General features: G+C 37.0%; 1 protein-coding gene and 2 pseudogenes across 1 annotated transcript; all 3 read right to left on the bottom strand.

Annotated features, from left to right (window-relative positions):
• Positions 1–15653: 15653 nt before the first annotated feature.
• Positions 15654–16347, bottom strand: LOC128052877 (zinc finger CCHC domain-containing protein 17-like; annotated as a pseudogene).
• Positions 16348–24036: 7689 nt separating this feature from the next.
• On the bottom strand, positions 24037–66730 carry LOC128052866 (securin-like; annotated as a pseudogene).
• A 17199-nt stretch (positions 66731–83929) lies between these two features.
• SLITRK3 (SLIT and NTRK like family member 3) lies at positions 83930–86872 on the bottom strand. The gene has a single exon (XM_052649503.1). The coding sequence runs from the start codon at positions 86870–86872 to the stop codon at positions 83930–83932; it is 2943 nt and encodes a 980-aa protein (XP_052505463.1).
• Positions 86873–144179: the final 57307 nt, after the last annotated feature.

Raw genomic sequence — 144179 nt, 5'->3', positions numbered from 1 at the left:
AAGTTGAAGAACTAACAAAATCCCTAAGAATAAAGTGTAAAAGTATAGATATATAAATAAGTAGCACAGAAATAAAATCAACATTTTATTTATTACTTATAGCACTGATTATATTATCAAAAATTATTGCATAAATACTTAACTTTTCATACAGGAAAAATATAGGATATCAATTATTGCACTATTGGTTTAAGCTAAAATAATGTTTAAGGACAAAGGGCTTGAAACAAGAGCCCTTTATACACATACCAGCTATAACACATATGTCTGAGAAACTCTGGGCACATTTGTTAATTTTCTTCAAGCCTCAGTCTCTGTATCTACAAATTAGAAATAAAAACACTTACCCATAGGGTCATTATAAGAATTATATGTGCTCATAGTCCGTTATCATTATTACAGCTCTGCTACCACAGAGTACAATTTGACTCTGAAATGGTTAGTACGAGTTCTACATGTAGTCAGGGCACTACATTTTCAAAGGAATTTATATTAAAACAAAGTGGTCACACAGAGTAGAGTAACTAGATTCTTGAGGCATCCTGAATATGAGTTTAAACAGAAACAGTAAAAGAAGTATACACATGGATTACTCTTAAGACCTTGGGAGATATAAAGGAGAATTTCTAGTACATAAATAGCAGTGATATAGAAATAAGAGTAAAGTGATTTCCTCTCAATTCACAAAGCATATAATTATTTAAGTGGAAAATCTCATTAAACCAACTGAAATCTTTTAGAACCAAGAGGTGAGTGGAACAAGATCACAGGATAAAAGGTTGATATACAAAGGTCAATCATGCTCCTACAAAACAACAATGAATGATTGGACAATGAAACTATAATACAGACATACAGGTAGATAGAAATAGATATACATATTTAGAGAGATATAAATGAATGGGGCTTCCCAGGTCGGGCTTAACTTCTCTTCCAGACTCCAGTTAGTCTGATTTTCTCTTTCTTTCCCTAAAGTATTCATCTACCACTCCCCAGCAAAATAATGCAACTTATTTTAATCCCAGTGCAGTATTCCAATAGCACCTACTGCCTGGAGATAGAGATCTAAACTTCTTAACTTTATATTTACACTCTAAATTTTGCATTTGCCATTTCATCTGACATCCTCAGTGAACCCACTCTCCTGCCGTAACTACTGGTTAAGCTCTTCCACTTTCTCATTCTCACACCTGTGCTTATTTGGTCCAGAATCCGGATTGCCCTTCTTCAATGCAAACTCTATGTATCTTTCTAGTATCAGTTGACATCACTTTTCTACCAAAGGGACTATTTGAATTCTTTTAGTTGTCCTCAAGAACATTAGTTAATGTCTCCCCATTCCCCTTCATAACAATGTATTTTACAATTGTGTTACAGTACTGCTTTAGCTTATATATTACCACTATCCTTACCCTAAGGATAGCAGTAAGCCCTGCTTCATTGGGGCTTCCCTCCTAGTTCAGTCAGTAAAGAGTCTGCCTGCAATGCAGGAGATCCAGGTTTGATCCTGGGTCAGGAAAATCCCCTGGAGAAGGAAAATGCCACCCACTCTAGCATTCTTGCCTGGAGGATCACATGGACAGCGAAGCCTGGCAGGCTACAGTCTATGGGGTCACAGGAGTCTGACACGACTAAGCACACACAGCACAGCATGCTTGATTATATTGCCCAGGTGAGACTGAGCACACTTAGCAAGGACAATGACTTTTTCACTTAATTCACAACACTGCACACATTTTATGGAGCAAGATATAGCAGTGACTGTAAATTGTATATCTATATCAGTCCTCCCTTGTCAAAGTTCACCAGCAAAAAACCATCAGGAACATGACTGCATTCAAACAAGGAAGGGCAGGGTGTCTCAGACAAAGTTGGTAGTGTTTATTATAGAATTTGTACTTAGACTGTGTATGTGCATGCATGTTCAATCTTATTCATTCCATTGACCCAGGGTTTAAACCCAGGTCTCCTGAATTGACAGGCAGATTCTTATATTAAGCTTTATATTAAGGGACTTACATTAAGCGGACTTATATTAAGTGACTTTTATTAAGATATAATATAATATATGCCGTGCCATGCTAAGTCGCTTCAGTCGTGTCAGACTCTTTGCAACTCTATGGACTGTATCCAGCTAGACTCCTCTCTCCATGGGATTCTCCAGGCAAGAATACTGGAGTGGGTTGCCATTGGCCTCCTCCAGGGAATCTTCCAGACACAGGGATTGAACCTATGTTTCCTGTGGCTCCTGCATTGAAGGTAGATTCTTTACCACTGAGCCACTGGGAAAGGCCCAATATAATATATACATATATATATATATATATAGGTTACCTGGACTTACATTGTGGGTACTAAATTGCTTGAGTCATGTTCAACTCTTTGTGACCCTATAGACTCTAACCCACCAGGCTTCTCTGTCTATGGGATTCTCCAGGCCAGAATCCTGGAGTGGGTTGCAATACCCTCCTTCAGGGAATTGAACCCATGTCGCTGAATCTCCTGTACTGGCAGGTGGTTTCTTTCCCACTAGCACCATCTGGGAAGTCTGGAGTTGTATTAGATGGCCATTAAAAAGAAATCAGAGAAGAGGGAGGCACTATGCTTAGATTGGATAATGTCCAGGAGTGAAGAGAATTCAGTAATTAAGAATCTTAATCCTGGTACAGGAGGTGGAAAGAATAAAATGGAGGTGGGGAACGTCACTGGTAATACACTCAAAAGTCAATTTTTGCAACAATATGGCCTACTTAAAAACACTGTTTATCAGTCTTACCAGCAGCAGAGTCAGTTTTTCAGTTTATCTTTTTTCTGTTTTATTCTTTTAATGCAGAGTCCCCTAAATTTAATAAAGCACACACATATCTATCTACAGACTACATTTTCTAATCTCCCAGATGTTGATTTTAATGATGTAACTAAATTATATTAATAGTGAGATGAGACCAGAATTCATGCATGCAACTTTCACATTACATTTTTAAGAAGAAACTGCTTCCCCCCATATCCTCTTTTTAATTCATTCTATGAGCCAGACATATATTGGTCCTGTAAGCCAGCTTTGAGCATGTATCCCCAGTAGACAAGAAGTTAGGAGAGATTTAAACTCCTGGATCACCTTGTGAACCAGAAGAACCTATTTACCCTGGATCATTAAATTTCCTCTAAAATGTTAAATGGGAAAAAATAATCTGTCTGCTTTAAATCACTGAAGATTTGAGCATCTTTATTAGAACACTTTATGCACATCTAATACATATGGTAAGAATAGACATTGGCTACTGAATTATAAATTCTAATGATAAAATGTTAAGAATATCCACTATAAATCAAAAGATTGCTAGTTGGATTATGTGTACTATCTGTGACCTCCTTTGGCCTTCAGTTGTGTGGCTTGCCAAGTATTTCCCCAAATCAGGAAACTATATGCATACATATGCATAAATATCTAGAACTAATAGATAATAAAATATTAAAGGGACTAACAGAATCACTACAAATGATTGCCAAATTGAAATAAAAATTCATTATTACTTTATTACTCATGCATTCCTATTTTGGGGGGAAAGATTTTATTTCTGTCAAATTTGCACTCTTGAAATGTGAAGAATGATTTGGATGGGAAGGGCTGGGTCATTTTGAATATAAGTTCCTGAAGAACTAGTAAGGTAATTTGCAAAATAAGTCATTTAGGACTTCTCCAGTGATACAGTGGATAAGAATCTGCCCTGCAATGCAGGGGACTTGGGTTCGATCCCTGGTCCAGGAAGATTCCACAGCATGTGGAGCGACTAAGCTCACGTGCCACAACTCTAGATTCCACAAATTCCAACTACCGAGCCAGTGTGCTGCAACTACTGAAGCCTGCACAGGTAGAGCCCGTGCTACACACAAGAGAGGCCACCCTAACGAGGATCCTCCACACTACAACAAAGAGTATCCACACTCACCGCAATAAGAGAGAGCCAATGCATGGCAACAAAGATCCAGAGTAGCAAAAAAAAATTAAAAATAAATTTTAAAAAACGTCAATCATCACTGGAAAAAATTGACATGATAGATTATCAATTAAGTTCCAATCATATGATGTAAAATATATTTTGTCTGTGTAATACCAGTCTATGCAGTTGACATAGAACTGGAACAACTAATGAAAATGAATGCCTGAGAGTAATCTAATTATTATTGTATTTATGGCAAATATCATTGAAACTATATAAATATCAAAATAGTTTTTGTATTATGAAAACTGGCCTAAAGTTTCCAACTTATTAATAGCTTTTTTGATCCTATTTCCATATTTTGATTCTAGGCAATCTTTGGTAGGAAAAAGTATTTTTTGATGATGGAATATTCATTCATATTTAAGTAAACAGACTATGATTTATTTCAAATGGCTACTAATGTATATATTCCTGAAATAGAAGTTTCATGCGTAACAGTAAAGAAAAAGAAAAATAAAGTGACTAGAGGATGTTCTAAGATGAATCTGATCCCCTTAGCACTGAAAAATTTACTCACTTTAAATAAATATTTACTAGAGACTTAAAGTCATTTTTCTTTGGCAAATAAAATAAGAACACTGAAGCCTTCTTAGAATCCAACTTTCTAAACCTTTCTGAAGTAATTTACACATTAAGAATAATCAGTAAAGTTGCATAGAACTCTATGTCTAATTCTGTGGAGGTTCAACAATGACAGTAAGTTTTCAATGACACATGGACTAAACAGTTTCTTATTTCTTCACCCGTAATGTAATATTTATTAGCTGAAATATATTAGGTGGCAATTACTAATAGGGAATTTTAAATAAATTTAAATATAAATTATTTGAAAGTGATGAAGTAGCCCCTATGAGTGAGCATCTCCAAGATGTAACCATTTTACACTTTCAGTTAAAATTACATCAGATATTTTCCAAAATTCATTTTAGTATTCACCCATATCAGAAATAGTTTCATGAAACATAAGTTTTTTAAGAAGAAAATATAGACTCAAAGCTCATTTAACTCAGAAGTTTTCCAAGACAATGAGCAACCATTGAACTAAGAAATTCTGCCCAGCTCTAATACTTACATTCACTAAATTCTGAGATTTTTATGACCATTCTAATCCACTGATACATTACCATATGCCAGCTTGGCATTAAGGAGAATAAAGTGATGAATGGTATTCCCATTTCTATGCTCACTGCCTCATAAAGTATGTGAGACTTTGCACTAGGTACAAAAGTCTTAAGTTATGAAACTGTTTATGACACAATAGGAAAATTGTCTAATTAAAAAGAGAAAACAAACCAGAGTTAAAACATTTATATTATTAGCAAACTTCTCTGATGTTTTCAGAATATATAAAACAAGCTTATAATACAAATACTGTAATTATTTCCCCGAGAATATCTGAGAATCTATACCTACAATATAAATTCACACTAATAGTTGGGGTTAATTTTGGGTTTGAATTACATTACTTAAATTATATTGACAGAAATTCTAATCCAAGAAAAATATATGTGTTGTATGTTACCTATAATATACATATCTGATTAACTGTTCTGCTCTTTACCAAGTAGCACAGGAAAATGGCTCAAAATATGTAATGCCTTGGATAGCCACAAGTTTGCCAGCACAAAACTGAAAACTTGTACCAAGACATACTTTATCAGCTTCTTTCATAAACACTGAGTTGCTAAGGAATTCTATTTTATGACAGGTCAATTTTAACAATATGATTTCTCAAAAAAAAGTTTATTTATACTTCAGAATGTGGACTTCTGCCTGGAATATAGAAATCTGGAATGATCATAATGATATCAATTTTAAAACAACAAAAATCAGTTAACCTGAAAAACCACAACTTTTCTTGAATTCATTGGTAACAGGTAAGATTAATAACTTGAAATTGAAGTTAGAAGAATGCAAGGAGGCACAGAACACATTTCACATTTACTTAACCAAATTACATGGACACCAATGTCACACAAGCCAGTAAGGAAAATTCAGCTAAAATTTGTACTGAATTGCTAGAGGTTGAATGTGGCTCATATGAGAATACCCCTGAAAGCCAAAGACAAGGGATATTGTACCTATTCACAGGCTCTTTTTAAAAGATTCTTTTTAATATGGGCCATTTTTTAAGTTCCCCCCGCTTTTTTTAAACTTTTAATTTTGTGTTGGAGCACAGCTGATTAACAATGTAATAGTTTCAGGTGGACAGCAAAGGGACTCAGTAACAAGTATACATGTATCCATTCTCCTACAAAGTCCCCTCTCATCCAGGCTGCCACATAACATTGAGTAGAGTTCCCTATGCTACACAACCTTGTTGGCTATCCATTTTAAGTATAGCAATGTGTACATGCTTATCCAAAACTCCCTATCTATCCCTTCTGCCTATCCGTTCCCCCTAGCAACCATAAGTTAGTTCTCTAAGTCTGTGAGACTGTCTCTGTAAACAAGTTCATTTATATTTCTTTTTAGTTTATGCATGTAAAGACTATCATATGATATTTCTCCTTCTCTGACTTACTTCACTTAGTATAACAATCTCTAGGCCTATCCATGTTGATACAAATGGCATTATTTCATTCTTCTTTAATGGATGAGTAATATCCCACTGTATATATGTACCACATCTTCTTTATCAATTCCTGTGTTGATGGACAATAAATGACTTTTCTTATGCTGAAATATTTTCCCTCTGTACCCGCTTCCATTCAGTTCTGTTCAGTAGCTCAGTTGTGTCCAACTCTGAGACTACATGGACTACAGAATGCCAGGCCTCCCTGTCCATCACCAACTTCTGGAGTTTACTCAAATTCATGTCCATTGAGTCAGTGATGCCATCCAACCATCTCATCCTCTGTTGTCCCTTTGGCCTCCCACTCTCAATCTTTCCCAGCATCAGAGTATTTTCAAATGAGTCAGTTTTTCACATCAGGTGGCCAAAGTATTGGAGTTTCAGATTCAACATCAGTCCTTCCAATGAATATCCAGGACTGATTTCCTTTAGGATGGACTGATTGGATCTTCTTGCAGTCCAAGGGACTCTCAAGAGTCTTCTCCAACACCACAGTTCAAACCATCAATTCTTCAGTGCTCAGATTTCTTTATAGTCCATCTATCACATCCATACATGATGTGTAAGGAAAAACCATAGCTTTGACTAGGTGGATCTTTGTTGGCAAAGTAATGTCTCTGCTTTTTTAATATACTATCTAGGTTGGGCATAAGTTTTCTTCCAAGGAGCAAGCGTCTTTTAATTTCGTGGCTGCAGTCACTATCTGCAGTGATTTTGGAGCCCACCAGAAGAGTCTGTCACTGTTCCCATTCTATTAAGTGGCTTTTTTTTTTTTTTTTTAAATCATGAATGGTGGCTTCCCTGATGGCTTAGCTGGTAAAGAATACACCTGCAATGCAGGAGTCTTGGTTCAATTCCTGGGTTAGGAAGATCCCTTGGAGGAGGGTAAGGCTACTCACTCCAGTGTTATGGTTTATAGAGTTTCATGGATTGTGTAGTCCCTGGGGTCACAAAGAGTCAGGGAAGACTGAGCGACTTTCACTTTCACTTTCATCATGAATGGATGTTGAATTTTATCAAATGCTTTTCCTTCTTCTCTTGAGATAATCATGTGGTTTTTGTCTTTTCTTTTGTTGATGTGGTATATCACATTGATTGATTTGCCTATGCTGAACCATCCTTGTGATACTGGGATGAATCTAACTTGGTCATGATGTATGGTCTTTTTTATGTATTGCTGGCTTTGGTTTGCTAATATCTTGTTGATAATTTTTTGCTTCTATATTCATCAAATATTTTGGACTGTGATTTTTTTTTTAGTAGTTTCTTTGTCTGGTTCTGGTATCAGATATCTTGTTTGGGACCCTGAATGATTCCTGTACCTAGATATCTGTTGCCTTCTTTAGCTTTGGGAAGTTTCCATTCGTAATTTCTTCAAACACACTTTTAGTCCCCTGTTCTCTTTCTTTTCTTTCCAGGATTCCTATTATGCGTAGATTGGTGTGCTTTCTATTATCTCATAAGTAGCTTATATTGCTTCCATTTTTTTCTTTCTTTTTTTTTAATTTGGCATTCTGTCTCTTGTCCTGATTGAGTGATTTCCATTATTCTATCATTTAGATGACTTATTTGTTTTTCTGCATGATTCATTCTACTATTCACTGTCTTTAGCTCAGCTTTTGAATTAGTGAGTGAGTTTTCTAACATTTCTTGATTCCTCTTTATAATTTCTAGTTCATTTAAATAAACAGTAACTTTCATTTCTATCAATAGCTTTTCTTAATTCTTTCCTTATTTTCATTGTTTCTTTTTTGAACTTGGTATCTATTAGACTAAAGAGTTCTGTTTCTTTATTCTATTGAAAGTTATAAAGAGTCAGGATTGATTTGCCTTTTTTTCAAATTTTAAATTTTTAATTATGCATTAAGATATAACCGATTAACAATGTTCTGGCAGTTTCAGGTATACAGTGAAGAGATTTAGCCATGCATATACATGTATCCTCTCGGCCACCACCTCTGACCTCAGATGCGGGGTAGCTCCTCTCAGTGCACGTTCGAGGTCAGGGGCAGTGGCCTAGAGGAGCAACCCCACATCCAAGGAGCAGCAGCTGCATGGGCACGGGAGGGTCAAGAGGAGCTAAGCCATGTTCAAGGTCAGGAGGAGCGGCCATGAGGGGATACCCCTCGTCCAATGTAAGGAGCAGCAGCTGTGCTTTGCTGGAGCTACCCCACATCCAAGGTAAGAGAAACCCAAGTAAAACAGTAGGTGTGAGAGAGGGCATCAGAAGGCAGACACACTGAAACCATAATCACAGAAAACCAGTCAATATGATCACATAGACCAGAACCTTGTCTAACTCAATGAAACTAAGCCATGCCATGTGGGGCCACCCAAGATGGGCGGGTCATGGTAGAGAGGTATGACAGAATGTGGTCCACTGGAGAAGGCAATGGCAAACCACTTCAGTATTCTTGCCTTGAGAACCTCATGAACAGTATGAAAAGGCAAAATGATCGAATACTGAAAGAGGAACTCTCCAGGTCGGTAGGGGCCCAATATGCTACTGGAGATCAGTGGAGAAATAACTCCAGAAAGAATGAAGGGATGGAGCCAAAGCAAAAACAATACCCAGTTGTGGATGTGACTGGTGATAGAAGCAAGGTCCAATGCTGTAAAAAGCAATATTGCATAGGAACCTGGAATGTCAGGTCCATGAATCAAGGCAAATTGGAAGTGGTCAAACAGGAGATGGCAAGAGGGAACATCAACATTCTAGGAATCAGCGAACTCAAATGGACTGGAATGGGTGAATTTAACTCAGATGACCATTATATTTACTACTGTGGGCAGGAATCCCTGAGAAGAAATGGAGTAGCCATCATGGTCAACAAAAGAGTCCGAAATGCAGTACTTGGATGCAATCTCAAAAATGACAGAATGATCTCTGTTCATTTCCAAGGCAAACCATTCAATATCACAGTAATCCAAGTCTATGCCCCAACCAATAATGCTGAAGAAGCTGAAGTTGAACGGTTTTATGAAAACCTACAAGACCTTTAAGAACTAACACCCAAAAAAGAGTTCTTTTCATTACAGGGGACTGGATGCAAAAGTAGGAGGTCAAGAAACACCTGGAGTAACAGGCAAATTTGACCTTGGAGTACGGAATGAAGCAGGGCAAAGGCTAACAGAGTTTTGCCAAGAACACACTGGTCATAGCAAACACCCTCTTCCAACAACACAAGAGAAGACTGCACATGGCCATCACCAGATGGTCAACACCGAAATCAGATTGATTATATTCTTTGCAGCCAAAGATGGAGTAGCTCTATACAGTCAACAAAAACAAGACCAGGAGCTGACTGTGGCTCAGGTCATGAACTTATTATTGCCAAATTCAGACTTAAATTGAAGAAAGTAGGGAAAACCACTAGACCATTCAGGTTTCACCTAAATCAAATCCCTTATGATTATACAGTGGAAGTGAGAAATAGGTTAAAGATAGATGATGATAGATAGAGTGCCTGATGAACTATGGAATGAGGTTTGTGACATTGTACAAAGAGACAGGGATCAAGACCATCCCCATGGAAAAGAAGTGCAAAAAAGAAAAATGACTATCTGGGGAGGCCTTACAAATAGCTGTGAAAAGAAGAGAAGTGAAAAACAAAGGAGAAAAGGAAAGATATAAGCATCTGAATGAAGAGTTCCAAAGTATAGCGAGGAGAAATAAGAAAGCCTTCCTCAGTGATCAATGCAAAGAAATAGAGGAAAACAGCAGAAAGGGAAAGACGAGCGATCTCTTCAAGAAAATTACAGATTCCAAGGGAGCATTTTATGCAAGGATGGGCTCGATAAAGGCCAGAAATGGCATGGACCTAACAGAAGCAGAAGATATTAAGAAGAGGTGGCAAGAATACACAGAAGAACTGTACAAAAAAAGATCTTCACGACCAAGATAATAACGATGGTGTAATCACTCAGGTAGAGCCAGACATTCTGGAATGTGAAGTCAAGTGGGCCTTAGAAAGCATCACTATGAACAAAGCTAGTGGAGGTGATGGAATTCCAGTGGAGCTATTTCAAAACCTGAAAGGTGATGCTGTGAAACTGCTCCACTCAATATACCAGCAAGTTTGGAAAACTCAGCAGTGGCCACAGGACTGGAAAAACTCAGCATTCATTCCAATGCCAAAGAAAGGCAAAGCCAAAGAATACTCAAACTACTGTACAATTGCACTCATCTCACACGCTAGTCAAGTAATGCTCAAAATTCTCCAAGCCAGACTTTTGCAATACGTGAACTGTGAACTTCCAGATGTTCAAGCTGGTTTTAGGAAAGGCAGAGGAATCAGAGATCAAATTGCCAACATCCGCTGGATCATTAAAAAAGCAAGAGAATTCCAGAAAAACATCTAGGTTTATTGACTACGCCAAAGCCTTTGACTGTGTGGATCAAAATAAACTGTGGAAAATCTTGAAAGAGATGAGAATACCAGACAACCTGACTTGCCTCTTGAGAAACCTATATGCAGGTCAGGAAGCAACAGGTAGAACTAGACATGGAACAACAGACTGGTTCCAAATAGGAAAAGGAGTACATCAAGGCTGTATATTGTCACCCTGCTTATTTAACTTATATGCAGAGTACGTCATGAGAAACACTGGGCTGGACGAAGCACAAGCTGGAATCAAGATTGCCAGGAGAAATATCAATAACCTCAGATATGCAGATGACACCACCCTTATGGCAGAAAGTGAAGAAGAACTCAAAAGCCTCTTGATGAAAGTGAAAGAGGAGAGTGAAAAAGTTGGCTTAAAGCTCAACATTCAGAAAATGAAGATCATGGCCTCCGGTCCCATCACTTCATGGGAAATAGATGGGGAAACTGTGGAAAGAGTGTCACACTTTATTTTTGGAGGGGCTCCAAAATCACTGCAGATGGTGACTGAAGCCATGAAATTAAAAGATGCTTACTCCTTGGAAGGAAACTTATGACCAACCTAGATAGCATATTAAAAAGCAGAGAAATTACTTTTCCAACAAAGGTCTGTCTAGTCAAGGCTATGGTTTTTCCTGTGGTCACGTATGGATGTGAGAGTTGGACTGTGAAGAAAGCTGAGCATCAAAGACTTGATGCTTTTGAACTGTGGTGTTGGAGAAGAGTCTTGAGAGTCCCTTGGACTACAAGGAGATCCAATCAGTCCATTCTAAAGGAGATCAGTCCTGGGTGTTCATTGGAAGGACTGATGCTAAAGCTGAAACTCCAATTCTTTGGCCACCTCATGCAAAGAGTTGACTCATTGGAAAAGACTCTGATGCTGGGAGGGATTGGGGGCAGGAGGAGAAGGGGATGACAGAGGATGAGATGGATTGATGGCCTCACCGACTCGATGGACATGAGTTTGAGTGAACTCCGGGAGTTGGTGATAGACAGGGAGGCTTGGCATGCTGCAATTCATGGGGTTGCAAAGAGCCGGACACGATTGAGCAACTGAACTGAACTGATACATGTATCCCTTCTCCCCCAAATCCCCCTTCTATTGTTTGTTCTTTCAGGGGAATTATCTTGATATTTTAATTGGGAGTGTTTCCTCTTCTTCTTCATGTTACTTGTATTTCTTTTACTCCCTGGATTTAGGATAAACGATTATCTACTGCAGTCTTTTCTCAATGTGTGCTGATTGTTATGTGGTTGATAGCAGGTGAGACTCGTGTTGAGAGACTGAACTGGATACTGAGCAATTCTCTTTGCTCTGTAGTTATCACCACAGTATCAGGGGTCAGGATTTGCCTCCTAGTTGTTAGCGTAGCAGCCCTCAGATCCATTCTGAGCTGCAGTGTGAGATATGTGGGACTGGAGCACTCCCACCAGCAGAGGAGCCTTTCTTTCCCAGAGCTGTCCATTTGGGAGTGTTCTCTGTGGTGCTGATTGTTTGCGCTCACAAAGTACACTGTTGTTGGCACTGCCACTGGCCCCACCTCCACTGCAGAAATGCAGGCAATTTGCCCTGGGGTCCCTCAGGTTGCTGTGTTCACGAAGCTGCCAGCATGGATCCTTGGGTGCCAATCCGTTGAAGTCAGGAACCCAGAACACAGTACCTGGACCTGCTGCAGGAGCAATGGAAGCAACCCAGACCCTGGTCCTGCTTCTGTGTGCACATTCCTGCAGAGCCCACAGATGCTGAGGCTGGACCCATCCCAGCCACTGGAGTACCTGTTGTCTTGCTGGCAGAGCTTGTAGAGGCAGCAACAAGAAAGAGGCGGCTATGGTAGATTTAGCCCTTTCCTCGCTTGTGCATTAATAGTGGGATTTCAATGGCAGTATATGCCCGCTATACTGTGAGCATGTCAGAAGTGAGGCTGCTATTGTGGGCCCTGGCCCTCCCTACTTGCATGTCTTAGTGAGGACACTTTGCTTTTGTGATGGGGTTTTACTTCCTCCATGTACACCTCCCCACCATGCCCCATCTAACCCCTTGTGGACCATACAACACTCCAGCCACTTCAGGTTGTTTCTGTGCAGCCAACCCTAGTCCTCTGAAGCCCAGGATTCAGCACCCAGACCCTGCCTGTACCAGCAGGTGTACATATGGTCTGAGGATTTCAGTGAGGTAGCATGGATCCTCTGTGCCCTCTACCACCCCACCTAGTCTTTGTCTTACCATTGGATTACCTCTGTGGTTCACTGTTGAGTCTCTGCCCCAATTATGGCTACCCTAGATACAGTGCCATGCTGTGATGTGGAGTAAGCAGGGCCTGAGCATTAACTTGGCTTAGGCTAAGGTGTGTGATTGGACAGTGACCTCTCTCTACCCTTCCTGGGGTGCTAGTGTACATACGCTCTTTATGAGTGGAATCCAAGAGTCTTACTGGCATTCTGTGGGTCTCAGCAGTCCTCCAACAAGACAAGACGGTTTGTTTCTATATCTCTGTTCTTTATAAAGATGCTTATATACTTTCTGGATCACTAGCCCCTTTTCTTTACCTCAGTTCTATCATTCTACTGCTATTATGCCCACTTATGTCTACTAATTACATTAAATGTTGCCATTAGAGTAACTGAAATGTACAAAAGGGAGCAGACATTGAATAAGAGGATTACTATTTGAGCATTTTATAGATTAGAAAGACTACTGATATCGGTCAGATATGACTGGGATAACAGAAATAAGCACTGCATGCACAGCTTATACTAAGGAGAGATATTAGCAGTCAAATCTATTGACATGGACCAAATAATGAGAGGGTTTTTTTTGTTTTCAAGTACTAGAAATTTAAACAGAAACCTGAAATGGAACCAATTGACTCACACTGAAGTAAATACAAAGTAAACCATTGATTTTGGCTTCAGATGTCTGGTTCAGTGGTCTGATGGACTGTCACAACAGGCTAAGTCATTGCAAACAATGGTTTCCTGGCTGTGACCACCAGCTGTCACTTCTAACATATCAGAATAATTTTCAGTTCAGTTCAGTTCAGTTCAGTTGCTCAATCGTGTCCAACTCTTTGCAACCCCATGAATCACAGCACGCCAGGCCTCCCTGTCCATCACCAACTCCCGGAGTTCACTCAGACTCATGTCCATCGAGTCAGTGATGCCATCCAGCCATCTCATCCTCTGACATCCCCTTCTCCTCCTGCCCCCAATCCCTCCCAGCATCAGAGTCTTTTCCAATGAGTCAACTCTTCACATGAGGTGGCCAAAGTACTGGAGTTTCAGCTTTAGCATCATTCCTTCCAAAGAAATCCCAGGGTTGATTTCCTTCAGAACGGACTGGTTGGATCTCCTTGCAGTCCAAGGGACTCTAAAGAGTCTTCTCCAACACCATAGTTCAAAAGCATCAATTCTTCGGTGCTCAGCCTTCTTCACAGTCCAACTCTCACATCCATACATGACCACAGGAAAAACCATAGCCTTGACTAGACGGAGCTTAGTCGGCAAAGTAATGTCTCTGCTTTTGAATATACTATCTAGGTTGGTCATAACTTTCTTCCAAGGAGTAAGCGTCTTTTAATTTCATGGCTGCAATCACCATCTGCACTGATTTTGGAGCCCCCCAAAAATAAAGTCTGACACTGTTTCCACAGTTTCCCCATCTATTTCCCATGAAGTGATGGGACCGGAGGCCATGATCTTCATTTTCTGAATGTTGAGCTTTAAGCCAACTTTTTCACTCTCCTCTTTCACTTTCATCAAGAGGCTTTTGAGTTCCTCTTCACTTTCTGCCATAAGGGTGGTGTCATCTGCATATCTGAGGTTATTGATATTTCTCCTGGCAATCTTGATTCCAGCTTGTGCTTCGTCCAGCCCAGTGTTTCTCATGATGTACTCTGCATATAAGTTAAATAAGCAGGGTGACAGTATGCAGCCTTGATGTACTCCTTTTCCTATTTGGAACCAGTCTGTTTTTCCATGTCTAGTTCTAACTGCTGCTTCCTGACCTGCATATAGGTTTCTCAAGAGGCAAGTCAGGTGTCTGGTATTCCCATCTCTTTCAGAATTTTCCACAGTTTATTGTGATCCACACAGTCAAAGGCTTTGGCATGGTCAATAAAGCAGAAATAGATGTTTTTCTGGAACTCTCTTGCTTTTTCCATGAATCATTTTAGGGGAGTGGAAAAAGTGAGCACCACTTCTTACCATGTTCTCCCTCATACTGCCAGTCTCCCTCTGCCTGTGTGCTGGATGTAGCAGAGACCATACACCAATCAGGCCCGGGTAGGTAGGCCAACAGGGAGGGGCCAATCACTCTATTCAACTACAGCCAGACTCACTCCTGTAGCAGTTCCTGTGGCTCTAGCCTGGACTCCTGTACAGGAATCTGGCTCTGGAAGTGGCAGCTGGAGAGGATAATAAGACCTCCTGCTGCATGAAATTGGGTGAATGAATGGGTGACCTGCAGGGGTCACTTGCAAAGAGACCAAGAGTGATAAGGAAACAACTCATTCAGGCAGTTGCTTTTGATACCTAACTCCTAAACTTGCCTGTGGCATGAGGAATGCCATCTCCCATGGGAGAGAAGAGGGTGGGAGGCCATATTCTCACTACTGAGTCTTTCTAGGAGCCAGGGCTTCAAGCCACAAACTCCTGGTTCCTTCTCTCAACCACCCCCTCTACTCTCCACTCTCACTCCTTGTGCTTCTTCTTCTTTGTCTTCTTCTTTGCTGACCTGCTGTCCTTTGATGTGTGCCTTGTCCTCTTGCCTGTATCAGTCTCAGAGTCTGAGTTGTTAGAGTCAGATGACTTTCTGTCTCTATGTTTGCTTTTATCCTTTCTTTTTCTAGAAGAATTTCTCATGGGGTCCGGCTTTTCAAACTCTGTTAGCTCTGTCTTTTCTTTCTCCACTTCATCATAGGAGAGTACTTGGTCCCACCTGGTTGCATGAAACAATCCTTTGCAAAGTGGCCCTTACAGCAACACTTCTTGGAGACAGTGTTCAGGACAGCCTCAAGGGTGATCTTCTGTTCAGTGTAATCCTGGAAGGACTGCCTCCGCCTCTCTTCTTGCTCAATGATAACGTTGTTGGGATCAAGGTCCTTCCCAGTCCCTTAGTTCATAACCTTCGTGGAGAAGGATAATTTTATCCTATCATTTTTTGTCTCTCGGCCAGTAAGCTTCATCCACACTTTGTCTGCAACATCTACTATCTCAGAGGGCTTATCCACGTGATAGGATGACATGCGAGTTCCAACCAGACCTTGCTTCCAACAGCCTGGAATTTTGATAATGGCTCCAGAGTCTGTGACTTAGCAACCTCTCCTTGGAAAACAGTGTAGGGAGCAGGCAAGTTCCCCATGGTCTCAGGTCTTCCTGAATTCATCCTTAATGTTCTATAGCTTCTCCATTTCTCTTCTGCTAAAGCTAATTGAAGTGTTTTGGTGTCAGCCTCTGGTCTTCCCCTTGCAGCAATAATGACAGATTTTTAATCACACAGAACTACCTCTTGTCCCTAAAGTATAATTCCAGAAATCAAGAATGGAAACCCATTATCCAAAACTATTGTATTTACTTCCTTAAATCATAATTTTCTTGGTTTCAAGGTCAGCTGTAGGACATAAACAAATGAAAGAAAAGAAACAAAAAATAAAGCTGGATGTATGGAGGTATAAATTTAAATAATCTCATTTTATATGTGTTTTGTTATAGTAGTTAACATCTAAATTTATTTCCTACAATCAGCAAGAAATAGAGTTTGAGATTAAATCAGATTAGATTATATTTTGAGTATTCTGTTGGTCACTTTATGCAATAAATGGGGAGAGTACATGTTATTTGTTTGAAGAATATCTGTCCTACTCTAGCAACAACATCAACATTCAAGTTAGTGCCAACAAGCCCAAGTGAATTGCTTTTGAAATGTCATAAGCCTACCTTTCTCTTTCAAGGCCAATAACAGAAAAACAATTTTTGAAAAATCACCAAAAGAAGATAAATCTGCAAAGGAAAATGACTAAAAGTCATGTAACAGAGAAAAAATAGCATTCAAAAAAGAGAAATATGATCATAAAAATCATTTAATAAATGATACAATGAAAATATACAATGTTATGTAAATCTAAGTTACATTTTATAAAAAATAATTTACTGATTGAAATAAAATTCATTACTTGAAATATTTTTAATATTTCAGATTGTGTTCTAGTTACCTTGATCTTAAGGAAAAAAGAATTTCTATTTAAAAACTAGTTCCCACAAACAATGACCTCAAAGATAAATACTTTAATATTATAATAACATCCTGGAAGAGTTATTGGACCAAATTGTTGAAGTAAGATAAAACAGCTGGCATTATGGAATAAAAATAGTTTCCAGTAAAGAAGAGAAAATGAAGGGAGTTCACATATTCTAAGCCTTGGTATAAAACACTGTGCTACTCTTATCTCATTGTTTTGTTTTACCCTCTCCCCCTGAAAAATGAACACTGCTCTAGAGTTAAAGGTGTGGAAGGCAAGGTTCAATGACAGTTCGTGAAAGAGCTAGAGATTTCTATCTCCAAAGGCCATGTTCTTTGCATGAAAGCATAAATATATGGAGTTTAGCCTATCATATATTTTAAACAGTAAATAACAATTTATGCCCAATATAGTCATGAATAAGCTCCTCAGCACTATCTGAATCACCAGGGTGAAGTCCCAGAGTTCATCAGGTCATTTTTATTTATAAGGATATTAACTTGATAGTGAGAGTGTACATGCAGGAATCACGTCTTGCAGCAGCGTCTAGTTTCCAGTGAGGCATTTTGCCAAGGATACTTTGTTTTTCTCTTAGCCATGGAGACTGGAAATGTGGAAAGGTGGTAAATTTTTTTGAATTAAGTAGATAATGAAAAATGCACATAAAAGATAAAAATTGTTCCATGTCCAGGGGCGTCTGTACAATCTTAAGTGTATCTAAGACTCCTTAACCATCTCCAGAAATTCTAAAATAATCCATATATAGATAAGTCTGTGATACCAAATCAGTTCAGTTCAGTTCAGTTCAGTCGCTCAGTCCTGTCTGACTTTTGTAGACCCGATGGACTGCAGCACACCAGGCTTCCCTGTCCATCACCAACTCCTGGAGCTTGCTCAAACTCATTTCTATTGTCGGTGATGCCATCCATCTCATCCTCTGTCATCCCCTTCTCCTCCTGCCTTTAATCTTTCCCAGGATCAGGGTCTTTTCAAATGAGTCAGTTATTTGCATCAGGTGGCCCAAGTATTGGAGTTTCAGCTTCAACATCAATCCTTCCAGTGAATATTCAGGACTGATTTCCCTTAGGACGGACTGATTGGCTCTCCTTGCAGTCCAAGGGACTCTCAAGAGTCTTCTTCAACACCACAGTTCAAAAACATCAATTCTTCAGCTTTCTTTATAGTCCAACTCTCACATCCATACATGACTACTGGAAAAACCATAGCTTTGACTAGACAGACTTTTGTGGCAAAGTAATGTCTCTGCTCTTTAATGTGCTGTCTAAGTCATAGCTTTTCTTCTTTTAATTTCATGGCTGCAGTCACCATCTGCAGTGATTTTGGAACCCAAGAAAATAAAGTCTGTTACTGTTTACATTGTTTCTCCATTTATTTTCCATGGATACCAAATAGCAGCTATAATATTTATTTTAATGGTTAATTCTTCCAAATAAATGACCAAAAGTGTACCATTGTGACATTCAAAACTGTAGCATTCAAGATTTTTCATAGACAGCTCTTCCCTTTGCTGACTACCCTTTCTCTTTAACCTGAATCATTACCTAAGTCTTGCTTATGGAAACTGCACTAAAAAAAAACATTTAACTCAACTGAATATGGTGAAATCAGTACCTTACTGATTCTAAGATAATTCAAGGGCTTAGAAATCATTATAGTATGTCTCTGATATGTGCTTAATAATTTGGTTAACAGAGGGTATATAGCTCTTTAAACAGTTTATAAAATACTGTTAAAAAATTCTGGACCTTAATATTTGCTTCACATCTATGGAGAAATAAAAGATTATTCCATAAACAGTGTTAGAAAAAGAGGGTAGTCATTTGGAGAAAAACCATATGTTACATTTTTACCTCACCTTTTCTCTAAAATTGGACTCATATGCCAGGATTTATAAGAGGGGAAAAAAGCAAGAATCAAAATAGTGTGCATAATATGAAGTGTGAACATATATTACAATCTGAAAAAATAGCATTCTACTTAAAACCATATATATATATTTATACTATATATGGTACATATATGTACTATACACACCCACCCATATGCACACACCAGGTATTATTTCTAGAGTCTTTTCCTTTTTACTCCTGCTGAACTTTATGAGGCATTCATCTTGGAAGGCTGCTTGGTCCAGAGGAAAGAACTAGAATCAGAATTAATAGCTCTGAATACAAGTCTCAGGTTTGACATTTCCTGACCATATAATCTTGGGTAAGTACTCGAACCTCTTTGTCTTAGTTTACCTCAAATATAAAGCAAAGTTTAAAAAACCTTATTTTAATAAAAGTCAGTGTGTCATAGTAGCCTCAAAACCTCTGATTTGACTTACTAGGACATACTGACTTTTAATCTTTGTTTAAACCTTATTTTAATAAAAGTCAGCGAGTCCTAGTAAGTCAAGTCAGGGGTTTTGAGGCTACAAACCTAAGTCTAAGCGTTTGCTTTGTTATTTCTTGATTTTGGGTCCTTGAAAAGTGATTTAAACTATTTACACTTAATTTTCACAACTGATATCAAGGATAATATCTATCTCCTAGCGGTGCCAATAAAAACAATGAGGCTCAGAAAGTTTAAATGATTTATTCAGAAATGTAGGATAGTGACAGACAGAAAAGTCTACATCTCTTGTCTGATTAATTTTAACCTATTCACAACATTGGCTACCCAGGTGGCTCACTGGTAAAGAATCTGTCTGCCAAGCAGGAAACCCAGGCTTGATTCCTGGGTGGGACGATCCCCTGGAGGAGGAAATGGCAACCCACTTCAGTATTGCGGCCTGGGAAATCCCGTAACAGAGGAGTCTACTGGGCTACAGTCCGTGGGCTCACAAAAGAGTCAGACACAACTTAGTGACTAAACAACAACAAATTCATAACATTGTAGAGCATATTTTCAAACAAAATGTCCTTGATAGCAATATGAAAAGATAAGGACACACATAAATTTTCTTAAATTGCTCTAGATTAGCATGATATTACAGTTCTAATTATATAACTAAGAAGATTCTTACATAGTTTAAGGATTTACAGTATATTGACTTCAGAGTTTCTTATTAACATTTAACTGCCTTAAAAGCAGTGAAAGCTTAAAACATCATATCATTAATTTATGACATATTTTCTATCTCTTTGAAAAGAAATATTATTTAGCAAAATAATTTAAAAATTAAAATATGCAGGATTTATTTTTGTATTGGATTTCTGTGAGAGAGAAGGATTTGAAGGTAAGTTTCAGGATAACTAAACATAAATGGCACAACACAGGCTGGAAATTAGTATTAATAACTTGAATATATTTTAGCTTGGTTAACAGCATATGTCCCTTTCTACACATTCTTTAAATTCAACTTGTTTTGGAATATTTGAAATAATTTTAATATTTGCTTTTCTCAAATTAAAACAGTATAACAAATGCTATATAATAAACATGATTCTGGCTGTAGAATCCTGAAAAGTCATAGTCAATCTGGCTAAGAAACTGTACACTAATTAATACAAATGGTTATCTTGAAGAACTCATATTTAGAGCACCAATGTAAAACATATCCAATGCCAAAGTCAAATTTAAGGCTATCAAATAGTTTTGTGTTTAAATGTTTCCTTTGGTTATGACATTTTTCCCACTACCATCTATTCAATTAGTAAATTTATTTTATCAGGATGAGTTACACTTCATCCTTACTATCTAAAAGATATATTTTCACATACATAAACAACAGTCAGAAATCAATGTCAAATTATGGAAACTCATTTAAATAAAGAGAGAAAACTAAAGGGAGTAGATGACAGTACTATATGCCCATATTGCTAAAATAAAATAAAAGTTTGAAAGCCTGATTTATACACAAAAAAACTATAATTGAACATTATTATTAAAGATAAGAGTAGAAAAAAGTCTTAGTACACTATTTTTCTTTTTTTAAATTCGCTAGTTGTTCTGTCATGTCTGACTCTTTGCGACCCCGTGGACTGTAGCCCTACAGGTTCCTCTGTCCATGGGATTTTCCAGGCAAGAATACTGGAATGGGTTGCATTTTCTTCTTCAGGGGATCTTCCTCACCCAGGGGCTGAACCTGGATCTCCCTGCATTGCAGGCAAATTCTTTACCAACTGAGACACTCAGGAAGCCCAGAGAGTACAGTATGGTGAACTACAGAAGGAATTCTTTCCATTCAGGTAAAATATGTTTTAAGTAAAAGACTATGAAATGAAATAAACAGCACTACAATGTGGTTAATAGATGCTTGTTTAAGGACCAGGTAAATAACCATAATACATTCCTTACTTCCAAGCTCTACCCAGAATTTAGAAACAAGTATTTGAAAAAAACATTTCAAGATCTCTGAGTATTCTTGGTCACTGAGTTAGAACATGTTTTTAATCACTGAACTTATGCGATAATTAATGATAAAGCACAGATCAAGAACATGTACTTATTGAATCAAGGACATTATCAAATTTACTTTCATTTTTTATGCAAATATAAATGAAATAAAGCCATAAATTAAAGCGTTTCTAGCACTGTGTTTTGATTTTGTATAGGCTTGCTGGGTAAAGATCTGAATTTAATGATGCTTCATAGTGTTTACCCTCTATCACATATTCAGTCCACAACTTCTAGAATAAGTATGTCTTGAATATCCTAAATAACTGTAAAGTGTAGGAGTTACATATTTACAGAAATAACAAGGCAATATACATGGAATTCTGTGGTTTCATCAAACATGCCTAAAAGTAAGATAAAAGGCATTCTGATTATGACTTATAAAGATGCTTTCCACAGCATTCTCTATTTCCTTTGTCAAAACTGTTGGGACTGTCATTTTTTTTTTTAATAGACAAAACTCAAATGTAGTTATTAGATGTTATGCCTTAAAGGATAATGTCTTCAAGTGTGGAACTTCAAATGAAGACTTAAAGAAGGCCATGTAAGAGTATCATGAAAATTAATTTGCTCACAAAGAGATGTAAGCAATCAGATCTGAAGACATTCATACTATCACAATAGCCAAGCTATCAGAAGATAGTTGATAAAAGCAGATGTCCCAAGCCATTCTCTGAGGCTTTCTGCTATCGAGGTTCAAGAAAAATCAATGGGAAAATTAATTTCAATTGGCAAAGAGTAAAAGATATTTCCTCACAACATTAATATGTACCAAGTATTTAATCACTGTAAATGCATAGACAAAACTTATTCAAATGTTTACTTAAAATGGGTACCTTTTACCACATGTAAATTTCCTCTTAAAAAGCTGCATTTAAAAAGTTTATAGGAATTGTAGACATACTGTGAATAAGAATCTAAGACTCACCCATATATGGTAGCCAGGGTCATGAACTCCTTCCAGATTCAGTTGTGAAGACTTTTACAAACATGCCTTCATCAAACTAAGGTGAAGGGGAAGTTGCTCAGTCGTGTCCGACCCTTTGCGACCCCATGGACTGTAACCTACTATGCTTTTCGATCCATGGGATTCTCCAGGCAAGAATACTGGAGTGGATTGCCATTTCCTTCTCCAGGGGATCTTCCCGACCCAGGGATCGAACCCAGGTCTCCCGTATTGGAGGCAGACACTTTAACCTCTGAGCCACCAGGGAAGCTGAACATTAATACTGTTTCAGTATTCACCAGACATATGTGGTCATAAAAAGCCCTGTTCAGGGTCCACACATAGATTTTAGGACCTATAAAATCTGTATGTTTAACAATTTTATGACATGGTTCCTAGAATTTGCACATTTGAAAAACATAATTTTTGTTTCCCCAGTCCTGATTAATGATTATTTTTCTACTCAGTTTTTCAAGCAAAATTCTTTCAGCTTTAGTTTCTATTACTCAGTGAAAGGTCCACAGTTTTACCGACTTCTGCTTTCCAGAATTCCAAATATTAGGGTATGCACTGACGACATCCTAATCAAGAATTCAAAAAAGAATAAATACAATAAAAGGCTAAAGATCTCCTACTTTGGTTCATTACATCAGGCAATGGAGTGAAAGGAAAGAAAAATATGGCATTGGCACTTCCAATGTCATCTTCCTGGGTATAAAGGCAATAAGGTGATGTACTTTGCTCAAAAACAAAGAAAAAGCTTCAAACACTTTAGAAGCAATTTAATATATTGAAACAAAACATGAGCAAAAACCAAAAAGGACTTTATAATTTCACTGGTGCTAGTGGTGCTCAGTCACTCAATCATGTGTAACTCTTTGCAACCCCACGGACTGCAGCCTGCCAGGCTCCTCTGTCCATGGAGTTCTCCAGGCAAGAATACTGGAGTGGCTAGCCTTTCCCTTCTCTAGGGGATCTTTCTGACCTAGAGATTGAACCTGGGCCTCCTGCATTGCAGGAAAATTCTTTACTGTCTGAGCCACCAGAGAAGCTATGTGTGTGCGCACATGTGTGTGTGTGTGTGTGCATACATATATATACATGTATATATACATACATGGACTAGATACCCCATGAGGTATATAGGGATCACACAGAGTCGGACACAATTGAGCAAATTTCACAAAATATATATATATATATATTCCTATTAGGGAAGCCAAATAAGCCTTTTTTTATTTTTTTTTTATTTTTCTTTTTTAGGAAGAGTCTGTTAAACGAAGAATTGCTTTATTAATACAAACTATTAATACATTGGAGAAGGAAATGGCAATCCACTCCAGGACAATTGCCTGGAAAATCCCATGGACAGAGGAGCCTGGTAGGCTACAGTCCATGGGGTCGCAAAGAGTCGCACACGACTGAGCGACTTCACTGTATTCACTATACTATTAATACATACCCAAACTATGAAGTGCTAAGAAATTTAAATATCTAAGGCATAGCAAACAGGTGGCAATTCAACATCCAGAGTTGACAGAATGCTTGAGGGAGACTGCAACAGATTAGACTCCCACTGCGGAGGAGACATCTTCAGAGGCGAAAGGGGGCCCACGTATAACAGCTGTTCAAGCTCCCTCTCCTCATCAACTATCATGAGAGGCACTCCATTCAAGGGGAGGTGTGCAATCTGGTGCTCCTCAGGCAGGTTAATACTCTCAAAATCTAATGGGTTGAAGGGAAATAATTTTTCTATTTCTTAATAGGTGTCATCTGAGGCAGGAACATAACTTTTTGCTTTAACAGTCTTCTCAGCAATCTTTTTGGTAAAGAAAGTTATCTGTTTCTGTCTGAGCGGTCCATTCGTCTTAACCGATTTTTCTGTAGTTCTGCTGACAGTTTCCAAAGTCTTTCTGGCAGTTTTTGGTAAAGCTGGTGGAGCATCAAACATTTTGTTAACACGTGGCATTGAAACCTGTGATCTTCCATCTAAAGCTTTGACTGAAGGCACACACCCCATGTTCAGCCTGTCCTTAGGAGCCACATGGGTGCCTGATTCATATATACATGTGTGTGTGTGTATATATATATATATATATATATATATATATATATACTATTCCTCCTTCTCTCCATCTATCCACACACAGAAGTAGTTTTCTAAGAGTATTTCCTGGCTGGCAAAACTGGTGGTAAGGAAGATATAAGGAAAGAAGGGGTCTTATTAATACATATGTAAGAACAGTGATATAGAATTTTAAAATTTTAATGTTATCACAAATATTAATGTTTTTGAAACTGGGGAAAAGAAACCAGACAACTAAAGAGTAACAATACACCATTTTTTTGAAATTTTTTTATTCTTTATCTGTTTTACATAATATTTTGCTTCCTGCCTACCATTATTGTCTTTCTTCTCTCTCCCTGACTCCTGACTTTTCATTCTACTTCACACTTTCTTCTTTCTTGCATTTATTAATCCATATATAATATGATTGCTCTCTCTTCAGGTGAACAGTTTATCAAGTTTTTATAGTTATGTACTTTAAATATTTTGGAAGACACGATTTGACATAAAGTGGATACCACTTAACAACAAGCTGTATTGTAATTGCATTTACCTCTACTTGAGTCGGATACGACTGAGCGACTTCACTTTCACTTTTCACTTTCATGCATTGGAGAAGGAAATGGCAACCCACTCCAGCGTTCTTTCCTGGAGAATCCCAGGGACGGGGGAGCCTGTTGAGCTGCTGTCTATGGGGTCGCACAGAGTCGGACACAACTGACGCGACTTAGCAGCAGCAGCGGCGGCAGCAGCTACTTGTTTTAAACTTATCTTCGTCCAGTACAAAAATCCTATGATAACCATTCATAAAAATTATAAGATAGCACACACAATTTCAGGGTCAGTTTTTCTGCATGTAGTTGAAAACACATGCTCTTAAGAGGAATATACATTAAGTAAAACCCAAGATTTAGAATACAAATACTCTTGGAATATAAGTCTGTCAGACTTTGCAAGGGAAAGATAAATATTTCATTTATTCAATTTGTTCTTGCCTTTAAAAGACAAATACTTTTGGGAATGGCTGATAAAGAAGAACATGAAGCACTTGGTTTCGTGGAAATCGATGCTCTGTGAAGCCATTTACTAAACAGTACCTTGATTGCCTGAAAGAGTCAATGTGTCTTATAAAGAGAGGTTTCCAGGAAGCACAAAGAAGGTCTAGTACAACATTTACGCAGTGCCATTTTTTAAAAATAATAGTAAATAATTTGTTAATATGATTTTTCTTTCAAAATATTTTGAAAACAGAAGATTTTAAAATTGAGCAATCATTTTAGCAAGGTGAATCCTTCAGAGATAACAGAAAAATCTTGGGAGATACAATTAAAATTATGACAAAGTACAAATTAAAAATTGAGTACATACTCCAGTATGAATGCTTCCACATATCTAAGATATAATTCTGAAGAAACTTACATAATAAAGCTGTCATTTCTTAGACAATGTCATTTCATGAAATTACAGACTTTTCTTGTCATGCTTATATTTTATTAAAATTATAAATTTACTTTCTCATTCACAGTGGTTTTAGTCACCAGTTTTAATTTTGATACTCTCTTAAGTCTCAGAAAAAAATATATATGTACAATATAAGTAGTAGGTATGTATGTGTATATACGTAATAGGCATACAAGTATATGTGAGTAGATAAAATAATCATATAGGTATGTGTATATGTACAGTAGGCGTATAAGTATGCAGAGGGTAATGACTGTGCATGTGTGTGAATGTATTGATAGGGACTTTGTTTTGACTCCACATCCTGTAAAATGTAAGTCCTCAATAAGTAGGTAATGAATGACTTAAGTTCCAAAACTTAGTATTAAACTTAAACTGAAAAATATTTTTGTGTCCTTGAAAATATACCATTCAACTGTTCAAATGTGGCTATTTCAGTTATCCTCAAATATAAACTTTTCATCTGAATTTCATGCCACAGGCTTTACTATTTTCTTGAGATGAATAAGAACTTCACTTTCACTTTTCACTTTCATGCATTGGAGAAGGAAATGGCAACCCACTCCAGTGTTCTTGCCTGGAGAATCCCAGGGATGGGGGCGTCTGGTGGGCTGCCATCTATGGGGTCGCACAGAGTCGGACACGACTGAAGTGAGTTAGCAGCAGCAAATTGTGGAAAATTCTGAAAGAGATGGGAATACCAGACCACCTGACCTGCCTCTTGAGAAACCTATATGCAGATCAGGAAGCAACAGTTAGAACTGGACATGGAACAACAGACTGGTTCCAAATAGGAAAAGGAGAACATCAAGGCTGTATATTGTTACCCTGCTTATTTAACTTATACGCAGAGTACATCATGAGAAAAGCTGGGCTGGAAGAAACACAAGCTGGAATCAAGATTGCCGGGAAAAACATCAATAACCTCAGATATGCAGATGACACCACCCTTATGGCAGAAAGTGAAGAGGAACTCAAAAGCCTCTTGATGAAAGTGAAAGAGGAGAGTCAAAAAGTTGGCTTAAAGCTCAACATTCAGAAAATGAAGATCATGGCATCTGGTCCCATCACTTCATGGCAAATAGATAGGGAAACAGTGGAAACAGTGTCAGACTTTATTTTTTTGGGCTCCAAAATCACTACAGATGGTGACTGCAACCATTAAATTAAAAGACACATACTCCTTGGAAGAAAAGTTATGACCAACCTGGATACCATATTGAAAAGCAAAGGTCCGTCTTGTCAAGTCTATGGTTTTTCCTGTGGTCATGTATGGATGTGAGAGTTGGGCTGTGAAGAAAGCTGAGTGCCAAAGAATTGATGCTTTTGAACTGTGGTGTTGGAGAAGACTCTTGAGAGTCCCTTGGACTGCAAGGAGATCCAACCAGTCCATTCTGAAGGAGATGAGCCCTGGGATTTCTTTGGAAGGAATGATGCTAAAGCTGAAACTTCAGTACTTCGGCCACCTCATGCGAAGAGTTGACTCATTGGAAAAGACTCTGACGCTGGGAGGGATTGGGGACAGGAGGAGAAGGGGATGTCAGAGGATGAGATGGCTGGATGGCATCACTGACTCGATGGACGTGAGTCTGAGTGAACTCTAGGTGTTGGTGATGGACAGGGAGGCCTGGCGTGCTGTGATTCATGGGGTCACAAAGAGTCGGACACGACTGAGCAACTGAACTGAACTGAACTGAACTATTTCACAATAAGGACTACCGACCTACAACCTATTATATAACCTAAGTTAAAAAACATCCTAATAGGACATTCATTTTCTAACTTCTAGATAATCCACCATGAACAACCATCTTTCAAAGTGTCCTTCATAAGTTATTTTTCACAGGGTATTATAAATAATAATATTGTAATATTCTCATTCAGGTAATCATTTTCATAAACTTTTATGCATATAATGGCAATATTATATGAAACAAAAACAATACAAGTCTAAAAAATTATGATTCATTTATTCAAAAAAGCATGCTCCCAAGTATGGCTCTAGGACCCAAGAATAAAAAATAAGACAGATATGATCCATGATTTGATAGAAATTAGTCTATCAAATTAACAAGACTGACATTATTTACATAATGATACAACACTCTTGGTCACATTCCATCTTGTGATAGAGGTGTTTTAAATTAGCTAAACATTCACAGAATTAACCTAGAATGAAAGAGCTATAAAGATATTACTAAGTATACACTAAGATTTTGCTAAGTAATATATTAAGATTTTACTGAGATATCGTCTAGCTTTATCTTTTTATGTGTCAGTGATTCTACATGGTCTCAAATCCCTGACCTCAGCACCTGGAGATCAGGCTACTGATCAATACAAACCTCACCATCTCCCCTCCTGTCATCAGAAGATACATTCTCTGCTAAATACCAAGGAATGTTATAAGTCTCTCTAAACAATTGCTCTCATACTGCCTTGTTTCACTTCTCCCCTAATTCTCACAGTCTTCCCTTCATGCTTATAAACTTCCAGTTTTCTCAGTATTTTTAAACTATTGGCAAATCAGAAATTCTGAGAGAATCTCATTGACTGCCTAAATGTGTCTAAACTGGGAAAGCATGTGTCTAAACTGGGAAAGCATGACTTCTATAGAGGTTCATCTGAAGGACTGAATCTAGGGTGACATATAAAGTTAGGCATATTGCTCTCAAAACATCACACCCACTCCCTCTCCCTAAGGCCATATTCAGAAGTCTCACTGTAATGGGAATAACTCTCTGATCTCCAAAATGAGCTGCCTGTAAGGATGCTCCATCATTCTATGTCAAATGAGCTTTCTCACTCAAATACTGCATAATCCTAAACGCAATGAGTAAACATTAAATGATTTCAGACAGGGGAGTAACATAGTCACATTTGAATTTTAGAAAACCCTCTAAATGCACGTAAGGCAGATACACTGAATAGTATGCAACAGAAGGTTATGGTGGCATTTCAAGAGAAGGATGTTTGCTTGGATCTAGATAGTAACTGTGAGTATGAAGAAAAGTGCCAGATCTAAAGTAGGAGACAAAGTCCTTGCTGTGACCTAAAAAGCTGAAGCCGGTATGGTTGAAGGATATTTTTTTCTTGCCATGAAGAAGTTGACTTCTAGCAGAGTGCTAAGGAAAACAAAAAAGTAAAAATACCTATCTTAGAAAGTGAGCAGTGCGTTGAACAAATAAAAAAGTAAATAAAGTGGCATAGATCACAAAGGTGGGGATAAGGGTTGTATAATGAAATATCCTGGTCAGATGATGCATCTTTGAGAACAGGTGATCTAGGTAACACCTCAAGGCAGTAAGGAATTGAACCACAGGCAAATTGAAGCAAATACGGTGGGCAGCAGGGCAGGAGGTGACAGACATCGTAGGCAGGGACACTGACCCAGTGTGGGAGGGATGACCAGAGCACGAGAGCTCTGCCAAGAGGCAGCATGGGCCTGGGGGCTCTGCCCTCCATGGTTGCTAGCCAGGCCCCGCTCTCGCCTCCCTCCCTAGATGGGCCAGAGCCAGGAGAAGCACAGGTGCCAGCCCCGGGGTCCCATCACCTTTGAACTCTTTCTGAGTACCTGGGGGCCCCCTGAGTTCCCGCCTCCGCTTCCAGGACCTGGGGAGCAGCCTTCCCTGCCGACCTAGTGCTGCTGTTGAGGTGAGTGAGACCCGGCAGTTGTGGAGGAAAGAGACTGGAGGGGTTGGAGGTAGGCCTGAGGTTCACACGTCATCCCTGTGGTGAGGACAGAGCTGAGGACTGGAAGGTGAGATGCTGGCTCCCGGCTCCTCAGGACCTGGCCTCCTCCTCTTAGGAAGCCTGTGAGATAGCTAGAGCTGCACAAGTCAGGTGAGTGTGGGGCTTGGCCTGTGGGGCCTAGTAGACAATTATGGGATTTTGGCTTTTCCTTGAGCCAAGTGAGGGCCACTCAGTTTTGAGCAGAGAAGTAACACTATCCACTAACTTTGGTTTAATGAGGCCCCTGGCTGTTGTGTAGGTATTGCTTATAGAAGTGGAGGTTTGTTGAGAGAATTGAGCATCATTTGGTGAGGTATCCCAGGATAGTAGTGATGAAGGTGGTGAGAAGTGGATCCTGGAGGTAGGGATGTAGATAGAGATTTTTGTAAATGGAAAAGGCAGCAGGAAAGAAACAACAATTTGTTTATGTGTTTCCTTCTCTTTATGCCCCCTGCCTGGCACCAGTTCTCAAGTTAAGTGTGTCCCATTACCACCTTCTCTTCTTGTGTGCTTTTGTTCTTTTCTTTATTGATGATGTTAAACAAATTAAGTAAACTTAAGCCTCAACTTTAAAGAGAGTGAAATATGTTTACTTTCTTTGGGCTTTCTTCTCAGTCACAACATTCACAAAGTCCCCAGAAATCAGCAGAGACCAGGATGCATAGAGTGAAACACAGCCTTTCTCAGATTAAGGCTGTGTTCCTTCTATTAATACATTGCTGTTTTATGAATTAGGTGCATTCAGTCCCTGGGAGGAAGGTTGAAAACACGTAATTGGATTTTTTTGTTTGTTTGTTTTGAATGGTTTAATGATTATCATTTATTTTAAAATTTCTGATAGTCTTATAAGGAAAATATATGACTTTTTTATTTATCAAAAGTGATCACATCTTTATATAAGATGAAGAAACATTTTATCAGATTATGCATTATTTGGTGTCATATGATTCTTTTCATTCTCCCATACAATGCAACCATTTATAATAATTTATGTGTTGCAATTGCTTTTTTCTTTTTAATATAGTGGGAATGATTTCTTTGCTTCACTTGAAAGAAGAAACTTTTGGTGGTGAACTGAGTGTCCAGGAAAGGGAAGGAGAGAGTTAGGGATTTATTGTTTATTGACACTTTTTAGTTTTAGATTGGGCTTCCCTGATAGCTCAGTTGGTAAAGAATCTGCCTGCAATGCAGGAGACACCGGTTCTGTAGATTCACGTGTAAGTTGTAAGGAATAATATAGAAATACCTCATGTATTCTTTACCTAGTTTCCCTCATGGTAACATTTTGAAAAAAATTATGGTACAATATCACAACCAAGACATTTATATTGATACAGTCAAGATGCAGAACATTTCCATAGCTACAGGGATCCTGTTTGTTGTTCTTTTAGTGCTGTGCTGGGCTTTCATGCCCAGCTCTTCATGATCCCATGGACTATACCTGCCAGGCTCCTCTGTCCGTGGGATTTTTACTGGCAAGAATACTGGAGTGGGTTACCATTTCCTCTTCTAGGAGATCTTCCAGACCCAGGAATTGAACCCGCATCTCCTGCTTCTCCTGCATTGATAGGCAGATTCTTTACCACTGCATCACCTGGGAAGCCCTGTGTTCTTTTGCAGCCATACCCAATTTGCTCCAAGTAGCTATCTTCTTCTAAATCCCAGCAACAACTCCTCTGTTTTCCATTTATGTATAATTTTGTCATTTCAAGAATGTTAACATAAATGGAATTATAGAGTAACTTACCTTTTAGGGTTGGCTTTTTTCACTCAGCATATTTCTCTGGAGATTTATCTAAGTTGTTTGCATTAGTAGTTCTTTTTTATTTCTGAGTAATTTTGCATGGTATAGGTATTATACAACTACTTTAACTGTTCACCAGTTAAACATCTGGGTCATTTCCAGTGTTTAGGCTATTACTAATAAAGCTGATATAAAATATTTATATACAAGTTTTGTTGTGAACATACATGTTCATTTCTTTAGGATAAATGTCCCAGAGTGCAATTTCTGAGTAGTATGGTAGTTGCATGTTTAGTTTTATAAAAACTGAAAAACTTTTTGAAGTGAATGTACCATTTTACATTCTCATCAGCAGTGTATGAGTGATCCAGTTTCTATGAATCCTTACCAGTATTTGGTGCTATCACTATTATTTTATTTTAGGCATTCTGGTAACTAATATCTCATTGTGGTTTTAATTTACATTTATTTGCCATCTGTGTGTCCTCATTAGTGAAAAGTCTCTTCTGCCCATTTTCTAATTGGATTATTTGTTTTTGTTATTATTATTATCATTGAGTTTTGAGACTTCTTTATACATTCTAAACACTTCTTTGTTGCTGGTACTTCCAGTGCTATGTTGAATGAGTGGTGAGAGTAGATATCCTTATCTTGTTCTTTGTAGATTTAAGCATTTACTCTTTAGCTATTAAATATAATGTTAGCTATACATATATTTTTGTTGTAGATGCTTTTCATCAAGCTTATTCTTATTTTTATTATATATGGATGTTAAAATTTGCCAAGAGCTTTCGCTGTATATGTTGATAGAAGCATGTTGAGGTAAGGAGTTGATAGGCCCCAGATGGAACAGCTGCAAATGCTAATTCTTTGAGATGGGATACTAATGAGAGCATTGAGCCCTGGCCTGGGTGCATTCTTGCGGACTTCCCAGCTGGACACATGCACAGAGAAGGCCCTCAGTCTAGGGGAAGGACAAATGGAGGAAGAAGATGCCAGGTGTAATTCATATTGGCTGAGATACATGCACACTACAGGACCAAATATGGAGATGATTGGCCAGAGACAACCTGGAAAACTGTCCCATGTAAGGACCCTAAGTCACCTTCATAACATGTAAGTCATTCAGAACCCACCTGTGTTCTTTCACTGGTACTTTGCTCCCAGTAAACACTTTTATCTTTTTCACAGTTTTGGTTTCTCCACTGAATTCTGTCTTCAAAGACAACAAGAACCAAGGTCCTTCTTCCATCTTTTCACTGCCAGAATCAATATGAATTTTAACTTCTATAATCTGTTGATATGGTGGATTACACTGATTTATGTTCAAATACTGACCAAGCTTTGTGTATATGGAATAAACTATACTTAATCATTTCTAATTCTTTTAACTATTGTCGGATTCTACTTGCTAATAATCTGTTAAGGATCTCAGCCTCTGTATACATGAGGAATGTATGTTTGCAGTTTCCTTTTTTGGGAGTACTGACTTTTTGCCTTATTTTGATATTTAAGTAGTACTAGTTTCATAAAATGAATTGGAAATTTTTATAATCTTTTATATTTTTTGAGTTTGTGTTCATTCTTTTTTGGTAGACTTCTCCAGTGAAACCCTTTGGACCTGGGTATTTCTTTTTTGGGATGTTCAAAATTGTGAACTTAGTTTCTTTACTATTCATAGGGCTACTTAAATTACCTATTTCATATTAAATGAATTTTGAGAGTTCGTGCTTCTTTTTTTTTTTTTTAATTGCTCCATTTCTTCCTTGTGTCAAATCCACTTGTGTAAAGTTGTTCATAGTATTTCCTTGTTATTATTTTGATGCCTGAAGTGTCTATTGTTATATTCACTATTTTATTCTTGATATTAGTAATTTGCATCTTTTTTGTTTTTTTTTTCCAGTTTTGCTAGAGGTTTGTCCAATTTTAATATCTTTTCAAGAAACCAGCTCTTTCTTCTCTCTTCATTGATACTTCTATATTGTCTTCTGTTTTCAAATAAATTTAACTCTGCTCTTATTTTTACTATATCCATCCTTCTGCTTGCTTTCAGTTTATATTTGTCTTATTTTCCTATTTTTTTAAGATTAGACTTAGATAATTTATTTGTGATATTTCTTTTCTAAGAGTCTGAGCGACTGAACTGAACTGAACTGAATATATGCATTTAGTGGTATAAGCTTTCCTCTCTTCATTGCTTTCAGTTTGTCCCTTAAATTTGATATGTTGTATTTGCATTTTTCATTCAGTTCATTAAAAAAAAGAAATTCCCTTGAGACTTCCTCCTTGGCACATGGATTATTTAGAATTGTGCTTTTTAGTTTCTAAGACTTTGGAGATTTATCTGGTATCTTTCTACTACTGATTTCTGGTTTTACTTCATTGCGGTCAGAAAATGCACTCATGATTTCTGCTCTTTATATTTGTTTATTTCCCAGAATATGGCCTATCTTGGTGTATATTCTGAAGATGGGCATGAAAAGAATGTATACTGCTGTTGTTCAGTGAAGTCTTATATAAATTTTAATTAGATCTAGTTGGTGTGGTACAGAGATTATATATCCTTACTGATATTTTTGTCTAGTTGTTCTATCAATTGTTGAGGAAAGATGGGTGAAATAGCTATAATTGTAGGTTTTTCTATTTCTATTTTTAATTTTACTTACTTTTGCTTCATATATTTTGCAGTTTCTTTTTTTGATGCATATTTATTTAGGATTGCTGGAATTGCTGTATTTTCTTTTTGAATCAACCTTAATATATAATGTCCCTCTCTGTCCTTGTTAGTTTTATTTTCTCTGAAGTTGATTTATTTTATTTACATCACAAGTCTCACTTTCCTTTACATAGTGTTTATATGATACATATTTTTCCATTCTTATACTTCCAGCTTTTTATACATGAAATGATTTTCTTATTGCCAGCATATAGTTGGGCCATAGTTTTTAATTGAATCTGTCTTTGTGTTTTAATTGGTATATTTATATCACTTACAGCATATTTAATATGTGAAAGCTTAAGCTTGCCTTTTTCTCCTATTTGTGTTTTTTCTTCTGAATGTAGCTTTCTAGTTATTTTGAGCATATCTTTGTATAGTTTTTCTTAATTGATTTATTAATTGTTATATTGCATTATATATACATATGTATTATCACAGTCAATTGGAGTCATTCTTTTATAAAATTTTGTGAAGTATAGAACACTCATTTCTCTGTATATCCTTTATCTTCTATTTGTGACTGTTTTAAATACTTTTTTACATGTGTTTGGAACCACATAGGATAGTCTTATGATATTTGCTTTAATCTTCAAACTTAAAATATTCAGGAATAGAGGGGAAATTTGTTCCATTTACCCATATTTTGCTTACCATCCATGTTCTTTTTTCCCACCTGTTGTTTCAAGGTTCCTTATTTTATCATTTCCTTTCTGCTTAAAAAAACTTCCTTTAGCTAGTTTTTTAGGGGAGATCTCTTGACGACAAATTCTCTTAGTTTTTCCTCATTGGAGAGTGTTTTGGTTTCCCTTTCATTTATGAAGGATATTTTTGTTGGGTATAAGATGCCGAGTGACAGTTCCTTCCTGTTGTGCCCATTTCTTTTGTCTTCTGTGGTTTCTGATAGGCAATAGTCTGTCATTTGAATTGTTTTTCCCTTACAGATATAGCATAATTTTTCTCTGACTGATTTCGGGATATTTTCTTTGTTTTCAGCTTTCATCTTAATTATGGTATCCTGATGTGGATTCCCTTAGGTTTCTCCTGCTTGTGGTTATAATTTCTGGAGTCCATAGGTTCATATCTCTCATCATACTTTAAAATCTTCAGTTGTTATTTCTTCAAGTATTTTTTAAGCACTGCCCTGGTTTCTCTCCATCCACAACTATGATGACAAAAATAACAGATCTTTATTATAGTCCAAAAGTTGTCTGAGGTTTTGGATTTTTCCCATTCTATTTTTAATTAGTTCAGATGGACAATTTTTATTGTTCTGTCTTCCATGTCACTGATTCTTTCTTTTGCATCTTTCTTCTAAAATTTTCATTTGGTGGTTCTTTTTATGCTTTGTTTCTTTACCAGAACTTTCTATTTATTTTCTAAATCTTTCTAAAATTTTTAAAAATTTTTCAAGAGTGATCTTAAATGCTTATTGAAATACTTTTACCATGGCTGCTTGACAATCTTTGTGAGACAGTTGTGAGTCAACATCTCAGTGTTGGCATCTATTGATTGTCTCTTTTCATTTAGTTAGAAATCTTCCTGGTAGTTGGATAATGAATGGTTTGTGATTGAAACCTGAATATTTAGTATTATATTGTGAGAGCTTACATTTTACTTAAATCTTCTGTTTTAATTGGCTTTATTTGATACTTCTTGCTTCATTGGGGAAAATAAAAGTACCTTCTTATTAGTACTAGATAGAGGTAGAAGTCCAGTTTTCCCTACTTGGTCTGCATTGATACATGAGGGGAAGGATTCTCATTTTACTGCATGAGGGTGGAGCTTCTGGCTCCCCAAGTATCTACAAATGCTGCACTGGGGGGTGACCTTATTTGTATCAGGTGATGGTGAAAGTCCTGACTCCATTAAGCCTCCTTTAACACCTTGCTAGAGGGGAAAGTGCAGGGCATCTTGTTACTACCCAGAGAGGGTTCAAGTCCAGACTCCCCATGTGATCTCTACTGCAGCAATCTCAGTAGGGGTGTAGAGACACTTTAGTACATACTGGTGAGGGCAGAAGTCTCTCCTCCCTACTCTGCTTTTGCTATTATGGTTGGCTTTGGACTACAGTTTTGTTTGCTTTTTTACTGTAGTAGAGTGGTTATTATATAAAAGCATTTTTGTCTTGTTTAGGCTCTTCCTTTCTAGGGATTTTTTTAAATCAACCAAAAATATAATAAATTGCTTATATCCATGTGATATGTAGGATCTGAATATCAATATGTAAAGTAAGGTTAAATAAGGTGTTATAATGAGAAGTGAAGTCGCTCAGTCGTGTCCAACTCTTTGCGACCCCGTGCACTGTAGCCCACCAGGCTCCTCCGTCCATGGGATTCACCAGGCAAGAATACTGGAGTGGGTTGCCATTTCCTTCTCCAGGGGATCTTCCCAACCCAGGGATCGAACCCAGGTCTCCCACATTGCAGGCAGATGCTTTAACCTCTGAGCCATCAGGGAAGCGAGAGGCACTGAAATGAATTGTAGTGGAGATGAAGGCTCAGAAACTCCATTAGTCCACAACTATTGCCACCAAGTACTTAAATTCCTGGGATAGGAGAAGCTTGGGAAGTGCTAACGGAATTAAGAAATCTAAGAAACCTAGTCATGTAGTGCAAGTCAGGTGAAATAATCATTTAAACTTTTCTGATATCTGTTGTGCTCATCTAAAAAAATGAGATGGATTGGTTAATCTTTCAATGAATTTTCCTAGCAATGTAATTCATTCTGTAGTTCTACTAAGTCATCATACATACAAAGATAAATCAATTTTTTTTTCTGTTGAGTTTAGTGAAATTAAACTTACTCATATTTAGTTGAGCAAATCACAGTATGATTCAAACATTATTCAACACTAACCAGTGACAATATTTGAGAATACATTTTCAATCAGTTTAAGTTATAAATAAAACATAAATTATTTAAAAGTGATACAAACTGTTAGAACCAATCAAAACTTGCCTGTTCTGTGTAACTATGTCTCTTATCTTAAAAAAACAAACAGTTTTTATCAATTAATGGACCATTATCAATCCAATAAATACAAAGAACTAAGCAACTCTGTGGAAAAGACAAATCATATATTTTTCACACGATGTTATAGAAAATACACTTCAGTATCAGTAAGGTATGATCCATTTAAATTATAGTCATACCTTGTTTTATTGTACTTCACATATAATGCATTTTTGACAAAGTGATGGATGGCAACCCTTCATTGAGTATGTCTATCAGCGCCATTTTTCCAACATTTGCTCATTTACTGTTTCTGGGTCACATTTTGGTAATTCTCACAACATTTCAAAAACAACAACAACAACTTGCTATAGTTTCAGATGACAGTATTTTTTTACCAGTAAGATATTTTTAGATATGTACATTTTTTAGACATAATGCTATTAAGACTACAGTGCAGTGTAAATTACATTTATATGGACTGGGAATCAAAAAAAATTGTGTGGCTCACTGTATTGCTATATTCACTTTATTGTGGTGCTCTGGAGTCAAACTTTTAATATCTGAGGTAGGCCTGTACATGTAGCCAAGTGCTGTTTTTTGTTTTTTGTTTTTTAATTACACTATAGTTAATTTATAATGTGTTAATATACAAATATATGTGTGTGTGTATATATATACACACATACTGTACACACACAATCTTTTTCAGATTCTTTTCCCACATAGGTTATTATAGAATACTGAGTAGCATTCCCTGTGCTAATGGCAGATCTTTGTTAGTTATTCATTTTATATATTTTAATCCCAATCTCCTAATTTATCATGTCTCACCATTGATTTTGATTTTGATTTTGAGATCTATCAGTCTGCTTCTGTTTTGTAAAAAGGTTCATTTGTCTCATTGTTATTAGATTCCGCATATAGGTGATATGGATTGTATTTGTATTTCAGATGATATTTGTATTTCTCTGTCTGACTTACTTCACTTAGTATGATAATATTTAAATTCGTCCATGAAGTACTAAGCTTTTGTGTAGCCTTAAGTTTCTTACTCACTAGAAGTGTGACCTCTGACAACTCATATTTTCACCACTTCCTCAATTGTAAAATGATGGCAATTCAGTAAGTCTATCTTAGATATTCATTTCAGTTTTAAAGCTTTATGATTTTATGACTCAGATTCACTTATTTGCAATTTAGTTATTTGTGGTAAAATACCAAGGATCAAATTCCATCACTAAAAGAATGCTTCATTCTGCTTTATCACAGCCATACCCAGTTATATATACCACATTGCTTCACCTTGGTGCCTTTTCCTGCACCTTCACTTTATAGTTCACTTTGGCAAGTCCTCTATGCCAAGCAGTTACCACTCACATGCACAGTTGACTCTTTGGCCTGATTATCAATTAGAACTGCTCTACTTCCATGATATTAAACTTAGAATATTTCCCTGCCACTTTCATATTCCCACCATTCCTTCTCCTCTTGTTGTTCAGTCACCCAGTTGTGTTCAACTCTTTGCAAACCCATAACCTGCAGCACCCCAGAATTCCATGTCCCTCACCATCTCCTGGAGTTTGCCCAAGTTCATTTTCATTGCATTGGTGATGGCTGCCATCCAGCCATCTCATCCTCTGACACCCTCTTCTCATTCTGCCCTCAATTTTTTCCAGCATCAAGAACTTTACCAATGAATCATCTATTCTCATTAGATGACCAAGATACTGGTGCTTCAGCATCAGTCCTTCCAGAGAATATTCAGGATTGAGCTCCCTTAAGAGTGACTGTTTTGATCTCCTTGCACTCCAAGAGACTTTCAGGAGTCTTCCCCAGTGTCACAGTTCAAAGGCATCAATTCTTTGGTGTTCTGCCTTCTTTATGGTCCAGCTTTCACAACCATGTGACCACTGGGAAGACCATAGCTTTGACTGTATGGATCTTTGTCAGCAGAGTAACACCTCTGCTTTTCAACACACTATCTAGGTTTGTCATTGCTTTCCTGTCAAGAAGCTGTCATCTTATGATTTCATGTTTGTATTCACTGTTTGCAGTGATTTTGGAGCCCAAGAAGAGAAAACCTGTCACTACTTCCACCTTTCTATTTGCCATGCAGTAATGGGGCTGGATGCCATGATATTAGTTTTGTTTTAATTATTTAGTCTTATGCCAGCTCTTTCACTCTCCTCCTTCACCCTCATCAAGAGGCTCTTTAGTTTCTCTTTGCTTTCTGCCATTAGAGTGGTATCATCTGCATATCTGAGGTTGTTGATGTTTCTCCCACCTATCTTGATTCCAGCTTGTGAGATGTGCTCAACATTTAGGTTAAACAAACAGGGTGACAGCAGAAAGTTCTGTGGTACTCCCTTCTCGATCTTGAACCAGTCACTTGCTCCTTACAAGGTTCTAACTGTTGCTTCTTGAACCGCATACAGGTTTCTCAGGAGACAGATAGATGGTCTGGTATTCCCATCTCTCTAAGAGCTTTCCACAGTTTGTCATGATACACATAGTCAAAGGCTTTAGTGTAGTCAATGAGACAGAGATAGATGTTTTTTCTGAAATTTTCTTGCTTTCTCTATAATCCAGCAAATGTTGGCAATTTGATCACTAGTTCCTCTTCCTTTTCTAAACCCAGCTTGGACACCTGGAAGTTCTTGGTTTGCATAATGCTGAAGCCTAGCATGCAAGATTTTAAGCATGACCTTACTACCATGGGAGATGAGTGCAGATGTCCAATGGTTAGCACATTCATTGGTACTACACTGGATTCATTTTCTCCACTAGGTTCACTGAATTCATGCCCCGCCCCTCATTCTATTAAGTCCCACAATTCTAAGCAGTACAGAAGAGTCACCTAACCGCTGATTGAATCCCCTAAGAAGTCATGTAATTTCAGAAAAACTTTCAACTGTACCAATAATTTCTTATATTGTCAACAGTCAGATGTCAAGCCACTATTAAGAGATCTGTAAACAGGTTCACATTTTTAATAATTAATGACAAAATCTTCCTATTTCAGGTCCCATTTAAACTTACATACTGCCAAATTTCTTGAACTTATTACACTGTCATTTGGTGCTTCAGTTTCTTACACATTATCATTACATTTTTGCACTGGTTATCTATTCACATTCCTTCCCTGATCTCAAAAGTCTAACACTAAATGCCTCATAAATGCTAAATCAAATGACACTTTCTCTGTCATCACATTTGCTTTCAAAGGTCTTGTCATTATCAACCACCAAGTGCTTTTCAGTTTCAGGATTTTCATTTTCTACCAAGCAATTACATTTCTAGAATTCTATGATTTTTGATTATTTTCTTTTTCTTATAATATTTTTAGGGAATATCTTTAAAAAATAAACCTGACTAACTAGCTCTGTGCTGATCACTGCCAAATTCTTAACTCCCACTACATTTTCCAGAACTGTGTTACTTGATCTTCCCTTATGAAAGTCCTATCAACCTCTCCAGCACAATACAATTAAGTTGAACTTTATCCATAATAACATAACAGGAAAATTTAAAGATCCTAACTTAGAAGTAATAATATATATTGATGAACTCCAAATGAAAAGATAATGATTTAAAAGATTTCTTCCAAATGTGAAATTAGAGGTTAAGTTTCAGGAACAGAACAGCACAATACTTCTCACATGGTATATTTTTAGGATGCTACAAAAATTAAGATGAACACTTAGTCAGGCACCTAACTAAGTTTGGAATAAGTAGTTCATGATCTGAGTCACAGGCAGCTCCCAGTCTTGTTTTGGCTGAGTGTATAGAACTTCTCCATCTTCAGCTGCAAAGAATATAATCAATCTGATTTCAGTATTGACCATCTGGTGACGTCCATGTGTAGAGTCGCCTTTTGTGCTGTTGGAAAAGAGGGTTTGCTATGACTGGTGCATTCTCTTGGAAAAACTCTATTAGCCTTTGTCCTGCTTCATTTTGTACTCTAAGGCCAAACTTGCCTGTTACTACAGGTATCTCTTTACTTTGTACTTTTTTAAAATTAATTTATTTTTTATTGAAGTATAATTGCTTTACAGAATTTTGCTGTTTTCTGTCAAACCTCAACATGAATCAGCCATAGGTACACATATATCCCCTTCCTTTTGAAACTCTGTCCCATCTCCCTCCCCATCCCATCCCTCTAGGTTGATACAGAGCCTCTATTTTACATATGGTAATGTAAGTTTCCATGTTACTATTTCCATACATCTCACCCTCCCTCCCCTCTTCCCATATCCATAAGTTTATTCTCTGTCTGTTTCTCCATGTTGCCATGTGAGTAAATTCTTCAGTACCATTTTTCTAAATTCCATATATATGAGTTAGAATACTGTATTTATCTTTCTCTTTCTGACTAACTTCACATTTCAGTCCCCTGTGATGAGAGCATCAGTTTTTGCTGTTTGTTCTAGAAAGTCTTTTAGGTAGGTCTTCATAAAACTGTTCAACTTCCACTTTTTTGGCATTAGTGGTTGGGGCATAGACTTGAGTTACTGTGATATTGAGTGGTTGCCTTTGAAATGAACCGAGATCATTCTATTGTTTTTTAGATTGCACTAGAGTACTGAATTTCGGACTGTTTTGTTGACTATGACGGATACTTCATTTTGTCTAAGGATTTCTTGCCCATAGTAGTAGATACAATGGTTATTTGTATTAAATTCACCCATTCTATACATTTTAGTGCACTGATTCCAAAAATGTTGATATTCACTCTTGCCTTCTCCAATTTGACCACTTACAATTTATTTACCTTGATTCGTGGAACTAACATTCCAGATTCCTATGCAATATTGTTCTTTAAAGCATCGAACTCTACTTTCACCACCAGATGATACATTCACATCCACAACTGGACATTGTTTCTGCTTTGACTCAGCCTCTTTATTTCTTGTTAAGTGATTTCTCTGTTCTTTTCCAGTAGCATATCAATAATCCTAGATACACAGATGACACCACCCTTATGGAAAAAAGCAAAGAGGAACTAAAGAGCCTCTTGACAAAGGCGAAAGAGGAGAGTGAAAAGCTGGCTTAAAACTCAACATTCAAAAAACTAAGGTCATGGCATCCGGCCCCATCACTTCATGGCAAATAGATGGGAAGCAATGGAAATAGAGATAGATTTTATTTTCCTGGGCTCCAAAATCACTGCAGATGGTGACTGCAGCCATGAAATTAAAAGATGCTTACTCTTTGGAAGAAAAGTTATGACTAACCTAGACCTCATATTAAAAAACAGAAACATTACTTTGCCCACAAATGTCTAGTCAAAGCTATGGTTTTTCTAGTAGTCATGTATGGATGTGAGAGTTGGACCATAAAGAAGGCTGAGTGCCAAAGAATTGATGCTTTTGAACGGTGGTGTTGGAGAAGACTCTTGAGAGTCCCTTGGACTGCAAGGATATCAAACCAGTCCATCCTAAAGGAAATCAGTCCTGAATATTCATTGGAAAAACTGATGCCAAAGCTGAAGCTCCAATATTTTGACCACCTGATGCGAAGAGCCAACTCATTGGAAAAAAGACCCTGATGCTGAGAAAGATCAAAGGCTGGAGGAAAAGCAGATGACAGAGGACGAAATGACTGATGACATCACTATCTCAATGGACATGAGTTTGAGCAAGCTTTGGGAGATGATGAAGGACAGGGCAGCTCTGCATGCTGTAACCCATGGACCTGCAAAGAGTCAGACACAACTGAGAGACTGAGCAAAAGAATAATTCAGTTCAGTTCAGTTCAGTCGCTCAGTCATGTCCGACTCTTTGCGACCCCATGAATCGCAGCACGCCAGACCTCCCTGTCCATCACCATCTCCCGGAGTTCACTCAGACTCACGTCCATCGAGTCAGTGATGCCATCCAGCCGTCTCATCCTCTGTCATCCCCTTCTCCTCCTGCCCCCAATCCCTCCCAGCATCAGAGTCTTTTCCAATCAGTCAACTCTTCGCATGAGGTGGCCAAAGTACTGGAGTTTCAGCTTTAGCATCATTCCTTCCAAAGAAATTCCAGGGCTGATCTCCTTCAGAATGGACTGGTTGGATCTCCTTGCAGTCCAAGGAACTCTCAAGAGTCTTCTCCAACACACAGTTCAAAAGCATCAATTCTTCGGCTCTGAGCCTTCTTCACAGTCCAACTCTCACATCCATACATGACTACTAGAAAAACCATAGCCTTGACTAGACGGAGGCAAACAAGGGAACTAGTACAAAATTTAAGGATGTACTGACACTTGATTCTTTTAGGTGCAGGGTCAGCATTTGCACAGAAGAGTATCTCCTTAAATTTTTGCTTTAGGCACTTTGCTTGTCTCACCATAGCCACACCATTTATCAAATTTAATAATATAGTCTAAAAATCTTGTAAAAATTAATGCACCATAAAATTAAGACAACTTGCTATGCCACCCAAACAATAAGATACTTAGGAATAAACTTCACCAAGGAAATGAAAGACTTATTTGTTGAGAACTATAAAACATTAATAAAACTTATTTGTTGTGAACTATAAAACATTAATAAAGGATACTGAAGATGATTGAAAGAAATGTAAAGATATCCCATGCTCTTGGATTGGAAAAATTAATATTGTTAAAATAGCCACGTTACCAAAAGCAATCTACAGATTTAACTCTATCCCTATCAAATTACCTATGACATTTTTCACAGAACTAAAACAAATAATCCTAAAATTCATATGGAACCTTAAAAGACCCAGGATTGCCCAAGTAATCCTGAGGAAAAAAAAAAAAAAGAGTAAAATAAGAGGCATAACCATCCCATACTTCAGACAATACTGTGAATCTGAAGTAATCAAAACAGCATAGTATTGACATAAAAATAGACATATGGATCAATGGAACAGAATAGAGCCTGGAAATAAACCCACACACCTAAAGCCAATTAGGCCTCAACAAAGGAGGACAAAGACAATCTCTTCAGCAACTGGTGTTTAAAAAGTTGGACAACTGCATGTAAATCAATGAAGTTAGGCGACACCCTCACCATACACAAAAATAAACTCAAAATGGCTTAAAGACCTAAACATGAGACATGATATCATAAAACTCATAAAAAATAACATAAAACATTTTATGACATGAATCATATCAATGTTTCCTTAGGTAAGTCTCCCAAAGCAATACAAATAAGAACAAAATAGGACTTCTTCTGTGGTACAGTGAGTAAATATCAACTTGCCAATGCAGGGGGCATGGAATTGACCACAGTTCAGGAAGAATCAACATGCCACAGAGCACCTAAGCCCAAGACCCCTAACTACTGAAATCCACATGCTGTAGGGTCCACAAACCACAACTATTGAAGTTCACATGCCCTAGAGCCTGCATGCCACAATTACTGAGCCCACACACCTAGAGCCAGTGATCTGCAACAAAAGAAGCCAACACAGTGAGAAATCTGTGCCCCTCAACTACAGAATTGCAACTAGAGAAAGTCCATGCAAAGCAATGAATACTTAGCACAGCCAAAAATAAGTAGACAAATAAAAATGAAAGCAAAAATAAACAAGTGAGATGTAATCAAACATCAAACTTTTGCACAGCAAATGAAACCATACACAAAACAAAAGAACTTTCAGAATGGGAGAAAACATTTGCAAATGATCCGATTGACAGAGGCTTAATTTCTAAAATATATAAACAGCTCATACAACTCAACAACAACAGCAGAAATCAAACAACCCTATTAAAAAATGGGCAAAAGACCTAAAGAGACATTTCTCCAGAGAAGAAGTACAGATTGCCAATAGGCACATGAAAAGATGCTCAACATCACTGATTATTAGAGAAATGCAAATCAAAACTGCAATGAGATACCACCTCACCTTGGTCAGAATGGCCATCATTGAAAAGTCTACAAATAACAAATGCTAAAGAGAGAGTGTGGAGAAAAGGAAACCTTGCTACATGTTAGTGGGAATGTAAGCTGTTACAGCCACTGTGAAAAGCAGTATGGAGCTTCCTCAGAAAACTGAAAATAGAATTATCTTATGATCCAACAATCCCACTCCTGGACATATATTCAGACAAAACTCTAACCCAAAAATACATATGTACCCCTCTGGTCATAGCAGCACTATTTACAATAGGCTGGACATGGAAGCAACCTAAATGTCCATCAACAGAGGAATAGATAAATAAAATGTGATACATATATATAATGGGATGCTACTCAGCCATAAAGAAATGAAATAATGCCATTTGCAACAACATGGATGCAACTAGAGATTATCAAACTAACTGAAGTAAGTAAAAATGAGAGAGATAAATATGATATCACTTGTATATGGAACCTAAAATACAAATCAAATGAGCTTATCTATAAAACAGAAACAGAATCATTGGCATAGAGAGTAGATTGATGGTCTCAAGGGATAGGGAGATGAGAGAAGAATCAATTAAGACTTTGGGATTAGCAGATACAAACTGGAATATATAGAATGGAATAAACAACAGGTTGTAACATATAGCACAGGGAACTATCTTCAATAGTGAAGTGAAGTCGCTCAGTTGTGTCCGACTCTTGCGACCCCATGGACTGTAGCCCACCAGGCTCCTCCATCCATGGGATTCTCCAGGCAAGAATACTGGAGTGGGTTGCCATTTCCTTCTCCAGGAGATCTTCCCAATCCAGGGGTCGAACCCAGGTCTCCTGCATTGCAGGCAGACGCTTTAACCTCTAAGCCACCAGGGAAGTTGCCTGTGATTAAAACATAATGGGAAAGAATTTGAAAAAGAATGTGTTTAAGTATACATATGTATGTATGTATGTATGTGTGTGTGTGTATGTATAACAGTCACTCTGCTGCACAGCAATATTTAGCACAACATTGTAAATCAACTATACTTCAATAAAAAAAGAAACACTTGCGAAGCCATAATAATGTTATGTACTCATAGACTCACCATATTGTTTCATTATGAAATAGTATATAGTATAAATTTTAATTTAAAACATTAGTCAACATGAGAATGGTTAAATAAATCAGTGTATATTACACAGCCATTAAGGATATATTTAAATGATTAATGATATTATTATAATAGCATGTATACTCATAAACAAAATTCGGAGGCTCCCTGGAAAATCCCATGGACGGAGGAGCCTGGTAGGCTGCAGTCCATGGTGTCGCTAAGAGTTGGACAGGACTGAGCGACTTCACTTTCACTTTTCACTTTCATGCACTGGAGAAAGAAATGGCAACCCACTCCAGTGTTCTTGCCTGGAGAATCCCAGGGCCGGTGGAGCCTGATGGGCTGCCATCTATGGGGTCGCACAGAGTCAGACACTACTGAAGCGACTTAGCAGCAGCAGCAGCAGCAGGAGGAAGCAGAATTCATTATCTGATTCAAGTGATGTCTACATATAGATATGTAAGTACATGTGCAGTTTTAAAAAGAAGAATATATATCAAAATGTAAGTAATTTTGGTTTGTAATCTTAAAGTGAAGTCAAAAGTGAAGTTGCTCAGTCTTGTCCGACTCTTTGCGACCCCGTGGACTGTAGCCCACCAGGCTTCTCCATCCATGGGATTCACCAGGCAAGAATACTGAAGTGGGTTGCTATTTCCTTCTCCAGGGGATCTTCCCAACCCAGGGATCGAACACGGGTCTCCTGCATTGCAGACAAACGCTTTACCGTCTGAGCCACTAGGGAAGCCCTTAGTAATCTTAACTGATATTTGAATATTTTGCTTGGTATTTTTCTGTATTTCAACTTTTTAAATAATCTTGGACTAAGAAGAAGACAATGATGTGTTTACTGAATGTGTACTGTATTCCAAGTTTAAAGTATTTGGTAATTTAAGATAAATAAAATATAATCCCTGCCATTTTCAAATCCCACTGTGTAGTGGAGGAGACAGATGACACACCCACACTCCTACACACATAAACGACTGGTTGTGGTGTAACATAGTAGATTTCATGCTATAGTGTCAAAACCCTGTCTGTGGTAGCAAAATAATATGCTCACTTCTCAAAAAAATAATCAATTGTGTATGAAAACCAGATAAGTTGGATGGAATTACTAAAACCAAACCATAGCTCACTCTTACCTTGATTCAATTTTTCCTAAAAGTGACGAGAGGCAGTGTTCGCCTCTAGTAAGTGATCAATTGATGCCTAAACTTTTGGTGTGGTTCTCCATGCAGCAATGCATTTTAGATGAAAAAGAGAGAGTAAAGGATTGAACATTTAGTTAATATTCATTATAAAGTTATTTCTGCCCATTGAAAGAGTGTAATCTTTATTTTCTTTCATTTATAAGTACATTTTAAGAGAAGTTATTGATAAAATTTGATATTTTTTGTTTAACATAAGTTTGTATCTGTAAATGAGCATTATATATTTTAGGTTTTGCACATTATATACTTTGTTAATAAACTTAAATATAAATGCATGGCCCTGGCTGATGCAGCAAAGGCAATAAAAATATTTTGCTATACACTCCATTAATCCAATTAATTTATCATTGCTTTGATAGGATGATTACTCTGCTTTATTTGACCTTAGTAGTAAGTTTTATAACTGACAATATTTTGTACTTAAGATTTTACTATTTTCCAGCAACACCTGTTATTTTACCTTACTCCACATGTAGTCTCAAAAAAATGGAAGGGTTCTTTGTTCTGACAGTTCTTTTTGTACTACTTAGTCTCCACAGTTAATTATTCCTGAAACTTTCAACAAATACCTAGATGTAACAGTTGAAAGTCAAGTGTTTTTCTTCTCTCTTTTCTCTTTCCTTTTTTAGTTGCCCATGATTATCTATAAAGTCCTACTTAAAAATTACATTCCATAGGCAAAACAGTAGAAACATTGAACATATCAGTGTTGGTGAGGGACTCAGGAGGAAGGAGTGAGAGGTGAATAAGTGACACACAGGACATTTTTAAGCAGTGAAACTATTCTATGTACAATAGTGGATGTGTTAGATTCCTGAACTTGCTTAACAAATTAACAAAAACTGGGCTGCTTAGAACAGTCCTGGAGGCTAGAACTCTGAAATCAACATGGTATTGACATGGTTAGTTCCTTTGGAGGGCTATGAGGGAGAATCTGTTTCATAACTCTCTCCCAGCTTCTGGTGGTTTGCTGGAAGATTTTGCGTCCTTTAGCTTGTAATGCATCTCTATGATCCCTACTCTTTACCTTAACGTGGCATCTCTCTGTGTGTGTCCCTGTATCTAAGTTTACTCTTTTTATAAGGATGATAGCTTTATTGGGTTAAGGCTCACCTCAGTGACCTTATTTTATATATCATCTCTGTAAGGCTCGTTCTCAAATAAGATCACATTTCGAGGTACTAGGTTGGTGGGGGTAGAACTCAATCATGTATTTTGGGACTGTGACACAATTAAATAAATAATGGGTGGATACGATATTACATATTTTCAAAAACCCATGAAACTTTACAACACAGAGTGAGACATAAGTATGCAATTTTAAATAATAATTTAGGAAATCAGCTGGTCCTAGGGAAGAATGAACACTGTGACAAGGGAGTCTAATTGAACTACAAATGTATAAAAAAATCTCATGGGGGGGGGTCATAGGGTGGAGGTACTGACCTAAGTAACTTTGGAAATGAATGGAATCTGTAAAATTAAATGTAAAAGGACCTGCCCATAAACACTGTACTCTGGTTGATGATTTATTTTTTCCCGCAGGGGTACAGGTTATCTATCTGAAACTGCTGTACATGATTCTAGAATCCAATAAATCAGTGCATGGTGGTTGATGGGAGCAATGTTTATTACTATTGAAGTGGGAATTTACAAATTATCAAGAGGAAAGACACTAAGATTATTCATGGGGTAAGAGTAATTAGCATTCAGAAAACTAAGATCATGGCATCTGGTCCCATCACTTCATGGCAAATAGATGGGGAAACAGTGGAAACAGTGGCTGACTTTATTTTTCTGGGCTCCAAAATCACTGCAGATGGTGCTTGCAGCCATGAAATTAAAAGACACTTACTCCTTGGAAGAAAAGTTATGAACAACTTAGACAGCATATTAAGAAGCAGAGACATTACTTCGCCAACCAAGGTCCATCTAGTCAAGGCTATGGTTTTTCCAGTGGTCATGTATGGATGTGAGAGTTGGACTATAAAGAAAGCTGAGCGCTGAAGAATAGATGCTTTTGAACTGTGGTATTGGAGAAGACTCTTGGACTTCCCTTTTTGGAGAGTCCCTTGGATTGCAAGGAGATCCAACCAGTCCATCCTAAAGGAGATCAGTCCTGGGTGTTCATTGGAAGGACTGATGTTGAAGCTGAAACTCCAATACTTTGGCTACCTGATGCAAAGAGCTGACTCATTGGAAAAGACTCTGATGCTGGGAAATATTGCGGGTAGGAGAAGAAGGGGACCACAGAGGATGAGATGGTTTGATGGCATCACCGACACAATGGACATGGATTTGGCTGAACTCCGGGAGTTGGAGATGGACAGGGAGGCCTGGGGTGCTGCAGTTCATGGGGTCACAAAGAGTCAGACACAACTGAGCAACTGAACTAAACTGAAGAGTAATCAGAACTCATGTTTAACTGAGTTCACTGATGGTTAAATACAGAAATATTCATAGGTGTGCATCTATACATTCATGTATAAAGATAGATTTATTTTCTTTATCATTTGAGAGGGTTTTAAAGTAAAGGCATCCCAGTAGTAGTGAGCATGACTGGAACCTAGATCTTGGTTTATGATATCATTCACCACTAAAAGGAACCAGGGTTTCTTTTAGAAATGATTGTGACAGGATATAATTAAGATGAGCCTCAAGCAAGAGCATCTTAGAAAGTTAAGGAAGTGCTAAAATATCACATTAATGGGGACATAAATGTATCAATACAGTTCATAGGGTTCTCAAGGCAAGAATACTGAAGTGGTTTGCCAGTCCCTTTTCCAGTGGACCACATTCTGTCAGACCTCTCCACTATGACCCGCTCATCTTGGGTGGCCCCGTAGGGCATGGCTTAGTTTCACTGAGTTAAAGGAACCAGAGATCAAATTGCCAACATCCGCTGGATCATCGAAAGCAAGAGAGTTCCAGAAAAACATCTATTTGTGCTTTATTGACTATGTCAAAGCCTTTGACTGTGTGGATCACAATAAACTGTGGAAAACTCTGAAAGAGACCACCTGACCTGCCTCTTGAGAAACCTATATGCAGGTTAGGAAGCAACAGTTAGAACCGGACATGGAACAACAGACTGGTTCCAAATAGGAAAAGGAGAACATCAAGGCCATATACTGTCACCCTGCTTATTTAACTTACATGCAGAGTACATCATGAGAAACGCTGGGCTGGAAGAAACACAAGCTGGTATCAAGATTGCCAGGAGAAATATCAATAACCTCAGATATGAAGATGACACCACCCTTATGGCAGAAAGTGAAGAGGAGCTAAAAAGCCTCTTGATGAAAGTGAAAGTGGAGAGTGAAAAAGTTGGCCAAAAGCTCAACATTCAGAAAACGAAGATCATTGCATCTGGTCCCATCACTTCATGGCAAATAGATGGGGAAACAGTGGAAACAGTGTCAGATTTTATTTTTCTGGGCTCCAAAATCACTGCAGATGGTGACTGCAGCCATGAAATTAAAAGACGCATACTCCTTGGAAGGGAAGTTATGACCAACCTAGATAGCACATTGAAAAGCAGAGACATTACTTTTCCAACAAAGGTCCGTCTAGTCAAGGCTATGGTTTTTCCAGTGGTCACGTATGGATGTGAGAGTTGGACTGTGAAGAAAGCTGAACACCAAAGACTTGATGCTTTTGAACTGTGGTGTTGGAGAAGACTCTTGAGAGTCCTGTGGACTGCAAGGAGATCCAACCAGTCCATTCTAGGGGAGATCAGTCCTGGGTGTTCATTGGAAAGACTGATGTTAAAGCTGAAATTCCAATACTTTGGCCACCTCATGCGAAGAGGTGACTCAATGGAAAAGACTGTGATGCTGGGAGGGATTGAGGGCAGGAGGAGAAGGGGACGACCGAGGATGGATGCCTGGATGGCATCACCGACTCGATGGACATGAGTTTGAGTAAACTCTGGGAGTTGGTGATGGACAGGGAGGCCTGGTGTGCTGCGATTTATGGGGTCACAAAGAGTCGGACACGACTGAGCGACTGAATTGAACTGAACTGAAATGTATTAAAGGGACAGAGGAGTTAAGTGAAAGATTGAAAATAAGTTAGTATTGAATTATAACCAGAAGTATAAAATAAATACATATGATTCCATACTGAAATGATTGACTAAGTTAACACATGGAGGAAAAAGATAAATCCCTCATGTAGAAGAATTTCAAATAAATTATACAGAAACTTGCCCTAAAGGAGTATGCTGCACAAAATGTACAGTATGGAAAGGAAGAAATAAACGGTAATTTTACAGTAGAGAAACCTTACAGTACTTCAGCCAAGGGATCAAGTGAAATATCAACAGTCATAAATCATGTTGAGTATGTACATGCTTGATAAACACGGCACTTTATCTCTGTGATCATCTTATGTATAACCCATTAAAAATTGCATTTCACCTTGAAGATTAAATTTTTACTATTTCTCTAATTAATGAAAATAGTCGGAATGCAAATACTATTTAGAATATGTTGTTGACTATACCTCCTCTCCAAATTCATGTCTTGAAAGCTCTAACCCCTCCTATGGTGTATTTAGAGGTAGAGGCTTTGAGAGAAAATGACATTTAGATGAGGTCATGAGGAAGGGACTCTCTTGATAGGATTAGTGTACTTAAAAGCAGAGGAAAAGATAAAATAACAATGATATGTTATCAATTCAATCATAGCATACCCTTGTTATTCGTGGGTTCTGTTAGTGAATTCACCTTCTTACTGAAATTTATTTGTAACCTCAAGGGTAATACTTGAGGCAGTTTCTAGGGTAATTGCTGGACATGCTTAGAGCACCTACAAACATACATATATTCAGCTGAGCTCGAACATGGCAGCACACTGCCTAGATTCAATTTTTGTTCAGAGATGACCAGGAGACAGAGAGAGTAGAGGGCAGTGCAGTATATTGCAAAATGCTCTAGATTTGGGGCCAGCTGGGTGAGATTTGGATATGGACTCTGGCACATATTAATGGGGCAGCCTCAGGAAAATCACTTTGTTGAGTGATTTCTCAACATCATTTTCTTTTTCGCAAAATAAAATAGAATTTACCAGAATGAATTGTTTTTAGGATTTAGTATTACACTCTATACGTGATATGTGTGTGCATTGTATGTATGTATGTATACATATATATGTATTTCTCCTAGAAGCAAAAGTTCAATATTTACTAACTCAGTGTTCCCATAACCTTTGTAGAAAATTGCTACTGGGGATAACAAGAACACACCATTTTTTCAGTGTGTTATATACCAGAAACTCTGCTAGGTACAAAGATGTGCACAGCCTCTGACTAGGAAGAAGTTACAGTCAAGTGGGAAAAGGTATTATTTAATAGGAGAATTTTTTTTTAGCTCAAGTTGAAGGAGATGGAATGCAGGCCTATTTGGGACATCTGAACTACAAGGACCATTTCACTTCTGATTTTTCCCACTGATTCCTTCCTAGAATTTAGATCTGAGTTTACAGCAGGCATATCAATAACTCCAATTTTATACTCAATTTTTTAAAACAATTCACAATCTATTTCTCTCTAAAACCTTTGGAATGTGTCCCTTCTTCTTGTTTTATGTCTTTCAAAATTATTCACAGTGCATGTTTAGTGAAGGTGTGCTTGTACCTTTACTAACCTCAGGCACTGACTATAAGAGTTTATTTCTTTGTGACTGGGTGTTATGATGTTTACATTATAATCTAGAATGTAACCTACCTCCTTCTAACCTAGAATACTTATGCGTCTGTTTTTAGGTATTAAATAATATAAATCATCTATTATACATTCAAAGTTAATTTTCCTGTTATTATTTTTAACCTCAGTGGATGCTTGAAAAGTTAGGGTCCTATTAGTGAGTTTAAATGGCTTTTAGTGACTTTTAGTGCTAAAAAATTTTATAATGAATTGACAGTAATATGTCAATTTCTACTCCCTGAAATTGAAAGAAGTGCATTAAATTCAAATAATGTATTTTCAAGTATTTATCCTGTTGCATTCCAACACAAATTTATGATGTGACATATGTTTACAGACTATTACACTATCATGAATACAGATTTAAAGACTTAAGGGTTGAAACAGAAAGCATGATATAGGTTAACTCCAATCTTTCTCTTATCCCAATCACTAACATTTAAGCATCAATTTATGGAAATAACCTACAAAAAGAATAACTACCCAATTCTAAAGTCCTGTCTCATCTCAGTTCTCCTTTGAGACTATCAGTTATTTCATCCCATTCAGGCATTATTTTAAACACTCTCAATTCTGATTTTCGCTTTAGTCTAATCCTGCTAATATAATATCTTTTTTATGGTCTGGGGAAAGCTCTTCCTGTCTCTGGTCTAACAAAAGCTTATTGTCATATCCCAGCATCTTCTAAACCTTAGTTTAATCTGTCCAAATCTGTGGAATCCTACCCAACTGAAAAAAAAAACTAAGTTCACATGTCTTACCTTATATGCAACCCTGAAAAAAAAAAAAACCACTTTATAATCATACTTTCTCATAATCTTTATGGTGGTAAAAGTAACATGAATTTTACAGCCAATGGAGATACATTGTCCCACCAAAATGGGAATTTCCCAGGAATATTAAAGTCTGTAATGTCTTCAGTTCAGTCTTCAATCATGTCTGATTCTTGGCGACCCCATGGACTGTAGCACACCAGGCTTCCCTGTCAATCACCAACTCCTGATGGACATCGAGTCAGTGATGTCTTATCCTTATCTGTGTTAGCTCTGAAAGTTGCAAGCAAACATTGACAAAACAGCAAGAAAGAGATGGAAACAGAAAGGGACATCCAGACTGTGTTTTTTCACTTTTAGGAAAACCTTAGTCTATTAAGACTGACACATACAACCCTATATAGCCTGATAATATATTTTTGGTCTGTTCTTCTGGACTTTCTTCTCATTCCTGAAGCCTGGCTCAAGCAGAAATTATTAAATCATTATTTAATGTAATGATACAAAATATGCATATTTCATATCAATCCTAGTCATTCTGTTCTAGTCCATTTGGGTTGCTATAAAAATATTATAGACTAAGTAGCCTATAAAAAATGGAAGTTTATTTCTTACAGTTCTGAATGCTGGGAAGTCCAATATCATGGTACTGACAGATTCATGTCTGGTAAGATCCCATTTTCTAACTCTTAGACCATAGTCTTTTCTCTGAGTTCTCAAAAGGTAGAAAGAGCAAGGGAGCTCTCTGGGTTCCCTTTCTGAGGGCACAAATCGCATTCACGAGGGTTCTACCCTTATAATCTAATCACTCTCCAAAGGCCCCTGTCACCTAATACCATCACATTGGGCATTAAGATTTAATATATGTGAGTTTGGGAAAGATAATAGCATTCAATCTGTATAGCACATTTGTAAAAACAAGACCAGCCCACCTAGTTAGCATATATTCTGAGGCTTAACATAGCAACCCCACCAATATGAACCCTCAAAATCCAGCCTTATACAGGGTATATTACCCTTTTCTTGAGTACAAATCCAGAGTGAATCACTTTTATAAATTTTTGCTCTCTTTAGATATGCTAGAGAATAGTAGTTCATATACTTTTCATTTAATTTAGGAATAAAAATGTGCTGATATAAATTTTCTTTTTATATCCAGACAGTGCACTGTTAGCAGATTTTCTGAATCTATATTAGGCACTTGTATAAAAATAGAAGTTTCCCCTTTAAACACATGGATAACATACTAACATGTTTAGTGATGAAGTATTAAAGACAAGTACAAATAAATATACTTTCCCACTACCTTTTCTACCCCTTAGGAGAAATTTCTTAGATGGAGAACAGTATTCATCTCTCTGTGCTTTAAAATTATATATAAAATGATCATACCATGTGTATTTCAATCTTAAAACAAGTAGGACACATGTTTTCAAAGAATTCATGATTCTATCTCTCCCTTTCTAACCCATAACATAATATTTCATAAATGCCTAAGATGATAAAACACAGTTTTAAGAAGCCATAGTTTTGAAGCTCTTTTCTACTTAGGCTGAATAATTAGGGTCAGTTTCTTAAAAATCTTGACTTTAAGAAAAACAATTCTTTTTGAAAGTTCAGAACATTCTGAATCATGTAAAGAGTTGTTTGTATAAATAGGTTTTGTCAGAACTACATTTTGTATTTTTTTTTCCTTCAATGAAACATTGATGAGCATATATCTTAAGGGGTAGATTTTGCTTTCCCATGAACTTCTGAAATCCCATTTTAAATAATAAGAGCAGAATTCTGTGAAACTGATTGCTGAATATGACCTTCTGAAAATGGTATTAAAATTGTTTTTTGAGAAAGGCAAAATCTTTACTTGTTGCTGTCTTACTAGAATGGGTCTTTGCTTTCATACACAGGGTATCTGTCTCTTCTCCAGCATCTAATTTTGCCATAGATTTTTCTGGAAAAAAAAGACTTTATTCGACTTAGTGTTTGTTTGGGGTAAATGGAATTGCCTTCTATTATTCATTTGAAATAAGTGTTTAAAGGCAAGTTACATTAAAAACAAATAAAATGAAACTTTGTAGGGGTTTCAGTGCAACCTATAATAAACTAAAAAATGAAATTAAAAACATAATGAGTCAGTATTTAAAAAATTTTTAAACACATACATCTATAGAAAGCTTGGAAGATAAAACCTCAGTTGATAAAATGTACCATAATGATTCACAAGTTTAAAAATATTAAGCAAAATAAATGCTTTTGACAAAAAGGCAAATATATTAAGGTAATCCCTTAGACAAATTTAGAAAAGAATAATTATGTGGAATTCAAAAGTTGTAGTTTGAATTTGGTACCAGTATTCTCACACATACAAACACCTATCACTCAAACAGATTTCATTATTACCATGAACTACTGCTCAGAATATAGAAAGGTGCTCAGAAGTAAGAGAATTTTACTTCTCAAGGACTCTATATATAGTTTAAGGGATTATGTTTTGAACTTATCTTGATCAAAACACATGAATAACTGGTAACGCTTAGGCACGGTTTGGCATTTCTTTAATCAGTAAATTTGCTTCTAGGTCTGTTTAGTTTGGCTAAATTGAAATTCATGCTATATTCTAAGTCTTGGATCTCGGTAAATGAGATCCCTTGGTAAATGAGGTAAATAATCTATAATTTGTAGCAGGTTTGGGAAGTGGAAAACTTATCAGACTTGTAGTGTCACTTTATGTGGTCAAGGCCATGTTCCTTACATCATTTTTTATTTTGGCTATCCTTGGTTTATTCTTATTAGACAGTTGAATTTTCAATCATATATACTTTATATACTTTTTTATTTCACACACACAGACACACACACACACACATACACTTTCCTAACCTACAGGCATATTCTTTTATACTTTATCATTCTTACGTTTCAGTCCCATTATTGAGTCATCAGTAGGTGGTTTCAACCAAAAACTGAACACCAATGTTTGGCTTACTTATACATGCTTCTTACCATGATGACTTACTGCATTGCTTGTTGCTGTTCAGTCGTGAAGTTGTGTCCGACTCCTTGCAACCTTGTGGACTGCAGCACATCAGGATTCCTTGTCTTTCACTGTCTCCCAAAGTTCTCTCAAACTCAGGTCCATTGAGTCAATGATGCCATCCAGCCATCTCATTCACTGTCCACCGTCACCCGCTTCTTCTCCTGCCCTCAATCTTTTCCAGCATCAGAGTCTTTTCCAATGAGTTGGCTCTTCATATGAGATGGCCAAGTATTGGAACTTCAGCTTCAGCATCAGACCTTCCAATGAATATTCAGGGTTGATTTCCTTTAGGACTGACTAGTTTGATTTCCTTGCTGTTCAAGAGACTCTCACGAGTTTTCTCCAACACCATAGTTCAAAAGCATCAGCTATTCAGCGCTCAGCCTTCTTTATGGTACAACTCTAACATCCATACATGACTATTGGAAAAACCATAGCTTTGACTATATGGAACTTTGTCAACAAAATGATATCTCTGCTTTTTAATTTGCTGTCTAGGTTTTTCACAGCTTTTCTTCCAAGGAGCATGAATCTTTTAATTTCATGGCTGTAGTCACCATCTGCAGTGATTTTGGAGCACAAAAAATGTCTCTCACTGTTTCCATTGCTTCTCCATCTATTTGCCACGAAGTGATGGGACCAGATACCATAATCTTAGTTTTTTAATGTTGAGTTTTAAGCCAACTTTTTCATTCTCCTCTTTTACTTTCATCAAGAGGCTCTTTAGTTACTCTGCTTTCTGCCATAAGGGTGGTGTCATCTGCATACCATTTTTTTTTTTTTTTCCCCGAAAGTCTTGATTCCAGCTTGTGCTCATCCAGGCCAGCATTTCACATGATGTCCTCTGCATATAAGTTAAATAAGCAGGATGACAATATACAGCCTTGACATACTCCTTTCCCAATTTTGAGCCAGTCTGTTGTTCCACGTCCGGTTCTAACTGTTGCTTCCTGACCTTCATACAGGTTCTGCGGGAGACAGCTAAGGTGATCTGATATTCCCATGTCTTTTAGAATTTTCCACAGTTTGTTATGATCCAAATATTCAGAGGCTTTAGTGTAATCAATAAAGCAGAAATCAATGTTTTTCTGGAACTCTCTTGCTTTTTCTATGATCCAGTGAACGTTGGCAATTTGATCTGATTCCTCTGCCTTTTCTAAATCCAGCTTTGCCTGTAACACTTGCTATTTCAAAGTATTTTTAAAGCACTCAAGATTTCTTCCTATTACCAAGCCATTATTTTATGCTTTACTTGTAAAATACTAACTTGATAACCTTCCTCTTATGATTTACTATTTCAGTAGGTACTGGTATAGTTTGTCCCAAATGGTCGACCACCTACCTAAAATATATGTGTAAGAGCATCCAAACCAAACAGTTCTCTTATTTTCTTCGTAGTGTTCCTTCTCTTTCCTCTGATGCTGTGTCTATTTTTTGAAATCTTCAATTTCTCTATTACATAAAAGAAAGAGAAAGTGAAGCTGCTCAGTCGTGTCTGACTCTGTGGTCCCATGGAATGTAGCCCACCAGGCTCCTCCATCTATGGAATTTTCCAGGCAAGAGTACTGGAGTGGGTTGACATTTTCTTCTCCAGGGGATCTTCCTGACCCTGGGATCGAACCTGGATCTCCAGCATTGCAGGCAGATGCTTTTACCATCTGAGCCACCAGGGAAGCCCCTATTAAATAAACAGCCCATAAATATTGCTCAGAATTTTTCAAAGGAGGTCAGCATCATTTTTATTTGTTATTGTGTAATTATACACATTAATAAGTCAAAAAACACACTACTTTTATTTAAGTGAGCTTTTGCATCCAGGCTTAATTTTAGTATGAAATAGTATTTCTGTTTAGACAGAAATTTTAATTTTCATGTCCCTAGATGACTTTGCTAATTGTCTTCTACTAAGTGTTATGAACTCAGTTATACCAAAAGGTTAAATAAATCTAACAAGTTAATCTCTGTACTTCATCTTTTCTCCTTCTTGTATAACTAAGTCCATCTGCTAAAAGAGTTTATCCTGGTCAAACAGTGACAAGACAAGCTCTTGTTTCATTTTAACAAGATAGTCTCTCTTATTAAATTGTAAATATATGATAGGAGCCCAGTCTTATTTATCTCCAAATTTATCTTCCTTCACCCTCCCTTACCTCCTCCTGTGAATGGTTATTACAGTGTTCTGAAGATAGTAGGTTATTTTATTTAGGGAACCATTACAATTACAAACATTATTTTGTACCATGAACCATGCTAAAGAGCAGTGTATACATAAATTTTTATCAAATTTTCACAAGTTGACACTATCATTATTATTATCACCATTTTATAAAATAAGAAACTAATGTTTAACAATGTAAAGTCACTTGTTGAAGGTCACATAGCTGTTAGTGGAGGTCTAGGACTCAGTACTAGGCATTCTAACTCTAGATCCCATCTCTTACTCAAGCATTCTGTGACTCCACCTCCTGCCTCCCTAGAGAGATTGACTGGTTTTTGACTGGCGTACTTTTAGATTTCTTGTGATCCTATCCTGTGATACTGCATTTCTGTTGCTTCGTTTATGTCCAGTCTTCAGTGTCGCTCAAGTGTGCTGTTCTTTAAATGCAGGTGACCAAGCAGCCGCAACGTAGTACTTCTGTTATTCTGCTATGAAGAACAGTGTTTTTGGCATACAAATTTCCCAGACCACTCTAGTTTTGCTCAACCTCCTCTCATTTTTATTGCTTTGACTGTTGAATTCTTAGCTCCATATCCTGCATTTGTAACAGTTTCTATTCTATATATTTGAAGTCCTTTCTAGACATTTAACTTGTTTTTTTTTTTTTTTTTTTTTTTTTTTTTTTACTGGCACAGATTGTGCTTATGCCTTTGATTTAAGGCCCACTTCAGCTGTGAGTGGGCTTCCCTGGTGGCTCAGGTTAAAACGTCTGCCTGCAATGCAGGAGACCTGGGTTCGATTGCTGGGTTGGGAAGATCCCCTGGAGAAGGAAAGGGCAACCCACTCCAGTTTTCTTGCCTGGTGAATCCCATGGACAGAGGAGCCTGGTGGGCTACAGTCCACGGGGTCGCAAAGAGTTGGACAAGACTGAGCGACTTCACTTTCACTTTCAGCTGTGAGTGAGGTTGCTTCCTTCAAAATCCGTCTTCTTAGCTCTCCTCCATTCTATCCATGAGGGGAGAAGTATCTGGATTTGAGAGACTGAGTCATATTAATCAATTATAAGGAATCATGTATAAATTAAATATTAATATATTTTATTTACAGTGAGAACTGTGTCATAGAAATCAGGATAGTTCCATGTCTCACAGTGGCATTTCTTTCTGAAAAAAAATAGCAAGGTAAGAAAAAATTGAAAAGAGTGTTGTTTGATGGGCATAGGATCAAGCAAGAATAGTAGCTGGATAATCTTAATGGATAATTCATTCTTATCCACAGCAGGACACTTAACCTTGGTGTTTCCTCAGGAGGCACCTACATTCCTGACACAGTGTCAGTGAAGTAGTGGTTAAGTTCTTATTCACTGACTTGTTTTAGTTAGTATTTGGTTTTAGTAGTTATTCCTCTAACTTGATTAGGTTTTTGTTTTCATTTATTCATTGACTAATTCATTTAATGATATTTATTCAACACAGACTATGTGCTAAGCACTGAGTAAATCATGATGACACCATATTAACAAGGCAGACATAGTTTCTGTCCTAACTGAACTTACAGTTTAGTGATGGAGTCAGTTACTAAAGAAGTAAGCACAAGAAAATGATTTACAGCTGCCTTCATTACTCTGAAGAAAAAGTGAGTGGTGTTGAGAGGTTGTGAAACAGAGGACCCAGTTTTCTGTGGGAAGTCAGAGGAGACTTTCCTGTGGAAGAGATTTTTAAGGTAGGCTTCCCTTGTGGCTCAGCTGGTAAAGAATCTGCCTGCACTGCAGGAGACCTGGGTTTGATCCCTGGGTTGGGAAGATCCCCTGGAGAAGGGAAAGGTACCAACTCCAGTATTCTGGCCTGGAGAATTCCATGAACACAGTCTGTGGGGTGACAAAAAGTCGGACACGACTGAGCGACTTTCACTTTAGGTTTTATAGCATGGACATAACAAAGAATTAGAGGAAGAGACTTTTAGGCAGTGGGGACACAGAGCAAGGTCCCCAGGTGGGAAATAACTTGGCTATTTTAAGTAATTAACAGAGAGTAGACATACGGAAGCTTAGTGAATGAAGGAAAGAGTGATTAATAATGACGGGCAGAGGTGAGGATTTGGGAAGTGGAGACCAAGCAGGGCATTCCTGAATGTATTACAGATTTTGGACTTTCTAAGAAGTTGTTGAAGGGTTTTTAAACAAGGAAGAAACTAGTTAGAATTGCATTTTAAAATTATCAGTTTGACTGCTACTGCTATCAAGTATTTATCTGGGTAGGGTCAAGAGTGAAAACTGTTAGAAATAATTAGCTATTGCTTAGTTTAGGAATAAATTATGATGGCTTAAAGAATGGTTTTCTAGTGGTAGATAAAAACAATTCCAGAACTATTGAGGATATAAAAATCAATAGGCTGTTTTTTCCTGCCATGGATTCCTGAGACTACACTTAAATCATTCTGACCAAATATGATTATATAAGAAACTCACAACAGAAATAACTGCCTAAGTTATTCTGCAGATGGATAACATTTTTCATTATGAATGATTCCATTATGCTTATGATTTTTACTTTAAGAGCCTCTTTTTAAGTTCTGAGGAGTAGAATATTGCTGACTCCTGTAGACTTATTGCATAGATCAATAATTATTTATTGAAATGTGCATAGTGGTGAGTGCAGTCATAGCAACCTAGAAGATTTTGGAAAAACCTGACCTGATTCCCAACTGTACAACCACTGTAACTTCAGCCATTCTTTCATAGCACTGTGAGTCCTTGTCTACCATTCACTGAAGGCTGCATGGACACAATGATTATGAATCAGTTCAGAGATAAAGATGGCAAGACAACCAAAATTCAGGGAGCTGGAGTTTATTTCCATAAAACATGCTTAAATGAATATTTTAAAACATGATGATATGAGATTCTTTTTTTTTTTCTTGCAAAAGGAGTGCAATGATTTCAGATGCAGTTGTTTGAACAAGTCAGCATTTTTCTAAATCTATTTAGAACACTTTAATAATATCTAGTAGTTTGAATAATTATAACTGTATCATTAAGTGACTTGCACCTCAGGACTTATAAGCGTCAAGCCATGGTTAATCTTTTCCTTCAAATAATTTACAGACTTTGCATTTTATACACTTAATAGTTGATTCAAGCTAATACAAACTGAAACAAAAATGAGCTGTGAACAGGGAGCTACGGCTATATTCTTTAAATTTCAAAAGGTTCTTGCCAAGGGCTGACCTTTGTGTTGGACATTAGATTAGATATCAAGGTATCAAACAGTATCAAATAGTAATTAACTTCTTCTTATTTCCTATACTGTTTTATCTATAGCAGTAGTTTTTAAACCTTTAAATAATTTTGCATGTGTAGATGACATCTCCAAAAACTAGTCTGTCATTTCCTTGAGATACAGTTTTGTATTCATAGTGATTTGCCTTCAAGCAGATGTTCAGTAGCCCTATACAAAATATGGAGCTATATATCCTTGTCAGTACCTCACATACTTCTTGATAAGTAACTTTGCATTGTTCCTAAGATACTTGAAAGTCACATTTTTAAACATCATTTAAGAAGCATCATGTTGTATATTTTAGTCATAAAACCCCTGCCACTGTTGCCTGTTTTATGGCAGGTTTAAAATTTAAACTGATATAATTAAATTCTTCACTCAAAACAAGATAGAGGGGAGGATTACTGGTTCAGAAACTGGACTAAGTGAAACTGAGAAGATCAGAAACCAGTATCACAGACAGCAATGATAAAGTCATTCAGAATTAAGCCTTTAAAAATGACATCTCTTACTTTAAGAAAGAAGCCTATAGAATATCATTCAGAGAACTTTCAAAGATATTTTAAAATAGTACATGCATTATTGAAGGCTCATCTCCTATTTTTATTCTAACAATACTTAAATTATGAAAACAGGTTCTCCGCTCAGCACTATAGTGGCTGTGTCTGCATAGGAAAAGCAAAGGAGAGAGTTGAGACCATTATTACTGAAACACCAGTAAGATTAAATAACCCTTTGGATGAGGAAGAAGTGGGAATGTTTTTAAACATTCACACTCTCATCCTTCATATATGTATGTGAAGTCAATCTTTATTGGCATTTTATCTATCCCCACGGGCTGCATTAAAAGACTAAATTGACTAATGGGATTCATGGCCTGGATTCTACCATGCTAACTCTAAGTACAAATATTCATTTTCTTAATAACATTCCCTTGTTTGTGAATGCTTTAAACCTTATTATTCTCTACTGTTTAGCATGTATGTGTGCTCAGAGAATAAAATATAAGCAGATAGAAAAGTACAAACATAAGCTATAAACAGAAGGATAAACAGACCAAAAGGATAAGTGGAAGGATAAGTGAAGTTCAGCTCCAGTCCTTTCTGTACTGTTCACACTGAAGAATCTGAGTCTCAGGACCTATGTCAACACAATAAAATAATTCTAGGGAATGTGTCTGATGCCCAGTAATGCCAGCACAGGGGAAATATGACTAGAGTTTGAAAGATTATTCATAGTTAAGAAGCAATCTTTGCTCCTTTGCTTTTTAATTCTACCAACTTACATGTGCCCACCTTCCATCTAATGAATGGTAGAATAACTCTTAATTGTTAGTAGTTTAGTATGTATACAACTCACTTCCTATTTTAACATTCAGTAGTATTTTGAGGCTACCCTTTTGTCCCTCTTTAGTGTTCAAGTCACATGTATAATGAACCTGCCACAAGATTAAATATAACATACAATTCCAATAAGACTACCTTATAATTAGCATGGAGTCTAGGTACATGATGCTTTTAAAATCAGGTAGTCAGCAAATTCTGGGTATTTTGGTTATGCACAGCACAAAGGAAGTATCCTATAGCATCATGAAGACATACTGCCCTTTCTTACCCTGGAGATGACTCATTTCTTGGCTCAGCCAGAATTTATTTCTTGACACTAGATAAAACTTATGCCAGGATTTAAAATATTTTACCTTCCTTCAGAGAAGATCAAGAGCAATCCCTCATTTTCGGCACATTAGTCTTCTCACTCTCCGACTTGAGAATGATTTCAGATGGACAGAGGAAAGGAACATCATAATTGAACATTTCCAGCAGCCCTGGGCTTTTTATAGTGTAGGAATCTACTAAATATTTCTATCAAAATCAGATGTGACTCCTTTGGCTAAATACACCATTCTCATCCTCAAAATATCCTTTCTTACTGCTCTGAAAAGCACTATATGATTAGTGATGGACTGAATACAGGAAATCATGTTCCTTATAAGGATTTTTTTTTCACTTTGAATTCAATTATTACATTGATGTAGTAGTTTTCCCACTGAGAAGGATATTGATATTAAAAAATTATATACTCTCCCCTCTGAAAGTGAAAGTGTTAGTCACTCGGTCATATCTGACTGTTTGCAACCCCATGGACTGTAGCCCACCAGGCTCCTCTATTCATGGGATTTCCCAGACAAAGAAGGTTGGAGTGGGTTGCCACTTCCTTCTCCAGGGGATCTTCCTGACCCAGGGATCGGGTCTCCTGCACTGTAGGCAAATCTTTACCATCTGAGGCACGATAAATTCCAAACTCCTTCAGTTCAGTTCAGTTCAGTCACTCAGTCGTGTCCGACTCTTTGTGATCCCATGAATCGCAGCATGCCGGGCCTCCCTGTCCATCACTGACTCCCAGAGTTCACTCAAACTCACGTCCATTGAGTCAGTGATGCCATCCAGCCATCTCATCCTCTGTCGACCCCTTCTCCTCCTGCCCCTAATCCCTCCCAGCATCAGAGTCTTTTCTAATGAGTCAACTCTTCGCATGAGGTGGCCAAAGTACTGGAGTTTCAGTTTCAGCATCATTCATTCCAAAGGACACCCAGGGCTGATCTCCTTTAGAATGGACTAGTTGGACCTCCTTGCAGTCCAAGTGACTCTCAAGAATCTTCTCCAACACCACAGTTCAAAAGCATCATTTCTTTGGCACTCAGCTTTTTTCACAGTCCAACTCTCACATCCATACATGACCACTGGAAAAACCATGGCCTTGACCGACCTTTGTTGGCAAAGTAATGTCTCTGCTTTTCAATATGCTATCTAGGTTGGACTGAATACAGGAAATCATGTTCCTTATAAGGATTTTTGTTTTCACTTTGAATTCGTTATTACATTGATGTAGTAGTTTTCCCACTGAGAAGGATATTGATATTAAAAAATTATATACTCTCCCCTCTGAAAGTGAAAGTGTTAATCACTCGGTCATATCTGACTGTTTGCAACCCCATGGACTGTAGCCCACCAGGCTCCTCTATTCATGGAATTTCCCAGGCAAAGAAGATTGGAGTGGGTTGCCATTGCCTTCTGCAGGGGATCTTCCTGACCCAGTGATCGGGCACCATAAATTCCACACTCCTTAGTAAGCATTTAAGCCCTTCTCAGTATGTCCCCAGTCTGCCTTACCAGTTTCATCTTTATTCCTTTCAACTCACCAAAACTTTTCAGTTGTCATAACATTTTGTTCCCTTTTATACCCCTGTGGCTTTGTTCAAGTTGTGCAGTTACTCTCAACTTGGGATTTTACAGTGGAGCCCTTGTACTATAGGGTCCTTAATTAGGGAATGTTAATATGCATATCCTTCTGTGGCAATGAACAAGGCCTGACATTTTGAGATTACACTTACCTTGGATAGGTATCTGAATACACTCTACAGAGAAAAGTATAGAACCAAACAGGAATGCCTCTAACTGGCATCTGATAGAAAATTTCTTTGCAATCTGAAGCAATATCAAAACTACTTTCTGATGACGGTAATGATAATGATGATAGTGGTGATCATCATCATAATTGTGTAGTGGCCATCATTTGTTGGACACATACTGTGGGACAGCCATTGATCTAAAAGTTTTATGTACATTATTGCTAATATATCTTAACAAGTCTAACATGAAACTCATGATTTTCATTCTAGATGTGTTTTCAATCCCACCTTCCCTCTAGTCCCCTGTCTCAGTAAAAGTCACCACCATCTACTCAGTTCTTCTAGACAGAAGGAATAAAATATCTTTGATTCTTTCCTTTGCTCATGATTTATATCTGTTAGTAACTTCACCCATTGTTTCTATCTTCAGCATATATTTCACATCTACTTCCTTCAATCTTCACTGTTACCACCAAGTCTAGGCTGGTATGTGGAAGAAAATAAAATTTAAAAAGTAAAAGCAGTGTTATTAAATGCAATATGATATCCTGAGTTGGATCTTAGATCAGAAAAAAATAAAAAAAAAAAGGAAACTAGTGAGAAAAAAAAAAAAACACCTGTTGAAATATAAAGTTGTAGTTGAACTAATAATGGTGTACCAATTTTTAATTTTGACAATTGCATCATCAGTATGTGAGATATTGTTAGAGGAGCCTGATTGAATGATACACATGAAACTCTCTTTACTATTTTTCAGCTTTTCTGTACATCTAAAATTATTGCAAAGAAAAATTCTTTTATAAGCTCTACTTTCTTAGCTGCTCTCTAGTCCCCTTCAATCCATTCTTCACAGTTGCTAGAGTGATCTCATAATATAAATTTGGCCATGTAACTTAGAGAGTTTAAGCATCTCAGAAAGATTAAAACAACCTGCCCAAGATTACATTGGTATTAATGCCTGAAGAGGGAGGCTCACCCATATCTGACAGAATTCACTTTATCTTAAGCGTTTTACTCCTGGATTCTTTGAGCTGTGAATTCAACATGTATCACAAAGGAATCAGTGCCTCCCAGCTTTGCATATGTCCTACTCATGGTATAATTCAGTCTGATTCAAAATCCTAAGAAATTCTCTTCGATACCAACTAAACTGCTAGGTAAGAGAGTGAAAAAAAGTTGTGTGTGTGTGTGTGTTTTAATGTTTTTCAGCTAGAATGCAGTATCTGAGATTTTTATCAAGGTATGAGAAAAGTCTTTCTGAAAGTAAGTCACAGTAGTCACAATTGCCTTCACAATGATGGCTTACAGGGATGGACATATCAAAAGGGTCATTAGCAGAGGTTCCACATCCTGAATACTGAGCTTCATTCTCCCCTTCCTTACAAAGCAGTAGCTGAATCATGAAGACATCCTTTGTAGTTTAAGCCTATCCCACATTCTTGAGTTTAATGGGGAACTAAAATTATGTTTAAAAAAAAGACAAGGATTTTCAAGCTGTATTATTATAGGCTACTCAGCTTAGTATTAGGTCAAAGACCCCTAATATCCCAAGTTCCGTTTTCATAGGGGGAAGGCATTTAGCAATGAGACCTATGATCTCTGGTTATCAGCATGATCTTCATTAACCTTAGCTTTCTGTTGACCCATAGTAGCTTTAGTGGAGAAAATTGGACAAAAGGATGAGATTCCAAGCTACAATAGTCTTGTCCAGTCATCACTTCAATTGTTAATAGCAGAAGCCAGAGGAAAGCTATGACAAATCTAGACAGTGTGTTGAAAAGCAGAGACATTACTCTGCCAACAAAGGTCTGTATAGTCAAGGCTATGGTTGTCTCAGTGGTCACATATGGTCATGAGAGCTGGACCATAAAGAAGGCAGAGCACCAAAAAAATTGATGCCTTCGAACTGTGATGCTGGAGAAGATTCCTGAGAGTCCCTTGAACAACAAAGAGATCAAACCAGTCAATCTTGAGGGAAATGAACCCTGAATACTCCTTGGAAGGACTGATGCTAAAGATGAAACTCCAGTATTTTGGTTATCTGATGTGAACAGCTGACTCATTGGAAAAGTCCCTGATGCTGGGAAATATCAAGGGCAGAAGAAGAGAATGTCAGAGGATGAGATGGCTGGATGGCACGAGCATGAACATGAACTTTGGCAAACTTCAGGAGATTGTGAGGGACAGGGAGGCCTGGCATGCTGCAGTCCATGGGGTCGCAAAAAGTTGGACACAACTGAGTGACAAGACAACAACAACAAAAGCCCTAATATCCCAGGTTTTGTTTTCATGGGGTGGAAGATATTTAGCCCTGAGACCTATTATCTCTGTTTATCTGTGGGATCCTAATTAGACTAGCTTTCTGTTGAACCATAGTAACTTTAGTGGAGAAACTTGAACAAAAGGATGATATTATAAACTACGGTAGTCTTTGCTTCTAGTTGTCACTTCAGTTGTTAATTGCAGAAAGCAGAGGAAATCTTAATGCCTATAATACTCATTTAACAAAGATTCGTAGTTGTTGGGATTTGTGTTTTTATATTTTTCATTTGTTTTGACATTTTCATCTTTTAAGATAAGAGCATAATCCATAAAATTACAAAAATAATTATGACTCAGAGCAGAATCTACACATGACAGTGATATATTGGAAATCCTCAGCTCTTCAAAACAAATCTGATCATGCTGCAATTTCATAACTATAAGCAATCAAAAAATAAATTTTATTAGGAGATGCAAAAGGCCTTTTATGTTTCTTAGATTTCAGCATGCTGTAAAGCTCCAGTGAGATATATAGTTTATGAGTATTTTCAAGGCATGGGAAAGTTTTCCCTGTGAGTTATTCATTATTACCATATCTGCCCTCCATACAACATCGTGTTTTTACATAAGCTGGTTATTCAGAAAAATTCAGGTTGATATGCTTAATAACTTTTACACTGGGTCAGAATATGAAACTCAATTTGTGTCTCATGTTCATAGTTTTTGTAAGTTTTATGTTAACTTTTTAACTTATGTTTGTAGCATTTTTATTAATGGAAATAGTAATAAAAGTATGTGGAATATAGGTACATATAGCTATATATTTGAAAAGTTTACTTTAAAATCCCAATATATTAGTCTTTAATATCATATTTTTATATTTTAATTTTACATAAGCTTACTTTACATTTGAAGAATTCATTATCTCTACATCCCTGATTCTGTTTAATAAGCAAGATATTCTTACACTACATCTTCTAAAACACAGTGTACTATATATCATTTATTTGTTTTGACAACCATTTAAATTCTGCAATTCTTTTGCACAATAACTTCTAAGATATTTTAATGAATTATACTCTAGATGTATTAAAAGATACAAATGTACAATTTTGGATCTTTTGTTTTCTAATAAAATTAGAATTCAAACACAGTATGTTTCAAGAACCCCATAAAATGCCAACAGGAATATGCAGTTTTAATGCAAAGTCAAGCATTCAAGATAGTTAAAGTGTAGCACCACAGTAGCAAGCTTCCTGATACCCAAAAAAGAACTCTGAATTTACATAAGCTGAAAATACATGAAATAAATACCGGCAAATTATAAAAGTATGTCATTGTATTTGCCTTACATGTTTATTTTTGGTCTAATTTTACCATCAACTAAACTTTCATTGATTGCCTTATTATTTCCTTTGGTAGGATAGAAAAGTGTGTGATCATAGTAGCATTCCAAAGTTCGAACATTAGTACAATGAAAGATCAGACAGATAAATTCAAGAAACAATTCCACCTGCCATTGCATCAAAACAATAAAATACCCAGGAATAAACCTACTTAAGGAGACAAACTCCAGTACTTTGACCACCTCATGCGAGGAGTTGACTCATTGGAAAAGACTCTGATGCTGGGAGGGATTGGGGGCAGGAGGAGAAGGGGACGACAGAGGATGAGATGGCTGGATGGCATCGCTGACTCGATGGACGAGTCTGAGTGAACTCCGGGAGTTGGTGATGGACAGGGAGGCCTGGCGTGCTGTGATACATGGGGTCACAAAGAGTCAGATACTACTGAGTGACTGAACTGAACTGAAGGAGACAAAAGTCCTATAATCAGAAAACTGTAAGAAGCTTGTAAAGGAAAGCAAAGAAGATAAAACCATATGGAAAGATATACCATGTTTGTGGATTGGAACAATCAGTATTGTCAAATGACTATACTACCTAAGACTATACTACCTAAGATTAAGTGCAATCCCTATGAAATTATGAATGACATTTTTCACAGAAGTGGAACAAAAAATTCTCAAAATTTGTAGAGATACAAAAGCCTCAAATAGCCAAAGCAATCTTGAGAAAGGAAAACAGGGCTGAAGGAATCAGGCTGACTCCAGATTATACTACAAAGCTGCAGTCATTGAAATAGTATGGTACTGGCGCAAAGTGGAAATATAGATCAATGGAACAGGATAGAAAATCTAGAAATAAGCCTATGCACATATGGTTATGACATAAGAGGCTAAACTACATAATATTGGAAAGACAGTCTCTTCAGCGAATGGTGCTGGGAAAACTGGACAGCTGCCTGTGAAAAAAATGAAATTAGATCATTCTTTAACTTCATACACAAAAACAAGCTCAAAATGGATTAAAGACCTAACTGTGACCCAGACACTGTAAAACTCCTAGAGGAAATCACAGCAATATTTATTTTGATTCACTTCCCAGAATAATGGAAATAAAACCAAAAATAAAGATATGGGATCTAAATAAACCAAAAGCTTTTGCATAGCAAAGGAAACAATAACAAAACAGAAAAGCAATCCACAGGTTGGGAGAAAATACTTGCTAATGATGTAACTGATTAGAGATTAGTCTCCAAATATGCTTAGCAACACCAAAAAAACAACCCACTCAAAAAATGGGCTGAAGACTTAAAGTATACACTTCTCCAAAGAAGACATAAAGATGACCAATAGGTACATGAAAAATGTTCAGCATTGCTGATTATTAGATAAATGCACATCAAAACTACAATGAGGTATCACTTCACACCAGCCAGACTGGCTATCATCAAAAAACCCCCAAACAGTAAATGCCAGAGAGGGTGTGGAAAGAAGGAAAGCTCCCTACATTGTTGGTGGGAATGTAAATTGTAAATTGGTACAGCTGCTATGTAGACCAGTATGCAGGTTCCTTAAAAAAATAAAAATAGAGCTACCATATGACCCTTCATATATTCAGAGAAAAATGTTTTCTGAAAAGATACATGTACCCCAATGTCATTGCAGCACTGTTTACCATAGCCAAGACATGGAAGCAACCTAAATGTCCATTGACAAAGAAATGGATAAAAAAGAAGTGGTATACATACACAATGGACTATGACTCAACCATTAAAAAAAAAATGAAATAATGCCATTTGCAGCAACATGGATGGACCTAGAGAGTGTCATCTTTAGTGAAGTAAGTCAGACAGAGAAGGGAAAATATTGTAGGATATCTCTTAATTGTGGAATCTAAATAGAAATGATCCAATGAACTTAGTTACAAAACAAAAACAGACTTACAGACTTAAGAGAAAGAGTTTATGTTTGCTGGGGGAAAGGATGTGGGGAAGGGATAGCTAGGAAGTTTGGGATGAATATGTGCACACTGCTATACTTAAAATGGACAACCAAAAGCACATGGAACTCTGCTCAATGTTATGTGGCAACCTGGATGGCAGGGGATTTTGTGGGAGAATGGATACATGTGTATGTATGACTGAGTCCCTTCTTTGTTCACTTGAAACTATCACAACATTGTTTGTTAATCAGCTATATGCCTCAATACAAAATAAAAAGTTAAAAAAATAAATAACAAAAAAGATTCAAATGTTAGTAAGAACATAAATGAATTTTTTTTCTCTTTTTAAAGTCTGATATTACCTAAGTGAAAATGTGGTTAGCTATGCATTAATATTTGAATCTTATAAGATAGAAATATATTTTATATATTATTCATATGATGAGCCATGCACTTCTTCACTCATCAGCTAAATTTACCTCACCATTATCCACAACAGGATCAGAGACTGAAATATATGAATAGAGATAGTCATCATCTGTCACTAAGTGTGAAATTTTGTAGTGATATATTTGGATGGTATAGAAGAAATAAAAAATTTAAATTGCACATCCCTTTAAAGGAATGTTGTGCATAAAATTCGTGTATGTATGCCCTACTATATTTACCACTCTTGGCTGTATTAATATTTCAATAAAATTTTCAGTAAAGTGGTAAAACTATCAGTTAAACAATGATAACAATGAAGACATCAACAAAGCCTATTAAATTATTGCTCTTATTTATAAACATTTAAACAACTGATCACAAGCTTCACTAATGCAATATCTGCACATTACTGGGTAAATTCCTTTGCTTTGGGTGCTGTTGAGGAAGATAAAATTAAGTTTTATAGATCCTCTCTCTCCCTCCTTCCCTCTTTTCCTTCATTCCTCCTTCCCATCTTTCCTGTCTTTCTTTTCACTATTTTCTCCCAAGAGACAAACTCACACTACTCAGTTTCTTCAGTCTTATTTCCTTTAGGTCAGTGTGTATATTACTAGTACAGAAATGAAAGAAAAGTATGAGGTTATTAATTTCCCATACTGTCATGGTTCTTGCCACCTCTTCCATACTCCAGCCCCCTCTATCTCTTTTCATCTTTGCCCTGGGTTGCATACCAAAAGGCTATAAGCTTTTTGCAAGAATTCATAGGCCTTACATATTTTAAAACTCTGTTCATGTATTTAATCAACAAATATTTACATACTGTCTGTTGTTATGAAGGCTGTGTATTCGAAATAATGGGGGAAAATCATAGTATTGTAACTATTCTAGAAACAAGATAGGATCCATAAAGCTCAGAAATTTGATCAGAATGCATTTTCCATAGCTATGCAAAATATGGTCCGAGACAAGAGCTACAGAAGACTTGAAGAAAGTCTGTATTCTCAAGTGTTTATAATATAATGGATAAGTCAATAATTCTTGGTTTACACAGGCAAAGTGACTGAAGGACACTTAGGGTAAAATATTCCAACATATTTTATCTAAATCAGCATAGCATAAATTGCATACATGAGTATTTGAGAGAATATCAAAATTTTGTTGTATCAGTAAAGGTCTACTGGATGATGGAAATTTGAAACTAAATTTAAACATGAGAGATGTGTATTTTCAGAAAATAAAAGGATAACCATGGTGATTTGTACAAACATGGAAATTAGCAAATTCCAAATACTGAAAGATGAAGCACTTACTTGGATGCAACTAAAGACACTTGTTGCGAACAGCAGCTCCCTAAGTTCAGGTTGATGAGTGAATATATCAGAACTAACTTAGGAGCTTTTTCCACCGACAACACACTGTCTTCTCTATTGTTTCATTTTCTGTGTGCAATATATATTTGTTTATTACCTTTTTGTGATGCCTCTTGTAGTGGAAATAAGTGTGGAACTCTGCATGTTGCAGTTAATATAGGCAGAGAGTAGTTTACAGAGAAATTTCCCAGAATTGATATCTCTACCTGCCCTTCTTTAGACACAGTGATTTATAGAAATGCTAATTTAATTTTTAAATGGGGTAGAAGTAATACATTTATCATCTCAAAATGGGATAGCCAAGTTTAAATTAATGAGAAGAAAAGTGATTTATTGTCAAACTTATGCCTGGTTTGTTTAACAAAGAAAACATTAGTAACCAGACTTTATGTATTATTCAGCATTCTATAGTATATTTTACCCGGTTTTTAATCCTTAATTTAAATCTTCTTAAAATTTCATCTGTGCAGTGATGCATTATATAAATGTATTTGATAAATTTATTTGTAAATAAAATCCATATATGTGTATATATTTATATGTACAGAATATATATATATATATTAAAGTTATTTAAGCAGCACTCAGATATCAGTTATCTACATTTATAAAGAGAAAAGAGTTTATGATCCAAATTAAGGAGTAATTTCAGTATCATTTGATAAAATTTAAATTAAAAATACCAATAGAGAAGAATAATATTATAGCTAATGAAAACTGTTTAAATTACATATTTAAATAAGAATAATCATAGATCTAGGATATATTGCATGACAAATTGCAAACATCTGTTGGATCATAGAAAAAGCAAGAGAATTCTGGAAAAACATCTATTTCTGCTTCATTGATTATGCTAAAGCCTTTGTGGGGATCACAACAAACTGTGGAAAATTTCTTAAAGAGACCACCTTACCTGCCTCCTGCAAAACCTGATTCAAATTGCCAACATCTTTTGGATCATACAAAAAGCAAGAGAATTACAGAAAAACATATATTTCTGCTTTATTGACTATGCCAAAGCCTTTGACTGTGTGGATCACAACAAACTGTGGAAAATTCTTAAAGAGATGGGAATACCACACCACCTTACCTGCCTCTTGAGAAATCTGTATGCAGGTCAAGAAGCAACAGTTAGAACTGGACATGGAACAACAGACTGGTTCCAAATTGAGAAAGGAGTACATCAAGGCTATATATTGTCACCCTTCTTATTTAACTTATATCCAGAATACATCATGCAAAATGGTGGACTGGATGAAGCACAAACTGGAATCAAGTTTGCTGGAAGAAATATCAATAACCTCATGTGTGCAGATGATACCACCCTTATGGCAGAAACTGAAAAGGAACTAAAGAGTTCCTTGATGAAAGGAAAGAGCAGAGTGAAAAAGCTGGCTTAAAACTCAACATTCAAAAAACTGAAGATTCTGGCATCTGATCCAATCACTTCATGGCAAATAGATGGGGAAACAATGGACACAGTGACAGATTTTATTTTCTTGGGCTCCAAAATCACTGCAGGTGGTGACTGCAGCCATGAAATTAAAAGACGCTTGCTCCTTGGAATAAAAGCTATGACAAATGTAGACAGCATAGTAAAAAGCAGATAGTTTGCCAACAAATTCCATATAGTCAAAGCTATGGTTTTCCAGTAGTCATGTATGGATGTGAGATGTGGACCATAAAGAAGGCTGAGTGTCAAAGAATTGATGCTTTAACTGTGGTGCTGGAGAAATCTCTTGAGAGTCCATTGGACTGCAAGGAGATCAAACCAGTCAATTATAAAAGACATCAATCCTGAATATTCATTGAAAGGACTGATGCTGAAGCTGAAGCTCCAATACTTTAGCCAACTGATGCAAAGAGCCAACGCATTAGAAAAGATTCTTGTGCTGGGAAGGATTAATGGCAGGAGGAGAAGGGGACAACAAAGGATAAGATGGTTGGATGGCATCACCGACTCGTTGGACATGAGTTTGAGCAAGCTCTTGGAGATGGTGAAGGACAGGGAAGCCTTGCACATGGTAATCCATGGGGTCACAAAGATTCAGACAAGACTGAGCGACTGAACAAGAACAACAATGGAAACTGTTTTAAATTACATATATTTGACTCTGGAATAGTCATAGAACTAGGATATATTATATGACAAATCACAGTAAATTTTTAATAAATAATTATTTTTCTTAAATATTCATAACTGGTTTATGTTCCTTAAATAAACTCTGATATGGGGCAAAGGAAAAAAGTATGTTAACACAGCCCCCAAATTAACTGTGTTGTAATGATTTATGCATTATTTGGGAAAACCACTAATTAAAAGAGAGGACTTCATTTTACACATCTGTAACATGAATTAAGTTAATTGTCTTAGTTTACATCATTACCTTCGTTTATCCTTATAATTTATTTTGCATTAAAATTTGTTTTTTATGCTCCCTGACATCGTACACAAAAATAAATTCAAAATGGATTAGAGACCTAAATGGAAGTTTGTATACTATGAAACGCTTGTGCCTGCTAAGTCGCTTTCAGTCATGTTTGACTCTTTGTGGCTCCCTGGACTGCAGCTCTGCAGGCTCCTCTGTCCATAGGATTCTCCAGGCAAGAATGCTGGAGTGGGTTGCCATGCCTTCCTTCAGGGGATCTTTCCAACCCAGGGATGGAACCCATGTCTCATGTCTACTGCATTGTCAGACAGGCTCTTTACTGCTAGAGCCACGAGGAAAAAACAGACAGAACACTCTTTGACATAAATTGCAGCAGTTTCTTTTTTGATCCACCTCCAAGAGTAAAAAAATTAAAAACATAATACCCAAATAGGACCTAATTAATCTTAAATGTTTTTGCACAGTAAAGAAAACCATAAACAAAAGAGAAAACATTTATCTAAATGAAAGAAAATATTTGCAAATGAAGCAACCCACAAGGGATCAATCTCTGAAATATACAAACAGCTCATATAGCTCGGTAACAAAAGAAAAAAGAAAAAAGCAATAAAAAATGGGCAGAAGATCTAATATTTCTCCAGAGACATACAGATGGTTAAAAAAAGCACATGAACAGATGCTCAATGTCACTAATTATTAGAGAAATACAAATTAAGACTACAATGTGGTATCACCTCACATCGGTGAGAATGGCCATCATCAAAAAATTTACAAACAATAAATTCTGGAAAGAGTGTGGAGAAAAGGAACTCTCCTACCATGCTGTTGGGAATGTAAATTGGTACAGCCATTATGGAGGACAGTCTGGAGATTCCTTAAACAACTAAAAATAGAACTCTCATATGATAGAACAATCCCACTCCTGAGTTTATATCCAGAGAAAATTATAATTTGAAAAGATACATGCACCCCAATATTCATTGCAGCACTATTTATAATAGTGATGGCATGGAAGTAACCTTAATGTCCATCGACAGATGAATGGATAAAGAAAATGTGGTGCATATATTCACTGAAATGTTACTCAGCAATAAAAAAAAAGAGCAAAGTAATGCTATTTGCAGCAACATGTATGGACCTAAAGATTGTCCTATTGAGTGAGATTAAGTCAGACACAGAAAGACATATATCATACAATATCACTTACACATGGAATCTTAAAAAAGGTACAAATGAACTTATTTACAAAACAGAAATTGAGTTACAGATTTAAAAACCAAAATTATAGTGTAAGGAAGGGAGGGATAAATTAGGAGATTGAGATTGATATATACACACAAAATATTTACTTTTACTTATGATTGATTTAATTATTGTTAAGGGTTAATTTCATGTCCAATGACTATGTCAAATAATGGAGATTGAAATGGCTTAGAATCATGTTGGAAGATACAGTGAACCAATTATAAGGTTTAACTCTTATTATTATGAAAGTCTAGTTCAAACTTTCTACACTAAGCCTTTATCAAATGGTCTTCAAAAAGAGAAAGCATATGTATTTTTTTCTCTTCTCTTTCCATTGTCCTTTTTGTTGAGGAAGTTTTACTAAAGGAAAAAGGAGAGGTCATGGACATAATTATTCCACAAACATTATGTTTACCCATTAATATTTTCTTTGCCCACCTTCCTCTTATTATCTGCTGGAGATACAGAGCATCTAATAAACTGTTAATTAGAAATAAAGGACTAGATTTCACTTTTGAATCCAAATTTTGTGAAGAAGAGCATAAGGAAGCAAAAAAAAAAAAAAAAAAATCCCAAATCAATTCAGTACATATAAGATGCCCAATTTAGGTAGACTTTAGAGTTTTTCTTTTCCCCTGCAAATTACAGTATATGGTTAATAGTTTACATATTGACAGACTTGTTTTATTATAAAGCTAATTATGAAAGGCAAAAAAAGAGACATTGTAAGATAAATTGCCATAATTCTGCTGCGGTAAAAAAAAAAAAACCTTTAGAATTCTAATGAACAATATAATAGCTAAATGGAAAGTTTAAACTGAAAATAAGGGAAATATGCTGAAAATGTGTGGATTCCAGTAGGAAGAGTGGGTCTTAACACAGGTATTTTACATTATTGTTTTAATTTTGATTAAACCAATATTTTGAATGCATGACAAAGACGAAGGGCATTTTAGAGTAGGAAAATCAGGGCATTGAGATTTTAAAGATAAGGTCCACATTTTTAAAGCATTTGGTGGTTCTCTCTTGATCTTCAGAAATGGTTCTAAGTTTACTATTTAAGGTTCTGACTTTTTTCACTGGACTTAAAAATGATTTCACAGTGAAGTGAGATATGTTGGATTGTTTTCTCAGCTTCAGGTGCAAGATAAGTGAATTGAACATTTTGTTATCGGGTGAGGGGTTTCTCATCATTCCCTCATCTTGCCTTAGCACCTAATTTGAGCTCAGTGATTGTGCCCTTAGTCACAAGAATATCTTGGTACTGAGTCAAAAACAGAAGTAGAAGCAGAACTGTCAGGAATAGTGAAAGGAATTAGATCAGGAGTGAGAAGAGAACTTTCCATTCCTTCACATAATCAGATGACATCCTTGTTTCAGCATCCTTTTTCAGAGCTAACTTTGCCACCCCAGGTTAGGCAAGATAATGCTCTTGTTTTAAATTCTACCAAAAATTATTATGTAGTCTTTCCTCATGCAAATCAACTCTAAACCCCAAAAGTTCCTAGTATAGTCCCCAAAAGCACAAAAACCCTGCATTCAGATATAATACGATATCAGTTACATGGTACTTTTCCTCTTTACGAGAATGGTCTGCTAATTCCTCTTCAAGAGAATGGTCTGCTAATTATTACAATTGAATTAAAATAAAGTACTCAGGTTTGTTTTTAATTGGTTATTAGCACATCCTTTTTGATGAAACTTTTTTGATACAATTGAATACACTGTAAATTCTACCAGTTCACTATACTCATAAACACGTGGATGAACTGATACACTAAAGAAATATTTAATTATGTATGCTAAGCCTTTTTATACTGGGTGTTATTGAAGAAAGCCTTCTTTTTACTAGTGTTTGTCTATGTTTTAATGTTTGAAGGTATTGGAGGGTTTGGGTCACCCATGAATTTATGATAAAGTCTTCCTGTGTATATATCTTTGAAGTTCATCACAAGTATCAGTTTCTATTAAAATTTTAAAGTCATATGAAAAAATCATCTATATCTATGCAATACAGAAGAAATAATACATATTCTCAAAAAATGTATATTATTTTCAGGAGCAAATATTATCAGAATTAAAGAGGACAGTCAAACCATTACCTCTTCACAACTAGCAGACCTGGTGTATACCTGCCTTCTTGATTGAAAAATCTATGCCTTCAATTTATACTTTGTAAAAGCATACTAGAAATGATCACCTCTGCTTATTATTATTACTAGTATTATATATTATATATCAAGGATGTTATTTAAAAAAGTAAAATAGGATGCTGAATGTCTTAAATAAGTCCTTTACTTATATTTACCTTTAAGATTTCATTTTTTCTATATATCTAAATAAATTACAAAGATCTCATCAAATTAATAAAGCTGCTGAAATTGTTTTTACCTGTAAAATTTATTTTGGAAATATAAAAATGAAAGAAGCACTTGCTTTTCATTTGACTTGTGTTGCATATTTATAAGAGATTAGTTTCTTTTCTGTGAGGACTTGACTTAAATCACAGTTTGACTGAGATTCGTCCCCTATGACTTAAATAATAAAATGAAACAAATTGGAAGATAAAAGACTTTTAAATTCAGAGATACTAATTACAGAGTTACTTTTTACATGTGAATATTCCCAAAGTTAAGACTCATAATTTCATCCAGCTTTACTTGGACAGTAGCTAAACAGAAGCAAGGAAAATAAATACATAAAACTGAAATTATTATACATGAAAGAAAAAGATCCATAATTTACATGTATATATAATCCAGCATATATAAACTGTATACATGTATATACAATGTATATACATATATAATAGTACTATATTTATATACACACACACATGACTGCCCAATTATACGTGTTATTGCTCCTATTTAAAAAGGCATAGAGTATATTTGTTAAGCAGAATACTTATATAGTAAAATTTGTGATAGTTATTTATGTTCTGTTTACCTGAATTTTCAGTTGAGAATTTTGAGCTAAATATGTTACAAATGCCTAAGCGCAGACTTCCCTGGAGATCCAGTGGTTAAGACTGCAGGGGGCACAGGTTCCATCCCTGGTCAGGGAAGTTCTGCATGCCACATGGTGCAGCAAAAAGGAAAAAAAGAAAAAAAAAAAAAAGTCTAAGCTCAAATTCAACTTGCTCAAGTCACTTAAGATGAAATCTTCTTTTAGTCATTTCCTTTCATATTATCTTAACTCACTACACTCATATGTCTTATGTTTTGTGGAGCATCTTATTAATGATTCCTTTGTTATAGCCATTTTACAAAAAAAATACAACATTTATTGTCTTAGACAACATAACTGCGAAAGGTTAGGACTGTGTGAGCAATGAATTTATACTAAATGGATCAAAATAATGTGTTACAATCGTCAAAGAAAAGTTATGTTCTGTGATAGCATTATCAATTTTAATAATTCTAAACAAAAGTATTCTTTGTAGATAGCAAGAATTTAAAACTAGCATTCCTAGATAAGGAGAAAAAAAAAATTTTTCAAGCTCAGTAAGCTTTTTCCTTGTGATCTCTCTTTCTAAACTTTTATTTAAAATATGGTGCTCATTATCCTTCCATTTTTTAGTATTTTGCAATTAGATGAAATAATGCTTTTTAAATTAAAACCTAAAAGTATTCACATAATAGTACTGTATAGAAAAATAATGTGTTAAAACTAGTAGGATTTAAGTCAAACTAACATTTCACTTTCAAGTATTTTCTACTCACTATCTCATAGTTAAAGGGATAAAACAATACATGTTATTACCGTCAAATATTGTTATTCTAATTTGTAATAAAACAGCAAAGAATATAAGCAGATATTAGTCAGATCTGGGACTGCTTCAGTCTAACTGACCATCACTATGAAGTGAATTAATAATCTGTCTTTTAAAAAAAATAATCATTTTACTGTAGCAAAAACATAGAACAAATCCTAATCATAGGACCTATGTTAATACCCATGGTACTTGAAGAAAACATATCTGGTATCATAAATTGAAGCTAACTTAACTATTTTTAATGCACAGCTAAAATAAGTGGCCTTGCCAAGGGAATAGAAAACTCCATGGAAGCAAAATATTATCTCTTTAGATACAAAATTTCATTCTCATATAAATTTATTTTCATTAAATAAATTTATTCCTAATTCAAGGGTAAAATTCATACCTATATTTAAGATAAGACAGTCTTACTTTCTGTATTTAATGAATAAAATATAAACATAATTATCAGGTTATAATTTGATATGGTTTATGGACACTTTTCAAATGTTGAAAGATCTGGTTTTACTAGGGATTGTACTACAGTCTGATTTGTATAATATGTCATGTTATAATTGTATGCATAGTTGTTAAGGAAATGATGATAATGTTAGAAGTATCTCCCTTTGCACTCTGAGTTTTATTATGCACATGCTTTCTGCTAATCATCAATACATTTGATTAGGAAGAATGGGAACATGATAAATACCTAGTCTAGAGGGACTTCATAAATCTGATAGTAACCACTTAAAGGTTAATACTAACTTTCTGTGCCTTAAAAAAAAAAATCTTCAGGTAAAGGATGAAGAGAAAATTAGAAAGAGCAAGGAAGGTGAGATAACTTTGAAAAAGGTAACTTCTGGGAAAGTGAAAAGAAAAGAAGAAACAAAGAACAACAGCTATGTAATAGTGGGTCTGATCTTCTTGCTTAAGAGCTGTATTTCAGTATTGTATATAGAGATATAGTGAATTATACCCATGGGTTTTTCTTCATCTGAACTAATTCCAAAATATACTTCAAATAACAGAGGAGGAAAGTTTTAGATATAATGTGCCAAATTCAAGGTAGTCCTGAAAAGCTGCATTTTACATTGATATACTTCTGTTTTATTTTATGCATATCTATGTTATTATTCATATATAATTAATCAAGAAATATACAAATATGTTATTCTAGACAGTCACGGGGCTTTTCTAAGTACCGTGCCTTAGTTTTGTATCAGTTATGGAGCTTTAGAAGCCACTAGTCTTCTTTTTTATGGAAAAAAAATGTGATGTAAGGCATCAGGGCCTGCAGTGAATTACATTCAAAGCATAATGATAATTTCTACTAAGGACAACTGGAGGAAACTAGCAGAGAATGCTGGCCTCACTGCACAGCTCTGCAGCTACAGGGTCTATGAATCTCTGGAGCTCTGCTGTCCTCTACTGGCCTGATGAGATAAATGCCTGTCTCAAAGCTCTCTGGTTTCTTTGTATTTGTTCAGTTTCCTTCACAAACAAGATACTGGCACCTTAAAAATACAATTTTCTTTGGTTTCACTCACATGTAAATGGATCATAAATTATTGTCAGATTAAATTTGCAACATCATTTTAGTGTTATACAGAAAGATAAACTCACTCAGCATCCTGTCTTAGTTCAAGCATGTTTGGGGTTGGTTGCAGTAAGTGGTTGATAAAAGCAAGAGCTAAAATATAACAATGACAGCTTTCAGAGATAACAGAATGCTGATGGTCAAATTGGCTCCCAGGCCTTATACTTTGATTGGTTGGTATGTGTGTGTGTGTAAGTAATTTTAGTGCATATTTTTTTTAAAAATATAGCAATTTCACTTTTCCTTTAAGCCTTTAACTATCATACGATTCATGGATTCTTGATCACTGTCTCCTAATTAATCCTGTACTTCTTAGCAACATATTTACAGTTCTCCCAATTGCATCCTGCCTAGGAAAAATGATACATCATTGGAGTACTAAGTTTGAAACTCCTAATTCAAGAGAAAGAAGTGAACTATATATCGATAAATCACATTTTTTATGTCCCATTTGTATCCTAGTGTGTGGAATGGGTGTGGTAAGTTACAAGATTTATTAACATCACAGTGCATCAAACTTGTTAATAAACTAGCTTTCTGTGTAAGAAGTAAAAGAAAGATTTTTAAAAATGGGAGCACGAAAGGCATGGCATAGCTGGAGTTTAAAGTTCAAGCTTTGTATCCTCTATATATAATGTATTATGTTTTTCAAAAACTTTTTATTAGGAAAGCTATACCAGACGCATAATCACTATACAATGATTAAACATTACCTTTACAATTTATAATCACTGAAATTACAGAATAAATATATGCACATTTCTTTTGAATCTTTGTGTGTGAGAGAGAAAACATTAAAAGTGCTTCCTACAAAGCTGTTAGTGATATATACCCAGTTGCTTTTTTATGTTTTTTTATATTATATATATATAAGAAAGTGCAGATGTTCTCCAAAAAATCTTGGCATCAGGCTGAAGTGTCACAAAGAAGGTGCTCATCCCTAGATAAGTGCCTCCGGCTGTTAAACCACCAGGCCTCCACTTCAGTAGGCTCCAGCCTAGAAGATGACTTTTCCAGGGTGGTAGGAGAGATGTTTTGAGCTGTACACTAGAGGAGAAAGGAAGGTGAAGCTATGGAGAGGATAGGAATGGATCAAACCCGAACTAATTAGATTGGGTTGAATGGATGAGGGGTGTGTGTGTGTGTATGCATGTGTGTGTGTGTGTGTGTGTGTGTGTGTACCTACACCAGAAGGAACAAGCTGCAGGTTTAGGGACCTAACTATGTGCAGTGATTTGTGATGTGCATGTGGGTGTGTGTATGAGAGAAAAAACGAGTGGGTGAAAACATTCCAGCAAAGCCCGCCCCCTCCCTCCCCGTCTTGCAGTTTCCAGGCATGCAGCAAACTGCATTGTTAATACATGTACAGAATCTGTGCCATGATGGGAAGAGGAACGAAAACCACAAATGTCAATCTGTTTTCCCCCCTCCCTGTCAAAACAAACTACAACTAAAAAAAAAAGTTACTGAAAATAAAAAGACACATTGAATTTTACTTAATTAGGATCAATACAATGATCCCCAATATACCTTATACATGGCACAGTCAAAGTCTCAAGTTTCAGTATAAAAAAATAATGATAACATTTGCTGGCAAAAGTCTGCGAAGGCACTTCATTGATTAATGATCTGTGTATGGCCCTTCCTCCAAATCACATCTGAGTGGGGAGAGCATACATCTGTATTTTTTAGTTATCATGCGGTTTCAGTTCTGTTCAGGGCAGGGAAGACTGTGAGGATGGAGTTATTGGGACAAGTGTAAAGGGAGCAAGGGATATATTTCTTTTATGTTTCTTTTCTTTTGAAAAAAAAAAGCACTAATGTATTTTTCTTTTTCTGTTAGAACCTATATGTTGTCTTCTCCAGGACTTCGAGGTAATCCGGCTTGGTTTGAAGTTTGGCCCTTAACTCGAGGTAATCACTTTTTTGGGTTTGGTGGTCTGTGAAGCCCTTTCCAGCCGAGAAGAGAAGGGTTTCTTTGAGCCTGGCGTCCTGCTGTAAGTCTGGGTATTGCATGCCAGGAGGATGGACATGCAGTTCCTTTAATTTGGGCACTGTGCCGTAGAGACAGTCCACAAACCCCACTGTACAGGGGGCTGGTTGTGGCCTCTCTCGGTCTAGTAGCATACTGCTGCCACCACAACCTCCCCCCGGAGGAAAGAGCACCACCCCGCCATTCTTCTCATGGTGGCGGAACCCAACCAAGTCTCCCCCAGTTCCCGAAACTACCCCGGAAACCCCACCAACTGCTGAGTGGTGAGGGTGAGGGTGATGATGATTCATGGTCACTATGGTATTGAGCTGGGAGCTGGACACTGCCAGCGCCCACTCCTTTTCTTTTTCTAGCAATGTCCGGTAGTTGCTGTGGTTCTCCTTGGGTGTCTCAGCAAACTGCTCACTTCCTAGGAGAACCTCCCCCATTCCCGGAGGTTGTATAACAGGAGCCCCACGTTCTGCACCCCCTGCCTCTGGCCCTGATGAAACAACCACCTCCTCCTCCTCACGAGGCTTGTAGATGGGGTTGTTGCACATCTGAGTAACGGGATGAGGAATGTACTCGTATACATGACCCACAGGAGGGGCCTTCTCTGGGGAGGAAATAGTTGGTCGACCCCCACCTCCATTTCCACCTCCACCACCTCCACCATCCTCAAAAAGTCGGTGGCATTGCATCTGGATGCCAGTGAGGTCCACGCCTTCCTGCCTCTTGCTTCTAAAGGGCAGCTTCTTCCGGCGCCGTCGGAGGACATAGGCAAAGAGGCCTGCAGCAACAAAGACTGCTGAAAAAAACAGAACCAGCAGGCTGAGAATCAACACAGAAAGGGGCACAGGGCCCCCAGGGGGAGAGAACTCATAAGGTGATGCACTCGTTGGCCCTCCAGCAAGGTGAGCATCTCCAGGCTGAGCTGGGGATGCTCCAGCTGGTGCAATGTGTAGCATCTCTGGGCAGAGAACTTCCAGTTCAATCGTGCGCACGTCACGGTGGGTGAGGTTCTCAGGGCTCCTGCATAGGACATCACCCACCACACTGACTGAGCTGATGGTTTCGATCCACTGTTTGAAGGGAACTAGGTCACAGGTACAGTCCCAAGGATTCTCATTGAGGTCTATCTGGACAATGGCATTCAAGTGTTCTAGGACACCAGCCACAGGAAGATAGAGGAAGTAGTTCTTTCTCAAGTTGAGCCGAGCCAGGGATGTGCCTGCAAAGGCATCTGTTGGCAGGGTCCTCAGCAAGTTATTGTTGAGGAATAGCAGCTTCAAGTTGGGCATGAGGCTGAAGGCTGCAGGCTGGATTTCCCGGATGACGTTGAACTCAAAGTACAAGTAGTGCAAACTCTGTAGGCCTCGAAACATGCCTGGAGTCAGCTTCTCGATATCGTTGCCATTGAGAAAGAGGCTCTTTAGGTTAGGTAGGTTGATGAAGGCCCCATCCTGGACATAAGAAATACGATTGTTCCCCAGATGTAAGAGATCCAAGGAAGAGAAATTCCAAAAATCAGAACGGTATATTTTCTGAATCAGATTGCTACTCAGGTACAATTTCTTGGCATTCAGAGGCCTTGGAAGAAGTTCAGAAATGTTATTAAATCCTCGCTCTTTGCAGTTGACAGTCAAACCAAGGTCATTGATATGCAAATTACAGGTACACCCAGTAGGGCATATAATGGGAATGGGTGGTCTGGTCTGATAAGGAGCAATGGGAGGTTGGTTTGGACCAGGGTATAAAGCTTGAGATGTGGACGGTGGCCTTGGTGTTCGAGGCTGTTTGGTGGGTTTGGGCTGTTTATTTGAAGACTTGTATTCAACAGAAGAAGCAGTAAAATGGACAGAGGACAGCATCGAGGAAGGCTTAGTTGGCCATGCATTCTCCTTGTTTGATGACAAGTGGGGAATCCCCAAACTAGCCTCCATCTCAGAGTCAGACAACAAGGGACAGAGTTCTGTTTTCTTGATTTCTCGCAGGTCCTTTCCATGAAAATGGAAAGGAGTCTCACAGGTGATATCTCCCACCAGGGCAGTGTAAGGAATGCGTTCCAGCCAACTCTTCAGTTGCACAATTTCACATGTACAGTTCCAGGGATTTTCTTCCAGCTGGAGCTCCATCAGGCTTCTGCCAATGTGGTCTAGCATTCCTCGGTAAAAAAGAACTTTTAACCTGTTTCCACGCAGGTCCAAGTGGGTTAAGGAGACAGCCTTAAATAAATTTGTTGGAAGCATGGGAATGAGATTATCATTTAAAATCAGAACTCTCAATTTACTTAGATTCCGAAATGCCCCACTCTCAATACGTTTAATTACATTGTAGTCTGCCTGAAGATATTCCAGACTTTCCAAGCCAAGGAAGGTGTCATTTCTGAAGACGTCTAGTTTGTTCTCATGAAGATATAATCTCTTTAAAATCTTAAGACCATTGAAAGCTCCTGTTTGAATGTCCTGCAATGCATTGTTCCCAAGGTTAATGGACACAGCATTATTCAAATGAAGAAAACTGTTGGTGTACAATTTCCTCATTGAATTTCTCTGCAGATACAGTTTAAAAGGTCTTGACCAGAACTCAGTAATCTGACTAATATTTGTAAATCCTTTGCTGTCACAATGTATATGAAAAAGGCTTTCTTTAACTTCACAGTAGCATGGATCAAAACAGGGCTCATCTATTTCCTCTGAGTCCTCTATCAGGGGAATCGGGGTAGTCCATCCTAAAGCAATTGTGCTTAGAAGAATTATCCACAACATCCTTCCTCTGTGAAGCATCTCAGCTATAGAAGGTTTCATCATTCGTGGTTGATTACAAAACTGCAACAGAAATAAAGATGCAGATTTTTAGCTTTTCATCATATACACTACTCTAATTGATTCCTATATGTGGACCTTTTTAAGAGTGATATAAAAACTTTAGTAATTGTTGAACTGACACTCAAAATGACCTATCAACATGCTTAATACGACCTATATCTTAGAATTAGGAGACTGGAGTATTGTGCCATGCGATAACATTTTCCTGAATCAAGCCATACCTGGTGAAGGGCATATCATTAAAACAAAAGCGGCCTTTGTTGTCTCTTGTAGCAAGCAAGGAAACTGGAATACAGTGATTCCTCTTAGGGATAGGCAGATTCAGTAATAATGGCAATTATTTGGCCATTACACTTGTTTGCCTGTTAAAACTCACATTGCTATCAGAGGTGCCTATTATGGATCTGATTGAAACTCTGATGGAAGAAAATGTTCTTTAAACTATGGGTTTCTGTTCATAAAAAGATAATGGCATGCCCCAAAGTTATTAGATTAAAGAGTATGATAGATTATGAGCCCTTGGACCAACATCAGATGTTAAGCTGTGTATGATTGGAATCTCAGGAAAACCCAAGATTTCTCTTAAGAAAAGAGCACAATATGCTTAATTTTAGTGCATGCCCAGAAACTCACGGTACCCCAACCCCTTTTTCCCAAGCACAGATTATTAACATCTCCTTTAATTAAATGATTTCTATATACGTGTATCATTTGGCTGTTTAAATCCTTTAGGTGTGATTAGCCTTTCTAAAAAACAAGCTCATGCAGTTGTCAGAGCTAAAGATAGTGACAGCTAAAGGGTGCTGAGCCTAGGAGTATCTGTATTAAAACACTTGCAGAGCTTAGTTTGGAATGTATATCTGTTCCTTCATGATCAACTGAGGAATCCTGAAAAAAGATGGAATGGCAGGTGGTTTGTAGAGGAGGTTTGGGTAAAGGCAAGAAATAGTGGAAATCTGGATTCTTAACCTGCTGATAAATGATCTATCACATGAAATACATTTCAGAAAGATATTGCTCTTTTCCAATGAGAAGGAACAAATACAGTGCACTATTCTAATAATACGGAGCTTTCCTCCATGGCTCTTCTGGAGCCTAATATCCGTATATGAAAATACATATATAAATAAATTATAATAATGCAGTTATATTAGATTGCCCTTCTTAGTCACTGAAATATCAATCAAAATTGAATTGTTTTTGATCAATAAAAATAAACCCGACTTTTTAGTATGTATTTTCTTTCCACACAGATGCATCCATTAAGGAAATATTTTGTCAACCTAACTTAAAACACAATGATATAACTTATAGGGAGAGTGAAAAGAGTAAATCTCCACATTCAGCTTGCAAATGATGTACACAGCTGTACAGAGAGGAGAACCCTTAAGAAAGCAAAGAGAAATTTGCCTCAGGCATGCAGTACTCAATTTTTGGAAACAATTAAATGAAAAAAAGAAGGCAGATGAGGCTACACTGCAGTATCAGTCTTCCTTGTATCCCTTTTAAAATATTAAAACCTCCTTAAGTTCTTCCTTTTCCACCATTCTTTTTCTTTTTTTCCCTGTTTTCCCTTGTTTTTGAGGTCCCTGTGATTTAGACAAGAAAAGCTCCAGATGGCTTTGACTTACCTATTTTGCAGGATTTTTATTTTTTTAAGCATTGATCATCGTGGGAGGGGGGGAAAAAAAGAAGAAAAAGAAGCTTGAGTTTAAGGATTCTTTCTTTCCCTCCCCCTTCCTTCCTTTTGCTGAAGCTGAAGCAAAGGGGGATAGTGCGGGGTGGGGGAAGAGACCACAGAAAAAAATAAAAGCAAGCTTGAGACGTGCTGGGAATGCAAGGGGCCTTTCAATGGGTTTCTTTAGAATGCAGAACTGCCCCTTGGCACACTCAATAGAGGAGAGAGAAGGGGCTGCTGCAGGCTTCCAGCTTCGCTGCCGCCGCCGCCGCCGCCGCCGCCGTAGCTGCTCTCCCTGGGTACCGGCAGCACATCATTGGGCACTTGGAGGAAGGGCGGGAGGAAGGCAGGGAGGAGGGCAGGCTCAATCACAGTGCAGAATCGCGGACTTCTCTTGCGCTGGCTTTTTTTTTTTTTTTTAATATGCGCTGTAACCCTGGATCCGGCTTTCCACGTCACGAAAATGAGCCCCGAGAAGGGGAACGCGCTTACCATGGGGTCGGGCGCGAGCACTAGGAAGCCGTGACTATACGGTTGTGTGTGTGTGTGTGTGTGTGTGTGTGTGTGTGTGTGTGTGTGTGTGTTTAAGGGGAGAGAAAAGAAGTGGAAGGATCAGGATGACAAACTGTCAAAATTTTTTAAAAAAGGAAGAAGAGATCAACCAAGGGGAAATGCTCCTTTGGTCGGGACGGGGGAAGGGGTGGGTGGCATTTTTTTAAAATTTTGATTTCTTAATTTAACTCTGAAGGAAACCATTGCCTGACTAGTTTGCTCATCTAGTTCCCAAATCTCCGCTCTCTAGTGTACACAGTTTGAAAAGTAAGACTTTTCTTTGGAATTATCCTTTCCACAGCCCACACTTACTCCCAAAGACGGGATAAAGGGAAATTCAGGTCTCTAAACCAGAAGAGCTGAATATAGCTGATTCTGCTTGGGTGTTCTAAGTAAGAGCTCAGGCAGCCTGAGCGACTTGGACCGAGTTTCCCCTGCATTTTGCTTCGATTTCTTTGCACCAGGAATCCTTTTGTGGTGCGGTAGTTCGGAGCCTTCGATTTCCCCTGGATTCAACAGCCCTGGCTGCTTCCACCTTTTAAAAACCAGAGACAAGGCAGTGCTCTGGAAGGATACGCAGACCACTTGGGTAACAATGACACATTTCACTTCTTCCACCAGGAAAGACCTCGTGGGGATAGGGGGCAGCATTTCAGGGTTTAGAGTCTTTTATTTTTTTTTTTTTTCTTTCATTTCTTTGCCCCGCCCCTCCCCCCCAACCCCCTCATATTTCTCCGTGGTATTTTCGGGAAGAGGATGGTAGAGAGTCCTGAGGGTGGGGTTGATTGAGGGAAGACGTTTCAGTGAAGAGGGGCCACCAGATCAGAGCTCACAAGGATTCTCTAAGAAGAGTTTTTAAAGCCTCATCTGATGGTTTTACAGTCCTACCTGCTGGGACGAAAATGCACCTTAGTAGGGAAACTGGAGAGGGGCAAGTGTGCAGCAAAGGAGTCTAGTTAGCGACAACTGTGCCTCGGGGATGTCGCCCCCGCCCCCACAACACACATGAATCCTGTCATCATCTCACAGGGAAGGGAAAGGCTTTATGGTCGCTAAAGAACTGGACTTGCCCAAGGGCTCAAAGTTAGCTAGCCCGTAAAGGTGAGTTTTTCTTAAAGCACTTTTTCACGAGACGAAATGTATATGTCATTACCATTCTAAATATATATAAATAATCTAACAGAAATAAAAAAACCGTTACTTAAAAATCAGTCATAAGATATTTGCATATTTTGCATTAGAAGTGACCGCACCTGTGTCCGCCACTCCACAGTGGCTGTCAGAGACTAAGTAAGCAGGAGGGCAGGATTCTCTTAACGTTCCCCAACCTTAACATTTCAGACCCACCCTATCTATCGGTCTCAGCCAAGAAGCTGAGCTCAGAACAGAGCAATCCCGTCTCTTTCACCAGCTGCCCCCCGCCCCAGCCCCCAACACCACCTTCTGTACCCAACGTGCAGAGATGGTGACTATTTCAGGAATCTTATCGGAACCCAAGATGCGATGGAATCGATGGGTAACCGGGAGGCTTCCCTGCGCTCCCAATGACAGTAAATGGCCCTCTCTGCAATCATTCTCTGTTCTGTCTTGAACTACAACCACCACCACCACCACCACCACCACCCCCCACCCCAACATCCCGCTCCAAGTTCTTGATTTGGGACATGTCCTAAAGGGCATTTCACCATTTTCCTTTCCTTTTTCTCGATGCAGTGTATCTAAGAGATAGGAAGAGCTCCAAAAGTTAGGGGATGAAGGGCCCTGGAGTCCGGATTTCGACCGCTTCCTGCTGCGAGCGCCCAGCACCATTTGTTTGTCCACAGGGAGGACAAGAAGCCCTTTCTCCCCACAGTGCCCCCTCCCACCTCCCCCTCCCCTTTGCTGGATCTCCGAGACCACTAATCTCTCCATATCTAAAATTAAATATTCCAATATGGAAGCAAAATGATTTTCCCTAGAACAAATAATTAAAATGCTGCATCATTCATTTTCTGAAAAGCCCTGATCCTTCCTGAGGTCCTTTTCTAATCTGTCGCCAGGCGAAACGGACAATGGGTCTGTTTAGAAATGGAAAATGATTAAAAAGCTCAAGCCATTTTCCTTCTATCCTTTACAACACGAGCGATCCGCTGGGGGAGGGGCCCTTCACTCTGCCACCTGGCCTATTTGTGGAGTTACTTACGATTTACACCCCCAAGGAAAGGGGTCCGAGGGTATTTTAGTCTCCAGTACCACTCTATCATCGTCCTTACAGCTAAATGATCCGGTTCAAAGATACAACCCTCTAGCACCTGTGAGCGTACAGAAGCCACCGCGGCCAAACTATATGCTCTACAAAGAACATCCTTACACGCGAGAACACTGGTTTCAATTAGGCAAAGTAGGAAAGGATGGCGGCGAGTACCTATCAGTGCCGAGCGCTCTCGATCTCCGAGGTTTACTCCAAGGGGCTTCCCAGCGAGAGGTGCAAACTCTCTGGGAGTCAGAATTATATCCATCATGCCGTAGCCTGCAGTTTCTCCTCCTCAGGCCGCCAACTTTCAGAAAGGCCACCAAATCATGCTTGTAATCCTTTCAAGTGTTTCCACCTTTGAGACTCGCAGGGAAATGGTCGCTGCATACCAATGGGAGAGCCGGGCGCACACCTAGCGCGGCAATGCCGGTGACAGACACTCAGGACCACAGCTCTATATACCCTTGATGGCAGGCAGGCAGCGTGAGTGTCCCAGGACTGGGCTCTTTGATTTCAGATCTCGGTGATCTCGATTCAGCTGTGAGCTCCACGGTCCCCAAGAACCCTGGCTCGGTCTCCGGGTTTTTCTCTCTAGCTTCCTGAAAGGTTGTCACTCAAAGCGCAATCCCTTCCCGAGGCCTCCTTCCCTAAAGGGAGATGGGATTAGACCTTGCCTTCTCCGGGTGTCTTTGCTCTTGACCCTTCGGGTAGGTGGAAGTGGGGGTGAGTGCTGTGTAGATGAGAGAAGAAGAGGTGGGGTGGAGTGGGAAGCAGGCTGGAAGGGGGTGTCCAGATCCCAGATCCCAGCATTGGCCAGACAGCGAAGGTGGGGGCGGGGGGAGGAGGAGAGAAAAAGAGAGACGGGATACAAATACAACAGTATGGCTGTACACTCCAAATTCGACTTGAATTTGGGGAATCTCGGGTAAAGCACCAAGGTGAAGCGATCCGGTTGGCAGAGAGTGAGCCCCCTGACAGCTCACCATTCAAGCGTCCTCACTTCTGGAGCAGGAGAGGGTGGGGGGCGGTGAAGGGGACCGCGGAATGCTTCAGGCCAAGGAGACGCTCTCGGAGGCAGCCTCATTTAAGACTGACCTGCTTTAAAAGTGCCACTTTAATGGCCTAGGAAATAACTAAAATCGGATTACACGTTACTTACCAACGTCTGCACCCAAACCGGGAGCACCAGGTCGGGTGTTAGGAGACAATATACCGAACGCCAGGCTGGAACCCGAATGCAAATCCATCAGCCGCCCCCAAATCGCTCATGGAGGGAGCGGCGCTCGGGAGCCCCCAGATCAGCCCATCACCGGAGCCTCCGCCAGCTTGTCCCCCCAGCACCCCCGGCCCCTCCTCCGCTCCAACTGTGTAAATCAGCCGCCGCAGTCCTCTCGCCGCGCATCGCAGGCAAATCCCTGCTTAGGAAGCAAGGAAGCAAGTGATATTCATATTCTCTCTCTCTCTCCTCTTTTGATCGGTAACAATCTGGCAGCTCTACAAAGAAAAACCCTGTAAATTTGACTAACAAGAAGTTAGCATTCTGTATCTCTGGATTGATTTTAACTTTTATTTGCAAATGAGAGATGGTTGTTTGGAAAATTACAGCCCAGGCCTGAGGGGGTGGGGGTGATCAAATTAAGCGCATCTGACCTGTCTCGGTGGGCGGTATCGCTAAACACCTCCTAGAAGCAGTTTTCAAGTTATTTGCAGCAGACCTCCACCTTCATGATACATAAGTGACAATTTGAGAGTACGTGTATTTTCTCATCTGTTTACACCTGCTAAGAAGGAAGAAAATAAGACTGTAGACTGAAGGAAGGTGGGGGAATTTAACGAAGATATGCTGGATAGTGACAAATTAAGGACACTTGAACAATTGTTGCACCTAGGTGAAAGTATTATTGCAACATTATATCCCCACTGAAGGCGACCATTACCCCCACTGCAGTCATACTAACGCAGTCACTTAATGCTCCATTCAATCTGCAGTGTAAACCAACGCAGTTCTTAATAGGTCCTGTTCATCAGGGACTTGTGTTGGTAGAGAGGGCAGTCTTCCACTAGCTACCAAACTGAATAGGACAGAGTCTGCAGAATCATCTCTGTGTCTCTTACCATTCCTTCCTGAAGTGAATGCAATAAGTTGTCCAAGACAAGGGAAGTTGTGTAGCTGTTACAATTGTAGATGTAACATGAACTCACTCTATTTTCAAAAGCTTTCAAAGGAACTCTAACTCAACCCTTGCTAAGAGACAGTGCTTTTATATATGAAAATCTCTGAGGAGCAGGTCTCAAGATAGGATTTTAGCCTTTATTTAATGGATTCTACTTTCTGTGTGAAATCATTGTTACTCTTCATTATTTGGGTATGAGAAGTCTAGTGTCCATATTACCTTCATTTAAAAAATGACAAGGATGGGACTGGTTATAGTGAAAAACTAGAGGCCTGTGAATTTTTTTGGATCAAATATATGCCAAAGTCAGTATACTAACTGTATCGGTTATTTATAAAGTGTGAATACATATTGTTTTTTTAAAAAATAACATAATTGCAATGTTCCAATTTGTTGTCCAAAATTCTGTTTCCTTTAAAACTATTTAGATTAACAAGATATCTATAGGAACCAAGAAAATGATAAAAGAGTACCATGATATCAAAACTTATTCCTGTAAATATAGCTTTGCATATCTACTGACATGAATTCCAAACATTTTCTCAGTATTTTCTTAGGTACTAAATACTTCCATATGAATTTTACATATGTGAAAACATGGATATGAAAAGAACATTTGTCTCAGGTTTCACAATCATTAAGTCTTTAAGTTCAGTTTTAAAGAGCTATATCCAGGAAAGTTTGCAAAAAAGATCCATGCATATAACAAATCAGTCTGATTTAGAGGAAACTAAGCTACATCTATAAGCTGATGAGTCACAGACATGTTTCTGGCCTTTTCAGGTGGTTGCTCAATTTGAGGAGAATCACTCCTGAGTACACCATATTCTATGTGGGCAGGTGTGAAATCACATACACACCCCTGAGCTTTAGGACTGGAGGATATTAGGGTAACCCTGAAAGCCGTCAGGCAACATCATTTCTAAAACAGCTGAATTTCTTTAACTTAAAATTTTTTTTTCATTTTATTTGATTTTCAAAGTTATTTATTGATGAGAGGACCCTGAACATGTTAATACTGAGCAGATTTTGGTACAGGGGAGATACAGAAGACTGAATAGCGAAGGCAGGTTGTTAGTGTTGAGTACTTTCAACACAAATATTTCAGGGCGTAAAAATGTTGTGGAGAAGGCAATGGCAACCCACTCCAGTATTCTTGCCTGGAAAATCCTGTAGACGGAGGAGCCTGGTGGGCTGCCGTCTATGGGGTCGCACAGAGTCAGACATGACTGAAGTAACTTAGCAGCAGCAGGGTAGGTAAATTTCATGGGCCTTGAAGTGATTCTGTATTGTAAGTTTTTAGTGGATTCTGTGAAGGCATTTATATGTCCATGCTTATGTGCGCTTAATTGCCCAGTTATATCAGACTCTTTGCCACCCGTTGGGCTGTAGCCTTCCAGCCTCCTCTGTCCATGGGGTTTTTCAGGCAAGAATACTAGAGTGGGTCGCCATTTCCTTCTCCAGGGGATCTTCTCAACTCAGAGATCAAATCTGTGTCTCCTACACTGCAGATTCTTTACCTGCTGAGCCATTGGAAAACCCTTTATATGTCTATAGTTTTATTTTGTGTGCTAAGTCTCTTCAGTCATGTCTAGCTCTCTGCAACCCTATGGACTGTAGCCCACCAGACACCTCTGTCCGTGGGATTCTCCAGGTGAGAATACTGGAGTGGGTTGCCATTCCTTTCTTCAGGAGGGTCTCCCTGACCCAGGGATCCAAACCTCATCTCTTACATCTCCTGCATTGGCAGGTGGATTCTTTACCACTAGCGCCACCTGAGAAGTCCTTAGTTTTGTTTTAATTACATATAAATTTACATTGTGAAAAGGGAGAACTCTTATGAAAAAAACTGTTCTTTATTAAAAATACATAATTGATAAAGGGAAAATGTAGCCATAACATACAAAATATTGTTTTCTGTTCAGTAAAAATTAAATGTTTATAATGCTGATTAACATATATTTTTAGTTACAAAGACTTTATAATACTTCACAGGTTCCTTTTTACTACTGTGCCATTTTCCAGAGAAAGACAAGGGTATTAAAATGCATAAAGGAGGTGTATTTCTTTTGTCTAATATATATTTTACTTACTCTTATTTAAATGATATAAATACATCTTTTGAAAGATTTAAAACTAATTGAAGTATCACTAAAGAGTTTGTTGTATAATGGAACATTCATGCAAGAAATTTCCAGACTGTGGCAATTTATGATTTTATACTGCATATCTAAATTATCTAAATATTGTATTCATTTGTTTTCAACTTTTGCATAAGCATTGTGAACCCTACTTCTTTCTTTTATTTATTTGTCCATTCCAAATAATTTTCAGGCCAACAAGCCATGTATTTAATAATTATAAAAATGTTAATTGTATCCTTATTTCATCAACTTTTTAGACCATTGCTGAAACAATTGAAAATACAATTACTTACACAAGTTTTAAAATGGAAATTTAGCTTGCCAAAAATAAATAGGCAAATAAAAGTATGAGGAAACAGAAATTAAATATTTTTAGTTTTGTTTTGTTTTAGAGCTTACTGGTATTTATTGAGAGAATTCAAAGGCTTGATCAGTTGATACTGAGATTATGTTCTTACACAAATATTTATTTGTATAGATCTTTCTAAACCTCCATAGAAGAAACATGCTTGAACCATTTTATATCATGTAGAAAAAGTGCAAGAGCACTGGTAACTTTTTTCAAAAGCATCTTGTAAAATTTAGTTAATCAACTTAGATTTGTAATGTTAGCTGTACTTTCATTATAACTAACAAGCTGTAAGTATGGGGTAGTTCCAAGATATTCAATTAGACAGTGATCTTTTCTATCCTGTTTCACTGAAACATTTAGATACATTTTATAGGCATCGCCAAATGAAATCTCAGTTTATTTTTGAAGTAAACCTATCTTTTAATCTCAAAGGTAAACTATTTTAGGATTTCTAGAGTTAGTTAATCTTTCAATATGAACAAGTTTCCAGATTTTTATTTGTAATTTGAATCAAGCCTAGGAAGTCATTGTTTCTTTTATAAGAGATTTTCTAAATTTATTTGGAAATAACAGATTATAGGTGTTAAGATTAAATTTACTAAGAGACAAAAAAAAAAAATCCTTAAAAGATCAAATTAGGAGCAAACATATTTTTTGAAATGAATTAAACTGTTGAATAATACATCAGGAAGTAAGTAATCTGTGTTATATGTAATGAAAAAATGTAAACCATTTAAGTTTTATCAGTGAAAGAAGTGTTTTTAAAAATATATGATGAGAGAAGAGCATAAGAGTAATTGTATAACATAATAGAACCTCAGAATTAAGTGGGACGCAAAAGTTTATCTTGTCTGATCAACTATGTGATAGTCAAACTCCTACTTCACCATCTCTTGCCAAGTTGTTATCTAGCCTATGCTCTTTAGTACTGCCTAGGATGTGGAGCATAGTACATTTCAGGGCAGGCCATTTTATTTTTTGACAAATGTAATCAATAGAAAAATGTTTAAGCAAACTGAAAAGAAAACATTTTCTTCTACTTCCTATTAATTTGTATTAGTTACCTCTTGAGAATTTGTTGAACAATCTGAGGTAATAAACTATCTATTTATTTGAGTTAGGTTTATATTTATTCAGAGAATCTCACCTGGCGGGTAGAAATGCAGAATCAGATCTGCAAGAGATGATTTAGAGATAAAGAAGAAGTCATTTAAATTGATGTGAAGTCATGAAACTACAGAATTTGTAATAACTACTAAAGGGAAAAAAATGTTAGAGGACTTTATAGGACATAAAAATTATTTCTGAAATATTCAAAATATTTAAGCTAATTTTCCTGGAAATCTCCAAGGGACCACATCTGAAGTTCTATATGTGTCCTCAATGTAATTTCAGATCAACTGCAGCATCATAGAGGAATATCATTTGGTATCAGCAAAAGAAGCCAGAGAGCCAAAACAATACATGTAGATGTTTATAAGTCAAATCAAATTTCCCATGGTCTTTGAATTTTTGATCTTTAAATGTTAACATGAATATGGAGTGAATATTGTTATATCAGACTGGTTTCAATATAAACCTGATGAAAATTGCTTTCCCCAGCAACTATGAGACAAGATAAAAGGCTTTAGTATGATCATGTTCTCAAAATCACAGATAGTGAAAATCTTATGTAGAACTTTGCATTTTAGGGATAGAATAAGAGCGTTATAAAACACTGAGTATAAATAAATGTTAGTAATTCCTAAAGTGACTTACATAAAAAAAAATATTTTCCTGAATTTGGCTACCTCACCTATATCACTCTGCTTAGTTACTTAGCCACATAGCTCCTTTTAGCTTTCATGTTGTTGTTTTGTTCAATCACTGAGTTGTGTCTGACTTTTTGCAACCCCATGAACTGCAGCATGTTAGGCTTCCGTTTCCTTCACTATCTCCCAGAATTTGTTCAAACTCATCTCCACTGAGTCCAGATGCCATCCAATCATCTCACCCTGTCACCCCTTCTTCTCCTGCCCTCAGTTTTTCCCAGCATGAGACTTTTCCAGTGAGTTGGCTATTTGCATCAGGTAGCCAAAATATTGGAGCTTCAGCTCCAGCATTAATCCTTCCAGTGAATATTCAGTGTTAGTTTCTTTTAGGATTGACTGGTTTAATCTCCTTGCTGTCCAAGGGACTCTGAAGAGTCTTCTCCAGCACCACAGTTTGAAAGCATCAGTTCTTCAGCACTCAGCCTTCTTTACGGTCCAACGCTCACAATGCACATGACCACTGGAAAAACCATAGCTTTGATTAGATGGACCTTTAGTGGCAAAGTGATGTCTCTGCTTTTTAATATGCTATGTTTGCCATAGCTTTTCTTCCAAGGATCAAGTCCCTTTTAATTTTGTGGCTGTAGTCACCATCTGCAAGGATTTTGGAGAGTAAGAGATAAAATCTGTCACTTTTTCACTTTTTCCCCATCTATTTTCCTTGAAGTGATGGGACCAGATGCCATGATCTCGGCTTTTGTATGTTGAGTTTTAGCCAGCTTTTTCACTCTCCTCTTTCACCTTCATGAAGAGACTGTATAGTTCCTCTTCACTTTCTGCCATTAAAGTGTTATTATCTGCATAGCTGAGATTTTTTATAATTCTCCCATCAGTCTTGATTCCAGCTTGTGTTTCATCCAGTCTGGCATTTTGTATAATGTACTTCCCTGGTGGCTCAGAGGTTAAAGTGTCTGCCTGGAATGCAGGAGACCAGGGTTCGATCCCTGGGTCGGGAAGATCCCCTGGAGAAGGAAATGGCAACCTACTCCAGTACTCTTGCCTGGAAAATCCCATGGAGGGAGGAGCCTGGTAGGCTACAGTCCATGGGGTCTCAAAGAGTCAGACACGACTGAGCAAACTTCACTTCACTCTGCATATAAGTTAAATAATCAGGGTGACAATATACAGCCTTGACTTACTCCTTTCCCAATATTGAACCAGTCCTTTGTTCCATGTCCATTTCTGACTGTTGCTTCTTGTCCTGCATACAGTTTTCTCAGGAGACAGGTAACTTGGTCTGATGATATTCATATCTGTTTAAGTATTTCCCAGTTTGCTGGGATCCACACAAAGACTTTAGTGTAATCAATGAAGCAGAAGTAGATTTTTTTTTGTTTGGAATTTCCTTGCTTTTTCTATGATCCAGCAAATGTTGGCAATTTAATCTCTGGTTTCTCCACCTTTTCGAAATCCAACTTGTGCATCTGGAATTTCTCAGTTCATATGCTGCTGAAGTGTAGTTTGAAGGATTTTGAGCATAATCATGCTAGCATGTGAAGTGAGTGAAATTTTATGTGTAATTTGAACCTTCATTAGCATTGCCTTTCTTTGGGATTGGAATGAAAACTAACATTTTCTAGTCCTGTGGCCACTGATGAGTTTTCCAAATTTGCTGGCATATTGAGTGTAGCACTTTCACAGCATCATCTTTTAGGATTTGAAATAGCTCAACTGGAATTCCATCACCTCCACTAGCGTTGTTCATAGTGATGTTTCCTAAGGCCCACTTGACTTCACATTCCAGGATGTCTGGCTCTAGGTAAGTGATCACACCATGGTGAATATCTGGGTCATGAAGATCTTTTTTGTATAGTTCTGTGTATTCTTGCCACCTCTTTTCAATGTTTTCTGCTTCTGTTAGGTCCATACCATATCTGTCCTTTATTGTGCCCATCTTTCATGAAATGTTCCCTTGGTATCTCTAATCTTCTTGAAGAGAAAGTCTTTTCCATTCTATTATTTTCCTCTATTTCTTTGCACTGATCACTGAGGAAGGCTTTCTTATCTCTTCTTGCTATTCTTTGGAACTCTGCATTCAGATGCTTATAGCTTTCCTTTTCTTCTTTGCTTAGCTACTTGAAAGGCCTCCTCAGACAATCATTTTGCCTTTTTGGTTTCTTTTTCTTGGGGATTAACTGCCTCCTGTACAATGTTATGAACCTTTATCCATGGTTCTTCAGGCACTCTTCTACCAGATTTAACCCTTTGAATCTATTTGTCATCTCCACTGTATAATCATAAGAAGTTTGACTTAGATCATACCTGAATGGCTTAGTGGTTTTCCCTACTTTCTTCAACTTAAGTCTGAATTTTGCAATAAGGAGCTAATGATCTGAGCCACAATCAGCTCCCTGTCTTGTTTTTGCTGACTGTATAGAGCTTCTCCATCTGTGGCTGCAAAGAATATAATCAGTCTGATTTCCATATTGGCCATCTGCTGATATCCATGTGTAGAGTTGTCTCTTGTGCTGTTGGAAGAGAGTATTTGCTATGACCAGTGCATTCTCTTGGCAAAACTCTATTCGCGTTTGCCCTGCTTCATTTTGTACTCTAAGGCCAAATTTGTTTGTTACTCCAGGTGTCTCTTGACTTTGTACTTTTGCATTTAATCCCCCGGAATGATAAGGGCATCTCTCTTTGTCCTATTAATATATCTATTTTTATGTTATATCTATTAATAAGTCTCCCTTCACATTTCTGTTGTCAGTCCATGTTTTGTGTGTGTACTGTGTGCTCAGTCGTGTCTGACTCTTTGTGACCCCATGGATCATAGCCCGTTAGGGTCCTCTGAACATGGAAGTTTCAAGGCTAGAACACTGGAGTAGCTTGCCATTTCCTACCCCAGGGGATCTTCATGACCCAGAGATCTTGCCCCTCTTGCACTAGCAGACCAATTCCTTAAAACAGTGTCACCTGGAAGGGCCCACTCAATGTTTAGTTGATTACTGTATCTATAAGTCTGTCCTTTTTAAGGTTAAAACTGATGTTTTGTGTGTGCTTCTACATTTGGAAATCTCAGCATAAATATATGATTGCATGGGTGCTAATGTTTTACCTTCATACCAACAAAATTCTCTTTTTTCACAGATAGAGGTCTAAATTTGATTTCTTCTAATGGTTGGTATTTTTAAGAATTTGAGTGGGAAATGTTTATTATAAATGTTACTTTAGCAAATGTTTTAAATAAGAATAAAAATTAGATAAACATTTGTGGCAGAGCTAAGATACCATTCACCTTTTTTAATGATGACAAGATTATCAAACAATGTGGAACTGATGATGCTATAAATTTACTCCCCTCTAAAAAATATAATTAAATGCCTTCTAGAAATCTCCACCAAAAATATAAATAAAAGATAAGGATTTTGTATATTTAAGCATGTATTTTAATGTGATGTGCACTTAATATTTTCCAAGGATAATTTGAACAAACACTAATTTTCTTATTTCTTGATTTGATTGGATATTTTTATTGAAAGGGTAGTGATGAGATGTCTCATATGGTTAACACAGAGTGACATAGTGTGACAGAGTGTTGCTAACTGCCCCAACTCCCTCTCATTTTGAAATACTTTATGACTGATTTTATAAAATTTCATTTGAAATGCCATGAAGAGTACCCAAAATATATCTACACATATACAAATGACCCATATCTGTATGCGTTTCTGTATTTGTGTGAATTAGGATATAAAATTGGAAATTAATGGATTCTTTATAAAATATTTGAATTGTTTTGTCTCTAAAATAATCTTATTTCTAAAAAGGAAGGCATACTTAGTTTTAAAAACTATAATATAACAAGGGCTTCCCAGGTGGCAGTATTAGTAAAGAACCCACTTGCCAATGCAGGAGACATAAAAGATATGGGTTCAGTCCCTGGGTTGGAAAGACCCCCTAGAGGAGGGCATGGCAACCTATTCCAGTGTTCTTGCCTGGAGAATCCCATGGACAGAGGGGTTTGGTGCACTACAGTCTATAGGGTCACAAAGAGTCAAAAACAATTGAAGCAACTTAGCATACACATAGTATAACAAACAAAATAGTTGTCCATAAAATATTAAAATTCAGATATATATCTTAAATACTCTTTTATTGATATTGGATGATAATATTCATGGTTTTGAAAACTCTTGAAATACTCATGCCACAAAGGATCAGAAGATAATTTTTAGGAACTGACCTTTCTCTGGCCTAAGCCAATGCCCTGGAAAAATAACTCTGTTCAACAATAGGTTGACATCACCTGCCCATGTATATGCACTTTCTGTCATTTATAAAACAAAACAAGTTTTCATGATTTTGAAGTACTAGTATCTTTTAGTTCTTATGCCAAAACATATAAAAATTTAAAATATCCAAGTCTTGAATACTTTTAACATTCCTTAGAGTCTTTAGCAATGTAGTTTAAGAAAAGAGTTTTTCTTCTTTTTCTGGAAGAAAAGGATATAGTGTTGGCTCATGGAAATTCAAAGACTCAAACAAATATATAGACCTCATGGGAAACATAATTGGAAATTAGGCCAGACTTCATCTGTCTCAGGGTCCAAATAGCTTTCCAGTCACCTACCTCACTTCCCATCTGTTCTGTACAATAGCCAGAATAATTCTTAAAAATGTAAGCCTGATATTATCTTCTGGTAAGCCTCACCTCTCTAGGTAAAAGCTAGCATTCTGACCCAAGTTCACAAGCCCTGTGTGATCTTCTTGCTCACTCCATATCTGATTTCATATCCTATTGCCAGCTATCTTGCTTTCACTATACAAGGCAGTTTTCCCCTTTTGCTGTTGCCTTAATTCATCAAGCACACATTTGTTTCAGAGCTTTTGTACCTGCCGTGCACTCTGTCCAATATCCCTTTTCCACAAATATCAGCATGGCTAGCACCATCATTGGCATTCAAGTTTCCATTCAAAAGACATGATCAAATATCCCTGACCATTTCCCCAGGTAGCATTTTCCCCATTACTTTTAAACTGGATTCCCTGCTTTGTTTTTGTGTCTACAGTTTTTGCAACTAATGAAATTTAATTTATATGCTGGTACATATTTACCATCTATCTTCCACTACAAGAATAAGCTTCACAAGAACAGGGACTTTGTTTTAGTCATTGCGGTATTCCTAGCACCTAGTACAGTGCCTAGCACACAATGGGAACTCCATATGAGGAATTAAGAGAATGAATGGTTTCTCTAATTTCTACTTGTTTTTGAGTCTGCACCATTTTTTTTCCCCCTTATGCTGAGCTTCTTTCTCTGCATCAGCTAACACATGGTTCTTAATTGCTATGTGGCCTTTCAGCTGCAGTGTTCTCCACCAACTGGCAACTTCTCCCTTTTACTTTAGTTCAAATTTCTGAAAATCTAACTGGACAGGTTTATATTTTTCCCATAAGTTTCTGGCCCATCTCTGGATGTCTTCTTTCTTCAGGCATATATTCCTGGTCTAATAAGGCTGAGTCTCTTCTGAGTATGGATGATTAGATGTGAGGAGATGTGAGCAGGCAACCAGGCAACACAAATATGTCTCGTACAAATAACCATCACAACTGCGTCAGCAACAGTGCTCTTCCCTGTCCCCAGTCTTGCTCATGTGTCTGATACCACTCTTCAGTTCAAGGCCCCTACGTTCTGCCTCTGTATCCTTGATCAAATAACTGCTCTAGGGTTTTTTTTTGTTGTTGTTGTTGCTATCATATTTTTTTGTTAGATATAACCATGCACTTATGAAACCTCTATGATATGTTTCTGCCCTGATCCTAAAGGCAACAAAATGAAGTCCCATTCCTATAAGGCTGCTCCACTCATGTTTTTGAACAGTAAGCAAGAAAACTCAAGGGTGTCTACATAGATCCTATCGTAGACACACCCTAAGATGACCCTCAGTGTGTAAATACCCTTACATAGTTCCCTCTTTAGTACGACTGGAACCTATGACTTGCTTCTACCCAGTTTAAAGGGGAAAAGAAAAATATGTATTTTGTAATAAAAAAAATATGTAATTTTACTTGTTAAAAGTTGGGCATATATGTGTTTGGTCAGTGTAACTTGCATATGTAATTAAAGTCACAAATTAGTTGATCTTGAATTCACTGAAAGGGAGATTATTCTGAATCAGTCAGACTTACTCAGGTGAAAGTCCTTAAAAGAGAGACTGCTGCTTCTCTGAAATGAAGATATGTTTTCCTGGTGGCCTTGAAGTCAAGGAAATGAATTCTGCCAGTAACCTGATTTAATTTAGAAACATTCTTCCCCAATCAAGTCTCCAGACAAGAATATGGCCCAGTTGATACCAGGATGCAGCCTGTGAGACTATGAGCTGAGTACTCATCTAAGTTTTGTCTGTGGACGGCTGCCCTACAAAAACTGACAGGTAATGCATTTAATTTGTTGTTGTTGTTACATAGAACACTAACACAGACCTTTTATCTTAATTCATTGTAAAAGACAGATGTTTAGACTCCACATATTGCTTTCATTTTTAGACTCCTGTATGTGACTTTTACTTGGACCTTTTTGCTTTCTATAAGTTTTACATGCTAAACTGAAATAATTGACTTCCTTAGTATACTCCTATTTGGGGACTTAGTCTTTCCCTATATTTTTTTCTTGTCTCAGTGTCTTGCGGTTAATTTTAGACCTTCTTTCCTGGGTTGGGAAGATCCCCTGGAGAAGGAAATGGCAACCCACTCCAGTATTCTTGCCTGGAAAATCCCATGGACAGAGGAGCCGGTGGGCTGCAGTCCACGGTCGCAAAAAGTCGGACACGACTGAGCGACTTCACTTCACTTCACTTCACTTCACTTCACTTCAGGGGACAGCACGTGATTATAATACTTTTCTTCTCCTTCTAGCCACATAATCATCTCTTTTGCATGTAGCATCCATCTTCTATCATTTTTAGCTTTTGGTGATGATGTGGATAGACAGAGTAACTCTGGCTATGAAATTCACACACCTACTCTTCTCATTAATATCTTTTTTTCTGTTTATGCATGTAAATTTATATTTTAATGAAGTCATTCTTGAGATTCTGGGGATTTTTTACATAAAGAATAATTTTGTAAGTTCAAAATATTTATGGTGGGAAACTTTATCCTCTAATTTATCTCTTTCTTACATTTACATTTTCATGTATAAAATTTTACTTGGTAAAAGTTGGGCATATCTGTGTTTGGTCAGTGCTTATTACTTTATTATTTGTAAATTTCCAAGGCTTATTTTTCTGCTTGTTGTCTTAAACTATATATTTCAGTGTTTTGTCATCTAAGTTCCATGCAACACTAACCATAGTGCAACATGTGAGTCATACAATTTAGGAATCAGTTAACTAATATGTTTTCATATTCCACAATAGTAGGAGTCGAGGATATAAAGACATGAAGAGTTAACATTCTTTTTTAATCTCATCAGCACATAAATTTTTAGAGACTTTTACAAACCCACAGAAATTATGGCTTGATTATTTGGTACATGCTCTATTTAAAAGAAAAAAAAAAATCTCTTTTTCTTAAGAATATGTTTAATGGCATGCCTTATAAAGCCAGTACTTTCATTTATCATACACACAGAAACAAAAATTAAGATGAACTATTGATGAAACAAATTTATTCTCTGTTTACCCTGACAGAAATTCTCAAACACTGATTTGAAATTGAAGTGTTAAGAATTTCTACTTCCCACAAGGGTCTCCCAGAGTATCAAGCTCTAGTCCACATTTGCTTGGAAAACTATAAATCACTGTAGAAGTGAAGTAAGAAGTGAAGTAGCTCAGTTGTGCCCAACTCTTTGCGACCCCATGGACAGTAGCCTGCACCAAACTCCTCCATCCATGGGATTTTCTAGGCAAGAGTACTGGAGTGGGTTGCCCTTTCCTTCTCCAGGGAATCTTCCCGACCCAGGGATCGGACTCAGGTCTCCCGCATTGTAGACAGACGCTTTACTGTCTGAACCACCAGGGAAGTCCCATAAAGGTAGATGTGTCTATTACTAAATAGTTTAAAAGTCAAATTTTAATTTTAAAGAAAAAGTGAAATACCAAATCATGATGCTTAGTGGAAGTAGGGCTAGTGGTTGGATGGGGATTGGGGATGGTGATGCATATTCATTTTGATCTGTAGGGAGTAATGAAACATCCAATAATCACATTTCTAAATGCATATCACAGTAGATAAGACTTTAAGTGCTCCATTCAATTAATTAATTAAGCTTATATCTCATTCAGGTATACAAATTATCCTCTTTAAGGGAAAGAAGCTTAGGGAGATATAGAGGGAAATTAATTCAAAGAGCTTTTGTTGAAATATTAAAGTCATATGAACACCTTATCACATGCGCTTGAACCAAAACTGGTTTTCCCTGTTATCATTCTCGTCAGCATATTGCATTGATAAGGAATACACTAAACATTTCCAGAGGTAACTTTTGTAATTTTTTAAAGTAGCACAGCATGTTTAACATGCTTACATTATGTTAGTTCAGAGGCATATATTTCTTTTTTGAAAAGCTGCCTTTGAGTTAGCTACTAAAATATTGAAAATTTCTGATAGTAGCCAGTGTTGATTGTTTTGAAATGAGACAATAAGAAGCAGATAATTAATTTGGCATCTCTTGATATTTATACCTAAATGAGATAGAAGTTTTCACTTTATTGTGATGTGTAAAAGAAAGAGAATGCTCATAGGGAACAGAATGAGGCTCTCTTACATTTTTCTGTCTTAAAAAAAAAATGTTCGCAGGAAAATATATAGAATGGTATGCTTGTTTAACAAAGAATTTGCTGACATTTTTGTTCCACCTAGTTGTTTTAAGCTTGCTGTGGCTGCCTAAAGACGCCTCCAGATGGCGCCCTAGTGCTCGTTCTCTCCGCCCAGTGGCCGACCGAATACCACCAGCTGCCGGAGAGAACGAGCTTGGAGCTAGCGGCAGGGCTTAACCCGGCGAAGCTCTGAGGTGGGTTGCTGAAGGATTCCGGGAAGCAGCTGCAACAGGGCATCACTCACTGTCCAGGCATATCTGTTTCTGAGTGCAAAAGGAAGAACTTGAGCGGGCGACAATTGGAGTGAAAATTGCTTTGTAGTATCTAAAAGCAGCATGGATCGTGGGCAGCTGAGCTGGTACGTGCAAGAGAAACTACTGAATGGAATTGTGCTGGGTAGGAACCCATCTGATTATTCTTTGTGTACCAAACGTTCTCTGTCCTGAATTGTGCCTATGTGTATACACTCATTTCATTTTCACCTGGATCATGGGGGCTTGGGATAACAATCTTTAATTTCTCCAACATGATACAATAAAAGCTTTACAGAACATTGTTTATTGATAAAATATGACCCGAATCATGGTCTCAAAAACACATGACAGTGGCACCAAAATACTTTTATATTTCTTTTTTAGAGGGGGAAAAAGAAGAAGAAAGTAAACCTAAACCATATTACCATGTAATTTTACCAGATCGACTTTTAAAAACCAAAAAATATTTATATTTAACTACCAGGGATTAAATATTAAATCACTTTTACTTGTAGGTGTAGGCATAAACACACCTGTAAAATATGAGTGATTTTCACATCTGTGTGCCAGAAAGAATGTTGTGTAACTATGAAAACAATGAAGATAGAAAATATGTGTTTTGTGTGTAATTTTGTGTAGTCTAATATGCCATGTAAAAGTGTGTTGTGTATGTGTAGTCAGTAGCATGTATATGTGACTTTGTTGCAGAAATATTGCACAGATATAAAATGAATATGTTGGATATTAGATGGGTTTTTGCACCTTCACATACACACACCAATTTCTAGCTAGAAAACTTAGTATGAAGCTTATCTATTGAAAAATATTAAATTTAAAGAATGTACTTATTTCACTGTTTCACTCAGTTGTGTGCTTAGTTTTTTGTGCTTTTAAACTTTGGGGAAATGTTTTTTATATTTTGAACAGAAAATATTGGCTGACATGATTATATTAAAAGAGGATACATAGATATATAAATTCAGGTTCACTAGAGTTGAGATGGCCAAAATGCACAAAAGCTCTGAAAACTTTTGAGTTCTGACTAAGAGTTCATGTTAGAAACTAGCCAGAAAATGAATTATTCTAAAGTTCAGAATTAAATTGGAAATATCAGATGCTGAGTTGCTGAGGTTTTACTCTTAGTATTAATACTCTAAAACTAATGTTAGACCACTTGTAAACTTGTATGTATTCCCTTGTAACAGATGTGTAATGTGAATCAGATACTGAATTTTATGTGGTGCCATTGCAAATATAATACAATTCAACATAAAAGAATATGAATTGAGTTAACTATGTAAGATAATATGTTAAAAAAGAAAAGCCTGAGATGCCAAGAAAAGTTAGAGGCAGTTCCTACCCTCAAAAAGTGGTCAGTCAAATGACTAGGATGGGCGTATTTATGCATATGAGTACCCAGTAAATTACAAATCAAAATAAACGCTACTAGAGAACGGTATGCACAAGGTGTATGGCATTTAAGTGGAGGGACAACTGGACTTAGGGGGTTAGTAGAGACCATATTGGAAGGCTCTCCTCTCAAGGCACGGATAGAAAGAGCAGTTTGGGTGGGTGAAAATGATAGTGTCCAACTATACATTTCATTTGTGTTGGGTTCTGCCTTCTCCACTGGTCTTAGATGTGAGCAGTAAAAGATCACATCATACAGGTGGGTGAATCATACAGTATTAGAGATGGCCTTGAACATTGGGCTGAAAATTTTGGATTTTATCACTAGTTTGTGCCCAGTGCCACTAACAATATAGGCATTCAGTACTCTTCTAGAAACACTGAGGGCTGTGCATAACAGAGAGAGCCAATATGAGATTTTTACAGTAATTTTGTAATTAATTTATTGGGTATCTACCATATTGGAATATATGTTCCAATGCACAAAGTCTTTCAATATTATATGCAGAGAACCTAGAAATTTTTTGAAAAGTGTTTATCTACCATAATAGATGAATGAATGAAGGCAAGGCCAGGTTTCTTTATTATTTACATGTAGATTTCCTAATACTCAACAATGATTAACAACCTCAAAATTTACCAAGCTCTTTGGAGCTGTTGTTCTAGTTGATTGCTTTTATGGCTCAAGTAAGGCACAGCAAGTTAGAATAGTGGCTAGAATAGCCACTGTTGATGTTTAATCTTACTCTGTCTTTAACCTCTTACATGAATAGTCTTGCCTTCACGGTTTTAAAACTGTTATTAAGACAGTTATAAACTGTATAATTATTCAGGCAGAATTCACTAGCTCATCTTTATATCTCTTCAGTAGAGATAGAGTAGATATATAACACATGTTAAAGCAATAAATTTAAGGAAACAGTTGAAGAGTTTGAGGACTATTTTTGCATCCTATAATAAAAGCTTCTCTTCTTACATGAAGATCAAATATTTGGTTGTCCATAACATAGTTTAGGTCATACTCTCTACAGCTCTTTTACAATTGTAGGAATCCAAAGTAATTTCTTGGGAGATCCTTAGGTATTTGCTTGCATAGTTTTGGGGAGCACTGAGGTAACATTCTTGGGATCCCAGCCTCCACACATAGGCTGTCCTTTTCTTTGTCTTTGTGTAATGATATCTATACCTTGTATGGAGAGTGATAGGCATATGTAAAGAAAAACTTGTGTCATTTGAAAAGATGACACTAAATGAAAATAAACATTTTAAAGAAACTTATAAATGTTATCTACTCAAATTATAGATAGATGTATAGTGTCTTACAAATAAAGAGGCTAAAAAACAATGTCATTGAATCCATAGCATCAAAAATTATATAAAGACCTGAAATTTCCCCTTTTGTCCAAGACAGACCTCTCTTCTGTGATGATGATATTTTTGTTTTAATTTGATTTTATATAATGTCTCCAAAATTATGCAAGAGTGTAATTCTTCAATTAAAAAAACATTTTTTTGAAATGTTTAAGTGTCAGTTGAAGTGCGGATGCAGAATTTCTCTGTGAACTAATCTGCACAGAGTCAGGCACCTTCTCTCTTCAGTGTCAGAAAGACAAATTTCCACACCATTCCTTGGAGTTGGATCCGCTGTTACTGTTTTATTTTTAATCCATATGAGAAGAAGTAATAAGATATAGTAACCCAAGACTTTCACCTTATTTTAAGCCATGGAGCTTGGCTCGGCTAGAGACTAACGGCTTAGAGGAAGCATACCTTGTTCAAATAAAGCTAAAACTACAGCTTCAGAGAAATATACTGCAGTGAGTACTGCAGGATTTCCCCCCTAGTGGTTGAATTAAAGCTGCTGTTTCTTGTAACAATTGAAATATACTTTTCTTGGCATGTTGGAAATAGTTTGGTGAAGATTCTCTAACATACATTTTTAAAAACTTATTTCAGGAGAGCACATTTTTAAAATTTATTTAAGTGATCATTTTGAAAGATACATTGCCTTGAAAAATATACTAGAAGCTTTCCTTTATTTGGAAAGCTAGGGATTCAAAACACACAGATGCAAAATATATATATATAATAGAAAACTGCTGCTACTGGATCCCATGTTATGCTCCTCTTTCTCACTGTAGAGAAAAGTTTTCTTCCTCTGGTGTCCTGATATTACTCTTTTCTGTGGTCAGTGCCCCAAATCAGTTTAAGATGATTTTTAGCTTTTCTACCCATAATGCAAACTCTTGGAAGAAAGGAAATAAATCCTGTGTTTCCTTTGAATCTTCCTATTTCACACTGCCAGCCACAAACAGCACTGAAGTTTGTTTACTGATGATTAAGTAAAGATGAAATTCTTTTTTTTTTTTCATACAAATTCAAATAAGTGGTTGTAGTCATATAGAAGTGACTTCTAAAAGGCAAAATAGAAATCTTTCTAGACTTGGTATACTGAGGCTATATCTGACACACCACAGCAGAAAAAGAAAGTTCCTTCTCCTCAAATAAAACTTTGAAATGAGACATCTTTTTAAAAAATAATATTTGAAATATGAAGATATCTATAAAGGCCCCAAACTTACCTTGACTCAGTAAAGTTATTTACATCTGGAATAGATACCTTCTGGTATGCCTGTGTCTCTGGGGTGTTGTGTAACTACAAGTAGTCAGAATTGCTAAAAGTTCAGGCAAATCAGAAGAATCCCTAACTGTAGGAATTAACCTTATGGAACCTTAGAAGTTTTGACATGCTTTAGAACCATTCCTGGGGAAAAAAAAAAAATCATGTGTTTTTATAATCAGTATATTTATGAGCATACAGCAACCTGTCACCAAGATGTATAAAAATGAGAGTTAGTAGCATCAAACTTCTATTTTAGAAAGTGCTAAAGCAAAGTAACAAAGGATCTGTGGCTGTTTCATGAACAGAAGTGAAGAACTTCTCTTCTGTCTCTGGAACAAAGACTAACAGAAGAGCCCTTAGTTACTAAGATGTATTCCTTTCTGGTCTCAGACTCATTATCGATGGAAGTAGGAGGGATAGGGTATAAAGCAGCAGCTGCAGCTGTGGGCACTCAGATCATTTTTCACCTGGCATGAAGTTAACGCTGGCATCTCTGGAGTTCCAGCACAGAACGCCAGGGAGCAAATGCCAGCCGATTGTTGTTCCTCACCAGCTTGCTGGCTAACTCTAGCTCATCCTTCAGATCTCTACTGAAGGGCTGCTTCCTCCAGTTTGCTTTGTCTGACCTCTCTAGAATACACTTAACACCATTCTCACTGCTATTATGGCCTCATATCCTCATGGTTGCCATCCCACTTCATGCTCAAAGACCTGATAGCCCTTCTCATTAGACTAAAGGCAAGAGATGAGGCTTGAGCAGTATTGCTCAGTGTCTGTGTCTGGCTTACAATAGGCTGGTTAAAATTTATGAATATTGTCTGTTGCCTGATGGTTTAATGACCATGTATAGGCTTCGATGTCAGTAAATGTTGCATTTGACTATCAGTGTCACGTGTAAGGTGAGGAGTAACTCAGCTTCTTAGTCTCCAAATCCTCATGTACTATCTAGGGTAGTGGTATACCTGCCTCTTAAAGGTGGTTGTTAAGGTTAAAAATAGTATCTGTTATTATTATTATCATTATTATGTTATGATCATTTTCTTCGGGGCTTTCTAAACATTAACTGATTTAATCCTTAAAAGAAAAGGCTTATCAAGTTGATACTATTATCATTCTATTCTATGTAAGAAATAGAGACACAGAAAGGTTAAATTACTTGCCTAAGGTCACAGAGAGGATAATTGAAAAAAAAAAAAAGAAAAAAAAGAAAAGAACAGTGCCCAGGAGAGAGTGAATACTGCCTTTTTATTTTGGGAAGGCTGATTCTCATGTAAATGAAAAATTATCCCACACAGTTAAGAACAGTTTGTTCCCTGATTTCAGAGCCTTCTGTTGCAGATATTTTATTTGTAGAATTCTCATGGAAGCCAAATATGGTCAGAGGAAAACTAATGTGTATAATCTGAGAGAAGATCCTTATCTTTTATTAAGTATTTTATAATGTTGGGTATAACAGAAACTAAAGAAACCCTTGTAAGAAATGTATTTTTGTTGTAGATGCCAGGATAAAAAGAAGTAAGTGATTGCATGGCCCATTCTAATATTTTGAAGCATTTTTTTTGTTTTATTTATAAATAAATAAAGTTGTTGATGGACAGAGAAGCCTGGTATGCTTCAGTCCATGAGGTCACAAAGAATCAGACATGACTGAGTGACTGAACTGAACTTACTTATAAATTTTATTTTAATAATGTTTACTTTTTCTCTCTGTAAAATGTACACATAATTTTGTAGAAAATGAGTAAAATCAGAAAAGCTACAAAGAAGAAAACAAAAGTAATACATAATTATTAAATCCAAAGATAACTACTATTACTACATTGATATATTTCCTTTTTGTCTTTTGACAAAATTTCCAATATGTATGTTTATATATACATATGCATGTGTACATACAGTTTAAAATGAAATCATGTAATATTCACATCCTCTTTTATGCCTATTAATTTGACAGCAGTTCTTTAAAAATTATAGTTTTTAGTGTTTGTATATTATTACACTGTGTGGCTCACCTTATACTTTTAATTAATAATTTCTCTTTCTTTAATAGTCTCCTAATTTTGGAAACTCTATTGTTTCCAATTTTAGCCTATTTAAACAGGCTTGTTATGGTGGTTTAGATAACAGATGTACCTCCCAAATAATCATATTTAGATGACTGGTTAACATAAGGTTGTTAAAAAGTGGTAATGCATTTCTACTCATAAGTAAAGAAGGTAAAAGAAGACTTTTAAAATGGTCTCATGCTTAAGGAGATTGAAAAAGGAAAAAAATGGAATTGTAGATGGAAATGGATTAATGTTTCTAAAGTGACCTTGGTATGCTATAAGTTATAAAGGTCAGCATTGTAATCACCACTTTCCTGTGATTAACCTGGGCTCAGCAAGGTCGAATGACAAGATTAGGCTGCTGTAGTATCGTTATGCGTGTGCATGCTAAGTCGCTCAGTCATGTCCGACTCTTGGCGGCGCCGTGGACTGTAGCTCTCCAGTCTCCTCTGTCTATGGTATAAATGGGTTGCCATGCCCCTCTTCAGGAGATCTTCCCTACCCAGGGATTGAACCCATGTCTCTTTAGTTTCTTGCACTGGCAAGCGGGTTCTTTACCACTAGTGCCACCTGGGAAGCCCCCTGAGTAGTATCATTGCCAGGATTCAAATATAAGGCTCACTTTTGGGCCCTTTATCTTTTTCATCCTACCATACAGTCTACACAGCATGCTGGCAGTGTTCATAGCTCCACATAATACTTAATTTCTTTGAGCCTCTGTTTCATTTTGTGTAACATAGAAGCAATAATTCTCACCGCATAGAATTACTGTGATGAATAGTTTGAAAATTATATGGAACTGAGATTTTAAAATATATGTCCTAGGGCTCAGTGTTAACAATGAGACTGATATGTCATAAAGTACTCTTTCACACTGATAGAACTTGATAATCCCCTGGGAATTGAGGGGCTGGCAAAAGGCTTGTTAACAATCCAAATTCCCATGCTTGAATCCAGGAGATTCAGTCTGTAATGGGTCACTGTTTGTGTTTTTAACAAGTTCCCTTGGTGATTTTGATGATATTTTATTAAGTGGCAAGCAGAGATATAGGCAACTAGAAAAATGAGGCTGAAGGGAGGATGAAAAGTTTAAAATGAGACAGAAATTTGACAGTTGTCAGATATTAGTTGGAAATAGATGGAGCCTTCTCCTGAGATCTCCCAGCCCCCAGGGAGAGCATAGCATGGCTAGAAACTGTCAGGATATAAAACCAGCTCAGGGCTTGAAGGCCTCATTTTCCTAGGTCGATCGTTTGAAATACAAAACACATTAAAGGAGCTTGACATCAAAAGCAAAAATAAAACTCAGTTTGACTAACAGATATGGTAGACAGTAAAGTTTTACTGAGGTTGGTGGGATATGCTTTAAAGAATGTTGATTTTGAAAGTAAATGCATTGGATCTTTGATGTCTATGTATCATAATCAGACATATACTACCTAAACTGAAAAATCTAATTTGATTTTTTGATTTGACTTAAAAAAAGTTAGTATTTTAAGATTTGGTTTTAACTTCTCTGCATATCCATTGGAGTTTTTCCAGCCTTTCATATTGGGTAGTAATTGATAAAATTGGTCTTGCCTGCCACATGAGGGGAGGAGGCAATGGCACCCCACTCCAGTACTCTTGCATGGAAAATCCCATGGATGGAGGAGCCTGGTGGGCTACTGTCCATGAGGTCGTTAAGAGTCGGACATGACTGAGCGACTTTACTTTCACTTTTCACTTTCATGCATTGGAGAAGGAAATGGCAACCCACTCCAATGTTCTTGCCTGGAGAATCCCAGGGACGGGGGAGCCTGGTGGGCTGCCATCTATGGGGCCGCATAGAGTTGGACACGACTGAAGCGACTTAGCAGCAGCTACATGAGGAGCTCCTGGAAGACAGGGTTCTCAATTCATTCAATGAGAGTTGGTAAGAAAAAGTTCTTGAATGAGTTACTTTTTAACCCATATTGTCATTATCTTTAATACTAGATTGAAATATTTTTTAACTTTTAAAACATGTTTTTATGGGACACATATACTACTAACTCTTTAAAATGATACCAAAGATTTTAGGACATTTGTTTTTTTCTATTTTGGGTATTGATGTTAATTTCTAAAGAGCATTCCAAAGGAAGCATTTCTTATATGTAACACCAGTGTTCTTTAAAATTGTGGATTTTTTCCTCAGGAATTAGTAAATTGCCTAACAATTTCTTTAAAAATTGTTGTTGAAGGTATTAAATTCTTTGTTGTACCTTCAGCTAAAGAAAAATTTTCAGTTGTTCCAAGCAATTTTATTGGTATATTACCAAATAAAAACTTAATGAAGGCTAGATATTTGACTCATAAGAAGTGATATTCTTAGTTTACCAATAGACTTTTTCTGGTTTAAAATAACCAGTGCTTTATAGTTGTATTTTTGAATTGGCCTTTAACACATAATCTTAAAATCTTAGAGGGCTAAAGAAGAGCTTAAAAAGTGATTTTCAGGATGATATCAGAATCTCTTCAATATCAAAACACTTTCAAAGAAGCTATGCTATAACTTCCCTTGCTTATTCATCACCATGTATAGCTACTTGCATTGTTGTGAAATTCTTACCTAAACTCTTTCTGAAATCTCTTTTGCTGCTACACAGGCCCACATCCTTTTGCTTGATCTTAGTACAGACTTAGAAAATCACTAGAATCACATGGTTCTTTTAATATGTTTCATTTAAATATTACAAAGGTATTATCAAAATCTGCCTTAGCAAGTAATTCAGACAAATGAGCTACATCACCTGTGCTCTTCTATTTCCTTCTGCAGAGAGTCCAGAGCAGGGTGCTGCCTGTTTCATGAGGTAACTACAAGAGGGGCTTTTTCCAGTCTCCTTGTTCTTATTTCTAAGTTTTAAAAATGAGTTTCCCTGGTTTAGCTTTATCTAAACTCTTTATTAGTTGTTACTTCTTGCCTTTCCACTCTTGCCCAGCCACAATCAAAAACAAAAAAAATGGCAGCTGAATCTTTTAAAAAAGAATCACTTTGAGTATGATTTCATATACTCATGATTTTATATGTAAATTTCAGAGACACCTATCATCACTGTCCTTTAGGCATGCAGTATTCTTATGCAGAGCATTATCCCAAACATTAAATGGGGTTATAAATAATGGAAAAGAGTAAACCTTGCCCTTGAGGTATATATGTGACAGTAGCAATAATATTACCATTCACTTGCTGTATATTAAATCTCAATAACGATATTGGTGATAGGTAATATTATGAATACACTGGAAAACAACAACAACAACAACAACTAAAATTGTCTGACTAAATGATTGTCAGCATAGAAAAAATTTCTTTCTGCCCTTCTAGGTTCTTTAGCTGATCTAATAAGTAAGTTGACATAATTTAGATTAATAAGAGCAGAATAAATTTATTTTCATATGAGAGTCCCATAAAAATATGGGACCCAAAAGGAATCAGACAGATGAGGCTTATATGCTATCCTGAGCTAAAAAAAGAAATAGGGTCCCAGGGCTTCAAAGAGGAAGAGGACAATTCACAGGAAAATGAGAAAAGCAGGTATTTGATATCAGAAGTTTAAAAAGTTATCTTTTGTAATAGCTATCTTTCTGGCCTAAGCCCTCTATTTAAATTCTTTTAGGCAGTTAAGGAAGGAGAGGCAAAAGATTTTCCTGGGTCTGTTGGGTCTTGTTTGCCTTCAGCTCAAAATAATCCAATGCTACAATGGCACATTTGGAGGTGGCATAATCTGCTCCCCATCATGGTCATGCTGATCATTTCATCTGCTTCCTGAATAATAACTTTTTGTAGAAGTAAAGACCTATCTTTCAGCTTAGAAATTTGACCTGATGTTTCTGTCCCTTTAGAGTGTACGCATCAGTTATTGCACCATAGTTTTGTCCTACCCAGTTCTAGTTACCAAAATGTCTGTGATTTTTCTCATTCTTCTCATTTTGTAAGGTACCTTCTATTCTGAGATGTGCACAGATTTTTCAGTTCGGTAAAGTTGCTAAGGTTTCATTGACACTTTCTATGCTGAATCTTCTAGTCAATGTCAAATGGAGCTTATTATGTAGATATGTCACAGATGGGAAATTAGATTCATTATAGATTAGCTTTGTCAAATTTATGCCTGTTTATTAAAATTGGGTCTAGTTCACTGCAATCAGTTATTCTGAACTATCTGCATGATTTCATAAGTCAATTTCAGAGGGACTTTACATATGTATTATTCCATTTTTTGGAATAAATATTTGTCAGCTTTGCAGATAAATTTTTTTTTACTGTTCTGTGTTGGTATATTCCTAATAAAAGTAGTCACCCTAGCCTCAGCCAGTACTATGAAAATGGGCAAATTACAAATGGCCAAAGAGATACAGTACTGAGTTTGTGAGCAAGAAAATCCTCATCAATAAGGTAAGGGTATTTTTTGTCTGATTTGATGATACATATCACATTGAGAGGGGCTTCACTGATAGCTCAGCTGGTAAAGAATCCACCTGCAATGCAGGAGAGCCTGGTTCGATTCCTGGGTCGGGAAGATCCACTGGAGAAGGGATAGGCTACCCATTCCAGTATTCTTGGGTTTCCCTGGTGGCTCATATGCTAAAGAATCCACCTGCAATGAGAGAAACCTGGATTCAATCCCTGGTTAGGGAAGATCTCCTGGAGAAGGGAAAGGCTACCCACTCCAGTATTCTGGCCTGGAGAAATCCATGGACTGTATAGTCCATGAGGTTACAAAGAGTCAGACACGAATGAGTGACTTTCATTTCATTTCACTTCATCACATTGAGAAAAACAGGAAAAGCTAGGTTTGTATAACTGTTAGGCTAAATATCAGAAAATGATGCTTTGTGGATTGCTTTCTTTATTTTTAACTTTTATTTACCTCTAATAAGAAAACTGTAGAGCTTGAGAAATTGCTGTATTTAATTTTGCCTAAAATTCTACTTAACCAGATTAAATTGCTATTTGTGTTTTTTTATTAAGAAGTATTATTGGGGAGGAAGTGTTTTGTATGCCAGGTAGGAAATGAGGTGTTCCAAAATTGTTATTTTCAGTAGTTTCCTAGGATCTGATTTAAAAAATAAATGATATCAAACTAATTTATTACAAAGATGAATGTGGAGATTAATATGAATAAAATAATTTTATCTAATAAACACCAGGAAATATGCTTTCTTTAAAAAATGGCAGTGATGATGCAGGTATCTTACTTGACATTTGGGGGTTCATTTTGATAGGGTAGTCCATTGATTTACTACTTTCAAATGCCAGCAAAGTGTGCATGAAGGCCTGTTTTTATGTATTAAACCTGAATAGAATCCTTCAAATTATATTGCATAAAGGTGAGGATAAGGCCTGGGAAATAGCAGAAAGTTCTTTACCCCCACCCCATTCTTACTTTATTTTGCTTTCTTTCTGTACACCACCCTCCTTTGTCTTCACTGCTTTCCTTCTCTATCCCACATCTTGAACAGTTTTGAGTAAAGAAATCCTTGTGTGAAGAACTCCAGTAGTTTTAGAACACTGTGAAAATAAGGTAGTGGTGGTGGAATAGGGCTTCCCCCATGGCTCAGCAGATAAACAATCCACTTGCCATGCAGGAGATACAGGACACCTGAGTTTGATCCCTGGGTCCAAAAGATCCCCTGGAGGAGGAATTGGCAACCCACTCCAGTATTCTTCCCTGGAGAATCCCATGGATAGAGGAGCCTGGTAGACTACAGTCTATGAAGTCTCAAAAGAGTCAGGCACAACTGAGCTCCTAAGCATGCTTGCACAGGTGGGATAGGAGAAGCAACGGAAAGAGTTAACCTACATTTCAAAATACATACATCTGCACCTGCAAGAAGGCTTTTGCCATCAGAGTCATCTCTATTATTTAGATAACTCTCTTCTTTGCAGAGGTTTGGCTGTAACCCCAGACTTGCTTCTCTGGAACACCTAACTGTTCTTGGCTGCCAGTCATATAGGGTCTCCTTAGGAAGGATTCAGCTTCAACATGGAGGAAGAGGCTATTTGAGTACATGTGTGTGAAAGTGTAAACAAATCCAGATTCCAAAGGCAAATATAGAGGGTTTGGGTGCACTGATTTGTGCTTCCCCAAACATGCCTCTATTTTTACCTTTTAAAAAGAGATTTTGAGATGGGTGTACCTTTAAGGTATTTCAATGCAGTACATACTCAAATATATTTCACAAGGTCTTTCTTAGCTTCATGCAAAACATTTATCCATCTGTATGTTCAGTCACTTCACCCTGGTTACACACATTAGATAATCAAATATTTGTTTTCCTTTCAGGGCTACCCTCAAAGGACTGTTACATTTTTAACCGTCCCTGAAGAAATTTTTGCACTTCATAAAAAGAAAATGTACCATACATAGTAATCCTCTCAGCCTTCCAGTGGGAGAAGATATGTGCTGGCATTATGGATCCCTGATCTTTGGAAGTATGTATTTGTAAAATCTAAATATTTAAGAATATGACAAAGCAAAACATAAATACCTGCTAGCATCTTACTTTTGACTGTTATTGTTCAGTTGTTCAGTTGTGTCCAACTCTGCAACCCTATAGACTGTAGCATGCCAGGCTTCCCGGTCCTTCCTTTCCCAGAGTTTGCTTAAACTCATGCCCATTGAGTCAGTGATGCCATCCAACTATTTCATCCTCTTTTGACTACCAAACATATAAAACAGTTATAATCACTATGGGAAGAGACCATTGTACATTTCCTGTTCTTGATGTCTTTCTTTCTGGGAATATCTACTCAAAATTGAAACCTCACCAGAAACAAGATAAAGGATTCTCATATAAAGATAGTGTAGTGGGGCATATTTAATGTGAATTCTGCTATCTTTCTCATCCATAAGTGAAAAATATTAGAGCTATGGAACCTTTGTATTTAAAAGGACATTAAATGTATTACAGTCTAGCATCTAGGGAAGGAGGTAGTATTATGGGATGAAAAGAGAACTTGGGACCAGATTATTTAGCACCTCTCATGTAGATTCAAAATTTGAGCTTTTATTCATTGGACACTGGAGGCTTACCTGTGGTTTATGCATGATTTAATAGCGTTACTGCTTTTGTGTTTCAGAAAGATAATCCCGGAAACAATGTGAAGGATGAACTGGAAAAAAAAAAAAAAAAGTCTTATTGGGAGAAAATGAGAAACGCAGCTAAGTCAGTGGCAGTAATGATGGAAAGAAGGGAAAATATTTAGAAATACATTTGAGAAGTAGATTAACAGACAAGGGAAAATAAGCAGTTAAGGATGACTCTGAGATTTCTAGCTCATGTGACTGGGTAGCTAATGATGCTGTTAATCATAATAGGGAATGGCAACTAAGATTGTTTCAGAGGACACTTCGGATTTTCCTCGGGCTTCCCTGTGGTTCAGATGGTAAAGAATGTGCCTGCAATGCGAGAGATCTGGTTCATTCCCTGGGTCAGGAAAATCCCCTGGAGGAGAAAATAGCAACCAACTCCAGTATTCTTGCCCGAAGAATTCTATGGACAGAGAGGCCTGGCAGGCTACAGTCCATGGGGTTGCAAAGAAAGAGTCAGACACAAGATAATAGGATGGAGATAATGAGTTTTGAATTGGCTGTTCTGAGTTTATTACCTGTGGAAATACATGTAAAGCAGTGTTTCTTAGCCATGGGTACTGTTAACATTTTGGGCAGGATAATTCTTTATTTTGGGGAGCTGCCTTGTGCATTATAGAATGTTTAGCAAAATCCCTGGCCTCTACCAAATAGTTGCAAGCGACACTCCTCTCATTAGTGCCAACCTGAAATGGCTCTAGAGTTTTCCAAGAATTTTCTGAGGCACGGACAAAATTGTCCTCAGTTGAGAGCCACTGAAATAGAGACAACAGGAGGTTGGTGCAATTGTGTGACTGAGATTTAGGATACAGATGAAACTTGAAATCAATATTTAGAATCATCAATAATAGCAATTTAAGCATTGTGAGAAGATGAGACTGTGCAGGGGAAGAATATAGATGACTATATGGTTATCTGCTTTTTGCTTGAACAACTCCAGAGACTGAAAATTCCTAAATTCATGAGATAGACTGAGGCAGCCCATTCTATTTCTAGATACTTCAAATGCTTTCTATTATCACTGTTATGTATTTTTACATATTGAACCATGTTGAGCCAAAACTATTCTTTTTATACCTTTCATTCTTCGGTCCTGTGATACTGTGATTTACATATATATGGTCATTCAGATTATGAAAATATATTTCTCATGCATATTTGGTCTTTGTCCAGAGTTCCTGGCTTACAAATCCCCAAATCCTTGGAATTTCCTGAGCAGTAGAGCTCTAGGAACATTTTTTTTTATTATATTTGGTTTTTAGTCCTCAGTTTCTGAAAAGACTTCAGAGTCATAAGGGTGAGATGAGTGTCTTGTTATATGTAACACGCCCTTTCACCAACAGTGGGTTTATGTTAATGAAAGGAGCATTTGGAGGGTACTTAGAGATAAGGGCTGGTTACCAGGGGAACCAGCCATGGAGTAAAGGGCTGGAACTTTCATTGTCCCTTCTTAATTTCCAGGAAGGGTGAGGGGCTAAAGGTGGAATAAACCATCAGTGGCCAGTGAGTTAATCAATTATGCCTACGTGATAAAGTTTCCATAAAAACCCAAAAGGGAAGGCGTTTGTGAGAGCTTCCAGGTTGGGGAACCAGAACACTTTGACATGCCACAGTGCCAGGCCCCAAGCTCCACAAGGACACAAGATCCTATGCACCTCTTCATCCGATTGTTGATTTCTACTCTTCAATATCTTTGGTGATTAATTGGTGATTTAGGGTGCTTCCCAGGTGGCATTAGTGGTAAAGAACCCACCTCCCAATGCAGGAGACATAAGAGCTGTGTGTTCGATTCCTGGGTTGGGAAGATCCACTGGAGGAGGGCACGGCAACCCACTCCAGTATGCTTGCCTGGGGAATCCCTTGCACGGAGGAGCCTGGTGGTCTACAGTCCATGGAGTCACAAAGAGTCGGACACGACTGAGTGACTAACACTTTTACTTTTACTTTCTTAGTCAGTAAGTAGGTTTCCTAAGTTCTCTGAGTCATTCTAGCAAATTAATCAAATCCAGGGTGAGAGTCCTGAGAACCTCTTATTTATAACCAGTCTGTCAGAATTACAGATAAGAGCCTGGACTTGCAGTTGGCATCCTGATTTGGAGTGGTCATTGGAACCTACAGTCTGTATCTGGCAGGGTCAAAAGCACAGACAACCTATACTTGCAGTTGGTCTCTGAAGTGGAGGGTGGCCTAGTGGGACTGAGCCCTTAACCTACAGAATATGATCTCCAGGGAGACAATGTCAAATTGAGTTGAATTGTAACTCAACCACATTCCAGTTGATATCTTGAGAATTGTTTGTTGATGTAGAGAGTCTCCCTGTCCCCACATGCATTGGAAATGGTATCAGAAACTGTTTAGGTCTTAATTTTTTTTTTCGTGGGACACAAAATAAATCTATTAGTGTAAGTCAAATTACTGTCCCTAAATTCTTCACTTATTTTAATATTGCTATTCAATTGATTTATAGTAAAATTCACTATTATTTTGTCCTGCTAAATATCTTTAATATTTTCAATTTATCTTTATATGTTATATTGTGAGACTTTTACAACATGATCATGATGGTGACCATTTGAAATATCCTTTATAAGGTATAAATCAGAGAACTGAGCAAACTCCATGTTGTCCTGTCCAGTTTCAGTTCAGTTCAGTTCAGTTGCTCAGTCGTGTCTGACTCTTTGCAAACCAATGAACTGCAGCACGCCAGGCCTCCCTGTCCATCACCAACTCCCGGAGTCCACCCAAACTCATGTCCATTGAATCAGTGATGCCAACCATCTTATCCTCTGTTGTCCCTTTCTCCTTCTGCCCTCAATCTTTCCCTGCATCAGTATCTTTTCCAATAAGTCAGCTCTTCACATCAGGTGGCCAAAGTTTTGGAGTTTCAGCTTCAGCATCTGTCCTTCGAATGAACACCCAGGACTGATCTCCTTTAGGATGGACTGGTTGGATCTTCTTGCAGTCCAAGGGACTCCCAAGAGTCTTCTCCAACACCATAGCTCAAAAGCATCAATTCTTTGGTGCTCAGCTTTCTTCCCAGTCCAACTCCCACATCCATACATAACCACTGGAAAAACCATAGCCTTGACTAGATGGACCTTTGTTGGCAAAGTAATGTCTCTGCAATCTAGGTTGGTCATAACTTTCCTTCCAATTTAGAGGAAAAGAAACCTTCAGTTTCCTGGGTTTAGTGATAGTATTTTTATTCAAATATCTCAAAAGTGCATTAGCGTTTTTGTCAGCAGCATTATATCACTGTCTCTTTTATTTTGCATGAACTTCCTATTAAGTCACATTCCATATCATATACCACTAATTTTTTTGTTTGTTTCTAACTCAGGCATGGAACTTTATATTCATCCTTTTAAAAATACAGTCTCCTTTTCACCATTTCCACCTGCCTGATCATTTCGGATTATGATTTCATCATCCAGCATGTTTTTAATTTCTCCCAGTTTCATGCCATCTGCACAGCTGACCTGCCTATCCCACAGACATATTCACTCAAGACATTAATAAAAATGTGAGTAAGTTTAGTCCAGAGTTAATGTGATTACATAGTGCTATGGATTTTCTCTTCAATGATTTTCCAGCTACTTTTTTACTTAAAGGTCTTTTTATTTTTATGGTGTACTATAGAAATAAGACTCATATGGATAGACATTATGGTCAGCTTTTTTTTTTTCCCAGACAAAACTTCCAAATGTAATCCTCCTATACAAAACGGTAAGATAAATTATGTTCCATTTATAAAATGGGATGAAATATCATCATGGGGAAAATGATTTTTATTAAGTGATAAGGTAGTGTTAAGTGATAAAAGCAGGGTACAGATTTGAATACAAAATATGACATCATCATTTATAGAAAGAGGTAGACACATACAAATATAGATCTGGTGCTAGATATAGAAGGCACTAGAATCTAAAGAATTCCCTCTAATGTGACAATTATGATTGATGTTTTTTTCTTATTAATATTTATAGTCTCAAATGCTATGTAATGAATATATCACCTTTATATACAGAGCATAAATATTAAAATATGTTTCTATATTATATGACTTTGAATCACAAAATTAAAAACAGAGAAGTATGTTAGATGGCTCTATAGCAAGAAATGGTGAGTCAGAGACAGGTTGAGTAGCAATTATGCTGGTCTAAATGGGGTGAAGACTTAGCACTAAGTGATACAGAAGGTTTTGAAGCAGTAAATTATCAGAAAACTAGATTTTGATTCATCCAAAGACATTAATTTCACGACACACGTCACATTTAAAGGAGAAAAAATCAGTTTATGGACGTTTAAACAGTTTTTCCACTAAGTATGCCCAAATAAAATGTTGATAAAAGAAAAAAAAGATGTCTTTTTATTTTTGTAATGAAGCCTGCAGACCTTCAAATATAATTCAGGGATTAATATTTGAAGTCAAATTACTATCTTTAAATGCCCAAAGAGCTAATGCTATTAAATCATCTATCTATGTATTTCTAATTATATTTTAAGTAGGCTGAATCACATATTAAATGTAAAAGCACACTTTCTTATTAAAAAGTGTAAATGGAAAATTACCAAAGACATTTTCTTTGTAATGTAGGAGATGAAGGAGATAGATAATGCTAACCATTAGGTATATTGTTGCAAATGAAAAGCTGTTTTATAATTCTTATCCAAAGCAGATATTAGTGTGATAGATGATTTTAACATTTCATTTAGAGATGTCTTTGAAGTTTTTCTAGACTTGTACTTCAGTCAGTCAAAAAATCAGATTCTGGGAACCAGAGACTTTGGTTTTACAATATTCTAGCCATCCAGTGCTATGGTCTGAGTTTTCTTGAGAGAGTTAAGATGCCTAATAATATCTCATAATACAGAGTGAAAAATTATTGCTTTCTTATACCTTTGACCTACTTCTCCACTCTTTGAGAACTAAACTTTATCACGGTATGATCCAAGAAAGGCTTTAAGTATGAGCCCTTCAAGCCCTAAATACATAATTTGCACATTTAAAGATGACAATGTAGATTTAAAGCTACTTCAACTAACAGTCCACCTTTAGTTAGAAAATAAGCTCACATTCTCCCCAAGACCATTTATTTCCTCAGGAGTGACGAAACAGGAACAGACAGAAAACCCCAATCATAGTTCATTAGGAAAGAGTTTTTTTGTCAATCTGAGATGAAGTTAGCAAACGAGAAATTGTCTTCGGTCTGCACAGGGATAAGAGTCGAAGGGAAGCCTCCTTAATTTAGTTGTTTCAGTTATCCCAAAGCCCATTTATGAAATTTCAACAAATCAAAATTAGCCTGAATAAAATTTTATTTTGTTTTATTTTTGCTTCTTTTTGTGGTTTATTTAAAAGCATTTTATTGTGAAATATATTACATATACAAAGCATACACAGTATATATATGTTCAGTTCAAAGATTAGAGATAAACTGAACATCTTTCAACACACCACCTGAAGAAGCAGAGAATTACCAGAATCTTGATATGTGTTCCTACCCTGATAACCTCCTATGCTTTCTCCCATAGAGCTGGCCACTCTTCTGATATTTGAAACCATTCAGCAAAGTACAAGTTTAAAGTGTACAGAATAATGATTTGACTTAATATCATGAAGTGATTACCATAGTAAGGTTAGTGGCCATGCATCATCTCATATAGACACAAAATAAAAGAAAATGAAAAAATATTTTTCTTATTATGAGAACTCTTAGGATTTATTCTCTTAACTTTCATAATTGCAAATTTTGTCTTGATAACCTTGAAGTGCCAGAAGAGGACAGGAATTTTATAGTGGAGATTATTCACTATCTTAATAGTTGATAAGTATAAGATGAAGGAGTGAGCCACAGAGCAGGGATAGGCAGGATAAAAATAAGTGGGTCTTATAGAAATAGCAAAGATTTCCTGAGCAGAGGGCTTCCCTTGTGGCTCAGCTGGTAAAGAATCCACCTTGCAATGCGGGAGACCTGAGTTTGACCCCTGGGTTGGGAAGATCCCCTGGAGAAGGGAAAGGCTTCCCACTCCATTATTCTGGCCTGGAGAATTCCATGGACAGTCCATGGGGTTGCAAAGAGTCGGACACAACTGAGCGACTTTCACACACCTGAGCAGAGACCATTAGAACCTGCCTACACATTTTTGAAAATATGAAACAACTTTAGTACCTTAATTTTTCCTTCTCCTTCCTCTTTATCCTTTTTCCCCCTTAATTTTACTTTTTAAAAAAGATTTTTTAAGATGTCTTTTAGGTTCATAGAAAAGTTGAGCAGAAGGTGGAGATTTTAGCCTCCTGCATCATCAAATGTCCCCCACTCAAGTGGCACATTTGTTACAATTAATAAAATTATATTGACATAGTCACCCCAAATCCATAGTTTACCTTAGGCTCTCTCTTGGTATAGTACATTCTGTGGTTAGCAGCAAATAAATAATGACATAAATCCATCATTACATTACCATAGAGAGTAGTTTCATAGCTTTCAAAATCTTCCACATTCTATCCTTCCAAGTCTCAATCCCTGGCAACTATTGATTGTTTTAGTGTCCTCAGGGTTTTTCCTTTTCCAGGATGTCATGTAGTTGGAATTTATAGTTTATAACTTTTTCAGATTAGCTTTTTTAACTTGGTAATACTCACTTAAGATTCCTCTGTGTCTTTTCATGGCTTAATATTTCACCTCTTTTTAGTGCTGACTAATATTCTATTGTCTTTATGTACCATTGTTTATTCATTCCCCTACTGAAGGGTGTCTTGGTTGCATACAAATTTTGGCAATTATGAGTAAAGCTGCTGTAAGCATCCATGTGCCAGGTTTTTGTATGGACATGAATTTTCAACTCCTTTGAATAAATAATAAGGAGTGTAATTAGTGCATTGTATGGTAAGACTATGTTTAGTTTCCTGAGAAACTGCCAAACTGTTCAAACTTCCAAAGTATACAGTTTTGCTTTCACACCAACAATGAATGGGCATTCCCATTGCTTCACATCCTCACCAGCATTTGGTGTTGTCAATGTTCTGATTTTGACCTTTCTAACCTAGATAGCATATTCAAAAGCAGAGACATTACTTTGCCGACTAAGGTCTGTCTAGTCAAGGCTATGGTTTTTCCAGTGGTCATGTATGGATGTGAGAGTTGGACTGTGAAGAAGGCTGAGCGCTGAAGAATTGATGCTTTCGAACTCTGGTGTTGGAGAAGACTGTTGAGAGTCCCTTGGACTGCAAGGTGATCCAACCAGTCCATTCTGAAGGAGATCAACCCTGGGATTTCTTTGGAAGGAATGATGCTAAAGCTGAAGCTCCAGTACTTTGGCCACCTCATGAGAAGAGTTGACTCATTGGAAAAGACTCTGATGCTGGGAGGGATTGGGGTCAGGAGGAGAAGGGGACGACCGAGGATGAAATGGCTGGATGGCATCACTGACTCGATGGACGTGAGTCTGAGTGAACTCCAGGAGTTGGTGATGGACAGGGAGGCCTGGCGTGCTGCCATTCATGGGTCACAAAGAGTCAGACACGACTGAGCCACTGAACTGAACTGAATAGGTATGTAGTGGTAGCTTGTTGCTGTTTTAATTTGTACTTTCCCAGTGACATAAGATCTACAGCATCTTTTCATATGCTTATTTGCCATCTGTATATCATCTTTGGTCTTTGATGGTATGTCTTGGAGGATTTTGGACCATTTTTAACTGGGTTGATTTTCTTATTCTTTAGTTTTGAGAATACTTAGTCACTCAGAGTCCTGTCCGACTCTTTGCGACCCCATGGACTGTAGCCCAACAGGCTTCTCTGTCCATAGGGATTTTCCAGGTAAGAATACTAGAGTAGATTGCCATGCCCTCCTCAAGGGGATCTTTCCAACCCAGGGATCAAACCCAGGTTTCCCACATTGCAGGTGGATCGTTGCTGACTGAGCCACCAAGGAAGAGGTTTTTGTATAATTTGGATTGTTCGTCTGTCCAGTGACTAAGTCATGTCTGGCTTTTTGTGACCCCATGGACTGTAGACTCCCAGGCTCTTCTGTCAATAGAATTTCCCAGGCAAGAATACTGCAGGGTTCACTGTACTGTCTTTCATCTCTTCTTATAAACTTTACAATCATCCTGTTGATATCCACAAATAACTTTCTGGGATATTGATTTGGATTGTATTAAATTTGTAGATCAATTAGGGAGGAACTGATATCTTGACAGTATTAAGCATTACTGTCTGTGAATGTCAAATATCTTTTTTTTTTTTTAGTTTTTCTTTGACTTTGTTTCTCAAGATCGTTGTAGTTTTCCTCATAGATCTTATACATATTTTGTTGCACTTATACCTACGTATTTCATTTTGCTGTTAAGTCACTTCAGTCGTGTCCGACTCTGTGCAACCCCATAGACGGCAGTCCACGAGGCTTCCCTGTCCCTGGCTTTCTCCAGGCAAGGACACTGGAGTGGGCTGCCATTTCCTTCTCCAATGCATGAAAGTGAAAAGTGAAAGTGAAGTCACTCAGTCGTGTTCAACTCTTAGCGACCCCATGGACTGCGGCCTAGCAGGCTCCTCCGTCCATGGGATTTTCCAAGCAAGAGTAATGGAATGGGGTGCCATTGCCTTCTCTGATATTTCATTTTAGGAAGCACTAATATAAATTGGGCTTCTCTGGTAGCTCAGATGGTAAAGAATCCACCTGCATTGTAGGAGACCGGGGTTTGATCCCTGGGTAGGGAAGATCCCCTGGAGAATGGAATGGCTATCCACTCCAGTATTCTTACCTGGAGAATACCATGGACAGAGGAGCCTGGTGGGCTGTAGTCAATGGAGTTGCAGAGTCACACACAACTGAGCAACTAACACTTTGACTTTCATTTTCTTTCACTCTAAAGTGTATTTTTAATTTCAAATTTCATTTGTTCATTGTCAGTATTTAGGAAAGTGATTGACTTTTATATATTTACTTTGTATTCTGCAAACTTTTTATAATCACTTGTTAGTTCTAGGAGTATTTTTTTCCCATTAAAAAAATTTCTACATAGATGATTATGTTGTCTATAAAAACTATTTTATTTCTTTCTTCCTAATATGTACCCCTTTTATTTCCTTTCCTTGTTTGAATGCATTAGCTAGAAACTTTATTATAAATGGGTACTAGATTTTTCAAATGCTTTTTTGTATCTTAATATGATTACCTGATTTTTCTTTTTTAGTCTGATGTGATTAATTACATTAATTGATTTCAAATGTTGGAACCAGCTTATGTATACTTGGAATAAATCACTTTTGGTTATGTTTATAATTCTTTGTAAACATTTTAGATTTGATTTGTTAATATTTTGTTGAGGATTTTTACATTTATGCTCATAAAAAGTATTGATCTGTAGTTTTCTTATATTTCTATGGCACTGGCATTTGAGTAATGCTTGCCTTACAGAATGTTGTTTTTTTTTCCTCTGCTTTCATCCTTTGAAATAGGTAATGGGGAATTGGTATGCTGTCTCTAAATGTTTGGTGAAACTCACCAGTGCACCTATCTAAGTCAAGAGCTTTTTGTTTTGGAAAAGCATTACTTATTTATTCAGTTATTTTAATAGATATAAGGTATTGAGATTGTTTATTTCTTCTCATGTGAGTTTTGGCAACTTTTGACTTCAAGGAATTGGTTCAGTTAGATTATCAAATTTGTGGGCATGAGGTTGTGCAAAGTGTTTATTTTGCATGGTATCAGCAGTGATATCATCACTGCTCCATTTCTGGTATTAGAAATTTGTGTCCTCTGTCTTTTTTTCATAGTTAGTCTGACTAAAGTCTGATTTTTTTGATCCTTTCAAAGAATCAGGTTTTGGTTTTGTTGATTTTTCTGTTGATTTCAACTTTTCAATTTCATTGATTTTTTTGCTCTAATTCTTGTGATTTCTTTTCTTCTGTTTCTTTGCATTTAATTCACTCTTCTTTTTCTAGTTTCTAATATTAAAACAGATTGGTGATTTCAGATCTTTATTCGTTTCTAATGTATGCATTTGATACTCTAAATTTCTCTGTAAGCACTGCTTTCTCTGCATTCCACACATTTTGATGGTATGTTTTCATTTTTATTTAGTGTAACATATTTAAAAATTTTTCCTTGATAGTTCTTTGAGCCATGTGTTATTTAGAAGTGTGTGCTGTGATCTCCACATATGTTGGAATTCTCTAGTTATCTTTCTGTTACTGATTTCTAGTTTAATTACATTGTGGCCTGTGAGCCAACATTATGTTTCCTATTCTTTTAAAATTATTTTTGTTAAGGCTTTTTTTTTTCCTTTTAAGGTTGGCCTCCACAGACATGAACTAAACCACATGTTTTATACTTTATGTGATTATATGAAAGTATTTAAGGAGAGTAATTTAATTTTGTATATAAAATATTACTTCCTTATGGCTCTAATGAGTGACAGTTGTGTTTCCATTGATGAATGATTTCTATTTTCTCATGTAAAGTATTTCTCCTGAATCCCTGTGTTCAGTGAGCATCATCATTTCTCTTTAGTGCTTGAGTCTATTTATGGAAGGTGAATTAAAAGAGAGAAAATTCTGCTGTGTGATCCTACATCCTTTCCTTTGCTTGGTATTTCAACTTTAAAAATAAATTACAGAAATAACATTCTGAACAAAATTATATAAGAAAGTGAGGTTTCAGAGCATTTCATTATTTAAGAAATTCTACATATTTTTATTGTTTATAAACTTTATTGAATTATTTTATAAAAGCACTTCTGCTGTGTGTGATGTCATGGAGCTATTAAGTATCCTACTTTAAGTGGACATTCCAGATTTAATAGCTTACATAGCAGTTTCTCAAACTGATGTGCCTGTACCAGCAACATGAGCATAACCTGGAAACTTGTTTGAAATGCAAATTCTCAGACCCCTTCCCAAGAGGCACTATCCTTGAACCTCTTGGTGAGAGGTCCATCAGTCTCTTTTAACAAACTTCTTTTTAATTCTGCCACAGCTAAAGTTTGAGAGCCTCTAGTTTATAGCATCAAATGCATTCAATGAGTATAAATTAACCAGGAGAGTCTTGATTAAAAGTAATGAAATTCTTCTTCACAGTTTCTGTTATTTGATATATTTCCAGTCAGTTTTCTATTTTTGCCCATGAGTTCCTTATTTGTCATATCACTAAAGTGTCCTGAATTTGAATTTTTAACAAATGACACTTCTCTAGTGCATCTTCTCTTGTTTCTCCCAGAATTTATATTTTTTTCAATAATGACAAACCTGAGTTTGACTCTCTGATATGCCACTAGCTATATGACTTTGTGAACATGGTTTAACCTTTCTGAGTCTTAATTTTATTGTCTGTAAAATAAAGATAATATTACTTTGTAAATTTTTAATGAGAATTAAATGATACATTTTTTTTCAATTAGTGAAGTGCCTGCCATATACTAAAGTTTCTGTAATCTATCTGTCTATCATCTACCTCTTTTGATATGTGATGATATATGAAAGTAAGTTCAGGTTTCCCTGGTAAAGGGAAGCTCAGCTGATAAAGAATCTGCCTGCAATGCAGGACACTGGTTCTATTCCTAGGTTTGGAAGATCCCCTGGAGAAGGGATAGGTTACCCACTCCAGTATTCTTGGGCTTCCCTGGTGGCTCAATTGGTAAAGAATCTGCCTGCAATGTGGGAGACCTGGGTTCGATCCCTGGGTCCCTGGAGGAGGGCATGGCAACCCACTCCAGGATTCTTACCTGAGAATCTCCATGGCAGAGCCCCTGGTAGGCTATAGTCCAAGGGTTCACAAAGAGTTGAATGTGACTAAGCAGAGTGCACATGAAAGTAAGTTCAATACCTTCAATATAGTATTCAATATTCTGAATATTCAATATTCAGTCATGTCCTACTCTTTGTGACCCCAGGGACTGTAGCCCACCAGGCTCCTCTGTCCATTGGGATTCTCCAGGCCAGAATCCTGGAGTGGGTTGCCATGCCCTTCTCCAAATGTAAATGTTAGCAACCATCAATGTTCTGTCATAAAATAATATCTGTAAAATTGGTTTTCAGGGACAATATATTTTCATATAATTGGAACATGTCCCTTTATATTTATTTTCTAGTGGTTTTAAATTGTCTTAAATGTATTATTATATACCAAGTGTTTGTTTTGTTAGAGATTCTGAACCTACCTATAATGGTAAAATATTGGTTTCCAATCTTACCAATTCTTTTTCAGATTTTTCCCATTACTTAAATTGCTTTTGTTTCCCAGCCAGAGTATGGCTGTATATGTATTCTCATTTCTAAACTCTTACCTCTATTTTCCTTACTTTGACTCATTCTCATTCCCTTTCTTATCTTATGGCTCAGTAATGACAGCATCTTTAGTTCAGCTAAAATGAGTAGGTATATCATTATGTTTAAAGTGCAGAGCAGTACAGAGAGTAAGAAGATCATGGGTTATTTTAACTTTATTTTATAAAATTCTTCTGGTTGTATTATGCCTTTATGGAGCAAAACAAATGTCACTGAAAACTGTTAAATTTTGCCTTTAGTTTTAAGTTGACTTTCTTAGGTTGGCAACAGTATTCACTGCTTGTTGATTGGCATTCTCGAATAGTAAATCAAAGTGAGAAAAGTTCTGAAAAAACTGACTACTAGAGACAAAAAAAAATCTTTAGTTGTTGAAAATGATAGAAAAATAAGTAATAGACTAATTTTAGAAAACTGACAGATATGAAAGTTATGCATTTTAACCTTTTTAAAATGCAATATCTTCCTTTTGTCTTCAAACATAGATATGTGTCCTCTGCATTATAATTTTTTATTTGGACTTGTTATCTCTTGCCTTGAAGTCTTTCTAGATCATTCATGTAGGGTCAAACTGTTTGATGCTTCTATTTCCACTTTGTATCTTCCCTTTCTTAAATTCTTGCACCCTCATTTCTATCCCACCCCTCTATAGACCACTGATCTCAGAAAAGGTCAGCACCTTGCATTGACAGGAGTGACTTCATATATAACCCTTAACAGTACATCAGGTTAGAACAGTGTGAGAATAAACTGCAGAAACCATTCCGTTGAAGTATTTAGTTTACAGATAAGCAACTCCTGACCTAGAGAAGCTAAATGAAATGACTTAATCAAGACCCATTAACAAGTTAGTGACTGGAGCAGAGTAGAACTCCTATACTCTGATTTCTGATTCAGTGTACTTATAAGATTAATTACAAACTTTCCAGTTGTAGAGCTAGAAATAAAACAAGATCTTGTTCCTATACATGAATGGATCTTTACTAATTTTGGTGGTAGGTAATATTTCCATGCTTATTGTATACTAAATGCTTGAGTGTTAAGTGTCTTATATGGTGGACCTCCTTTAATCTTCACATTACAAGGTCAGGAATGTTATTATCCCCATTATACAGATGGGAAAAATGAGGCGGAAAATAAGTTGCCTGATATTAGATAGTCATAGACTCAGAAAGTCCATATAAACAATAATAGATGAAATATCTATGGGAGTCTTCCCTGGTGGCTCAGATGGTAAAGAATCCACCTGCTATGCAGGAGACCTGGATTCTATCATTGTGTCAGGAAGATCCCCTGGAGAAGAGAATAGCAACCCACGCCAGTATTCTTGGCTAGAGAATTCCATGGACAGAGGAGCCTGGTGGGCTACATTCCATAGTGTTGTAGAGTCAGACATAACTGAGCACGAATACACACACACACGCGCGCGCACGCGCGCACACACACACACACACACACACACACACACATTATGCTGTGCTTAGTCGCTCAGTCATGTCTGACTCTTTGTAACCCCATGGACTGTAGCCCACCAGGCTCCTCTGTCCATGAGGATTCTGCAAGCAAAAATACTAGAGTGGGTTTCTGTGCTCTCTTCCAGGGGATCTTCCCAACCCCAGGAACTGAACCCAGGTCTCCCACAATGCAGGTGGATTCTTTACCATCTGAGCTACCAGGGAAGCTCAAGAATACTGAAGTGGGTAGCCTATCCCTTCTCCAGGGGATCTTACTGACTTAGGAGGCAAGCTGGGGTCTCCTGCATTGTAGAAGGATTCTTTACTAGCTGAACTACCAGGGAGCCCCCACACACACATACATGCATCTAGATCCTCTTAGATAGTGGTTGCCTGTGGGTGGCCAGGAACCTGTGTCCTCTCTTGTCTAGTCAGAGATGGAAAGGGACAGGAGTGGGGAAAATGGCATTGGTGAGACTTAATTTTAGTGGTTGCTTCATTTTTGGCAAGTATCAGATGTATGTATGTCTTGTAGCCTCAGGTGTATTTCTACTATCCCATACTGCCTTATTACCCTAACAGTACCTAAATGCCTCTTGTACAATACATCTAATTTTTATTTAGAATAAATATTGCAAGAGTCTGTTACACAATAGTGAATAAAACAGATACAGTCACCAAAATACTAAAAAGAACAAGGAAAGCAATCTGACCACTATCGTCCCATAATGAAATTTATATTCCCTCCCCATGCCACCAGAGTCTCCATAATCTAATGCTACTAATTCATCCTCTATCCCTGTTCCCCATCCATTACTCTTCAGCATATTCTTACTGTATTACCTCTTGGCAAGTCAACCTGGTATACCAAAACGTATCATCATTTCAGCTTTTGTGCCATTCATTTGTTAGCCCATTAATTCCACAGATATTAATTAAATGCCTACTAAAAGTGAGAGACTTAGCTGAACCAAGGAAATAAAATGATACAGTTTTTATCTTTAATTCTGTTAATGAAGGGGTAATAAAATCCCAATAAAAGCTAATAAAGGAAATAGAGACCTACATGTTGTTGTTATTATTTATATTAGTAAATAGTGCTACTGTCCCTCTATTGTATCCCAGGTATTTTACATATAGTATAATTATACAATGATATTTTATGTTATTGTGCACTTTATCATGTACTAGGCACTATGTAGTATATATGTTTGTTCAGTAACTAAGATGGATATTACCAATTCTATTGTTTAATTGAAGGGTGGTTGTTTTATAATATTATATTATCAGGTATACAGCATAGTGATTTATTATTTTTGCAGATTATAATTCACTATAAGTTTGTATGAGATAATGGCTCTAATTCCCTATGATATACCATATATACTATTGTTTATTTTGTGCATAGTAATATGTACCTGTTTACTCTCATAGTCCTAATTTGCCCCTTCTCCCTTTCATCTACCCTTTGGTAACTTCAAGTTGTTTTTTGTATCCGAGTCTGTTTCCGTTTTGCATGTGTACTCATTTGTATCATATTTTTAGATTTTACATGTGAATGATTCCATTTTATGTAAGAGGAAGCTGAGGCTTATGTGGGTAAATGATTGTCTTAAGGTTGAATATCATGAAAGTAATAAATCAATAAGAACAATCCAACACCAAAGCCTATGCTTTTCCTTGCTCATTATGGTGCCTCTCCAGTGTTGCTGAAGCAAAGCTCAAATTTTAATTAATTCTGCTTAGAGGATTTGGGGATGATTTCAATAGAGGTCATATGTAAATAAATTCTGAAAGATAAGTAGGAATCCTGGAGGTAAGAAAGTGTATTTCATCCACACAAGGTGTAATGAATATGGGGTGAAAGTTTATTGATCAGTAACTTTATGACTTATTGTATAGTATGTATTTCCTAAGGATTTGGGTATTATTCCACTATCATCAGTGGAAGTAGATCAATGAAATTGGAGATCATAAACATGGTTACAAAAACATCACTACTGTTTAATTACTGTTTGAAATTATTTCTGTTCATGTGTTATTTAATAATGGAATCTTAAGTTTCTGGAGAAAAAGGTCTATATTACTTATTTCTCTCATAGAGTTTAATATAATAACCCAGTAAAGATTTATTAAATAAAAGAATAGACTGCATCAAGGAACTAGGAACTTTTTTTGACTTACCTGTACACCAAATAGTAAAATTAATATTACTACTATTACTAATATAAAAATTCTAATATGGTTTCTGAGACTGATGATTCACTTCTTTGAAACATACTCTTGAGGCTAATAGTGGAGATTTAATTCCGTCAGCTTCCTCTTCTTTCATGGACATTGACCCAGACCCATGAAAGAATATAGATCAGTTACTGCAAATCCATCATCATTAGTCTTAAAAGAATCTACAGTGCATACATTCCTGGTAGTGGGTCAGAAAATGCCATCTTTGCACTGGAAAGTCAGCATTGTTTTTATGGTTGGTCTTACAAATAATGTTATATATAAATTCAACTTGGGTTGTAACTTTATCATTCTTTCTTGGTTTACCATGTAAGGAAGTATAGCTTTTAAATTAAATATCAAAGAATATATCAATGACTTAAGTAGCTTTGTTATAAATCTTCTTTCTAGTGGTAGGGCTTATCTTCTGCTTCTCACCTTGTAACACTGATCCAAGGGACCTGTTATTTCAAACTGTAATTTATTTAGATAGAACATAATGAATTTTAAATCAGTGTGGTCTTTTAATTAAGAACTGAAATTTAAAAATTCACACCTAAAAAAAAAATCTATGTTTTGTATATTGAGGAAAAACAGTGACATATGTCATAAAAGTTTGTAGTGGTAATAAGATTGAAAGACAAGGCTTAATGATACTAATTTTCAAAATGTTACTCCATATAAAATCCAATTTTGAAAAATATTTAAAACATATTTTAAGGTAGGTGCAATAATATTTTAGTAAGCATATTCCATTCTTCATCATGACTTGATAATTTTATAGAGTTGATACTCCCTGGAGAAGGAGATGGCAATCCACTCCAGTATTCTTGCCTGGAGAATCCCATGGACAGAGGAACCTGGGGTCACAAGAGTCGAACATGACTAAGTGACTAACACATACACAGAGTTGATACAGAATAATAGGAAATGCAAAGTAGCTTTTTAAAGCCCATTATTGTAGGTACACAACTGTGTAGACATAAAATATGTACAAAATATTCCAGAGACTTTATTAAATTTGCTGCGCTTTCTCACAATGAAGAAAACAGGAAAATAACATACTTGTTTACAAAAAAAACCTAAACAATAATAATTAGAAAACAATTACTGTTAGAATCAAGTGCTAAATTATATGATAAAATTATGTAGCTGGAATTGAGAGGAGAGATAAACCTTAATAAGAAAAACAAGTTTAGTCACAAATAAGGAATGAAATGATTAGTGATATGTAAATGAAAAGACTTGAATTCTAAATTCATCTTCCACTTACAGATTATGTGACGTTAAGCAAGTTACTTAACCTTCTGAGGCCACTAAAGTTAAGTAACACTTGTCTTATACTTTGCAGGATCTTGTGGGTAAAAAACTAATAACAATAGTATAAAAGTTAATTTGCAAATAAAACACAGTATTAAAGTCGATGGTAGAATTTCTACCTTTTATACTACGTTGAAAACTAGTGTGATACTTTAGAATTTGATTATAACTGATTACAGCTTTTCCTTTTAGTTGGATTTCAAAAAAATCTGTGGGTTAAACTGTGTCACATTAACATATTACAGACTTCAACAGTAACTGAACCCTGAACAGATGTTCAAGCTGGTTTTAGAAAAGGCAGAGGAACCAGGGATCAAATTGCCAACATCCACTGGATCATGGAAAAAGCAAGAGAGTTCCAGAAAAACATCTATTTCTGCTTTATTGACTATGCCAAAGCCTTTGACTGTGTGGGTCACAATAAACTGTGAAAAATTCTGAAAGAGATGGGAATACCAGACCACCTGAACTGCCTCTTGAGAAACCTATATGCAGGTCAGGAAGCAACAGTTAGAACTGGACATGGAACAACAGATGGGTTCTAAATCAGGAAAAGAGTATGTCAAGGTTGTATATTGTCCCCCTGCTTATTTAACTTATATGCAGAGTACATCATGCGAAATGCCAGGCTGGGTGAAGCACAAGCTAGAATCAAGACTGCCGGGAGAAATATTAGTAACCTCAGATATGCAGATGACACCACCCTTATGGCAGAAAGTGAAGAAGAACTAAAGAGCCTCTTGATGAAAGTGAAAGAGGAGCGTGAAAAAGTTGGCTTAAAAGTCAATATTCAGAAAACTGAGATCATGGCACCCAGTCCCATCATTTCATGGCAAATAGATGGGAAACAATTGAAACAGTGAGAGATGTTATTTTTGGGGGGCTCCAAACATTGCAGATGGTGACTGTTGCCATGAAATCAAAAGATGCTTGCTCCTTGGAAGAAAAGCTATGACCAAACTAGTCAGTGAGTGAGTGAAAGTCACTCAGTTGTGTCTGACTCTTTACGACCCCATGGACTTAGTCCATGGAATTCTCCAGACCAGAGTACCGGACTGGGTAGCCATTCCCTTCTCCATGGGATCTTTCCAACCCAGGGATTGAACCCAGGTCTCCCAATTTGTCAGCGATTCTTTACCAGCTGAGTCACAAGGGAAGCCCAAGAATACTGGAGTGGGTAGCCTATCCCTTCTCCAGGGGATCTTCCCGACCCAGGAATCAAACCAGGGTCTCCTGCATTGCAGGAGGATTCTTTACCAACTGAGTTTTGATGGAAGCCCAAATTAGACAGCATATTAAAAAGCAGAAACATTACTTTACCAACAAAGTTCTGTCCAGTCAAAGCTATGGTTTTTCCAGTAGTCATATAGGGATGTGAGAGTTGGAATATAAAGAAAGCTGAGTGCCAAAGAATTGATGATATTGAACTGGGGTGTTGAAGAAGACTCTTGAGAGTCCCCTGGCCTGTAAGGAGATCCAACCAGTCCATCCTAAAGGAAATCAGTGCTGAATATTCATTGGAAGGAATGATGCTGAAGCTGAAATTCCAATACTTTGGCCACCTGATGTGAATAACTGCCTCATTTGAAAAGACCCTGATTCTGGGAAAGATTGAAGGCAGGAGAAGAAGGGGATGACAGGATGAGATGATAGGATGGCATCATTGACTCGATGGATATGAGTTTGAGCAAGATCCAGGAGTTAGTGATGGACAGGGAAACCTGGCATGCTTCAGTCCATGGGGTCATAAAGAGTCAGACACCACTGAGTGACTGAACTGAACTGAAGATATGACTTAGGTTGGCTCTTTGTTTTTTCATCTAGCCTTATACAGATTTGTTTTTGCATATGCATTTTATAAATTTAAGAATACCTTCATTCAAAAAAGAAAATTTGAAGTATTTTTAATAATAACTATATGTTTGTGATATTGAAAAATCATTTAAAACTGTAATTTGAATCTGCAAACTTTCTTTGATGAGCACTTGGTCTTGTGATAATTTTACTGTGTTTGTATTATTCTGGTATTTTTATAAAAGAGGAAACATGAAACTGTCAGACTGTATACAAGCAACTGAATGTTTAATTATCTTCCCTTATACTTTCTTGCCTCAATTTATATTGAGGCATAAAGAAAAAGAACCATGCTGTATTCCCATAGCCAAGAACCTGTGACTGATTCACAGGAGTATAACTGACAGAAGAGCATAATATAAGGAGAGAATTTTTGAAGAGAATTTATTTAGAAAGAGTTGTGCTATAAATTCCACCTTACCATTAAGTTGGAAGAAGAATGTCTGCACTTTGCCTTAAATCTAATGAGAAGGATTTCAGTGAGGTTTCTCTAAGAGCTTGATGTGTTTCCTTGGTAACTGAGAGGTTTAATGGGCTGGTGCTTGAGGCAAGATAAACTAGGCTAAAGGGACTAATGTCAATGGAGTGAACCCATTTTTTGTAGAAAGAATCTATACTTGTTTTTCTTGAGTTAATGTACCAGTGTTGAATGTTGCCTTCCCAGGAAGCAAATTCTGGAACAGAGATTGGGTAGCTTGTGAAAAATGCTTTTACTATTGAGTACTATTGGGATCAACACCTGTGGAAATTTTGGGCTGAGGAAGAAATTGAGCTGTGAGGCTGAATGTCTCTTCAGAGTTTACCTGAAATAGTACTAGAGGGCAGGTCCTTTATATCCCCTTGTTAACCCGTCTTTGAACACTGGTTGTCCATGGAAGGAAATGTGACCACAGGGAAGACATCCTCAAAGAGGGCTGATAGAGGAACCCTCCCACTAAGTTGGGGATTAAATCTTTATTTCTTGAAGGGTAATCTGGGCTGTGCATCATAGTTTCCATCACAAATCCCAAGTTCTAGTTCAGGAACCCACAGAAGGAATGTCAGCCTAGAGTTTCTGCTTTCCAATGTGAAGAGACTCTGGGAGGAAGTGTAATGGGGTGTATCAGTGGGGCATAAGCCAAGGGTGTCTTTGAAGCAAGCAGCTAAAGAAAGAGCACTGCCAGTGCCAAGACAATTATATGAGGATGCCTAAGAAAGGATTAAGTTATGACCAACCTAGATAGTATATTCAAAAGCAGAGATATTACTTTGCCAACAAATGTCCATCTAGTCAAGGCTACGGTTTTTCCAGTAGTCATGTATGGATGTGAGTGTTAGACTCTGAAAAAAGCTGAGTGCTGAAGAATTGATGCTTTTGAACTGTGGTGTTGGAGAAGACTCTTGAGAGTCCCTTGGACTGCAAGGAGATCCAACCAGTCCATTCTGAAGGAGATCAACCCTGGGATTTCTTTGGAAAGAAAGAAGCTAAAGCTGAAACTCCAGTAATTTGGCCACTTCATGCGAAGAGCTGACTCATTGGAAAAGACTGATGCTGGGAGGGATTGGGGACAGGAGGAGAAGGGGACGACAGAGGATGAGATGACTGGATGGCATCACTGACTCGATGGACGTGAGTCTGAGTGAACTCCGGGAGTTGGTGATGGACAGGGAGGCCTGGCGTGCTGCGATTCATGGGGTCGCAAAGAGTCGGACACAACTGAGCGACTGAACTGAACTAAACTGAACTGAAGAAGGGATTAACTGGAGCAGTGCTGTCCATTATAATGTGAACCACATATGTAATTTTAAACTTTTTAGAAGCCACATTTTTAAAAATGGAAAAAAAATAAGTGAAATTATTTTAAAGACATTTACTAATTTAAATTGTTTTCTATTTTTCTAATTGGAAATATAAGGTATTTAATATATTTTTATTTCAAGATTATAGTCAAAATGAAAAGTATCAATGAGATGCTTTGCATTTGTTTTCCTTCTATTGAATTTGGTGTGCATTTTACTTCTATAGTAACCACATTTCAAACCATTGTTCAAGGGCTCAGTAGCTTCAAATAGGCAAATTCCACCATATTGGACATTTCAACTCTAGAGAAGCTACAGTAGTGTCCTTTTTCTGCCAGACCCAGAGGCTGCCAATCCATTACATGATATTGGCAATCAAATCAGAACATTTTACACCTCTTATTTATTCTGAATCCTATCCCAAGTGTCAAAAACATTAGCTATTGAGTGAGAAAAAAAGAAGCCACCTATATTCTCTTCCTCAAAGGCAATCAGCCCTAGCTATTTGTTGCAAGATGGAAGCATATTTCCTTAAATGAAAATAAAAGGGTTAAATATGGTTGAAAGAAGTGGAATATTTAGAACATTGTGAATGAAACCAGAAACATAAAATGATCAATTTTGTTTCAACAATCTTATTGGGATATAATTGACATCCAGTCAACTGTATATGTTAAAAGTTATACAATTTATTATTTTACCAGATGCACATACCCATGAACCATCAGTATACTCATGATATTGAGTGTATTTATTACTCCCCAAAGTTTTCTCATGTCTTATTTTTATCCCTTCCTTTTTCTACTCTTTTCCTTCTCTGTTTCAGGTGAACATTGTTCTGATTTTGGTCACTTTAGGTTTGCATTTTCTAGAATTTTATGTAAATGGAATAATACATTATGAACTCTTAGTATTCTACACCCAGTTTGAGTATTTTGAGACTTAACCATATTATTGCATGTATCAACAATGCATTCCATTTGCTGCTAAGTAGTATTCCATTATATAGCTATACTATACTTTGTTCACCCATGAGCCTATTGATGGATATTTAGATTGTTTGCATTTAGGGTCTATTATAAATAAAAATGTCCTGAATGTCGATGTACAAGTCACTACATTGGCATGTTTCTTGGAAAGATATCTAAGTGAAATGGCTGGACCATAGGGAATGTTTATGTTTAGGAAACTTTTTAGGAAACTTCCAAACTTTTTATTGCCATTTTCCAAAGTAGTTTTACCAATTTACATTCCTACTAGTAGTGTGTGAGAATTCCAGTTGTTCCATCTCATTCATCACACTTGGTATGGTCTGTCTTTTAAATGTTATTTGTTCAAATATGTGTATAGTTTCTGTAGTGACAAATGTTGACCACCTTTTCATGAGCCTAGCCTCTATTCACAAATCTTCTTTGTCATAATCTTTTTCATAACTGTATTTACCATTTGTGTATCTTCAATGGCAAAGTTAATGTATGTTCAAATCTTTACTAATTTAAGTTGCTTGTTTTCTTATTGATTTTTGAGTACTTTATATATTCTATACCCAAGTCCTTTATCAGCTGTATGATTTACAAGTATTGTCCCTCTGTCTGTCTCTGCTTGTCTTCTCACTCTTTTACCAGTGTCTTTTAAGAACAGAAGTTTTTAAATTGTGATAAAGTTCAAATCATCAACTTGATATTTCTTTGATCTTGGTTTTGGTATTGTATCTAAGAAATCTTTGTCTCATCCAAGGGCACAAAGATTTTTATCCATGTTTTTCCAGAAGTTTTGCAGTTTTAATTTTCACATTTAAATCATGATCCAATTTGAGTCAATCTTTGTGTAAGTTGTTAATCTGAATTGAAGCTTTATTTTTTTCTCTTACCTCATGTGGTCTTTCCTCTCAAATATTACTGTCCTTCACTGTCTTATTCCCATTGTCTTAAAAAACACTGTATATGAAACCCAGTTGTTTAGTTCAGGTGGGAAGGTGAATTAGGTTTCTGTTACTCTGTCTTGACCAAAAGGAACATTCAAAAGTTCACATTTAAGTATTAAATATAGACTTTTAATTATTAAACATTTTGTAACCCCAAGCTACTTTGTATCATTTGTATCATTTGAGAGTGAATTGAAAACTTTTAGGAACCTGCATGGCTTATTATTTAAAATTAGAAACAGGAATACCCACACTAAAGAAATTTAACAAAGCAGTGAATCTGAAACATGAATATGGGCCATGAGTAGTCTGTGTTACATGTAAAAGTTACATAATCTTTAATATGAGAGGCCTTGAAAATTAGATATCTTCTGCTTTGATTTTCATAAGTAACAGAAATCCTAAGGATGGCCTTTTAAATCCCTTTTGTATATCTGGGAAGTCTCAAGAATTCTTTGAGCCAATCATGTCAACATTGGGAAGACTAGAAGATATGTTGTAAATATATTCTAATAGAATCAAAATAGATATTTACTTCTTTGACATTATATAATCTTAAAGAAAATACAAATTATACTTTCAAACAGCATCTCCAAAGTTTAACATGACGTAACAGTGCCTATTCTATGCTGAATTCCTCCTGCTGCTTGGGCCATCCATTTTCTTTCTCTTTTGAGACCTCTCAACTTTGTTATTTTCTCATATATTCAAATCACAGCTTTAGATCTATTTCTAAAAGGCTGTATGAAGATCATCTTAAATCCATTTTAACTGTCAGTCAGAAGATTAGCCTACCTTTATTAACTCAACTCATCAATAAATTATAAGGAAAGAGACTAGAAGCAGTTGGTTGAAAGGCCTGAGGTGAATTAGATGAATGTGTGTCAGTAACAGGCACTGATATCAAGGGATGGTCCACATTACTGTAGTACAATTAGTCTCTCTATTTTTTTTTTTAAACATTTGACTGTCTCTGAAAAGTTTTCAAATATCCTGGAGGTCTTTCTGTTTAACCTGTATATTAAATTTAAAGAAAGTTCTGAGTTGAAATTTAGTGTGCTTAACTTTGTACTCACTCTGATATCATTCACTGTGGTGAATGAGAAGTGAAACACTGGATACTTTGTAAAAAAATGAACAAAGAAATTTTAAGTTTGAAGATATTTCAGAAAGGAAAAAGGATGAGTAGTATTAATAGATTAAAACTTCCAAAAGCAATGAATTCTAATTTTGCCAAACAGAAGGTATGATTTTGATATTTATGTTAGTTTTTATAAAGTTAGATGAAGATAAATGTAT

Source organism: Budorcas taxicolor, chromosome 1 (genome assembly GCF_023091745.1).
Source record: "Budorcas taxicolor isolate Tak-1 chromosome 1, Takin1.1, whole genome shotgun sequence".
Classification (NCBI taxonomy): Eukaryota; Metazoa; Chordata; class Mammalia; order Artiodactyla; family Bovidae; genus Budorcas; species Budorcas taxicolor.
The sequence above is the reverse complement of the archived record's forward strand: the minus strand, read 5'-3'. Positions and strand labels throughout refer to the sequence as shown.

Coding starts and splice junctions, on each gene's coding strand:
- SLITRK3 (XM_052649503.1), bottom strand. CDS start 86,872: ATGATGAAACCTTCTATAGCTGAGATGCTTCACAGAGGAAGGATGTTG.